This window comes from Mirounga angustirostris, unplaced genomic scaffold (genome assembly GCF_029215605.1).
Source record: "Mirounga angustirostris isolate CCGP_5_RB_7025 unplaced genomic scaffold, mMirAng1.0.hap1 SCAF_2, whole genome shotgun sequence".
NCBI classification, from domain to species: domain Eukaryota; kingdom Metazoa; phylum Chordata; class Mammalia; order Carnivora; family Phocidae; genus Mirounga; species Mirounga angustirostris.
The window spans coordinates 94,269,582-94,391,477 of record NW_026991710.1 but is presented as its reverse complement, the minus strand read 5'-3'; the positions used below and the strand labels follow the sequence as shown (position 1 = coordinate 94,391,477).

Sequence of the window (121,896 nt, the reverse complement as noted above, 5' to 3'; positions counted from 1 at the left end):
GTCACAGAGTAGGTTTTGCGAAGGACAGTCCTCTGAGGACCCAGTGTCGTGGATTCTCGCCCAGTTGGAGAGGGGTGCTGTATATCACAGCCTAGGGGAGGGTGGTAAAGATGTGGTTGGGTAACTTTCAGAGGTGATTATTTGAGGACAGTGTCCCTGAGCCTACATTGATAAACACCAGAGAAGACCCTTACCAGAAAATGACCAGTGTAGTATCACGAGACTGAGATTGTCCTCAAATTTTAATACAAAATTTCTATAGTCTCAAGAAGGATCTCTAATGTTCAACTTCAATCATAAACAATTGCTTTCACCCAAACATTAGCTCCCTTCAATCCTGGACATCCGAATTCTGCCCCTATGTCTATGTTATTAAAAGTTATGGCTCTAAAGGAAAAATGGATCAGTGTCTTAAAAATTCTCACATTTGCATTTGATATGATGATGACCAGCTATGAAAATATTTAGAGGCTCCTTTAAAAAAAAAAAAAGAAAAAATACCTTCTTGAAAACTTTACTTTATTAGAGAATCTAGCCCAAATGTGGAAAATTTAAAATCACTCTATTTACCAAAACTGGCTCACAATAAGCTTACTAGGAAAAAAAAAAAAAAATAACAACAATGATCAGTAAATGCCTACACTTAACATTCTTAATTGTGGGATAATTTTAAGATCCATGTTGATGTACTTATAAGGTAAATCCCTCTGTTTAATAATAATAAAAAAATTCCCACATAACATTTTGTTTTTTACACTCATATACACATATAAAAGTTGGGAGACAGGTCTTAGAAATATGTTTATAATGGATATACATAATATTGTGAAATAAAATCTGAATAAAAATTTTATTCCAACAACATTTCTCTATTTTTAAATCATGTTTATTGTTTAAGTTTTTATCACAGTGGAGATTAATTTATGCTTAATCATCCAGTGAGTGCCTACTGTCAACTTCATCCAATTCCAAAAAAGTAAAGTCAACTCATTCATACACTCTAAGCTTGTTCCCATCCCACCATTCATTGCCTGTGTCTTTTTCCCCTTTTAACAGCAACATAATGGTAAGATTGTGAAAAGGTATAACTAATAGGCTTATATGTAAAATACCATTTCTTCAAGTATTCAGAGAGCAGTACATTTGTCTGCATTGTACATTAGAAAACGATTTGTGACATTATTTCTAAGTAGAGGAGAGTGGCTCCTGGTGGGAGTGTAATGAAGTTGTATGTCATAGTGTATGACAAGGATTTACAGCATTCTAGAATTTTCACAACTCTTCCCATGTTAGTGAGTGTCATTAGGTGAACGTATGTTTCTAGTCTCAGCTGTCAGACATGGGATCTCCAACTACGAATAAATAGAGCATACACTCAACATGTGTAGTGCAAATACTAAGTAAACAGAATGACATAGAATAAACTCATAGTTGCCAACTAGTGAATGGTTCGGCCGGGAGGTCCTGATTTTATGATGTCTGTGACGTGCATCCCTATTCTCAAGTGAACACTGTCACTGTTCCGTGTCAGCCACAATGACTGGGAAACGCTACTGAGGTGGGGAGAGGGGGTGAAGAAGAGAGAGGGAAGTAGAAACTCATTTCACAAGCAACAGATACAATTTCTCTGTCACTTCTGTAAAACAGGTGAAGTCTGATCTGTTAACAAGATCTCAAACCTCTCAGACAAAGAAGGTACCAGTATGGAGAACTGTAAATGTTCCATTTAATGAAGTGTTGGCACCTATGTAATATGGATTGTGTGGCCCAGACAACAAAAAGGATGAAGAAGATGTTTTTTAAAGTTAAAACTTTGGAAATACAACACCTGAACATTAAAAAATCACATTATAAAAAAGCCATCAGTTACAAAAACATTCAAATAACGGCCCTGTTTAAAGATGCCACATAAGCAATAATCTTTAGTACTTTGAACAAAAGTCAGAGCTTTGTGGCTTTGTCTTAATTATGCATTTAACGCAATGTTATTCATTAAAATGAAATAGAAGAAAAACTATAAAATTCTTCCAGAGGCAAATTATTGGTAGGGGGAGAACAAAAGTAAAATATGACAACCGATTTATACATTTACTTAATTGCATGTATTTTTCCCCCAGAAGTGTCCACAGCTTATAAGAAAAAGAAAACAAAAACATAAAGCAAAACAAAACAAAAAACTAACACAAACAAACAAACAAAAAACCCAAAAAAGTATAAAAACGGTGCCATGTATCTTTTCATTTTCTTCCACTGCATTCAGTTTTGAGGGAAAAGTGTTCTTTCATGGTAAAGTGTTCTGAGTTCACATATGTTAAATTCTAGAAAAGCAACATTTGGAGCCTGTCTTTCAAATTCATTCTTGAATGCGTTGCACCCTCAACAGATATGCCAAGCAGCCAGCTAAAAATTCTCTTAATTAGGAAATAAACATACATACACACATACACGCAAACAAATCTTTTTAAGAGAAAAGAAACCATTCCTCATCTGGGACACACACATATCAAGACTCAAAACTAAGGTCTGACATGGTCACTTAATTGATTTAAATAATTCAGACTTCTAAAAGGTTCAGTGCCAAAACTCTCTGTATCAGTATTCGAATAAAATACATTTTTGCATTTTAGGTTTGTGCTTTTTACAGCTGTCTTAATTCCATAGAATCTTGTTAGTAAGATCAGATCAGGGAGTGTTAGAACTGTTTACCAACATTTTACTTTTAGTAGTTGTTAGACTAAATTATAGTGATAAAAATCCAATGACTGAACAGATTCGTTACTATCCTGTGGGCTGTTGGCTCATTTCACCTTCTTTTCATGTTTAATATGGCCATTTCTTTTGTACTTGCCATTGAGGATCCCATTATGGTAATGTCCATTAACTGTGCTATGCTTATTTCTAGACCACAAACTTTTGATTTTTCTGTAGATAAATTTTGTCACCCAGGACAAGAAGAAGTAGAACAAGGCAGCACCAAGCAAAAGCACAAAGGCAATATCCAGTAAAAAATACTGACAGAAAGAGATTTGATGGACAGCGGCACGTAGGTGATGGGCTCCGTTGTGACGAAGAATGTAATCTATCCAATAGACAGTCCGATTGACAGGGTGACCAGGTTGATCCTTGTGGATTTCTGAAAGCTTCTGGGCCCTCTGACGGTAGCTATGGAGTGGAGAGGCAGAACACAGAATGATCATGTCAATACAAGGTTCAGTATTATGGCTTTCTCAATATAAAAATGAGGAAAATAATAAAAGCAACTATTCTTTATTAAGTACCTAGTATGTGCCAAGCACTGTGTTAAGTGCTTTAAACACAGTATCTTATGTTAAGACAATAAATTTTAAACAAGTGAGGAAAATGGAACTCGGGAGAGACTAAGTGACCTGATTATGATTACAAAGTTGAGATTCAGATTCAAGTGTTTCTGACTCTACACTCCAGTTTTTTTGGTTTTGTTTTGTTTTTTTGCTATACCATACACCTCTTACCCACACATACTCCTTCTCTCAATATGCTTTCTCCCCCAATTTGGGAAATCCTGGTAGAATATTATTCAAGGTCATACATGCTAGCCATATGATTGCTATCTTTATTTTTCAAATTATAGAAGACATGCAGAAGACATTAGACACAGGAATCTAAAGGATATTTCTATATTTGGTCTATTGACAACCTCTTGGTAATAATCAGTTTATTGACAATATGCTGTGGTATATATATATATTTCATCTGCTTTCAATTGAAAACTTACCTGGGATTATTGATAACTTTCACCAGTGCTTCATATAGCTCTCCTTCAGTAACTGTCTTCCATTCTAGCAATATCCCCATGCCTTTTGCCTGGACCCGAGTCATAGTATCATAGTGGTCTCCAAAGAGTGGGATTCCCACTACAGGTACACCGTGATACATAGTTTCAAAAATACTATTCAAACCACCATGGCTCAGGAAGGCTTTAATATTTGAATGCCCTAAAGAAGGATTAAAAAAGAAAACAACTTAGCAGTACTGTGAATTACTCGAAAAAGGGATTTTCCAGAAATCTCTTAAAAGTCAACACTATAATACACATTTTAGATACAGGATTTTTAAAGGCATGATTTCACTGATTCCTGCTCTACATCACTTAAAATGCTTATTATATAAATAATTAACTGATCTGTATATATTAGTTAAGAGCCATTTTTAAATCACTGAAATTTACAGCTTTAGGGAGTGTATTACAACTTTCCCTCAACTGTAAGTATCCACTGACTAGCCACATCTATTTAAATGGCCAATAATAAATAGGAAGTCAACAAAAGCAAGAAATGCCAAAAATACCAGGGTGCAACCACATTCTACTAAAAGTAGACATCCAGGGCACCTGGGTGGCTCAGTCGGTTTAGCATCTGCCTTTAGCTCAGGTCATGATTCCAGGGTCTTGGAATCGAGCCCCGCGTCGGGCTCCCTGCTCAGCAGGAAGCCTGCTTTCTCCCTCTCCCTCTGCCTGCAGCTTCCCCTGCTTGTGTTCTCTCTCTCTCTGTCAAATGAATAAATAAAAATCTTTTTTAAAAATAAAAATAAAAAAAATAAAAGTAGACATCCATTTCTGGATATCCAAGTATTTACCTCTCTATACATATATTTTAAAGATTTTGTTTATTTGAGAGAGAGAGAGAGAGAGCAAGAGAGCACAAGCAGGGGGACCGGCAGAGGGAGAGGGCGAAGCAGACTCCCCACTGAGCAGGGAGCCCAATGTGGGGCTCGATCTCAGGACCCCGAGATCATGACCTGAGCCGAAGGCAGACGTTTAACCGACTGAGTCACCCAGGTGCCCTGGCATTTATCTATATTAATAAGTAGAATGCATTTTGTAAAAAAAAAAAAAAAAAATGTTGAGATGTGGGGCTAGACTCCTGAAATCCACGAAGAGTTTATGTGCTTATCCAAGGAGGAACACTGTACCGTACAATTTACAACATTCAAGTCATGTCAGCTTCTATGCTTCACAATTTTAGGGTCCAATTTCACAGTTTGGGTATATAAACAAGTAGGGACTGACACATAAAAATCAGTTGTAAGCGATGGAACATCATGTAACATCTAGTTGTCATGGGGATAAAAAAAGATAATTTATCAAAATTAATGAGGTATTTCAAAACCCAGATCTCCTCCTGAGCAGCCTATATTCAGAAAGGGACCAAAAGCCTTGTATAAGAAGTGTAGGACAAAGAAACATTGCACTTAGGAATTGTGTGCCATGGCCAGAAAGGAACTACAGCTCACAGAAACAAACCTTTTAAATATTCATACACCAGGTAGAAAACGGACTCTGGGTGTTGAACCTTGGTCTCAACTGGGCACCGGGGCCCTCTTTACCCCCTGTCTAGCGGGGTTAGTCACTCAGTGTCACCTTTGCCTACAAATGGTTTCTCAACTCAGCCCACCTAATGGATCTGCCCTCTCAGTGCAGTTCAAACTTTCTTTTTAGCAGCAAAACCTTTTCTTTGAACAAAACCTTACTACCAAGCCCAGCAGTGACAAATGAGACAGTGCTGGTGGGTGGAGGGCAGGGGGGGAGTATGGAAGGAAGGGAAGGGAAAGAGAGTGGTTCAGTTCCTACTTCTCATCCTGGAGGAATCTTCTGATCACGGTTAATAGCCAACAGAGGACCCACAAAGTCATACCTGGTGATACAAAGGACACTAATCTCGGCAAAGGCAGAGAACTGAGATTCTGAGGAACCCGGAAGAGCTATGAATTTGAGGAGGACCACTGGGTGTGGACCACTGAGTAGCTACACCTTGCTGTACAGCCTCTCAGAAAAAAACCGTGAGAACAGTTCAGATGTTCTCCGATAGCGGTATCACACCGTGGCACTGAAAGAGTTGACAGGCGATTAATTTAAATTTCCTGCTTCTTTCTACCTTCTATGGAATCTGAAGTCATAATAGTAAAGACATAAAAAAAAAAAAAGAAAGAAAGAAAACGAAATACAAGCATTAAGAAAGGTAAATTGCCCTGTTTCTCCTTCAATTTTGTCATTTATAGAATAATACATATAATGGACTAGATGAAAAGGAATTATATATATAAAGAAAATTCCTCACTGTTTTTTAGTTATAAAAATCAATTTGCTGTTTTTTACGATGGGTCATTTTATAGCTTCTAAAAAATACTTTTCAAAAGCCTATTTTTAAGAATATTATTTAGAGCCACTTACATACCTCACTGTTTTTCAGTTACAAAATTCAATTTGCTGGTTTTTAGGACAGGTCATTGTAGCTTCTAAAAAATACTTTTCAAAAGCCTGTTTTTAAGAGTATTGTTTAAAGACAACTTACATAATCAGTTAGATTTTAGTATTATTGAACAGATGATAGTCAATATTACCAAAACTCAATAACATTTTTATAATTTCCTTAATATCTTAAAGGATAATATGGCATCATGTTTTCCTAGATATTTAATGAAATTACAGTTTTACTAACTATGCTTATTCAACACAGAGTTAAATTACTTATTTCAAATATCTTAAAAGAAGTGCATATAATTGTTATTTTAGTTTTTATCTGAGGATCAGAATCCCAATAAATAACTAAATCATGTGTTTATTTAATAAAATGTTTCAAAAATGTCTGGTGATTTAAGGGAAAATCTAAACATACGAACCAAATAAAGATAAGACAAACTGACTGTTTCCTTGGCCTTCTGCTTCTCTTTGGTTTCAAACAAATGAATAACTTTGAATTTTTCTGAGTTCTCAGATACATCTGTAATAAAACTCTAACACAAATCTACATTTTCACTGTTTTAATTTTACTATCTTTAGCTGATTAGTCTAATCAGGTATAATTTTATTCACTGCTAGTTTACACAGCTTACTAAGTATATTTTCCAGAAAATTAAAATTAGTAACTGGTCTAAAATTTTTAATTTATAGACCCAAATAATTATACTTGACAAATTATTTTCCAGTAAATAAAGACTTGACTTGTTGGTTTGAAATCTGAGATACTGGATGACATAATGACTCTCTCATAAACTACACACATTATTACAGAAGACGTTCAAGTGCAAAATCACATTTACACAATTAAGATCTAAAAGCCAAGTAAGTACCTACATGTCGCTGACTTACCAAGCAGGTCATTTTGTGGTAACCATTCTATGAGCTTCGTGTTGTTTCCTAGATTCTTTGGTTTGGTTCCAGAAAACCTAAAATGTATAGAGACAATGAATCTATCAAAAATCAAACTTTACTCCTGGTACGGACTCTGGTTAAATTATTAAATTTAAAATAAACGTTAAATGATCTTTTGTTGATATCTTAAGAAGGAAACCATGCTTTAGTAACAAAAAAAATTGTGATTTTCTTTTTCACATTTTCACTGATTGAGAGAGATCTAAAAACAAAACAAAACAAAACAAAAAACCCAAAAAAACACTTGGTTTGTCTTTTCCCGCCATCTTGGAGCCTGTGGAGGCCTGCTGGGAATAGGACTCCTATAATGCCAAATAATGTCTGGAAGGCTGTGGTCCAAAGCCATTTCTGCTGTCTATAAGCAGGGTTTCTGGAACCAGAGGGAGCACACAGCTCTTCTTAAAATCGAAGGCGTTTATGCTATGAATTCTATCTAGGCAAGAGATGTGCTTACGTGTACAAAGCAAAGAACAACACAGCAACTCCTGGTGGCAAACCAAACAAAACCAGAGGAATCTGGGGAAAAGTAACTAGTGCTCATGGAAACAGTGGCATGGTTCGTGTCAAATTCCGAAGCTACCTTCCTGCTAAAGCCATTGGCCACAGAATCCATGTGATGCTGTACCCCTCAAGGATTTAAATTTAATGAAAAGTAAATAAATAAAGGTGTAGATCTGTTCTCTTGTAAAAAAACAAAAAAGACACTTGGCTTATATTGGGATCTATTTTCCTTCAGTTCTCACCCAATTACAGAGATGGGGGTGACTTTCTGTGCTAGAAAGTCACTCTCCAGGGAACCCAGAAGGAGAAATGTGAAGAAGCAGGGAGAGTCACTGGGCAGTGGATGGATAGCTCCAGTCTCTGACACCTGGAGCCTAAAGGAAGGTGTGAGAATTGAAAGAAAGCAAAAAGGACTCTTCTCTAGCTTGGCCCCAGAGACAGGAGTTCTGTGGGGCGAAGGATATCACTAAGTGGTTTCTTGCCTTGATCTTTGCAAGATAAAACATGAACATGCTTAAGGACTGAGGGAGTGGCAAGAGTCTGAACTGAGCAGACACAAACTGCCCTAAATAAAGCAGAAGGGTACTTTCTGGGTTAAGCCTAATAGAGGAAACACAATCGGACTGGCATCCAAAGGAAAATGTCTTAAACAGTAGGGATAAAGTACGTATCCATTTCATAGCTCAGCCAGGAAAAGTGGGAGCTAATCTTTACACAGTTGTTATAAAGGAAAAATCCCTGTTACTCAGACCCTACTTGTAATGGCCTGAGACTTCGGGGACGATGTTGTTCACTGCAGTATTCCTGGATCCCAACGGCAATGACATTCAGGTCTGATGTTTACATGCTGGGTTGGGAAGTCCAGAGACAGACACTTCTTGGCAGGGCCTTCCAAAGGAAGCTGGGCGTAATCTATGGATCTGTTTTAACCAGCATTAACTGGCAAGTGATTGTGTTTTTTAAAACCTGGTCTCTTGGATAAATGAAATAAAAAGCATTTATAAAGGGCAAAAGGTTCCATGAAATATTTTACCTGTTTATTCATTCATCCATCATTCTTTACTTCATTCCAACACTGATTTGAAGGTATATAGAAGGTATGTAGAAATGCATGTAATTACAACAATTTTTTAAAATGACAATAACTAACAGAAGGAGAAACAGGATATAAAGCTGAGGGGTAACATAAAAGGATAAGGATAAATCATTCTGCATCATATTTTCCTTGTAGGCTATAGACTTGATATCTCTTTCTTTATCCATCACAGAGTCTTAGAAATTAGTCCCTAGATTTCAATACACTAAGAAACAAAATGAAAATTGAGGGGCATCCTGCTAATCTTGCCAGGGAGTCAGTGTGCTGTGCTTGACCGGGACCTGCAGGCTAAGCAAGGAGATACTGAAAATCAACAGTGAAGAAACAATCGACATTATTACCTTACCTCCAAATCACTTTTTGGGGCAATCTCCCCAGAGCTCCAGCCAGTTTGTTAGCAATGTCTTCTGACAGATACTTGACACCAGCTCCGAAAGATACCAGGACAAAGCCATGTTCATTAGCACCATTTACCCATCTTTGGAGATCCTACAAATCAAAATGTAGCAGTTAATTTTATGAAAGACCAATATAGTTCATAATCAGCTTCAACAAGAGCCCAGTTTTTAAAAAGACTTCAGGTAATTTTCTTAAACCATTAGGAAGTAAAGTACATAAAATTTTTCTTTAAATAACTGCTTTTGTTTAAAATATTTCACCTGACAACACTAACTGAAATAAGGAGGGTGGATGGCTAATTTAGTAAGACCAACAAATAACAACAACAAAAAATCTGTAGCTAACGGCCTAAGATCTCAGTCAAAAAATTAAAACTGATGCTTAAAACACGGTCAGTAATAAATTTGTATGAGGAGGGCGCCTGGGTGGCTCAGTGCATGAAGCGTCTGCCTTCGGCTCAGGTCAAGATCTCAGGGTCCTGGGATCGAGTCCCGCATCGGGCTCCTTGCTCATCGGGGAGTCTGCTTGTCCCTCTCCGTCTGCCTGCCGCCCCACTCTTGCTTGTGCTCTCTCTCTCAAATAAATAAAATCTTGAAAAAGATTCTTCTATGAGGATACAAGTGAAAGATGTGGATTGGACATAAAACAAAAACATTAACTACCACCCTCACCCCCACCCAGGAAGATTTTTGTTTTTAGGAGTGGGCTGACTTTATCTTGGTCTAAGCTTGGTAATTTTCATCTCTGAAGAGTCATCCTGTGTTATATGATAAGAAAGAGAAGGAGTTAGCTAATAGTTCCACAGATCCATAGGCCTAATGAGTTTTACTATTTCCCTAAATATTTCTCCAACTCACAGAGAACACAAATCATACATGCTCTATAGTGAGGCATCCAGGGCTTCTAGAAATCTCTGAATGGTTGCTCTCCCTCATGGTGCAGGAAAATGCTAAATTCCCAAACCTGTCCTTAGACAGCCAACAGATGCTCATGTAACTCATGCAGATCCGAGGTTAAGTAGGGACAACTCTAACACTGCAGGAATCACTCATTTTGGAGGAAGACACATGGATAAATTTTTGCCAGTATGGTTAATTTATACGGAAAATGAAAGCAGTTAGTTTTGAGGGATACTATCCTTGCTTTATTTTATTCTGTAGGCACAAACTTGCTTTTACGGTACGTTGACCCCTTGAATAAGTCTTTGTCAAAGACACTGAGCTTCAGTTTCCCGTAGGAAAACTAACAGGGCCACAGCACTTTGAGGAACAGGTAATTCCACAGTAAGGAAAACAAACGTGCTGTTGACAACACCTCTGCCATGATACCAGGCATGAAAACGGGACAGACCACTCTGTATTCATGATGTGCGGAGTGAGCTGTCCCAGTTAGGTCTCACGGACCCTGCAGGTCTCTCATTCAGAATGTTCTTTGCATTTCACACCCCTTTCTGACATACCCTGATTTACTGAAGGGGGAGTGGGGTGATAACTGCACAGTAAGAAGAACTGTCACAATGACATCACCACCCAGCTCAACACCAAGTATTTACATGGAACATTAGCCCCCCCATGTCTTCCCTTCCTTTGCTTTTCCCCCTTTTCTTTTATCACTTAATGAGATCTGTATTAATGACTCTATTGTACTCATTCTTAGCAGGGAAGAGGGGGCCACATTTTATTTGTGTCCGAAATGAGTTAGTGGGTAGTGTCGCTAGATGACTGGGATGATGATGGAAGGGGGTACACCCTTCTAGCTACTGAGTGGGTAAAATAGGCTGTGATTATTAATACAGCTTTCAATTTACATTCTACTACATTTAGCAAGAATATCACATGTACTGAAAATATAACAGTATTATCTGCGGATTCAAAGTAAGAAACAAGAACAAACTGATTTAAAATTTTCATTTTAGATGCAGTCCTAAGCCAGATGTACTTAAAACAAATATGAAGGCTGCATGGTAGAATGACTCTAATACTACATTTTATCCCTATGGTTTGTCTTCAAGTAATTTATCACCTACTACCCAGTTCTCTAAAGATTAAAATTTCAGGGTCAACGCCATTTTTAAAAAAGCTGACATTCACATATACTAAGCCTTACAATAATAATGTTATTTAAATTTTGTTTCCCAAGGACTTAAAAGGTCTTTGAGTTTCAACCGACTCTATGCAATAAATACTTCAGTTGTTTGTTCTTTGTTGTGCATGGCATAAAATAAAATCCATTAAGCTATTTTCCTAGATTTTTTCCAGCCATACTCATTAACCATTTACAAGAATATACTCAACCATCTAGCCTTTATTGATAAGAAAGGGAGCAGAGAAGATGTTAGTCATTATAGTTCCCTTCAGGAAAAGCGCTCAGCATTTTTAGAAGATAAAACTCCAATTGGCTTAGAATGAGGCCTCAAGGTAATTTCCAAACTGCTCTTCCCTGGGCTGGAGGGAGAGGGGATGTGAAAGGTCAGAGAAGGAACAGTGAGCCTGACACTGGGCTCCCGGACGTAACCCCCTCCCCCATGAGCTCTCATCTTCAGCTTGAATTCACAAAACGTTTGGTGTGACTTATGTTTTATGGGAACACAGAAGGGGTTGGGTTTTGGGCTTGGCTGACAAGCGTGCCAGACAGCAGGATGAGCTGCAGCAGGCAGAGGCTGAAGGGATCCCGAACGTGATGAACTCACGGTCAAGATTTGGGAACCGGAACTTCTTGAAAGGGCTGAGAGGCCCCAGGGGGCATCTTGCCTTTATATACATATTCAGTATTGTCGGGAATTTAAGACCCCGCAATTATAAAGTGCAAATTGATTTAATAACAACTCTTCAAAAAAAAATAATAACCTTCATAATAAGTGTGTTCAATATAAAAACAAAACAAAACAAAACAATTCTGGATATTTAACACTGTCAAAGATAAAGGTACTTTAGGGGCGCCTGGGTGGCTCAGTCGGTTAAGCGGCTGCCTTCGGCTCAGGTCATGATCCTGGGGTCCTGGGATAGAGCCCCACATCCGGCTCCCTGCTCAGTGGAGAGCCTGCGTCTCCCTCTCCCTCTGCCTGCCACTCTGCCTACTTGTGTTCTCTCTCTCTCTCTGTCAAATAAATAAAATATTTTAAAAAAAAGCAATAAAGGTACTTTAGAATGTCCCTGCCCCCCTGACAAATACCAGGTAAAAATATAGAGTAAAAACAAAAAAACCTCATTTACAGTATCAACAAAAACTATATATATCTAAGAGTAGAGCAAGCCTAACAAAATACACAAGATGTACATGAAGAAAAATTTACTGAAGGACAAAAAAGAAAAACTGAGGAAGTGGAGATGTAACATGTGCCAGGAAAGAAACATCAATGTTCTGAAGATGCTATTTTTTAAATAAAATTTTTATTTTAATAAAGATAAAAATGTTTAATAAAAGTTCAATGCATTCCCCGCCTACATTCCGAGAGGACTGCTACAGAACTAGAGCAGTCTAAAATTCATCTAGAAAAGAAAGTGTACAAGAAAGGCCAAGAAGATTTTGAAAAAGAACAGGGAAAGAGAGTTCTCCTTCTAGATAATCAGAATGCACTCTAGAATCTAGAGCCATCTCTATGAAATGTTCAGTGTTAGGAGAAGAGACAGCAATGAAGGGGGCAGCAGAGCCAGACCCCTGCCTACACAGGAACCGAGCATTTCCATCAGCGGGGTGAAGAGTCACCTACCACGAATTTAGAAAAAAAATGAGGTTAGATCCCTCTACTAATATCGAGAAGGATTAAAAAGTCAAAATGAATTAAAATATATGAAATACTTGAAAAAACTCCTCAAAAGATACTTTTATTGTTTCTGGGTGTGGAAGGCCTTCCTGGGCCAGTCACAAATCCCAGAAGTTATAAAGAAAACACTGAGAGGGGCACCTGGGTGGCTCAGTAGGTTAAGCATCTGCCTTCAGCTCAGGTCATGATCGCAGGGTCCTGGGATCAAGTCCCACATCGGGCTCCCGGCTCAGCGGGGAGCCTGCTTCTCCCTCTGCCTGCCGCTTCCCCTGCTTGTGCGCTCTCTTTCTCTGACAAATAAATAAATAAAATCTTTTTAAAAAATAAAAAAGCAAAATAACAATAATAATAGTAATAAATAGATGCAGAAATAATTTCAATATACATAATAAAAGATTGATAAGACAAAACAAAATAATGAGAAAAAAATTTCCACAAAATACTTCAGGAAACACCCATTTCACAGATGGAAAGCAAGTGGCATTCACATGGAAAGACACTTAGCTTCACATGCTAGCCAGAAAAACACAAATTCAAATTGTTTTCATCTCTTATTCTCTGTAGTCTCTGCAGTCCTCTGTTAGATGGTATCAACATAGAATTTAATCCATTTTAACTTAAAAAAAAAAACCCAAATACAGTATTTACCCTTAAGTATTATTGTTTTCTAATTTTCTGTCAACTTTTTTGTTTTGCTATAAAGATAAAATGTCTTTTCCTAAATGGCCTCTTGGTCTATTGACTTAGTTAGCACTTTTCCCACATTAAGATTATCTTTTAAATACCCATAGTTTCCTTTAGTAATTTTGTAGTTTCATTTCTTCATTTTTTTGGGGGGGGGGGTGTTGCAACACTGGTTTTATTTTTTATTTATTTATTTATTTATTTTTTACTAACATATATTATTTGTTTCAGAGATACAGGTCTGTGATTCAACAGTCTTGCACAATTCACAATGCTCATCATAGCACATACCCTCCCCAATGTCTATCACCCAGCCACCCCATCCCTCCCACCCTCCACCACTCCAGCAACCCTCAGTTGGTTTCCTGAGATTAAGAATTCCTCATATCGGTGAGATCATATGATACCTGTCTTTCTCTGAATGATTTATCTTGCTTAGCATAATACCCTCTAGTTCCATCTACGTTGTTGCAAATGGCAAGATTTTATTTTTTGATGGCTGCATAATATTCCATGGTGTGTGCGTATATATATATATATATATATATCCGTTCTTTATCCATTCATCTGTTGATGGACATCTACGCTCTTTCCATAGTTTGGCTATTGTGGACATTGCTACTATGAACATTGGGGTGCATGTGCCCCTCATTTCTTGAATTTTTAATCCTTCATCATCCAGAATCTCTTTTTGGAGGAAAGAATGAGGCTAGATGCATCTTTACTTTTAACCCAATGGATAGCCAGTCTTTTCAACACTATTGAATATTTCCTCTTGTTATTAATGTAAAATTCCGCCCTCTCAGCGGATTTCTGAATTCTATTCTGTTCCATGGATCTATATATCTGGTTATTCCTGTGCCTGGGCCAAAGACTTTTATTTACTGGTATCTTGTAACACATTTTAAATATCTGCAGTGTTAGATTTCTCTCATTAATTTTTATTCTGGGGATTTTACTAGTTATTCCTGTATTCAGCATCTTCTTTAAGGACTCTTCTTTTTTTTGTTGTTAGAAAATAGTGTATTATGTCAAGTTTTAAAAATCACAAGAGCTTTGGTTACAGTTTTGCTAAATACATCCACGGACACATTACTGCGGCCCCAAAAGTAGTAAATACTGCAGTGTTATATGAGTGAATTTAATTATTTTAACATTTCCTTTATTGTTGCCAAGTTTGTGAAATTTATAAATATCAAGGAGAAACTTGGAGAACAAAATAAACAATATGAACTTGTCATCGATCATTCTACTCCTATCTGCTCTGCAATATGTTGAGTGAGCTCAAAAATACAGTTTCATGGTAACAGGTAACTGCATTTGCATAAGTAGACAACCGACAAACCCCGACTCTTCTTTCTGAACACATCAACCGCCATTTACTCGCAGTACCACTCCTCACGTAGGTTATGACGATTTGCGCATATATGGACTGATAACACTTCATTTCACACACCCGATCAGTTAAAACAGTGCCTTCAGTCCTTTCTACTCAACTGGCTGGCACACATGCCGCACACTGCTCCCTAGATGGCGCAGCAAGCACGGAGTACGTGTGTCTGGTGTCTGCAGAGCGCTCCCCAGGCTTCTGACCATTAGGACAGGTCCAAACCCCCAGCCTATCTCCATGGTATTTCCTGCTCCTTGTCTAGGGGAAGAACTCAGTCATTTTCCAAATGCAAAGGAAAGCAAAATTATCACAATAACAAATCAAATATTAAGCAGGAAATCAGCAGTAGGTAGGTGCTTCCCTCACTATATTACTATGAATATTTCCATTCCTATACAATTAAAATAATCAATTTAGATATTTGCGTAGGATTTGCTATAAGGTAAATTATACACACACACACAGCTTTTGAAAAGAGAACCTCACAATAAAAATTACCACTTTAGGGGCACCTGGGTGGCTCAGTTGGTTAAGCGACTGCCTTCAGCTCAGGTCATGATCCTGGAGTCCCGGGATCGAGTCCCGCATCGGGCTCCCTGCTAGGCAGGGAGTCTGCTTCTCCCTCTGACCCTCCTCCCTCTCATGCTCTCTGTATCTCATTCTCTCTGTCTCAAATAAATAAATAAAATCTTTAAAAAAAAAAAGATATCTAAAAATTACCACTTTATCTTCTTGGAAGGTTAAGTTGTCTTAGTCCTTAATGGGAGAAGATAGAATAAGGAAATGTGGATAACATATTTTCATAATCAAATACTGTATGTTAATGTATTTGCTTTCTTTATTTGTTATAATCATGACCTGGATACACAATGATTTGTTTTCTAGTACTGCCAGATTTCTTTTCACCAAATGCCTTCACTTGGTCATAGGGAGAAAAAGGCACTCTCCCCTGTTCCTTCCATGGAGAGCTGTTCAGGACAAGCCAGGGGGAAGCAGCCTGGCTCTGTGAGAATGGACAGAGGCTGGAACAGGAGCCAAGAGATATGCCAGAGTTGGGGGGGGGGGGGGCAAGTCGCTCCCAAAGTGTAAATTTTAATGATTTTATATCATATTTTGACATGATGGATATTAAGAAATGAAGGATGTGAAAAAATATTAAAAGAAGGAGTAGAGGGATGCCTGGGTGGCTCAGTCCATTAAGCGTCTGCCTTCGGCTCAGGTCGTGATCCCGGGGTCCTGGGATAGAGTCCCGCATGGGGCTCCCTGCTCAGCAGGGAGCCGGCTTCTCCCTCTTCCTCTGCCCCCCACTTGTGCTTGCTCTCTCTCTCTCTAGTTCTCTCTCTCTCAAATAAACAAAATCTTAAAAAAAAAAAAAGGAGGAGAAAGCAAGATCTTGAGAAACTCAGAGCAGACAATCATTGGGTGACTCCTTTTTTATATACTTAGCCACCATCCAAAAACAAACAGAAACTTCCTATTAGCTGTGGCCAATGTGAAAACACCCCAACTCCAGAAATGTAAAAGCATATTTTAAAAAGATAATCCACTTCAGAACCAATGAAAGAAGTTGGCTAGTGCAGGCCCAGCTCTGTCCTGTCTAGGCTTCATTCTGAGGGCACACGAATCTGAGGAAGACTCCTAGGGAGATCTCTCACTGCTCTCTGAGACCTGGGGGCAGAGCGGGTGGCCGTTAGTTACCATCACATCTGTCCTGATGGCAGCCTGTGACCCAAACCTACCCTCTTCTCTCCCCACAAAATAGGAGCCTTGAGCGGGGGCCAGCACAGTTGAGAAAGCAGCAACACTGCGTCCTTTGTCAGCCTCGTCCATTCTGAGACGAAGAATGCCTGGACTGTGAGAGAATCCTACTGAGAGAGGACGATGGAGAAGCGGGACTTTTTTCTTGTTTCCAACACCAACATCAATAGGCCTCTTTTCCCATTTTAAAGGGCCTGACATAAAGAATGTTCCGCTTTGGTCAGGTGGGCTGCAGAGAATTGGAATATTCATCTGCAAAACTCAGTAGGTAAGATAATAATGAACATTTTGATGTAAAATGTTCAAAAAACATCGTGGGACATCTAACCTGATCTTTGGCTACTGCTAAGATAGTTAACCAAGACTTACTAAACAACAACAAAAAATGCCATTGAAGATATAAATATGAAAGTTACCACTCAAAATGAAATGTACCAACCATTATTTGCACTGATCTGACTGGCAAAGGATTTCATTCAAACCTCGGTTCCACAAGTTGCTGTGTGATCTTACTCAAGTTTCCTAGTCTCTCTCCAGCCCAGATTTCTCATCTCTAAAAGTGCTGATAATATTCACAAGGTCATTGTGAAGATTAAATGAGATCAAATATGTAAAAGTGCTATGTTAAGTAAAAATTACGCTGTTCTTTTTCCCTAGACAGGATGTGCGATAAACAATAGACTGAATAGGGCCTGAAATGATAGCCACATTGAGATGAGGAGAAAAAAAAAAGTCATTCTGTACCAAGATATTTTCTCTCAGTTATACTCTGTTCACCATGTTTGAAATTCTTCCGAATAAAGCTCCTTCAAACAAATGAGAAGTAGAAAAACAAAAAAATGTTTTACATGCAGTATCAAATCTAGTTGTCAGTTTTTCAGAACATTTAAGGGATTTCCAAGATTATCCAAAAGGCTTAAGCCACAACTAACCTAAAGAAGCAATACAGTGATGAATGTCCAGGTGATGGTTCAACTTTTTAAACATCTCAGAAGATGATTTTTTTATTAACACACTGAACATTTGGGAGAATGAAATTAAGTACCTAGAAGCGTGTGTTCATTTCCACTGGGATTCTGTAGTATCTTCTTTCTTTCTCATAAGGCTTTTAATTTTTGCTATTACAGTTACAGTGAAGAGCAGGCAAAATTTGAAACCTTGATTTGACTCTGAAGAGAGTAAAGTTTTCAAGGTTCTGAAGAGCTTCCAGAAATTGCACACAGTCGGGATGTCCCAAGGTTACGATCATGGCAAGGTACTGAGGCATGATGGAAAGTAGCCGCTGGGTATAAAACAATGAAAATCTTACCAGAAAAAGAAAAAAAAAAAAAAAACAGTCCAAAAAATAACATCTAAATGTTTCTTTGTTACAAAAGCAAGTTAAAAATCCAGAGATTTGGGAGAGTAAGAGAGATTGGAGTATGCTTATTTGCAATAGAGTGAGAATGAAGGGGAGGGATGAAGATGCAGAAAGAGGAGGCAAATGTTTTCTTTGCACATCTGAGTGTAGTGTACAGATGTGAGATCCAGAACAGTCTTTCCTTCACAATCTGCTGTCAGCTAAATGTTCTAAGTTCTGCTAGAAAAAAAAAGGTCATGACTATCAAATAGTGTCCCAATAAATTAGGTGGGTTTCAAAGTCCATTTATTAATTCAGCAAATACTATTGAGCACCTGCTATGTACCATACCTGACATTCTTTTAGGCACTTGAGACATATCAAAGAACAAATGAACAAAAATTCCTATCTTCAGAGAGTTTACATTCCTAACAACATGGCCAAAACCGAACTTTCTACTGTTATCTCCCATCAGGTTTGGACACCTTATCTGCTCTTCATTCCTCCAGATGCAGCCTGCCCTGTGGTACCTGAGATTTCCTCCTTACATCACAGTGATTTACCAAAGCCCTGACAAAGGATATTTATTCTCTGTTGATCTCCTCTGTGGGAGGTGCTCTCTCCCAGGACACTTATCACCTCACTTGAATGTGAACTTACACACAAGACTTTCTCTCTTCTTGGTGCTCACTGCTTATTTTAAGAAATCAAGAAAGCTAATGGTAATCTACATCCTTAAACAGATAAACAAATGCATTCCTTTATTTTTTTTCTTTCCGTTACTTAGATAAGCAAGATTGTCTTTTCTCTAGAGTTTGAGCCAACAAAGAGAATGTCGAACATTTTAAAGAAAGGTCTCATTTTTTAAATTCAACTGTAGCTACTAAATTATGTGGCTTGCCTAGAGAAAATAAAGGTAGGTGTGCCAGCCATCTAGCTGTCTGTCTTGTTTCCTTCCAGCAAAAACCCAAAACTTTTTTTGTGATAATCACACTGTTATGTCACAGAGACAGAATGAACAGGGCAAAATCCATGTCTAGGATGGAGGCAGATGAGTGAAACGGCTGTAATAAAGTGAAATTCATACAAGGAGAGATTATCATGGGGTGTTTAGAAGAGATGGGGAGATAAGGGAGGACCAGATGAGGATCTAAACCAGGAATGGGCTGGTGAAAAGAGTAAGGAATGAATGCGTTTAAGTGTGTATTAGAACCAAAGACCTAAGTGAAGGCTTGGGAGAAGGTGGGGTTAGCATGATTTTCAGGTTTCTGGTCTTGGAATCACTGTAGAATTAACCAAGGGAAGAAACATATAAGGAGAGCATGTCTGAGGGAGTAAGAAGAAAAGCTTACATCCGGACATGAAGAATTTGAAATTTCTGTGTCCACTTCTGTTCCAAGTGGAACTATCTAGAAAGCAGTGGGAAATAGGAAACTTGGGAGGGAAAAATGAGCTACAGATATAGATTTGTACCTCAAGGGGAAACATGAGTGTTATGGACAATAGGACTGGTGGTCTCCTCATTATATCTTTCTCCCAACGAGAATATATGCAATTCTTTTTTTTAAAAGATTTTATTTATTTATTTGAGACAGAGAGAGAGAGGAGAGGCAGAGGCAGAGGGAGAAGCAGACTCCCCGCCAAGCAGGGAGCCCGATATGGGGCTCGATCCCAGGACCCTGAGATCATGACCTGAGCCGAAGGCAGACGCTTAACTGACTAAGCCACCCAGGCGCCCCAAAATTACTGCAATTCTTAAGGAGGAGTGAGAAAAAGAGACTCTGGGTATAGAATACCCAGCAGGATAAATGAGTAACACTTCCGTTCACAGCACTATTTAAAATACGGTCCACAAGTTCAGTAAGTTGGAACGTAAGAGTTGATGGTATGTGTCTTCTGCAGTCCTAGTCCAGGCAACCCCACAAAAGGTCAATTTCATCCTCTTCTCAATCTAGTTCCTTTGGGTAAGATTCCAAACCAGATCACAGTCTCAAAATGACCATGACTCTCATTCCAGAATGAGTCCAACTTAATCTGGTCATGGCAGTCCCATGCTAGGACTCTCCAGACCACCTTCACGCTGAACAGAAGTGGTATTCAGCACTGTTCAGGCAGAAAAGAAAAGAACTTCCTCACTAGAAAAATCAGCATCTTGTTAAAAGGGAGAGAATAAAAAACAAAACAAATAAAGGAAGTTTGAGGAAGGGAGATCATATCAATTTTGGTATTTCTTAGAAGTCAATAATTCCTGCATAAAATATCTCTATAACTCCCTGTTCAATCACATAATAGGGTTTAGAACTATAAAGTATGCCATCGCTATATGTCTGAACTAAGATGCCTTGGATTAAAATTAAAGGCAAGAGAAAAGTTAAATAGCATATAGCAAAGAGAACTGGAAAAAATTACCTAGAAGCTGAGTATTCATTATTTACTTCTGTAAGAGAAGAATGCAGTCATTTTACTCCTTTTACAATCTCATTTTATTATAAATCCTAACTATTCGCTCTCCCAAATATTAACAAACCTGTAATCACCACACTGCGAAATACAAATAAAGCTACTATTTTTTACTTGTAAATTCAAACTCTCCTCCATCAATTCAGCATCTGTTTAACACATTTAACTGCAGGTTGTTTTTTAAATGGATACAGGGAATTGGCAAATAGTCTACTTGGTAAAAGCACTCTAGGGAGCTATGAATTATTAATCACAGGTGAACATTTTAGCAAAACACATGGGAGCTACATCGTGTGGAAGACTGCATCTTCCCAGCAATACAGCAATGGCTGCAGCCCCACGTGTGTTTTGAGGATCTTGCTACTCCCCAGTCAAGTGAGGCTCTCTGTGTCCGCCCCTCGAAGCTGGGCCGGCTTGTGACTGCTCCGATCGATATAGTAGAAGTAATGTGACAGGAAAAGCTAGGTCATCAGGAAGGAAACAGATGCCGCCGGCTTCCCTCTCTCTCTCGCTACGCGCACCCTTGATGCCCAGTCACCATGCCATGGGCTTTGAGCAAATCCAGGCTACTGGAGAAGCCGCAAATGAGAGTTCTAGCTAACAGCCCCCACTAAGGTCTCAGCTGACAGCCAATATCAACAGCCCAACATCTGACTGAGTGAGCCTGAGGACGATTCCAGCTTCTACTTCTCAAGTCTTCCAGCCGAGACCGCAGACATGGTAAAGCACAGGCAAGTCATTCCTGCTGGACGCTACCTCAATCCCTCACCTACAAATTCTACGGGAATTAAAAAGTGGTTGTTTAGGGGCACCTCGGTGGCTCAGCTGGTTAAGCGTCTGCCTTCGGCTCAGGTCATGATCCCAGGGTCCTGGGATCGAGCCCCACATCGGGCTCCCTGCTCAGCGGAGAGCCTGCTTCTCCCTCCCCCACTCCCCCTGCTTGTGTTCCCTCTCTCTCTCTGTGTCTCTTTTTGTCAAATAAATAAATAAAATCTTTTTTTAAAAATGGTTGTTTAAATGTCACTGAGTTTGTTTTTACAGTTCTAGTAACTAAAACATCCCAGAGGATCTTTACTTGGTTACTTTCTCGAGTCACAGACGGATTTTAAAAACAAGGCTAAGAGATCCATAGGAAGTCCTAGAATTTTTTTCTCAGAAAAGGCTGAGAGAATAGGAAGTAACTATGGGCACTGAAAGCCCAGTTTGTGATTTTAAACCCATCTAAATTGCTTCTTTTAAGAAAATAAGATAACGAATAAACTTGAGGCCCAAAGAACCTAATTCTGAGCAGCGGACCTATGGTCCACATCAAGACTTCAACAGAGAAAGACGTAATATCCACCTGGTATTTTTCCAAAAGAATTCTTCTAGCCGTGTTCCCTTTTGAAGTATACTGATAGCACCAAGGACCAAGGGCACTGCCCTTAGTTAATCTGCAGGTATATTCATTTATTCAATAATTCAATAACAGTTAAACTTTCATTGGTCAATTTCTATGTGCCAGGCACTAGGTGCCAAGAATACAAAAGGGCAAGTTCATAGTCCAGGTCACCCAGAAGTTCATAGTCCAGGTCAGGCTTCACTATCAGCAGCACATGAATGCTACCTTTGTCCTATTTCTTCCCTCTTTGCTGGGGAAATGGACACCCTGGAAATAAATAATTTCAAACAACATATTTACATTAAATTTCTGTCAATGATAGTTCAGTTTTCTCTTAATTTCGGAGTTGAATTCCCAATGGAATGTGTGGCAACCAGCAATTAAAAGTTGTATGCAAATGGTTCCAAAACCAATTAGAAACACATTAATAGTTAAATGAAATGCCAAAAGTTCTTCGGCAACTAACGAATCCCTTTATAAATCAAAGAAAATCTCTTTTTTCTCATACGATAATGCTGGTGTTTGGTGTTTCTAGATTATAAACCTATAAAGAGAAGAACAGTAAGTGCAGAAATTGGTTAAAACCAGTCAGGTTCATATCATTTCCAGGGTAAATCACTCAATTAGATCCTTCCAGGTCAATAATAGCATCAGAGTGCAGCTGAGTCAGTTTCTCCCAAATGTCTAAAAAAATGTGTATGAAGCTAGACAAAGACCAGATATGCGGTAAGATCACACCCTATGACCTCATAGACATCTCCATGAACTCTAGTGTCTTTCCACGCTGAGCATGAATACTGTACATGGACAGGAAGAAGGCAGGAGAGGTGTTCGGTTTACTTCTGTAGTTGTTTGGGGAGAGTGATGATACAGACTGCAAAACTAGGAACTGACCTCCCCTTGCCCCTCAACCTCACTCCCCTTTTAGATCATCTATTCCCACAACTATTCAGGAAGTGCAACACCTCCTACGCAAGCAACCAAGCCAATGACCCAGAAGGGCATGGGCAATGGTGCACTGATCCTGGCATGAGTAGTTGCGTCATCTCAGGGAAAGCATTTTGACCTGAAACATGCAGAGCCATGGTAACAGTGCCTGCTAGATGGTGTAATCTTTCATGTACTAACCTATATAAAGACAATTTACAGAACAAATCTCACCCACTGCTTGGAGAGAGAACAGGAAGATCAGAAAAAGATAAAAATTCTAGCTGGTCCCAGCAAAGGCTGTGTAAATGAAGGACAAACATCATAAGGCTGTTTGGGTTTGTCGTGCCTCTCAGTCCCTCTCTGGGCACCGCTCTTATAGGAGCATGCCATCAAATTATTCACACTCTCAAGTCAACCCTGTGGAACTAAAATGTGGATTCCTTTGGTCTTCTAATTCACCAATATCACAACTTCCTTCCATTAATACAATTAACCACTATGGTCCCAAAGAAGTTTGTAGTAGAAGTCTATCTTTGAATGAGCAGCCCAAAATTTCTTTCTCGCCAATTTCTCTTTATCCTAATTCCTCAGCCCTTTCATAAAAGTTGACTGCCCAATCCAAACCAGTATATTAAAAAAGTCTTATTCAAGTACTCTCCACTCAATGCTCAAGTTCTTAATTCCATTTTTTAAACATCATCCATGAAAAAAACTTCAGATTTTCATGGACAATCCAAGGCCAATCTGTTTCTCACTTTCTACACTGAACCATACTAGATCATTCTACATTCTCATAGCCTGTCCCATCACTGCCCACACTGATGACTTTGTTCACTCTGGTTCCCCTCATCATGGTACTTCCATCTTTCCATATTGAACAGGACCTTCAAGGTCAGATCAAATGCCACCTTCTACACCAATCCTTGATCTTGCCAACTTTAAAAAAAAAGTATTATTTATGTCTCTCCTTTGATAGTACTTTATATCTCTCTTATGGAATTGTTCATATTTGAACTTGTTATAAAATTATTTGTACACATATGTCGTCTCCTTTAGCAGACTACAAATTCCTTGAATATCAAAGCACCCAAAACATTGTACTGACCATAACTCATGTACACTCAAACATCCATTGAATACCTATCTATCTGATAGCTTATATTAAATTTTCATTCTTGTTTTGCTAAATCAAACCCACGCAAACATTCGTCAACTTATAAATGGATTTATTCCAAAGGTTCATTTGTAAATCTTTTTCTGAAATCTATGTACGTTTTCACAAAATGTTATTGTTATACGTGGTATGGTATTTAGGATACTTGAAGTTGTATTTTAGGACTTCAGTATGTCATGGATCACTTATTAATTTAAAAGACATTTGGAAGATGTCTTAAGAACCTAGATGTGATGCATAATAACACTGTTTCAAAGGGAACTTTGAGACAACAAATTCACATTCTCTACTCCCATTCCTGGACACCAGTGACTGATAGACATGCTATACATTGTCCAAAAACCACTTCTCTATATAGGTTTAACAGTAAGCACTTAAAGAGTTTATGAAACTGAGCATGTTTGTAGCAGAGGGGGCATGAAGGAAACCCCTGTCAGAGCATGTAGGAATGAGAGCAATAAAACAAAACAAAATCAAACCAAAAGAATGCGAGCAAAAATGATGCATATATGGAAAACCAACATATTTGTTTTAAATCTTAAAACTGTCTTGAATTTCACATAAAATTAAAACATGAGAGAATTTTATATTGTAAAAAAGAGGCATGGCTAAAGAAAAAAGCTTAAGAATACTCTAAGAAGAAGATTCTTCAAATATTGTCAATTGAGGAAAAATGGAAAGAATCAAGACTTGCCAAATCTTTTTTAAGTCAAACTATTGACATATTTTCTTGATAAATGGGATTTATTTTTACTCTAGGACTCCAAAGGAAAATCTGTATGACAATCATCCACTAGAATGAAAAACAAGAAAACTAGATAAAAAACACTCCCTCTCCCTAACAGTTACAAGGAAAATGTTTGTTGACAAAAATCTCAAGTATCTCACCTAGCTCTGAAAATCTGAGTCTAAGACCAGGCAAACTGAGAACAAAAGCACAGAAGGAACACTGTCAGGATCAATAACGTGAGGAGTTTTTAAAGAGATGAGTTTCAGGTAGAAAAGTTTATAGTAGAGACAGGAAATGGTACGGTAAAAAGAATTTTTGGGCAAAGGGAAGGGCATGTTCAACGGAAAAAAGCAATAAGAAAGATGTTGCAGAATAGAAAGAGAACTTCTGCATTTACAGAAGAAAAGATCATTTCTATGGAAAGAAAGAAATGAGCATGATCAGTTAAAGGGTAGAGGCCAGAGAACTCAAAGATAAAAAAAAACTCCTGAGGTTATGAGATCATCCTGATTCCTCTTACCTAGCAGATGATTCCGACAAATTGAGTAACACTTAAAATATTAGATTAAAAATCAAAAACCAAGCATCAAAAACATCACCAAGAAATAAATTCTTTTAATGGAACTAGAAACCACAGTCACAATACTGGGCTAAATATTTCATAAAAATTTAAGAATGCGGGTGCCTGGGTGGCTCAGATGGTTAAGCGTCTGCCTTCGGCTCAGGTCATGATCCCAGGGTCCTGGGATCGAGTCCCACATCGGGCTCCCGGCTCAGCAGGGAGCCTGCTTCTCCCTCTGACCCTCTCCCCTCTCATGCTGTTTCTCTCTCGCTCGCTCTCTAAAAAATAAATAAAATCTTAAAAAAAAAAAAATTTAAGAATGCATGTATATCATTTTAAAGTAAAAACAGACAAATTAACTTTAATATATCTGTATGGAGTAGTAGTATATATATTGCTTCAAAGCCTATGAACCTTTAAAAAAATAGCTCATACGGAAGAGGAATGTGAATGTGGGAAATTACCCAACAAGTGCTATTTATAATACAGTAATATGCTCCAGGAAGATAAGACACAGGTGAGATTGTAAGAAGGGCTCCAGGCCTGGCCAATTGCCAGTCATTTTGAACTAATACAACTCCAAAGGCAACTAATGGCTGGCATCACTGCAAAGAATTTAACACCTGGGAAGAGGGGACTCAGTGATCCTAACATCAGGTCCTGGGGCAAATGCAGAATCTCCCTGTGAGCTCAATCAGGAAAAATCTCTGCATTCCAATCCAATGTAGTTAAAAAATAAAACAAAACAAAAGACAAACAAAAACAAACAAAAAACACTGGTCCAAAACATTGCTTTTAATTAACAGCTCATATAGCATTTAAATCAGTGCTCATGAAATTTAAACAATCACATGTAAACCTGTATTTCTTGGTGGGGAAACAACCAAGTGTACCAGGAATGCACACCATAAAGCCATAAATGAATACCCTGGAATGTTAATTTTCACCCATAAATAACATTTAAATCATTTTTTATAATAAAACAAATAAAGATATATCATTGTAGGGGAGACTTGCTAGTTGCCTCGCAAAATCCGCTTCCTCTACTTCCTTAGTAACACTTCCCAACCTTTAGCTGAGCATATTGCAACCCAAGTAAAGAACATTTTTCAGCCTTTTGAAGAAGCTGAGCATGAACATGAGACTAGCCAATGTTCTGGACCGTGACGTGTAAGCAGAGTGAGCCTTCCAATGGCTGAAACACAGCAGGCATCTTGACCATGAGGATGAGAGCTGCATTCCAGGCCAGTAGGACAGAGGGCTGGATCTCTGCTGGTTGTCACAACCGCCATACTACCTGGGACGGCCCACCTCAGTACTTCTTTAATGTGAAGCAAAAATAACCACCATTGTGTATGAGGGCTCCTTAGTAGTTTTCTGTTATTCGCATTCCTAATCCTAAGTGATGAAATCATGAAGAATGCAAAATAAAAGAATTCAAATAAATGTCCATTACTTTTGGTGGACTGGACGCTGCTTTCTCGGTATCACACAGGTGACTGTGCGGCGTGCAGGTTTGAGAAACACCATAAGGCAAAGTATGAATGTAATACTAACGTCTGGGTCATTTGGGTTGCTCTGAAACTAGAATACTCTACCTATACTATATTCTCAATCCAGTACCTCAGGGACCAGACAGAGGCTGTACCTGAAAATCCAACATCATCCCACCCATCATAGAGTTTGAAGACGAGCTAAAATTCATGTTATCCTACCAATTTATTGTACAGCTGAAGAAACTGAAGCAAGACATTAACTGACAGGAAGTAATGCAAAAATTCCTTTAAGTTCCTCAGAAGGATCATGTTATGTAAATTGAGGGTATTAATCCAAGTAGTTCATAAAAAGTTTTGTTTTTACTTGCTCAGTGAAAAGATACTACATTTTACCTTTCTCTTTGCAGTGTACTAGAAGGAAGAGAAAAACAATGACATGCACAAAGAAATCTTAACCAATTCTGCAACTGCTAAATATTTTGTGTTTCCTATTTTCTTATTTAATTGTTTTATTTCCTTTAATTCCTTTTTTTTTTTTTGCTTTAGTGCATAGGTATTAATCCACCTGAAGCACTGCTAATGGAATTTTAAAAAAATGTGCCTACTGCTTCTTCTTCATAAATATATTCTTATTTAATTATGATTCATGACAAAATTGGATGAAAAGTACATAAAACTCAAATCTCATTCTTGTATCATAGGGCAACATTAAAATAATAATAATAATGTTTTTCTCCCAACCTGTTACAGACAGCCTAAATATCAGACATTAAGTATTCTGGATCTGACTAAAAGAAAATAACAAATAAAAAATAGGCTCTGTGTCTGAGATTACATATAAATGATACTACTCAGCATGTTCATGACACAACCCTCCTTCCCCATCACAGGCAAGAAGCGCATACTCTTCATTGCTCATACACTGCTGGGTATTAGTAACACACACAAATGGTAGCGCATACTGACCTGCTCAGACTAAGCTCAGTATGCTGGAATGGCATTCCATCTTATCAATGAAGATGAATAAAGGGAATCAAAACAAGGAATCTTTCATTATATACTCCAGGTACTGAATAGGCAAAGGTCTTGAGAAGAAAGGCTGAATTCATTAAATTTTAGAGTCTTCAGGGTAGAAAACCACCCCAACTGGCAAACAAAAAACACTGAATTGACATACATTTAACTATGAGCAAGAACACTGTATTATGCAGAGGTTAAAACATCTGCTTGTGTTCACAACATGTCTTCCACAATTCTGTCAATTAACAAGTCTGAATATAAAATGGAAAGATGCCTGGGAAGCACTCAACCCCACGCCTCCTCATGGTAAGTCCGCACCAAACGACATCCATTCATATGATTTTCAAGGACCTTTGAATGCTTACTCTCATTCAAGAAATTCTACAATGACTTTCCTAACAATTTTTGACCAATTTCTAGACTTGTTAATTTATTTACCCATTAAATTTTCTCCTCTGTCAATACAGTTTGAACTCCTCCCACAAAGTTTCTTTATTTTCAATCTTGAAGATGGTTTGGGATCCCTCTGTCTCTGTACAGAGTATGTAGTGGGTGTTTTATACATGTTTAATTATAATAGAAACTGAACATGACTTTAATGAGGTAATAACCAGGTTAGGAACATTAATACATAAAGACCTGAATGAATAACTAGCAATGTGATGATTCCCAGTGAAGCAGTGCATCAGAATGATAACGTAAGAGGCGAGCACACCACCGTCAGCCATGGACGGAACCTGCAGAGAAGTATACTCAGCACTACATACTAAGCACCCAGTACCATGTCTTGCAGATACTCAGCACTCAATAGACTTTAACTGAACAAAAGAAAGGAGATAAAGGATTTTAATAAAGCAAGGATAAGACATTTTAGGCAGGTAAAGACTTAAAAATATATAGACCACAAATTATAAGTTGCATGAACTCATTGACTCCATGCATATTTATAGAAGGCTTACAATATTACAAGTCCAGGGATACATAAGAGATGAAATAAGGTGCCTACCACAAGAGGCTCACAGTCCAATGGGGGAGAGGAGAGAACTACAATTTAATGTGATGTGCTGAAATCGATTACGGAATTCAAAAAAAGGATCCAGGAAGCCTTTCAAATGGAGCGATGTTAAAAACAGGGAGCAGATCAGTTGTGAGTCAAATGAGAGAAATAACATAGGAAAGATACAAGCAAAAAAAAAAAAAGAAAAGAAAAAAAGAAAGATACAAGCAAGCAGGTAGGCCTGACTACTAGACTTAGGTTTTTGAACTTGATCATTTATGTAAGGGAATGAGAGAATTTGTCATGAGAGAAATAATCACAGTGCTATAGTACTTGAAGATTAATCCGTCATTGTTTTTATGGAACATTAGCGTCAGGGAAAAGGGCACCATGCCGGCCAGGGGAAGCGGGGGAAGGAGGTCAGCACGTTCTGTAATTGTTCACATGTGAGGTCATTAAAATTTGCAAAAAAGTGGGAGTGGACATAGAATGAAACAGAAAGGGATAGAATCATTTCCAAGGAAGAACCACCAGTATTTGCTAAAGCCAGAAAGAAAGAAACATTGAAGGAGTTTAAGAAAGATGTATTTCAGGGCGCCTGGGTGGCTCAGTCGTTAAGCGTCTGCCTTCGGCTCAGGTCACAATCCCAGGGTCCTGGGATCGAGCCCTGCATCGGGCTCCCTGCTCGGCGGGAAGCCTGCTTCTCCCTCTCCCACTCCCCCTGCTTGTGTTCCCTCTCTCTCGCTGTGTCTCTCTCTGTCAAATAAATAAATAAAATCTTTAAAAAAGATTAAAAAATGCAGAATATTAAAAAAAAATAAAGTAAAAAAAAGAAAGATGAATTTCATTTTTGATGTGCCACGGCTTCCAAGAGTTTTCAGTACAACATTAAAAAAGAATGCCTAAGTTCGCCAAAAAGAATCCCTTTCTATAACTCTGCTATGTATTATGCTTGAAGGCTGAGTTTCCATCTAAGAAACTAACATAAAAATTATAAATGCATTCATGCATCTGAAGGAGATTCACTGAGTACCTACTTTGCCAAATAATGAGCTCAGCACTATCAGAAAAAAAAATAAAGCTTGAGTGATTTATTTTTTGGTTTGTGAAATAGTACCTGACTCTAAAATACTGCCTTGAAGAAGCTATTTAAAGGCCAAGTATTATTGGCTCACACAGGAAAATACGGTAACATTTTTTCTAAGCCCCATGAGTGCCTTTTCATCAGCACCAAATGGAATACCACAAAACACACAAACTATTTCTCCCTGATACCATAGGGCTTAGCACTACTTTTTTTCCAAGGATTTTCCTAATTGTCCCAAATGTAATTCAAGAGGCTTACTCGGGTGCTTTATCATTCGCCAATAATATGGAACTAATAAATTTGGGACGCCTGGGTGGCTCAGTCAGTTGGGCATCTGCCTTTGACTCCGGTCATGATCCCAGGATCCTAGGATCAAGTCCTGAATCGGGCTCCTTACTCAGCGGGAAGCTTGCTTCTCCCTCGGCCTCTGCCTGCCACTTCCCCTGTTTGTGCTCTCTCGTTCTCCTTCTCTCTTTCTGACAAATAAATAAATAAATAAATCTTTAAAAAAAATTTTTTTAATTTATGTTGACAGTATTTCTCTCTGAACACGAGGGCCTAATCACCTAAGAGTTGCATTTGAGGTCACTGCCATTATCTTGCATCCAGACATTGTTTTTAGAACTTAATATAAATAAAACGATCAGAGAGAGTGTGACCGTGCATCTTAAGTACTGGGCCCTGCCCTTCCACAGTTTTTACCATGAACCTTAAGCCAAAATTATACAAGCTAAAACACCATTAAAATAACAAGAACCAAAAAGGTTTTTTTGTTTTTCTTTCAAAACCCCCAAGGGTGATTTCCCATTTTGGAGAAAAAGAATCCTTTAAGGGGACAGCTGTTTCTAGTTTTGTTCTGACTGTAGTATGACACTAATCAGAAGTCACATATCTCAGAGGCTTATGGATAATAATTCACAAAAGAAAACACCATATTCTGCATTAAAAAAAAATTCTCTAAATGCAAGAGGAGAGTGTCTTCAAACCCTATTAATTTTTCTATGACTTATCCTTTCATGGGCTTTTAAAACAACATTTTTTTTATTTTTTATTTTTTTTTATTTTAAAGATTTTTTTTATTTATTTGAGAGAGAGAATGAGAGACAGAGAGCATGAGAGGGAGGAAGGTCAGAGGGAGAAGCAGACTCCCCGCCGAGCAGGGAGCCCGATGTGGGACTCGATCCCGGGACTCCAGGATCATGACCTGAGCCGAAGGCAGTCGCTTAACCAACTGAGCCACCCAGGCGCCCTAAAACAACATTTTTTTTAAATAAATACATTTTTCTTATAAACCAACCTAAAGTCAAACAGCAAACTTTTATCCCATCGCTTACAAACTAAAATAGCTATGAAAGAGAAAGGTGAAATAAATAAAATGAAGTTTTATTTACTGAATTGTTGAGTGCTAGTTTATCCAGCTGTCTATGCTGGGAGATTTATTACACAGCTGCTCATTCAAGTGAAAATACAGCAGTGGAATTCGGGAAGCAAAATAGTCAGAGCCTCGCGAGTTGGTAAGAATAGCTGAAGAATCTCACCACTGCAAAGAACATATCAATAAAATTCTAACTAAAACAATTGTAACATAATGTTCATCCTGCTATAAATTAATAGCTACTGATTACTGAACATCTAGAATATGCTGGTCCTGGCATTAAATAATGTGCTTTATTCACTCTACTGTCCTATTTAGACAGCAAAACATCACTATAAGGTAGATAGTTTTCCCATATATAGATAAGAAAACTGCAGGCTCAAAGTGCTAATATTTCAAAGATATAAATGGCTGGAACAAACAAACAAACAAACTTCACCAAGGCTAATGCACGTTGAAAAACCTCATTATCTTTCTGCCAGTCATTGCTGCATCTGACATTAAAATTCTATTAAATATGTGAGGGCCATGTTAACAACTTTAGCAAGAGACTATTACTCAGCTTGTAAAGAGCACCTACTCCCAGAGCTACTACGTTACAAAGCATAATGAGCCCATTTCTTCCTCTTATTGATGTTTATTTATTTTTCCTTAATAAGAATTTCCATATACTTAAAAACTATGAAATTTCCTCTCATTATAACATTTCAAATTCACTTTTTAAATTATCAGTTGTGTTGCAATATCTTTCAGTACACAGGTGGATGGGAAATAAAATGATTGCAAATTTTTGTTTTTCTGTCAAATTGCAAATGAAGATGAGAAGACCAAGTCAAGCAATGGAGAAATTTAGACCCTATAATTCCTTCAAGTTTAACTGCATCTGTTTTAGGTTCAAAAGATCTAATAAAATCCCAGGCATGTGAGGCTGGTTTAACGTGCAAAAATACATTATTATAATCTATCACATCAATAAGCTAAAATAGAAAAATCACGTGATCGCATCATAGATGCAGAAAAAATATCTGACAAAATCTAACGCACGTTCATGATTAAAAACTCCTAGTAAACTAGGAATAGAGAGGTATTTCCTCAAATTAATAACCTCCAGCTAATATCATACATAATGGTGAGAAACTAGAAGCTTTCCAACTTACATCAGGTACAAGGCAAGGACGTCCCCTCTCATTACTCTTTTCCAACACCATACTGCAAGTTCTAGCTAATGCAATAAGGCCAAAAAAAAAAAGAAAAGAAGAAATTAAAAAATATACATATCTGAAAGGAAGAAATAAAACTGTCTTTGTGGGGCGCCTGGGTGGCTCAGTCCGTTAAGCACCTGCCTTTGGCCCAGGTCATGATCCCAGGCTCCTGGGATGGAGCCCCCGCAGGGGGAATGTTCCTGCTCAGCGGGGAGCCTGCTTCTCCCTCTGCCTCTGCCTGTGGCTCCCCCTGCTTGTGCTCTCCTGCTCTCTATCAAATAAATAAATAAAATCTTAAAAAAAAAAATTCTTAAAAAAAAAACTGTCTTTGCTCATAGATGACATAATCATCTCTGCTGGAAATCCAAAATAACCAACAAAATAACTCCTAGAACTAACAAGTGATGATATCAAGGTTTTAGGATACAAGGTTAATACACAAAAGTCGATCACTTTCCTAGATACCAGCAATGAACAAGTGGAATTTGAAATTAAAAACACAGTATCATTTAAATTAGTAACCCCAAAAATGAAGTGCTTAGGTATAAGCCTAATAAAATATGTGCAAGATCTTTGTAAGGACAACTACACAACTCTAGATACTAAAAAAATCAAAGAAATACTAAATAAATAAATAGATATTCCATGTTCATGGGCAGGAAGAATCAAAACTGTCAAGCTATCAGTTCCTCCCAACTTTTTCTATAGATTCAGTGCAATCCCAATCAAAATCCCAGCAAGTTATCTTGCAGATATCAAGAAATGATTTTAAAGTTTATATGGCACATCAAAAGACTCAGAATATCCAACATAATATTTAAGGAGAAGAAAAAAGTTGGAGGATGCTACCTGACTTCAAAACTTACTATAAAGCTATAGTAATCAAGACAGTGTGGTAACGACAAAAGAACAAACAGGTCAATGGAACAGAAAAGAGAGGCCCCAAATAGACCCAGATACAGTCAATTAATTCTCGACAACGGAGCAAAGGCAATACAATGGAGCAAAGACGGTCTTTTGAACAAATGGACCAGCTGGACATCCACATGCAAAAAAAGTGAATCTAGACACAGAATTACAGCATTCATTCACAAAAATTAACTCAAAATGGATCACAGATCTAAACATAAAACACAAAGCTACTAAACTTCTAAAAGATAATATAGAATACCTAGAAGACTTCGGGTATGGTGATGACTTTTTAGATATGATGACAAAGACACAATCCATAAAAGGAAGAATGGATACACTGAACCTAATTAAAATTAAAACTTCTGTTCTGTGAAAGATAACTTCAAGAGAATGAAAAGACAAGCTATAGTGTAGGAGAAAATATTTGCAGAAGACACATAGGATAAAGGACTGTTATCCAACATATACAAAGAACTCTTAAAACTCAATAAGAAAACAAATATCCTGATTTAAAAATGAGCCAAAGACCTGACCCAACACCTCACCACGGAAGATATACAGATGACAAATAAGCATATGAAAAAAATATTCCACATCATATGTCATCAGGGAAACGTAAATTAAAATAACAAGGAGGTACAACTATACACCTATCAGAAGGGCCAGAATCTGGAACGATGACACCACCAAATGTTGGCAAGGATGTGGAGCAATGGGAACTCATATTCAGTGCTGGTGGGAGAGCAAAATGGTACAGGAAAACAACCTCATGGTTTCTTATAAAACTAAATATATTCTTAGCATATGATCCAGCAAGCACACTCCTTAGTATTTATCCAAGAGAATGAAAACTTATGTCCATACAAAAACCTGCATATGGATGTTTACTGCAGCTTTATCCGTAACTGCTAAAAACTTGGAAGCAACCAAGACGTCCTTCAGTAGGTAAGTGAATAAATAAACTGTGGTACCTACAGACAATGAAGTATTTTTCAGCACTAAAATGAAATGAGCTGCTGAACTATGGAAAGACATAGAGGAACTTTAAATGCATAATACTAAGTCAAAGGCATCAATCTGAAAAGGCTACATACTATATGATTCCAACTATATGACATTCTGGAAAAGACAAAACTACAGACAGTCAAAAAGCTCAGTGATTGCCAGAGACTGGGTGAGGAGGGACGAATAGGTGGAGCACAGAGAATTTTTAGGGCAGTGAAACTACTCTGCATGATACTGTCATGATGAATACGTATCATTATACACTTGTCCAAACCCAAAGACCGTGCAACACCAAGAATGAACTGTGCTGTAAATTATGGACTCTGTGTAATTATAATGTATCAGTGTAGGTTCATCAATTGTAACAAACATACTACACTGGTGGGGAATGTTGACAGGGAGAGAAGCTATACATGGGTAGGGGCAGGGCATCTATGGGAAATCTCTGTACCTTCTACTCAATTTTGCAGTGACTATAAAGCAGCTCTAAAAAAATTAAGTCCCTTAAACAACCTCATAATTTTTTTCTCTTCCCTTCTCTCTCATTTTTCTATCAATTTACTTCAATGGTTAATCCCTTATTTTATGAATCAGTAAATACTATCAATATTCTTGGGTCTTATCTCATCGTAACCCCTCATATAAATGTGTATGAACAAGCCTCTGTCTAGCAACCATCAAAATTTGTAGACACCAAACATTCTTTCTTTCTTTTCTTTCTAATTAACATTATACTATGAAAAATTTATAGACCTATTATTTTAGAAATGACTAAAATAACTTTCTCACCACTTGCATGAATTAGAACCTAGGATTATGTCATATAGGACAGTCACCAGACCAAAATTTAATACAATCCAATTCAAGTATTGCTTTGTTTGTGGAAATAAAAACAAAGTGAGATTGAACAAAGAGGGACAGATATCTTAGATGGTTGGAGGAATGAGAAGGAATAAATTAATAATAATGTATTTTAAGATAACATTATCTATGAAGATAGCAATTCCACCAACAGTAGGCCTTGTGTGGTTCTTTGTCACCAATTGAGTATCGGTTGACAAAGATTCATTGCAAATTATTAATTCAAACTTCATCCTTAGCCTTTCGAAAGGCTATTTATTTTAGGTATTAAATTTGGATTTTGCCTGTCAGGTTTTTGAACATAGCAACATCAAAAGCTTAGCAGAATTTCTCCACAGAAATTACTCTAAGATTAACAACAATAATTAAAGTGTCACAAAAAGCAAGCCTTCACTTTTAAGGTGAGACTATCGTTTTGGTGATATTTTCTAGGATAGGTCTTTGAGTTGAACAAAATCCAGCAATGCAGGTGTCCCTATCTGGCTCAGGCTGTGGAGCATGCAACTCTTGATCTCAAGAGTCATGAGCCTGAGCCCCATGTTGGGGCTTAGAGATTACTTAAAAAAAAATCTAGCAATACATGACCCATACATTTGTTTTACTTTAACACTATTTTTAAAAAATATTCTATTTACTTTGGATGGCAGCTAATATCTACTGGAGCAAACAACTATAACTTTATTCTTGAAAAATATTACACAAGTGGGAACCTGAGGAATGTTTCTCTTCTAAGAAAAATTCTTAGGAATTTTTCTCTTCTAATATCTCTTTACATGAAAATTATCCATCTATGAGATGATAATAGTGAAAGGGAAAATGCACGAAAGGTCACACAAAAGTCAAGTCAACACTTTGTGTTTCATGCCTCCAATAAAGCATCCATTATCTCCATTCCAATTCAATGTTTACCTGTAATCCAGTTTTCCTCCCACCAACCATTTCTGGGAAACAACACTAGGCAACCAAGGGAAACTAAGTCTACATGTGTCAGGTACTTACAATTTACCTTGTGTATTTTGACAACCAAATTACTTTTCTTATTTTGTGGATAAAGAAGTTGAGGTTCAGAGAAATTAAGTAACTTGCCCAATAACCTAAAACTAGTAATAAGTGAAATCACAATTAAAACACAAGTCTGCCTTGTGTTAAAGTCTGTGCCCAGTCGGTACCAGGAGGCCTCCGTAGGTCAGTTCCAACAAAGATGGTTTCTGAAAGTGAAAGTCAAGGAACCATAAACAAAGAAAAGGTAAAGTGAAGGAATGGGAAAGATCACAGGGCACAGATTCATCATTCCAAATTACCTACAGACCGGCAAGGCTGCCTTTCCCGGGACCATTTTCTGAGCATGAGATCTCATTCTGACTCTTGGTTTCAACTGGGTGTCTAGGCATAATGGGGATATGAAAGTCCTTGTTAAACAAAAGAGCCAGGGACGCCAGAATGCCCCCAACATCAGATTTCGGGGTGGCGAGCTCTTCTAGTTCCTTGAATGGAGGGCATGGTTAATATACTATTTGGCCATGGCATTTAGAACAACACCTAACCTCAATAAATATTTGGTGACAGAATTGATGGACAGATGAAATGAGTGAAGGGAGTCTGATAAAGAGGGTGGCAGAGCTCCAGAGATTGCTATCCTTCATTTCCACCTGGGGTTTTCTTCCGCAGTTGGAACTGGCACTAGATGCCCAGCAGGCTATAAAACTTCACAGATTGCATGTAAGATCCTTTGGAGTTTCAGGGACTATGAGGTTTTATTCTGCATTCGCAGCACCTAATGGAGTACCTTGCACATGGCAGACACTCAACAGACATTGCTCAATAAGTGAATGAATGAATGAATCAAAGATACAGGTATGAAGAGGATTGGGCATTTTCTAAGGATGAATAAATGTTCTCAGCCGAGATCCTCATCAGATTAGAAAAGATCTGAGAGACCTAGAAATCCTCAGTGCACGTCGGATGGAAGCTAGAAAACTCCTCTGTGGTTTAAGAGCTATCTAAGAATGACCGTTGAACCTGAGCATGGATGCGCTGATGACAGACAACCTTTAAAACTGGGTGAAACTGCAAAATGGAAAAGAGAATTCATTACTCAAACAAGCAGCTGGTGGGAGGGAATAACTTTCCAATAAGTAGAGAACATTTAGCATGAACCAAAAATCAGAATGATCTAAAATGTTAGCCTCAGTGGTTGGGGTTGGGGTTAGGGTTAGGGTTAGGGTTAGGTTATGGTTCTTGCTCCCTGTCAAAAGAGATGAGTTTTAAAATGGGAGAATGCATACTGCCTCATACATGGTGACCATCAATAAATTATGGAAATGACCGCAAAAGACAGGAAAAGAGAGATGGAGGGGTGGGGGAGGGGGGGAGAAAAACAGGTGACTGCCCCTCAAAATCTGCCTAGTCTGGGTTTTCCTTACTATTCGTTTCAAGAAGTTTTAGTCCTGACTGTCCCAAAGGGTCTTGCTGTAAGGCACTGGTCTTACCCAGGAAGCATTTCCATAGCACAGATCCAGAAAAACTACAGTGGGACATTCTTAGGACCCTCGGAGGAAAAGCTCTTAGTGGACCCTGTTCCTTATCCTTAGGTTCTAATGCCAAACTTTCCAGGTGCCTGTCATTTCCATAGCACTTCCAAATGTTATTTAATGTGATTAGAAGTTTAATATCTGTTTTCCTACCAGATTTATGTTCCTTGAGGACACAAGACCGTTTTGCTAAATCCTGTGTTCCCAGGAGCTAATGCAGTCTCTGGATTTAGGAAAGTGCCCAACACATATTTGCTAAATAAACAAATAAATGACCTAAAAGTTTCTAAGTCTTATTTTAATGATAAAAGCATTTGTGATGTTTTTAAGTGAATAAAGCAAGTACCACATGTCATTCTAAATCTATACTGTTTGTATCCGATTGGAAAATTGGTTGTAAGAAATCTGGCAGAGTTTTAAAACATAGTAATATTAATCTGATAGAGGGATATATGAGGTTACATATTTTGGTCTGTAACTCTAAAGGTTCTTTTAGCCCACACTTCATTTCGCAAATGAATTAACTGGGCTTATCTCCATGAGATATTTCTGAATCCCTTAACCTAAGTACAAACACAATTATCTGAAGCCTGTTGTGAACTGCATCATTTTGGGTCCTGCGGTTTACATGATAGCTAAGGCCTATTGTTAGTGACAGTACTTATAAAAGGTGCTATGCATTTCTGTCCTTGATTACACCAAGAATATATAACACATGGACCCAATTATATTTTGTGTCAGTGTAACAGAGAGACGGCCTCAGCATCTACAACACTAAACGGCCCCAGAGGGCTATGCTATACTCTTCCTATGGTTATTTTAGAAGGGTCTCCTTTTTCTGTCAAGTTATTAAATTGTCACTTTTCAGTTTTCAGCATGCCTATCTCAAAAATTTATTTGCTCTTTTAATCTCCAATGGGCTTGAGAATAAAATATCCAAGGTGTTTCTTTCTTTTTTTTTTTAATTTTATTTTTTAGCAATCTCTACACCCAATGCGGGGCTCGAACCCTCAACCCAGACATCAAGAGTCACATGACTGAGACAGCTAGGTGCCCCCAGGCAACTCTTCACCTTGGTTTCTTGCCTCTCAAGATCTTCAGAAGATGAACTTCAGTCCCCAACTTCATAAAATAAGGAAATTGGCTCAAAATATTCCAAAATATTCCACACATTCTCAAATAGTGTGATTTTATGTCATTTATACATCTGTCATTTAAAAGCGAGTATTAAAAAATAATAATAATAAAAAAATAAAAAATAAAAAAAAATAAAAGCGAGTATTAAGCTTTCCAAAGTTACTTTTCTTGAAAGCATGAATTAAAAATAAATCTAGGGGCGCCTGACTGGTTCAGTTGGTAAAAGGCACTACTCTGGATCTTGGGGTGGTGAGTTCCAGCCCCACATTAGGTGCAGAGATTACTTTTTTAAAAAGTGTATTTTAAATGTGTGGGCAGAGCTTGTTATTTATCAATATTCTGAAGTTACTTTGCAAAGCAAAAAAATTATTTTGTAAAGTGAATTAATTTTATTTAAAAAAAGAAAAAGTGGCCCAAGAGGAGAGGGGTCCTGGCGCCTGGCCTCGCGTTGGGTGGCCACCAGCTCTGCCAGAACACTGGATGACATTTTCCCAAGCTGTTTCATAATAGACATAATGGAGAGAGAAACTGGACATAATGAGAGAGAAATTAACTCGGGGTGGAGAAGACCTAAAGGTATCTATCAACCATTAGTCAGGTATAACAAACTTTTGTTCCTGGACATCTGGGCATTTATTTTGGCTTCTCAAATGTCTTTTCGACTTGCTTTTTCAGCTCTTGGTTGTCATCCAGATAAATGAGACTGCCAGAAAAAAGCCTGTCTGTAATTGGAGTTAGCAGAAAAAATGGCACCCAAACTCAGATCTCCACTAAATGTTCTCTTAAAAATGCAACGCATCGGGCGCCTGGGTGGCTCAGTTGGTTAAGCGACTGCCTTCGGCTCAGGTCATGATCCTGGAGTCCCTGGATCGAGTCCCGCATCGGGCTCCCTGCTCGGCAGGGAGTCTGCTTCTCCCTCTGACCCTCCTCCCTCTCATGCTCTCTGTCTCTCATTCTCTCTGTCTCAAATAAATAAATAAAATCTTTAAAAAAAAAAAAATGCAGCGCATCTTAGGTAAATGATACATCTTTTAAAATTCATAATGTATAGTCCCCACATAATACTTCAATAAGCCTCTATTTTATATCATGCTCTATAATTTATAGATCCCTACAAATATTATTTAAACTGATCTTCAGTGAACACTTTTTATATAGACAAAAATCTTCTCCTTTTATAAATAAGAAAACTGCACCTGAGAAACTCCTGTGGGCAGGCCTCGTGATGACAAAGCTAGTAAGGGGCAGACATGGGACTCACGCTCCAGTCTCTGGAATCCCAGGACACTTGCGCTACGCAGGGACACGGGTGTGATCACATGAGTCAGCAGAGCAGAGGTAGAGTCTACAAAGGCTACAAAGGCTACTAACAACCATGACACTACTAGAAGCGTGCCCTTGTTGAATTTCAGATGATCACGACCTCAGGACTTCCCCAAACGCGTAGTTCTCAATGAGGAAACATTTTCAACAAAATCTGTGCCATTTAAACACTCACAATGCATTTAAATATTTTCTGCACACCTTAGCTTCTCACCATAGTATTATGACTTGCCTGGCCTATTGAATCCCCAAACCAGAGAAGGGAAAGTCCAGTCTACAAGAGGGTTAAGCATGCCTTGTACGAGCACCATGTCAGGCCTGGTAACAGTCCTGTTACCTCTGAACTCACAATGACTGTGGGATCAAGTTCTGGAAAAGCTAAAAGTGCTGCATTTTCTCCTCCCTAGAAACAGTCTGAACCCTTCAGAGCATAATCACCCGGATGAGTGAGCAATAGGACCTGATATGAAGGATACCCAGAGCGTGCTCCTCATCCTCCAGACCCATTTGCCTCTGCCTTTTACTAACCAGACTAATAACGCTACTGGTATTGATTCTTCTGACTTATGTCTTACTGTCACTAGACCTCCGATTTCAGTATAAAATATTCACTACTCCTAGAAAGGTAATACTTTAAATTGCTGTCGGCCATTAACACAGCACTAAACATATTTCTCAGACCTGATCTTCGCTTCAGCTCACTGAATCGGCTATTTAGGAACAAGGTGGTTTTAATAAAAGAAAAGGAGACGGGGATTTTGAAACATAAGGCAGTCTGAGCCACAGTAAGGTTGACTGAGGTGCTACAGAGGGGTTCCTGGCACCGGGGTTCAGATTAGGCGTAAAAACAAAGCACAGGGGAGGAGAGCAGAAGAAAGTTTCTGTGTGTTGGGGGGCGGGGAGGGGGGGCAGTCAGGCTGGTCGGGGGTGGCTGCTGAAAGGGAGCAGAAAGAGGAAAGTGAAGAACAGAAAGAGAAATCGAAAGGCCGCATGTAAACTTGACAGTTTTTACTAAGGCTGGCCATATTTCAGAGAGATCATGGATCTTGATGAAAGGATGATATTGCTAAATTATTCCTAGCAGGTTAAAACATTTTGTTAAAGATTGCCTGCTTTACATACTAGACACAAATGCTTATTAATGAAACCAGTAATGTGCAAAGATTATTTATTTATGTTTTTCAAACAAAAATGGTATTGTATCAACTCCACTGGGTACGCTTTGTCCAATTCGATGTTCTAATTAGCAATTCTTAGCATGATTAAATGCTAAACACACAGCTGTGTGAGGCTTCAGCTGGTAGTAACCAGTAGCGCCTAATACTGACTTTTTAAAAGAGAAAAACAAAAGTACTCAAATACTGGATACAAAACTTTTGAGGCCTATTCAGCTGAAAGAAGAAAAGTTAGCAATATAAACAGCAATTATACATAACATGTCAATAAAGCTAATAGCTCTGTAGTATTCGTCAACTGTTGAAAGGCTCTTTCGACTAAAAGAAAATAAGCCTGGCCTAAGTCACCTACTAGGTCGAGCTCACGTTATTACATAAATATTACATATGGAGCTCCATTAAATCATCCTAATTTTAAAAAAAACACTTTATTACTAAGCAAGTCTAGAGAGATAAACTAAACTATCTACATTCAAACATTATTATAGGAAACCCATAAACTTTTTGAAAAAATGAACTCTTCTGCATTCACCTGAAAAAAAAAAGTTGTGCATCATCTAGTACATAAATAACTTCACTCTCCACCTCACCCTCTTCCTGAAAACACCTAACACTTCTAAATAGCTAAAAATGATGGAGATTTTTCTATCTTCATAACAGAAAAGTGACCCAAATTACATGTGTCTGTATAAATTTCTACCCTTTAAATGGTAAAAATCCTGTAAACAGATCTCATTTGAAGTTTCATTTGTGAAGCAAATTACCTAAGGCTTAACTGAAATAACTGTAAGTTCAAAAAAACAAAACAAAACAAAAAACCAAATGCATTGTTTGGTAGGCATAGTAATAAAAAACAGGTTACTATTAAATGCCTCAGATGATTGGTTATTCTCAATCTTACGTATTTCTAACCAAGCCAAATTTTTATCCTCTGAGCTTTGGCAGCACAGGGGGCGAGTTCCTTTTTTTTTTTTTTTTTTACTACTCTAAGACTCAACTAAGTATGAACTTTACCAAAATGAAATCCAATTTGCAAAGGCTTTAAGCATTTTCCTGTAATTTCAATTTTTGCCTTTCAGAAGAAACACATTTTGCAAAATCTACTCACAGATTATCTATCATAAAAAGCTGAAAGAATATTTCAAGTGAGAAGAAATCAAATTCTGTATATGGCTTAAAATTCTCTTTAAGATTACAGTTCAAGAAAAAAATAATTGTTCAACAGAAGAGGTAATTCAACTATATTCTCTGAAAAAAAGCATTTTCTGTATTGTATAAAATAAAACCAAACGACGGTTTGAATTTTTAATCATAAATTTTTATAAGTCAAAAACTACTTATCTTAATACTGTTTCTAATTATTGCTATGATTTACTAGAAAATCAAAGTTTCACTACCTATAAACTGTAAAAATCCTTTTCTACAGCTCTCCCCGTCCATCCCCTGTGAGCTTCCCCCTTCATGAACTATTTCTGAGACCACAGCTACACAGAGAGGTCTGCTTGACTTTGGTTGTGTCAACATAACTGAACCCGAAATCAAAATGTTTCAAGAATACAAACTGTATTGTAATGTATGTATTGTAACGTACGGTGCTCAAAATGTTCTCTTTCACACCATCACTGAAGCAGAAGAAACTTACAAACTAACCCAGTCCCCACCCACTGACCTGACCACAATTTAGGAATAAAGAAACGGGCCCAGAAAGATAAAGTGATCTTCCCAAGAACCTCGCTGGAGACGTTGGATGTGTGTATCCTGCCGGTTCCTAGTGAGTGCTCTTTCAACTTTACCAGTGGGCTGACGCAGATGTAAGAGGATGTTGAAGGAGAGCCTAAATTTAGTGTTCTGTTGCTCTTTCTCTACTCAGCAAACCACCAAAATTGTCCAGTGACCTAGGACCACCTGTGTATGTCCCCAACTAAAACCTAATTCAGCAGTAGTGATAACTGGTGGACTGTCCCTTCTTGAAACACTTATTTCTTAGATTCTAAAACACCACTTTTTCCTGAATATTCTTCACTTCTTAGGTCATGACTTCCCAGAGTTCTTGAAGACTTGTCTCCCTTTACACAGCCTCTACATGGTTGTGTGTGCTTGGCTCAAACCAAAGTCCTCCTTTGTTTCCACACCTCTTTGTAAGTAACTTCATTTATTCCCACTGCTTTAGTTCAGTCTTTTGGTAGATAACCCCCACATCTGAATACCCAGCCCTGACCTTTCCTATCAGCTCTATGCTCATATCTGCAAAGGTCAATTTGACATTTGTACTCATAGATCCCCTGTTTCTCAAATTCAATATGCCCAAACTGAGCAGTGCCTTTTCTCTTAACAACCCACTCATCTGTCAGGCTTTCCCATTAAGGAAATGTCTTCTGCTAGTTACTTAAGCAGGAAACCTGCTGTTTTTTTAAGAATTCCCTTCACCCAACTCCACTCCAGTTAAATCCACCTCCCAAATATACTTGGAATCATCCCTTTCACCAGCCCACCTCTCTCCTGAGTGAAGGCAACATTCACTCAGCTGGTGCTCCTGTCTTCTCTCTCCCCTTCTAACAGAATTTCCCCACAAAGCAACCAGAGCAATTCTTTCTAAAAGCAGATGCAAGCATATTTAAACTCAATGAATAAAACCCAAATCCCTTAGAGCGTATAAGGCCTTCTGTGAGATGATCTCTGCTCAGTGGTCAACAAGTCCCTGAGCCACTCTGCCCTAGCCCCTTGCCTCCAGCTCTTCAGCCTCACTAAACTTTCTCAGGTCTTCCAAATGTACCTTGGGCTGCTGTGTTCATTGACAGGAATGTTCTCCTTGCATGGCTGGCTCCAACTTCTCGTAAGGCCCTACTTTATCTCCTGAGAAGACTCCTTCTTCTCTATCAATGCACCCTGGTGGGTTTCCTTCACAACACATTCGTGCTGAAATTATGGATCTTATTCATTTATTTACATCTTTATTAATCACTTACAGTCTAAGTGGCACAGAGAAACTGAGACTTGCACTTAATATCGCTAGCCCAGGGCCTGGTACATATTAGGCTGCCGATAAACACGCGCTGGATGCATAACAAAATAGCTATCTATCCCTTTCATGAATGGCCATCCGTCTGTGGTATGCAAAGCTTCTCACTGCCCCACCCATGAAAGAGTTCTACAAGGACTCTGCAGTGAAAAAGACAGTGTCAAGCTGGCTTTGCTCCTCATGATGGCCTAGATGTCTAGAAGAGAGAAAACCTAAAATGATCAGAAAGAAATTGATTCTCATGCAAAATATATTACATAATATAGTTAGAATTCAGAGATCACACAGCTTGTCTGCAAAGTACGGTTGGTCCTCGGACCAGCAGCAGCATCACCTGGGCACTTGTCGCAAATCAGTATGCCCATCCCAGACCCACTAACTGGCCCTACAACCCATGTTTTAACAAGAATGTCAAGGCCTTCTCATCTAAACAATACTGAGGAGAGTAAATACAAGTGGGGCAAGATACAGAGACATAGAAAGAAGTCAAGATAAAGACTGGGGTTGGTTGCTGAGTCTGCATTCTAGATCTCAGAAGAAAACCTTCAATTTATTTTTATCTTATTCCTTACATTTCCAGGTCATCTCATCTAACAGGGTTAGTTTACAGGGTCTGAGTGTGGAGGGGAATGTGAGGAGAGTCTCTGGCTAGAAGGCGGGCAGCCATTTATCTGCCCTAAGCTCCTTGAGGAATGGAGAGCACAGAGGCAGGAAAACGGACAGGGGTAGAGCGTGCAGAACAGGGGCTAGAGTCCCAGCTCCTCCATGTAAAAGACTGAAACACCGCAGACAAGATCACTGAGCCTAAAGAAGCCAGCGTTCCCAAGGACCATGAAGCTACCCCATAACTCTCACCTTTGAGAAAGATACCTACCTGTCTGCTTCTGCTAATTTCTTACCGGTCAGATGGGCTAATGCCCACACATCTCACTCGTCATCTTCCTTCTATTTCCGGGGGAAGGGGATGAGAGAGAGGATGAAGGAAAGAGAAATAAACATCCCCAAGACAGAAGTAGAAGGACCAAGTGCCAACTCCTAAAAGAAGTAGAGCGGAAGCCATAGAGACTTCCTCCGCATGCCTCCTTCGCCCTTGAAACCATTCTATTCGCCATGTGGAAAACAGCAAGGGAGAGTGATTCAGGAATTAGAGCTCATCTTACTTTTTTATTTATTTGCCAGAGAGAGACACAGCGAGAGAAGGAACACAAGCAGGGGAAACTGGAGCGGGAGAAGCAGGCTTCCCGCGGAGCAGGGAGCCCGATGCAGGGCTCGATCCCAGGACCCTGGGATCATGACCCGAGCCGAAGGCAGACGCTTAACGACTGAGCCACGCAGGTGCCCCTAGAGCTCATCTTAAATGACAAGAGTTACTAAAACAATAATAAAGGCAAGAACTGCCCCCACCGGCTATTGCCATGGCTCTCCTCTACCAGCCCCTCCGAGGTAAGCACTGCCATCCTCACTTAAGTGAGGCCGACGCCCTCATCCAAGAGTCCTATTAAGGCCAAGATTAAAAGTCAAGACCATTTGGCTGAAAAAGCCCATGTTTTCCCACTTCACTACTTCTGCCACGAGCTCCTGGAAAGTTGGTATAAAAAAATTCCATAAACAAAACTATGAATTAGGTAGTTTGTCTCCAGTGACACTGACTTCAGAAGCTCCAGGCTCTCCATCAAAATCTGCACTCAGGAGTCGGTCTGGCAAACTCAACTGACAGTAGAGATTTTAATTTCAAAAATAGAACTGTTTGGTTTAGAATGAGAGCATTTGTGGTAAATATCGTACCAAAAACCTAGTACCAGCAGCAGTTAATGACGAAAATTATAATTCGTAAAGATGATCGGTTAAAAATATTTCCCCTGACATGGCCAGTGTTTGAATTAATATCTAAACGAACAGTTCTGTAGGGCGTCCTAAAGCTTAAATACGTAATAGCAGAGGGAGGAGAGTGTTTAAAAATCGTATCAGACTCTGCAACTCCAATTATATTTGGGTCTCCTATCATATCAGGGAATCTCTGTAAACCCAAAATGCTTCCAGAAGCAACTGATAAGCTTTTTAAAACTACAGAGCTGCTCAGAAAATTATCCTATCAGTGAGGTGAACAGTAAGTTATTGATGGTTTTAACAGGGCCCAATTTACTTCCTGGACAGATTCATTTAGCAAGGTGATCTGGTTTCTCACCACAAAATAAAGACAAAATATATGATCAAACTATAAAACTTTTGCAAGAAATATCTGCAACAACATTTTACGTGAATGAGTTCCCATAGCGAATCTATCATTTCTGCCCAGCTACCATGTTGTAGTAACTATTTAAGCTCAGAATTAGTAATTGGAATGAAATCATTAGTCTCTTCCAAACATTAGAGTTATCAATTTTCTGATCCCCACATAGCTACCAACAGCACAGAAGTACTATGTAGAAGAAGACATTTTACAACGTTCTTTGTGAGTGATTGGTATTCAAAATAAGGAACCAGCTATGAAGGATATATATTTTGATTAAATGACACTTATTTAAAAGCAGACATTTTGATCAACATGGTACAATGGTTATAATCCCATCTCTAGCTTTATATTTCATGATAACATAATTTATAGGTTACACAGTATTAAAATGGCCTTAATTTTCCACATCTGCTATAATCCTGGATCAAGTCTATTAGCCCCAGCGACTCTGGTCCCATTTCTCAGCCTCGACACTTCACTCATGATTGGGGAAGTCCGCTTTCCATTACCATATGTAATAGTAAGCAATGGCTTCCAGGCGAATCAATAAAAACTGAAAATAGAAAGCCATTGTTTTGCTCCTCAGAGTTATTCTTCTCATAACCTGATCAGCTCACAAGTAGTTAATCTAATGAATCTGTTGCTCAATGTCTCATTCTCCCTAAAACCCTTCTCTGTGAGGGAGTTCTGGCAATAACAAAAGGACAAACAGTGAGTATTGCAAGACCCTGTCCTTGGCCTCATGCTTTTTCTTATCTCTGTTGATCTCTTATCTGTATCTTTCCCCAGGACTGTTTCCCTAAATTAAAAATGTCCCCACAACTGGTGAAATATAGTTGCCCTTTATACTCCTAGCCTGGCAATAAAGCACCCCTGAAGTATACCAAATGAGTACCTCATCATCCCAGAACATTTTTCATGACAGCAACAGCTGAACTGATTTACGCTACTAACCCTGGTCGTGTGCATACTGGGGACACAGTAGAGACCATTCAGTTCACCAACTGAGTAACGTATGATGATCTTTTGTCAATATCAGTAACATTATGTATAACTTAGCCTGGAATGCTGGGCTGCTTAGTGGCTGGGATGGTATGTGGACATAAATTTAAAATAATCTGAACCTCTTAAGGTAGGCTAAAGCACCTTGGCTTGTTCTTGCCTCTACTTGGATTGTCTAATTATGTTCATTCTGTTGTACCCATTATCCATTTATCCAGTTCAAATAAGAAATAAGGGTATGCCTAACTCCATAGTGATCTCTTTGTCTCCTGTCAGGATCACTGAGTTGGCCAGTAATTTGCAGATTTCTAGATTCCATCTCAATCCTACTAAACTAAAATCTGGAGTTTAGCCTGAAAATCTGCATTTGTTTACAAACTGTGCAGTCAAGTCTTAGATACACTAAAGATCTGAGAAACTATCTTCAAGAGAATTTGTCTTAGAATGCTTGGCATCTGACTACTGGCTGCTTGATTAATATTTGTGTAATATGAAATAAAACCACACATTAAGTCATTTAAAAAAAAATAAGCAGATAATGGCCATAATATTAACATTGTTGTACTAGCTGAAACCTATTTTTTTTTTTTTTGGCAACTATTTCTATTTGATGCAGTTCATTTAATCTTAAACACTCATTGAATTCCTACCATTCTCCAGATACTCAGGGTACAAAGATGACTAAGTAGAGGATCCACCCTTTGAGGCATCCACACTCTAGTTAGGGAGAGAGCCATGTGAAAAACCAATAGTTAAAGTACAATCTATTAAGTGCAAAAATAATTCGGGCTGTAGAAGCAGAAAAGTGGGAGAGATCAGCTGCCTGGCAGGGTCAGGTCATTTCAGTCAATGAGAAATCATTTAAAAATTATCACCTGCAATACGTTAATTTTAAAAATGAATAGACTCCTTAAGTAAATGTACTCTTCTTTGGTTGTACTATTATTCCCCTCCTCCCCAATAGAACTGCTAAAAGGTAGAAGGGCTCTCTGTTAGATATTATTTCATTCACATTTAATACTTAAAGGACCTAGTCAAATAGGGACCTTTTTACAGACCTCCTTCCTGGCGGAGGCAAAAGTTCTTTTTTAAAGAAATGTATATTCACGTTCTCTGCCGCCCTTCAATAATAGAGCAGATGTGATCCAATCCAGACCTCTTCTCCTTCACTGACACATTTTAAGGACTCACACTCTAGGCAGTCAGGTAGTAAACAGTATGATAAGGTAGGCACATTGCTAACATGCATTTTAAAATGATTGTATTACTAAGGCACACAACTGCTTCACTTTATGCCAAGACAAATACTTTGTAATCAAAAGCATTTGGATTCTGGCTGATTGCTATTATTAAATTTCTAAAGCATAAGTAAGAGTATGCATGATTTAAAATTTGACTCTCACCTTAAATCCTCATAATCCTTGAGATATCAAAGAAAGAACTGAGAAATATTTGTCTCTGAAGTTTTGTATACACTATAAATGTGTAAATGAGTGATATGAGTAACAAGAGATGTGGGCATCTTGACAAAATATCCAATCACAGCAAAATAATCCACATTTTACTTGGCTATGCCACAAACTAGCTTAATGGCCTTGGATGAGACATCCAAACTCTCTGAATCTCCTAAGTGACAAATGAATGGCCTATTCTCTGTATTTTGAGGTGGGGGGTGGGATAAACTAAATTAATAGAACTGAACTAGATGCTCTCTGAGTTTCTCTGAGCTCAAACATTATGAAAGCTCCTAAAAAGTGTCTTTTAGAAATTTTCTGTACCCTTTCATCCCAGGTTTTGAAATGAAATCCCACTGCCAAATCATTTCCAGACATCTGGAAAACCTAATCCATTTCCAGTGTAAGATACCAAGGCAGTTAACAATTAAGCTGTTATTAGTGAATCATGTGTTCTAAACGGTCACTTGCTAGGCCCTATTATTTTAGTGTCACAACCATGACCTGTAAATAATACAGGCATTTGAGAAACTAACTTGTAGAACCCTGAGGTACAGTTTATCGTATCAGACAAATCTACTAGAGAAATCCCAGTAGGAACACATGTGTTCCTAAGCATATAAAGCCTCACCAGAGTAAGAAATATCTGAAAGGGTAAGACACCTCATCCTTCAAAATACTCCCTGGTGAAAAACTTAGTAAATGGCATACTGAAAGAAAATGGTCCTTCACACTTATGGCCTAAGATATTTTCAAAGAACAGACTTATCTAGGTCTACATATAAAACATGTGCACATGCCATATTTGTATGTATCTGTGTGTGTGTGATCTCACCAGCACAGCCAAAGTGGTCATTGTAAATAAAAAGCACATTTTCAAAAGAATTATTACAAAAAGCCAAAAGAGGGAAAAAAGAACAGGGAAGCCCACAAGGTAAGTTAAGCCAGTATCAAACTAGAAATTATGCATGGGGCGCCTGGGTGGCTCAGCTGGTTAAGCGACTGACTGCCTTTGGCTCAGGTCATGATCCTGGAGTCCCGGGATCGAGTCCTGCATTGGGCTCCCTGCTCAGCAGGAAGCCTGCTTCTCCCTCTGACCCTCTCCCCTCTATCTCTCATTCTCTCCCTCTCAAATAAATAAATAAAATCTTAAAAAAAAAAAAACTAGAAATTATGCAAATCAGAAAACATTTTGGGTAATAATCTTACATAAGGTTCCAAAACCACTCAAAAGATGCTTTAAAAGTAAAATAAAATAGTGAAACTAACAGGCAGAGGGACCCATGGGGGAAAAGATAAGCATGGGTTATAGGGAAAAAAGAAGCATTCTCACATGCTATGTATCTTAATGAAAGGTAGAGGATAGAAAAAAATATATAAAAAATATTATTCTGTGTATTAATATATAAAATATTATTCTGTGTATTATTATGCTATGTATTAAGTTGCTGCAACTCAAGACAAATGTACAGGGACTGAAGATTCATCAGAACATTCCTTTTATCACCCATTCCTTCTTCAATCCGGTGGCTAAAGAAGGGAGACAGCCCCCAAACAGAAACAAAAGGAGCAAGGCAGAAGGGCAGGGTTCTGGTTGGGAAAAAATGAAGACCTGGAGGAACGGGGCTGATCTGTGTAACATTCTGAATGACTCAGAGTAAAGACAGACTTGCTTATCAATGAGTCTTTTAGAAGCTCCTTCTCAATCTGATTTTCCCTACCTTTAGGAAAGGGAGTTAATACAACACACGGTGACTCTGGCAGAGAATATTTAAGGATTTGAAATGGCTTGGCTAAATTCAGGAATGGCTGAGAAAGGCTGAGATTAGTTCCTATCCTTTACACTTGACGTCAGAGAGAGCTATGCCCTCAGCCTCCGCTGGCATCAGAGGTATGAAATGCTCGGGTGGTGTGGGCCGCAAATCTGGCAAGCTCTATTTCTTCATCTTATGTGAAATATATCAAGGTATTATTTATTGAAAGTACTTCCAAAGGATTAGAAAAACCTACAGACTACATCTTCCAATCACATTATTTCTCCATGAGAAAATTCTGCCCAGTGATTGTCCTTATCAGATGCCTAAACGAAAAAAATCTGGATTTGCTCTTCAACAAGGCTCTGGCAAATTTTTTGATATGTAGTGACCAGAGATTTAGCAGAGTTGTTGTGTGTCTTTTCAGATTTTCAAAAGTAGAAAGAGTTTCAATAAAGAGCAAAATCATAGAACAACTTGTTGCTTCCAGGTAAATGCCATCAGATGTTGAGAGTAAACCCAGAGAGCCAGCCTGAGATAAGAAAACCCTACGACGACAGATACCAAGTTTGGCTCCTGTGAGTTTGAGTTGCCAAACACAAAACAAACTAGGATGGAGAAGAGAACACAAGGGATTCACTGACAGCTCAATCAGAAAAAGAACTGAGGTTTGACTTAGGAGACAGGGTTTTGTTCAAGTGCAATCAATTCCATCTTTGAAATGAAATCGCAATGGGGCAGGATTTCTTTAAAACAGTTACAGTTGCTTACTAAAAATTAGTTGGCTCCCGAGTTTGATAGAAGTGACTACCTCATTTTCATTGTTGGACATAAGCTTTCTAGTGGCTATGACTGCTGAAAGAAGAACCTCTCTTCACATGGTTTCGGTTTATTTGACTTGACTGAACCTGATCTAGACATGGAGACCGGTCGGTGATTGTGCTATCTGGGAGAAAATAGAACGAACTCTGTGTTTCATTAAAAGCAAAACCACTGGGCGCCTGGGTGGCTCAGTTGGTTAAGCGACTGCCTTCGGCTCGGGTCATGATCCTGGGGTTCCTGGATCGAGTCCCGCATCGGGCTCCCTGCTCGGCAGGGAGTCTGCTTCGTCCTCTGACCCTATCCCCTCTCAGGTGTTCTCTCTCTCTCATTCTCTCACTCTCAAATAAATAAATAAAATCTAAAAAAAAAAAAATCCCTGTAGGCTCTTAAAATAAGAGCAACTTTAAGAAATAAAAAGGAAAGGGCGCCTGGGTGGCTTAGTTGGTTAGGCGGCTGCCTCCGGCTCAGGTCATGATCCTGGAGTCCCGGGATCGAGTTCCGCATCGGGCTCCCTGCTCAGCAGGGAGTCTGCTTCTCCCTCTGACCCTCCTCCCTCTCATGCTCTCTCTCTCTCATTCTCTCTCTCAAATAAATAAATAAAATCTTTAAAAAGAAAAAAACTTTTATACACACACACACACACACACACACACACAAGCCCCTTCCTTTGAGTGACTGTCATCATATTGAAATATGATAATGTCGGGCGCCTGGGTGGCTCAGTTGGTTAAGCGACTGCCTTCGGCTCAGGTCATGATCCTGGAGTCCTGGGATCGAGTCCCGCATTGGGCTCCCTGCTCAGCAGGGAGTCTGCTTCTCCCTCTGACCCTCCCCCGTCTCATGTGCTCTCTCTCATTCTCTCTCTCTCAAATAAATAAATAAAATCTTTTAAAAAAAAAAAAAAGCAAAACCACTTACGCTCATTAAAGCAAGCTAACTACACTCTCCTCACATACTACAGTTATTACTTAATCAAAAGTCTATTTCCCAGCCCGTCCATTGACCATACGGCAGAATGGCCTCTCAGCATCGTAGAAATGCTCCATCAAAGCCGGAACGTGCTCCAAGGGAACGGAGCATCCTCAAGGGAAGGGACCTCAGAGTAGGCTCTACCTTTTAAGAGCAGCACTTGTTAGCCAACAATAACCAATCCCATCTCTTCCAAAAATCAAAGCTGATAAATGGACCTTCATATTTAGAAAAGATTACCAAGGAGTTCAGCAAACCTTACTTCTGGTAGCGGGCTGGCCGGTTTGGTGAGGATTCCTCCTACGTACACAACATTAGGCAGAGTGGGTCTCGGAAACTCCAGTGCCACATCTGTACACAGCATCCACAGACTGGACCCGTGGACCAAGTCGTACATGGACTTCTCTGGCAGCAGGTTGTACTTCTGCATTATCCTTTCATACTTGGGAAGAACCAGAAAGCTGACCCCTAATCTGGAAATGAGGTAAACGCCGGTATTTTTCATCCTTTGCAGCAGGTTCATGTGGTCTGTGAGGAGTGAGTTAAACTCTGGGACGTAAGCTAATGGGGCAGGAGCGCCCACTTCCGCAGGATACCAGAGGCCAGTTGAAAATACAGCATATTTAACCCCTAAAAGATGGGCTATCACAAATCCACACATGTCATTAGGGTCCACCAGCAGCAGGTCAAACTTTTCCTTCTTCAAACCCTGAATCAAGGCACGGTTGCCAACCATCATATCACAGTTCTTGGTATAGTGATCCAGTATGTCAAACAGTTCGATTGCTGTCAATCTCCCAGAGAAAATATTCCGCATTTTGGACTGCAGGAAAGCATCCGAGGTGGTACTGTTAAAAATCCCTGGGTAGCGCTGGAGGCTGTAATGATTAGATGGCGCGATGTCTCTGCCTTCGGAGAGAAGAAACACTGTGCGGTGGCCTCTCTCGTGCAAGGCTGAGGCTAGTGTCTTGAAAATGTACATATGGCTTTCGAACATAATTGGCGGCACGATGACGATTTTGGCAGCCTTCGCCATCCCAACAGCACTCCACAGGAGCATGAAATACGGAGTGTAAGACTTCATAGCTGAAACGAGAACCAGAAAACTACTTAAAACAAAGTACAATCCTTAGCATTCAAAACAATCACAGAGGCTTTTTTTCCAAGTAGCTCATGATCCAATACTTAGTCGGTGTAAAAATATCCTGATATTTGTTCTAATTACCTATTTTTGAAAGACTAAATTGTTTAGAGTATCGAACTGACATGACAGCAAAGTGGACAGAAACTGAAATATATTTAAAAGGTGTCCATTTCAGAGCACACACTGCATCAATAATAAAGAACTAGATTTTTTTTTTTTTGAGAACTAGATTCTTGAAAATCTGAAATAAAACTTCTGTAACATGGAATGTCCAAAGATCTCTCTTCTTTGCATAATCGCTATGAGGTATCTATGAAACATGTTTATCTTTTAATTGAACATCAACGTTAATCCCAGGAAGAAGAGCCAAGATTTTTGATTTCTGGGTGCATTAGCATGTATATCTCCTTTTAAATCATTTTATCACAGCAGTTACATTTCCAATTAAGACCAGAGCATACCAAAGAAAGGTTACATTTTAAAAAATAAAAGAGAATCCTTTCAGGTAACGGTTCTATAGAAAAGACAATTTTCTACAGGAAAAATTACCTTTAATGTGAATTTCCCCTTTACCTAAATACCCTTATATACCCTGGCAGTCTCTATTTATGTAATCTCTATCAATTTGCCAATTCATTTCAGGGCATTACATGAGAAACTTTTAATAGAAAACTTCGAGAGTTAACCGGATCTTTGTAAATGCTTATGGAAGAAGTGATGATGAATGACTATATCCCAGACCACACTTCCTTTGTGTTGTATCTGTAACTCAGGTGCAAAGGGCAAGTTAGATGAAGGCTGTACACGTGACACCTATCACTTCTCCTATCCTTTCATGGTAGGAGATTAGGTACAACAGTTAAGAGTTGTCCTCTGTCACTTTTTAGAAAGACATGCCCTGGGGTGCCTGGGTGGCTCAGATGGTTAAGCGTCTGCCTTCAGCTCAGGTCATGATCCCAGGGTTCTGGGATCAAGTCCTGCATCGGGCTCCCTGCTAGCCAGGAAGCCTGCTTCTCCCTCTGCCTCTGCCTCTCTCTCTCTCTCTGACTTTCATGAATGAATGAATGAATGAATGAATGAATAAATAAATAAATAAATAAATAAATAAATAAATAAATAAATAAAAAGAAAAGAAATACGTGCCCTACCTGTGGGGGCTATATAGTGTGCCAACTCCCCCTACCCTACTCAGTATAGTTTTTACTTAGATTCTAAATTAGCCTCCAAGTAGCGAAAACATCTAAACAATAACTACTCATGCAAACTGGATCTTTTTACCTGAAGGAACAACTTAAAATAGATTTATATGCACATTACCGAATCAATACCCATTTTTACTCATTATCACATATTAGCCACCCTACTCGTACGAATTCCCACCATCTAAACGCAGTTTTAGCAACTACACCTTCTCCACATTCAACTACTGCAAGCAACCTAAAAAAACAAAAAAGAAATCAACAGCAAGCAAATGATAGATTCTTCCATTATCAAGATTAAACTATGAAATGCGTTATATTTCCAGATGCCTTTTCCCTGTCTCAATCCAAGGAAATATTCAAACTATTTCTAGATGAGCTGACACTATACCATTAAGAATAAACAGAAGTAAAGCACATTATAAGCATGTATAGCCTATGTTAAATGTTGTTTGAATTAAATGAGGGCTTTAAAAAAATAAATTTGGAGAAAACACTATTTCTATAGTAATCAAGTAAGTTTATTCTATAATTACAAGGTCAACAAAGAAAAAAATTAAATAGCCAATCTTGGAGGAAATTTTCCAGGCCTTTATTCTACTGTACTGTCTCTCTATTGTGTCTCTCTGGTGCAGCCTTCCAATTCCAAGGACTTAAAAATTAGGGATTCTCAGTAGACCTGTTCTTAATTCTAGGGATGAGATTTATGCAAATACAGTTATTGCAGAAGCTAGAGTCTGCTGCTGTGATTACTACTACCTGTCACTGTTTGCATGCCCACGAAGACAGACCGGTTGATGGACCAGTTGCAGGAACTGCTCCGCCCACTGTGTTTTGCATCTGGCTGAGCACTGAATGCACAGTCCATTCAGCTACAGTTAAAACCACTGCTTTATCTATCATAAGTAACTAAGACACAAAACCAATAGTCGGGAAACAAATCCTTTCACTGAGTTTTTTATTCTATTCTTCGTTTTTTATTTTAGTATTTTATTTCAGTAGTTACTACGAAGTAAAAAAAAAAAAAAAATCACAAAAAATGGTTGGTTTGTTTTTTTTTTTTTAAGATTTTATTTATTTATTTTGAGAGAGAGATACACAGCGAGAGAGGGAACACAAGCAGGGGGAGTGGGAGAGGGAGAAGCAGGCTCCCCGCAGAGCAGGGAGCCCAATGTGGGACTCGATCCCAGGACCCTGGGATCATGACCTGAGCCGAAGGCAGTCGCTATTTTTGTGTGTGGTGTAAGGAAATGGTCCAGTTTCATTCTTCTGCATGTGGCTGTCCAATTTTCCCAACACCATTTGTTGAAGAGACTGTCTTTTTTCCATTGGACATTCTTTCCTGCTTTGTCAAAGATGAGTTGACTATAGAGTTGAGGGTCCATTTATGGGCTCTCTATTCTGTTCCATTGATCAATGTGTCTGTTTTTGTGCCAGTACCACACTGTCTTGATGATGACAGGGAAGTCCAGAATTGTGATGCCACCAGCTTTGCTTTTCTTTTTCAACATTCCTCTGGCTATTCGGGGTCTTTTCTGGTTTATACAAATTTTAAGATTATTTGTTCCATTTCTTTGAAAAAAGTGGATGGTATTTTGATGGGGATTGCATTGAATGTGTAGATTACTCTAGGTAGCACTGACATCTTCACAATATTTGTTCTTCCAATCCATGAGCATGGAACGTTTTTCCATTTCTTTGTGTCTTCCTCAATTTCTTTCATGAGTATTTTATAGTTTTCCGAGTACAGATCCTTTGCCTCTTTGGTTAGATTTATTCCTAGGTATCTTACGGTTTTGGTGCAATTGTAAATGGGATCGACTCCTTAATTTCTCTTTCTTCTGTCTTGTTGTTGGTGTATAGGAATGCCACTGATTTCTCTGCATTGATTTTATATCCTGCCACTTTACTGAATTCCTGTATGAGTTCTAGCAGTTTTAGGGTGGAGTCTTTGGGGTTTTCCACATAAAGTATCATATCATCTGCAAAGAGTGAGAAGTTTGACTTCTTCTTTGGCAATCTGGATGCCTTTTATTTCTTTAAAGGTTGTCTGATTGCTGAGGCTAGGACTTCTAATACTATGTTGAATAGCAGTGGTGATAGTGGACATCCCTGCTGCCTTCCTGACCTTAGGGGGAGTTCTCAGTTTTTCCCCATTGAGAATGATATTCGCTGTAGGTTTTTCATAGATGGCTTTTATGATATTGAGGTATGTACCCTCTATCCCTATACTCTGAAGAGTTTTGACCAAGAAAGGATGCTGTACTTTGTCAAATGCTTTTCCTGCATCTATTGAGAAGATCATATGATTCTTTTCTTTCTTTTGTCAATGTATTGTATCACGTTGGTTGATTTGCGGATGTTGAACCAATCTTGCAGCCCAGGGATAAATCCCACTTGGTCATGGTGAATAATCCTTTTAATGTACTGTTGGATCCTATTGGCTAGTATTTTCATGAGAATTTTTGCATCCATGTTCATCAAGGATATTGGTCTGTAATTCTCCTTTTTGATGGAGTCTTTGGTTTTGGGATCAAGGTAATGGTGGCCTCATAAAACAAGTTTGGAAGTTTTCCTTCCATTTCTATTTTTTTGGAACAGTTTCAGAAGAATAGGTATTAATTCTTCTTTAAATGTTTGGTAGAATTCCCCTGGGAAGCCATCTGGCCATGGGCTTTTGTTTGTTGGGACATTTTTGATGACTCCTTCAATTTCCTTAGTGGCTATAGGTCTGTTCAGGTTTTCTATTTCTTCCTGGTTCAGTTTTGGTAGTTGATACATCTCTAGGAATGCATCCATTTCTTCCAGGTTATCTAATTTGCTGGTATAGAGTTGCTCATAATATGTTCTTATAATTGTTTGTATTTCTTTGGTGTTGGTTGTGATGTCTCCTCTTTCATTCATGATTTTGTTGATTTGGGTCATTTCTCTTTTCTTTTTGATAAGTCTGGCCAGGGGTTTATCAATCTTGTTCATTCTTTCAAAGAACCAGCTCCTAGTTTTGTTGATCTGTTCTACTGTTCTTTTGGTTTCTATTTCATTGATTTCTGCTCTGATCTTTATTATTTCTCTTCTCCTGCTGGGTTTAGGCTTTATTTGCTGTTCTTTCTCCAGCTCCTTTAGGTGTAGGGTTAGGTTGTGTACTTGAGCCCTTTCTTGTTTCTTGAGAAAGGCTTGTATTGCTATATACTTTCCTCTTAGGACTGCCTTTCCTGCATCCCAAAGATTTTGAACAGCTGTGTTTTCATTTTCATTGGTTTCCATGAATTTTTTTAATTCTTCTTTAATTTCCTGGTTGACCCATTCATTCTTTAGTAGGATGCTCTTTAGCCTCCATATATTTGAGTTCTTTCTGACTTTCCTCTTGTGATTGAGTTCTAGTTTCAAAGCATTGTGGTCTGAAAATAGGCAGGGAATGATCCCAATCTTTTGGTACTGGTTGAGACCTGATTTATGACCTAGGATGTGATCAATTCTGGAGAATGTTCCATGGGCACTAAAGAAGAATGTGTATTCCGTTGCTTCAGGATGGAATGTTCTGAATATGTCTGTGAAGTCCATTTGGTCCAGTGTGTCATTTAAAGTCTTTATTTCCATGTTGATCTTTTGCTTAGATGATCTGTCCATCATCACTTTTAATGTCCATCATCATCACTTAAGTGAAGGGGGTGTTAAAGTCCCCCACTATTATTTTATTGTTGTTAATGTGTTTCTTTGCTTTGTTATTAATTGGCTTATATAATTGGCTGCTCCCATGTTAGGGGCATAGATATTTACAACTGTGAGATCTTCTTGTTGGATAGACCCTTTAAGTAGGATATAGTGTCCTTCCTCATCTCTTATTACAGTCTTTGGTTTAAAATCTAATTTGTCTGATATAAGGATTGCCACCCCAGCTTTCTTTTGGTATCCATTAGCATGGTAAATTGTTTTCCACCCCCTCATTTTCAATCTGGGGGTGTCTTTGGGTCTAAAATGAGTCTCTTGCAGACAGCATACCGATGGGTCTTGTTTTTTAATCCAATCTGATAGCCTGTGTCTTTTGTTTGGGGCATTTAGCCCATTTACATTCCGGGTAACTATTGAAAGATAGGAATTTAGTGCCATTGTATTGCCTATAAGATGACTGTTACTGCATATTGTCTGTGTTCCTTTCTGGTCTATGTTGCTTTAGGCTCTCTCTTTGCTTAGAGGACCCCTTTCAATATTTCGTGTAGGGCTGGCTTCGTGTTTGCAAATTTCTTCAGTTTTTGTTTGTCCTCGAAGCTTTTTATCTCTCCTATTTTCAATGACAGCCTAGCTGGATGTAGTATTCTTGGCTGCATATTTTTCTTATTTAGTGCTCTGAATTTATCATGCCAGTCCTTTCTGGCCTGCCAGGTCTCTGTGGATAGGTCTGTTGCCAATCTAATGTTTCTACCCTTGTAGGTTACATATCTCTTCTCCCGAGCTGCTTTCAGGATTTTCTCTTTGTCTATGAGACTCATAAGTTTTAGTATTAGATGTTGGGGTGTTGACCTATTTTTATTGATTTTGAGAAGGGTTCTCTGTGCTTCCTGGATTTTGATGCCCGTTTCCTTCCCCAAATTAGGCAAGTTCTCTGCTATAATTTGCTCCAATACACCTTCAGCCTCTCTCACTCTTTCTTCTTCTTCTGTGTTCCCAATTACTCTAATGTTGTTTCATCTTATGGTATCGCTTATCTCTCGAATTCTGCCCTCGAGATCCAGTAGTTGTTTATCTCTCTTTTTCTCAGCTTCTTTATTTTCCATCATTTGGTCTTCTATATCACTGATTCTCTCTTCTGTCTCATTTATCCTAGCAGTTAGCGCCCCCATTTTTTATTGCACTTCATTAATAGCCTTTTTCATTTTGACTTGGTTAGATTTTAGTTCTTTTATTTCTCCAGAAAGGGTTTCTCTAATAACTTCCATGCTTTTTTCAAGCCCAGCTAGTATCTTTAAAGTCATGATTCTGAACTCTAGATCTGACATCGTACTAATATCTGTATTGAGTAGGTCCCTGGCAGTCGGTACTACCTCTTGTTCTTTTTGTTGAGGTGATTTTTTTTCATCTTGTCATTTTGTCCAGAGGAGAATAGATTAATGAGAGAACAAAATGCTAACAGGGTAACAACGTCCCCAGAAAATATACTCTAAACAAATCAGAAAAGACCTGTAGCCGGGGGAAAAGAAAGGGAAAGAAAGAAAAAAGAAAAAGATAAAAACAAACAAAACAAAAAAAAACAGAATATGATCAAATATGATCAGGCTGGTGCATAGATCAGTGCCACACACTAGATTTTGGGTGTATTTTGTTCTGTTAGATGAAAGTGCCTCCCAAAATTTTAAAGAAAGGAAAACTTATATATGTACAAAAATAAGGGTTGATATGATGAAGGGATGGAATATGACTGTAAAGATGAAAATTATAAAAGATTTTATAAAAGGAATTGATAAGTTGTTTGAAAAAAGAAAGAAGAGGATTTAAAAAAAAAAGGAAAAACAAGGGAGAGAATGTGATCAGGCAGGAGAGTAGAACAAAACCATACACTAGAGATTTAGGGTATATTTTGATCTGTTAGAAGAAACTATCTCAAAATTTTAAAGAGAGAACAACTTATATATATATATATATATATATATGCCAAAAATGAGAGTAACTACTATGAAGGGATAGAATATGACTCTAAAAATGAAAAATAAAAATGTTTTTTAAAAAAGGGATTGATAAGATGTTGGTTGAAAAAGGGAAAAAGAAAAATTCAAAAAAAAAAAAGTTAAAAAAAATTAACTTTGAAAGACTAAAGAATCATGGTAAAAAAGCCATGGATTCTGTGTGCAGTATTCCCCTAGCGCTGGAGTTCTGCCGTTCTCATTGATCAGTAAACTTGGTCTTGGCTGGCTGTTCTCGCTGATCTTCTGGGGAGGGGCCTGTTGCCGTGGTTCCCAAATGTCTTTGCCGGAGGCGGAATTGCCCTGCCCTTGCCCGGTCCGGGCTAAGTAATCTGCTGGGGTTTGCTCTCGGGAGCTTTTGTTCCCTGCAAGCTTTCCGTACAGCTTTGGAGGAGGTGAGTGAAAATGGCAGCCTCCCAGTCTCTGCCCCGGAGGAGCCAAAAACTCGGGGCCCCGCTCCTCAGCGAGCCCCCAGAGAAAAGCAGTCACTGCCATCTCCCCAGTCTCTGGCCACACTCCGTGCTCACCCGTCCTGTGACAGAGCATTTCTATCTCTGGCACCCGACTCGGTGTGGAGTCTCCAAACCTAGCAGATCCCTGCGGTGTGCTCCCGCGCCGCTCCTCCCAGAGGAGGAACGGGAGTCTCCCCGGATCTGCTGCTTGTTGGGTCCCTGCTGGAGGAGCAGTGGGCCGACTGTGCCGCGGATCACGGTTTATGGCAACCCCGAGCTGAGAGCCCGCTCCTCGGCTCTGTCTCTGCAGCCGGCTTCCCTGCTCCAATACCTGGGAGCTCTGCCGCACTCAGGCATCCCTGGACTTTCTGTGACCCCGAGGGTCCTGAGACCACACTGTCCCACGAGGGTTCCACCCCCCACTTAGCCACTGGAGCGACGTCCCTCAGCAGAGCAGACTTCTAAAAGTTCCGATTTTGTGCTCAGAGGCTCTATCACTTGCCAGAAGTGGTGGACGGAGGCCCCCACCCCCACCGTCTGTCCTCCCGAATATCACCTCGGATTCACTTCTCCGCACGTCCTACCTTCCGGAAAGTGGTCGCTTTTCTGTTCAGAGAGTTGTTGCTATTCTTTTCTTCGATCTCCTGTTGAGTTTGTAGGTGTTCAGAATGGTTTGATCCCTATCCAGCTGAATTCCTGGGACCAGACGAAATCCAGGTCTCCTACTCCTCTGCCATCTTGCTCCACTGCCCCCCAAGAAGCATCATTTGTACAAGTGTGTTATTCTGTTGTTCAAATACAAGACTAATTATGAAGGACTACAATAGCACTTTAATCTCATAAACATCACTGTGGTGGATAACAGAATGACTAACATAACTACCAACAAATGGTAAGATCCTTGCTAGTCCAGACTTATCAGAGTGTGTCTACTGATAAGCTGGAGTTCATTAATATTAAAAACTTCTGCTCTGAGAAAGATAATGTCAAGAGAATGAGACGACAAGCCACAGACTGGGAGAAAATATTTGCAAAAGACACATCTGAAAAAGGACTGCTATCCAAAATACACAAAGAACTCTTAAAATTCAACAATAAGAAAGTAACCAACCTGATTTTAAAAAGGGCCAAAGACCTTAATAAGCAACTCATAAGGAAAATATACAGATGGCAAATGAGCATATGAGAAGATGCTCCACATCATGTGTCATCAGGGAAATGCAAATTAAAACTACAATGAGATACCACTACACACCCGTCAGAATGGCCAAAATCCAGAACACTGACGATGCCAAATGCTGGAGAAAATACGGAGCAACAGGAATTCTCATTCATTGCTGGTGGGAATGTAAAATGGTACAGTCACTTTGGAAGACAGGTTGGTGGTTTCTTACAAAACTAAATATACTCTTAACATATGCTCCAGCAGTTGTGCTCCTTGGTATTTACCCAAAAGCGCTGAAATTTATGTGCACACAAAAATCTGTACATGGATGTGCCTAGCAGCTTTCTTCATAACTGCCAAAACTTGGAAGCAACCAAGATGTCCTCCAGTAGGTAAAGGGATAGATAAACTGGAATGGAGTATTACTCTGTGCTAAAAAGAAAATGAACTATCAAACCATTAAAAGACAGGGAAGAAACTTAAATGCATATTACTAAGTGAAATGCATATTACTTATAATATGCACATAATAGTGTAAGTTACAAGGGATTTTAATTTAACATTTTCTATAATGGACATGTGTTACTCTTCTCTTAAAATAGTAAGTATTGTTTTTAAATAATATGTGATCAAAGTATCTCATTTACAATAACAAAAAAATACATAAAGTACCTTTAAAATGAACTAAAAAGCATATTTGTTTGCTACACTAAGTATGACAAGCCTTTCCCTAAAGACATACACATAGTAATAATACTAAGTGGATAGAGATACTCTGTTATTTTAATGAAAGATGGTATTTGATAAAAGTCAATCCTTCCCATATTATAAATAGACTGAATAAATTCCCCATGAAATCCCACTAGAGACTTCGTTTTGTTTGGTTTGGAATTTGACCAAATTATACCCATGTTCACTTGTTAGAATATGCAAGAAGAGAGAATACACTTTTAAAAAAGAAACAGTAAAGTCTTGGGACAGCAAGGTAAATATTAAAGCATATTTTTAAAAAGAATTAAAACACTATGGATTTAGCCCAAGAATCCTACTTCAAATAAATGGATCAGAGTAGGTAGCCTTTAAGAATTCCTTGAATAAATATGAACATAACATGAGATGAAGGGAGCACAAGCAGATGAGGAAGGAATAACTTACTTGAAATGGAGTGTTAAAAATTGGCTTTATATTTGAGAAATAAAATCACTGAATTATTTACCCTAGACTTTCCCCCAACTAAATCAGATAGAAGTGTTATTTTTTTTTAAATACAGCCGATAAAAGTGCTGAGCTTTAAATGATCTCTGGAAAGAGAAAAAAAAAACAATCTGAGCATAAAGCAAAGAAAGAAATCTTTACTGCAGATATTATTAGATTTGACTACATAATCATAAAATCTTTTTGGAATGTTTAAAACATCTGGGGCAGACGTTTCAGTCCAAGATGACTGACTGAACTCAAACGTTTCTACTCCTTTCTTCCTAACGTTTCTTCAGAAATGATAGGAAAGCAGGTAAAAGGGAATACCTAATTATCTCTGAGAAATGGTACAAGGTAATGAGTTGTGGGCTGGGCTATAGTCATCAGTGTAATGGATTTTTGAGAAGTTTCTAGAAAACGAACAATAAGTATGAGGAAGTCCTGACCCAGAACACACAGAAGAGGATCCTGTTAGCAGAGGTGAAAACTGCTTCCAGAACAGCTGCGTGCTTAAGTGGACAAGCTGGGGAGCAAGAGTAGTGGGTGGAGCAAGAAATCAAGGAAAAAAGAGGAGCTAGAGCAGTTTTCCCCATACATTACATCTTCCCTTCACTCCCATGGGAGCAAAGCAGAGGTGGCTGCATTTACTCCCCAAACGCACATCAGTTCTCTAGATACAGAGATGAGCTGCCTGAAGAGGGATCAGAACTGAGCACTCAGGGTAAAAGCCTCCTACTGCTGGGATGCAGGAGGTGGAGGCTGGCTCCTCCTCTGAGCACCCTAGAGAAAGCACTGCTCCCCGGACATGCTGCATCCATACACACGGTTTGAACCCAACCTCCCAGTTAGAGGCAAGGAGCTTAAGGCTGCTGAATGACTGAACAAAACAAACTAGACTTTTCTTTCATAAAATTAGCAACATCATTTTTAATGGTAACGCAGTTTTAGGCAGGTGGTGAAAATGTAAATTGGTGCAAATGCTTTGGAAAACAACTGGCATTATCATTTTACATTTCTGTAACTACTCTAAATCAGAAATACCAACATGTACGCACAAAGATGTTCCTGCATTCGCTTGTAACAGCAAACAGCCAGAAACCACTAGGAATCCAGCAATACAGGATTAATCTCATCGTGGTACATTTTACAATGGAGTATTACAGAACCATTAAAACTATGTTTTAAACATTTTCAACATGAGAAAATGCTCGTAACATAAAAGAAACCAAATTATATATATCATATACATACATAAAATGATGATGCCGACTCACAAAGTAGATAACAAACTTATCGACAGTAAATTTGAATTTTCCAAATGAGGGATTTTGTTTTCTCTTCCTACTTTTGTATTTCCAGGTTTTTGAAGTTTTCTACCAAAAATACATAATATTTATAACACACTCATTCCACTGCCATGCCCCTTTTGCTGGAACTTTACTCCCACTCCCACTCTTGGAGTCAAATGTCTTAAAATATCAATGTGTATTTGCTGGCTTCCACTTACTCCCCGAATGGTTCCAGCCTGGCATTGTCTCCACCACCACTCTGCCCAAACACTCATTGTTAAGGGCACTAAATACTTCATAATATTCACACAAATGCCCTTTTCCCCCCACACTTATCTCATTGGACTCCTCTCCAACACTAGACACTAATGCTCCCCTTTCTCCTCCAAATTCTCTCTTGGTTCTGAGATGCTACTACTACTTGACGGTTCTCCACCGTCACAAGATGGGAGAAAATCCAGAATTCCAAGACTCTAAACAAATTTCACGTTGCTTATCAGCCCACCCTTTCTTCTTTAGGTTAAAAATTATTTCTCTGCTTGCATGCAAGACAAGAAACAGGGCCAATTTTACTCACAGTGCCCACCTCTCACCAAAGGGAAGCCAGTCAACATTGAAGTGCAAATTAGTTCAGCAAGGATATCAGGGTAGCACTTTACTTGACTGCTGCATATCCAAAACACTCATTTGCAAAAGTGATCCCTCTAAAGCCAAACCCTTAGAATACCAGAAAAAAAATAAATTAGCTATATTGTTCCTGCTCCTAAGCCTCAATGGTTCACTTCGGCTGAAATGGACAACAGAACATCCCAATATACTACTGAGATTTTTTTTTTTACCTCACTTTTTTTTTTATTAACATATAATGTATTATTTGTTTCAGGGGTACAGGTCTGTGATTCAACAGTCTTACACAATTCACAGCACTCACCATAGCACATACCCTCCCCAGTGTCTATCACCCAGCCACCCCATCCCTCCCATCCCCCACCACTCCAGCAACCCTCAGTTTGTTTCCTGAGATTAAGAGTCTCTTATGGTTTGTCTCCCTCTCTGGTTTCGTCTTGTTTCATTTTTTTCTCTCTTCCCCTATGATCCTCCGCCTTATTTCTCAAATTCCATATATCAGTGAGATCATATGATAATCGTCTTTCTCTGACTAACTTATTTCACTTAGCATAATACCCTCTAGTTCCATCCACGTTGTTGCAAATGGCAAGATTTCACTCCTTTCGGTGGCTGCATAATATTCCAGTGTGTGTGTTTGTGTGTGTGTGTGTGTATACACACCCCACAACTTCTTACTACTGAGATTTTTTAAAAAGATTTATTTATTTATTTTAGAGAGAGAGAGCTGGGGGGAGGGGCAGAGGGAAAGGGAGAGGGAATCTTTACTTAAGTAGACTCTGCTCAGCACAGAGCCAGACGTGGATGCTTAACCGACTTTGCCACCCAGGCACCTCTATACTACTGAGATTTTTTAAAGATTAAAAAAAAATAGACTTCATGAATCCCTTATTTTTCCCATTTCTTCAAACAGGAGTCTAAAATACCAGATTTTAACACCTACCTTTCTGGGCCTCTAGCAACCTTACTTTAAAATGCTATTTCCATCTACTTATTAAAAAAACAAAAAACAACAACAACAAAAACTAGAGAATCACCACTGGCTACCACATGAAAGAATCATTTCTCTGGTTTTTACTATTTGAGGTTAAATCATGAATAATGCTGAGCTGTAAAGCATACATGAGGATGAACTATATAGGAAAAAAAAATGGCAAACACCTAAACTACAGGAAACAATTTAAGTTTTGACAGTCTACCAGCCCAGCAGCTCATCAATTCAGGAGCAAAGCAGGGGGAAAAAAGAGAAAGATAGAAGGCCAACCAAGAAACAGACTCTTAACTATAGAGAACAAACTGATGGTTACTGGAGGGGAGGTGGGTGGGTGGGGGAGAGGAGACCTAGGGGATGGGGATTAAGAAGTGCACTTGTGAATTAGTACCAGGTGATGTGTGGAAATGGTGAATCACTATATTGTGCACCTGAAACTAATATTACATCTATGTTAACTGGTATTGAATAAAAACTCAAAAAAAAAAAATAGACTATCATTTTAAACAAGAATTGATCAAAGTGTGTTTTTGCATTAAAGGAAAAACAAAATAAAGGCTATTGGGAAATGTAAAATCATGTCTGTATGTGGTGAATTGAGCTATTTAGAAAAACGAAGTGAATGATTTAGTCCTCAAAGCATATTATGTAGTCTGGTAAACTGACAGCTAAAATTCTCAGGACTTTTAAGTTTCCCTGGCACTGAGTATTATGAGGACTGCAATAACATGAAAAAATATATCAATCATAACTACCACCAGAGGTCAACCTCGGTACTACATGAAATACTGTTAGAATAATTTCATCTCTCTTCAAAGCATCTTTTATAAGTAAGCCTAGGAAAATACCATCCAGTAAAATGAAAAATAAACAAATACCAATCCATCAAAGTAAAGACTAATTAGGAATCCTTACTAGTGCTTTTAAATAAATGCCAACAGCATTTCTCACAGAACTAGAACAAATAATCCTAAAATTTGTATGGAACCAAAACAGACCCAAATAGCCAAAGCTATCCTTAGAAAGAAGAACAAAGTTGAAGGTGTCACAATCCAGATTTCAAGATATACTACAAAGCCATAGTAATCAAACTCTATGGTACCAGCACAAAAACAGACACATAGATCAATAGAACAGGATACAGAGTCCAGAAATAAACCCACACCGACATGGTCTAACCTGTGACAGATGAGGCAAGAACACACAATGGGGAAAAGATAGTCTTTTCAGTAAGTGGTGTTGGGAAAACTTACAGACACATGCAAAAGAATGAAATTGGACCACTTTCTTACACCATCCACAAAAATAAACTCAAAATGAATTAAAGACCTAAATGTGAGACTTGAAACCATAAAACTCCTAAAAGAAAATACGGACAGTAATCCCTTGGAAATCAGCCTTAGCAACATTTTTCTAGATATGTCTCCTCAGGTAAGGGAAACAAAAGCAAAAAGTAAACTACTGGAACTACACAAAAATGAAAAGCTTTTGCACAGCAAAGGAAGCCATCAACAAAATAAAAAGGCAACCCAGGGAATTGGAGAAGATATTTGCAAATGATATATCCAATAAGGGGTTAATAACCAAAATATACAAAAAACTTCTACAACTCAACACCAAAAACACCAAAAAAATCTGATTAAAAAACAGGCAAAGGACCTGAATAGACATTTTTCCAAAGAAGACATAAAGATGACCAACAGACCCACAAAAAGATGCTCAGCATCAGGAATCATCAAGGAAATGCAAATTAAAACCACAGTGGGATATCCCCTCACACCAGTCAGAAAGACCAGTATCAAAAAGACAAAAGATAACAAGTGTTGGGGAGGATGTGGAAAAAAAGGGAACCTTGTGCCCTGCTGAAATGTAAATCAGTGCAAGGCACTGTGCGAAACAGTACAGAAATTCCTCAAAAAATTAAAAATAGAATTGTCATAGGATCCAATAATTCCACTACTGGGTATTTATCCAGAGAAAATGGACACAAATTTGAAAAGATATATGCACCCCTATGTTTATTGCAGCATTATTTACAAAAGCCAAGATATAGAAGCCACCGAAGTGTCCATCAATAGGCGACTGGATGAAGAAGATGTGGTGTATATGCCTAGTGTATTACTCAGCCATAGAAAGGAATGAGATCTTGACATTTGCAACAACATGGATGGACCTAGAGGGTATTATGCTAAGTGAAACAAGTCAGAGAAAGAAAAACACCATATAATTTCACTTATATAAGGAATCTAAAAAACAAAACAAATGAACAAACAAAAAACAGACTTTAAATAGAACAAACTGGTGGTGGCCAAAGGGGAAGGGGGTGGGGATGAAATAGATAAAAAGGTTTAAGAAGTACAAACTTCCAGTTATAAATAATTAAGTCATGGAATTGAAATGTAGAATACAGGGAATACAGTCAATAATACTGTAATAACAGTAACATTGTGAACACTGAGTAATGTGTAGAATTGTCCAATCACTATGGTACACCTAAACTAATATGATACTGAATGTTAATTTGACTTCAATTTTTTTTTATTTTTTTTTTTAAGATTTTATTTATTTGCAAGAGAGAGAATGAGAGACAGAGAGCATGAGAGGGAGGAGGGTCAGAGGGAGAAGCAGACTCCGTGCTGAGCAGGGAGCCCGATGTGGGACTCAATCCCGGGACTCCAGGATCACGACCTGAGCCGAAGGCAGTCGCTTAACCAACTGAGCCACCCAGGCGCCCTTGACTTCAATTTTAAAAAGCGAATCAAAACAAAACAAAACCTAATTTCTGTATCCTCTAGCATAATTTAAGCTCCAAAAGGTTGGAGATTTTAGTAAAAGTAGGTAACTATTTTATTCCCTTTGCTAACCATGTAGTAAGTACTCAATAAATATTTGCTGACTGAATTGACTGCACTTGTGATTTTGAACCTGGATATGCAGCTGGACCACAGGCATTGCCATCGTTTTCTTTAATCTTAAATGAATGAAATGCAATTTTATCAATTGCCTTACTTCTAAACAAAATTCTAAATCAAAAGCTTTTGCCTGAGGCACTGAAGTTAGTTACACTTCTCAATTATAGAGACAATTTCTAAGGTAATGGGTATTGCAGTTAGAGGAAGAAAGTAGCAAAGTACAGATTCCATTTCAGCTTTTCCTTAAGTCTAGGGACCTTTTTGCATCTATTTATGAACTTCTTACACATTCAATGTGTAAATGACCAAAAAAAAAAAAAAAGCTTGTATATTAAATAACAAAAGAATGGACAAGAAGCTGGACTTTGTTGGATGCCACTGTAGGTATACGAGAGACAGCAATGGCATATATTTTTCTCGTCTTTTCTAGTAATGGGATTCTCTAGTTTGGCTCACCGCCAGGAAGGCTGAAGCCACTTCCCAGCGTCTCCGGTGAATGGACACGGGCTCGAAGCAGAAGTGATCCGCGCGATCCCTAATGTACGTAAGTTAAGTTCTGGTGAATGGACACGGGCTCGAAGCAGAAGTGATCCGCGCGATCCCTAATGTACGTAAGTTAAGTTCTGGTGAATGGACACGGGCTCGAAGCAGAAGTGATCCGCGCGATCCCTAATGTACGTAAGTTAAGTTCTGGTGAATGGACACGGGCTCGAAGCAGAAGTGATCCGCGCGATCCCTAATGTACGTAAGTTAAGTTCTGGTGAATGGACACGGGCTCGAAGCAGAAGTGATCCGCGCGATCCCTAATGTACGTAAGTTAAGTTCTGGTGAATGGACACGGGCTCGAAGCAGAAGTGATCCGCGCGATCCCTAATGTACGTAAGTTAAGTTCTGGTGAATGGACACGGGCTCGAAGCAGAAGTGATCCGCGCGATCCCTAATGTACGTAAGTTAAGTTCTGGTGAATGGACACGGGCTCGAAGCAGAAGTGATCCGCGCGATCCCTAATGTACGTAAGTTAAGTTCTGGTGAATGGACACGGGCTCGAAGCAGAAGTGATCCGCGCGATCCCTAATGTACGTAAGTTAAGTTCTGGTGAATGGACACGGGCTCGAAGCAGAAGTGATCCGCGCGATCCCTAATGTACGTAAGTTAAGTTCTGGTGAATGGACACGGGCTCGAAGCAGAAGTGATCCGCGCGATCCCTAATGTACGTAAGTTAAGTTCTGGTGAATGGACACGGGCTCGAAGCAGAAGTGATCCGCGCGATCCCTAATGTATGCCTTTAGAGGTTTCACTTTTCACCTCCCTGGCGGCGGGAGGGAGAACACGGTAATGATTAACATCCTGGACCCCGCAGGCAGAAGTATAAAGCAGGAACGCAGCGAGAGCAAAGATACTCCGATGATCAGCTCCGCCTTGCTCACGCCCGTGACGAGCATTCTCCGCGAAGCAACTCAACTACTTTTTTCAAAGCCACTAAGTATTTTTTTTCTGTACTTTTACTGTTATTTTTTTCTCTGCTTTTACTGTTATTTTGGCAGCACTGCGGTGACTGGCCATCCTGCCTTGCCCAGAACGCAGCGGATGATCAGGATGTGGACCTTCCAGTGTTGTTATCTGGGCAAACCGGAACAAGCTGGTCGCCCTCGAGCTCGCGCCTTAAATCCTAACATAAAACTATCAATAAACATTGGATCTTAAAAAGAGCTGTACTATGTACTCTGCACTTTCCCTGCCTTACAGGCTTTATGAGCATGATCTCATTTCACACGGAGACTCCACGCCGAGGAAAAAGAGTTGTTCCCATTTCCCAGACGAGAAGACGATTGAGAACCTAAGCAAGACCTAGCATCTAGTATACTGCAGAGGTTCCTATCCTCAACCGTATCCCACTTTCATCCCACAACGTGAAAAAAAAAAAAAAAACTGTTGTGGGCAGACTGGGGGGAAACTCTGCTTTATTGCTACAGAACTGGTCAACAGCCCAGGCTTACGCATTTAGTTTCATAAGCCGGCAAAAGCTTGTGTTCTGAAGTTAATTAGGGCTGTCTTCTAGCAAGTAAAGCGCTGAAAGGCAGGAATCCCCTAAAATCCGGCTGTGAAATGGGAACACCCTGACTGGGGACGGGAGGCTGGCAGTCAACCACTTTCCCACATTCATGGTTTGGAGTCATTCAGGAAAATCACAGATACTTATATGGAAGTGCGTTACTTAACTACAGAAATACAACTGGAATATGCTAAATGCAAAGGAAGACATTGGATTCCATTTCACAAATTAAAAAAAATAATAATAAATTCATCCCAAGCTACTTGTCAAAAGCTTTTAGTCACAATTTCTAACACAGTCACTTTCGTTTTTTTTTTAAATATTGCTTTTGCGTCTAAAAACAAAATCAAAGGCACAATAGAAAATATTCTATCATTAATAACCACATTCCTGACAATGCCACGTCACCTTAAAGAAAATGAGACTAATGTAAATTTCTAAAGGTACCACACAGGCAGATCTTTCTTTATACACACAAAATACTGAAAGGAATAAACCAGTAGCAATACCATTCAAAAATTTTAATTCTGCACCTGGGACTTAGACACATGCCCAGGGGCACACCAAAACCTCCTTGTGAAGGAGAGGCTATAAAGAATGTTTTTGTTGGCCTTTGTTGGTCTTGTAGCATTCCAAGTTAGCTGCACTTACCCCTTTTCTACACTACCAGTATCTTGTCAGACATCTAGTACAGATGGTGAAGCTGTCATGAGAAACCCAATGCTATTCCCTTATCAGTAAGAGCTGGCCCGGGGCCCTCCTGGGCACTTTCCGGCATCACTGGGTGAGAAGGTAAGAAAAAACAAGCCAAAGAGGGGAAAGAAAAATAGGATGATATGGATACCAACAGATATTGTCACTCAGTACCTTGTATAGAATATGTATCAAACTAATGCTCAATACTAGTGATTAAGTATAACTATATTAAACACACACAAAAAACTATCTAATGAAATAGTCCTCAAAAGTTCCTGTCCAAAACAACCACCTGTGGTGCTTACTAAAAATGCAGGTTCGGGGCTTCATCACACAGGCTGTTAGGAAGTCTGGGCGAAAAAAACCAAAAATCTGCATTTCTAATAAGCATCTGGAGATTTTGATGCAATTCAACCACCAGATTGAAAGACAAGGATCTAATACTCAATCCTTATGTGCATCAAGAGAAACACAAGTGATTCAAAGGGAAAGACCAGAGTTAAAAGCTCAGTTGTGCCAGGTACTCAGAAAGCATAATGCCCAGCTCAAGATCTTGAGGAACTCAGAATAAACAACCAAGCAATCCCAAAGTATATGTTTTTAATGTCCTGTTATAAAGTACCTATGAGGGACGCCTGGGTGGCTCAGATGGTTGAGCGTCTGCCTTCGGCTCAGGTCATGATCCCAGGGTCCTGGGATCGAGTCCCGCATCGGGCTCCCTGCTCAGCGGGGAGCCTGCTTCTCCCTCTGCCTCTGTCTCTCTCTCTGTCTCTCATGAATAAATAAATAAATAAAATCTTTTAAATAAATAAATAAATAAATAAATAAAGTACCTATGATATCTCAGGAACACATGAATACAGTTTGAGTAATTTATAAGGACATGACAGTACCTTTCAATTTTCAGTTTAATATTACATATTCAACTTTCTCATTATCACTTAACCCCACAAATTGTAACCTAATTTGAAATATTAGTGTTATTAGTAAACTATTAATTAGTGTCACACTAGATAGATAATCTAAATAAATGTCACTGTGTATTTAAAGTTTTGTTTTTTTGGATATATATGTCATACTTGGGTAACCTAAGACTGTCATTTCAATCAGTTCACATTTCAAGTTGTTTATATTATGAAAATAATATCATTTTAAGTGACCCCATAATGAAGTCTCAATAATGCGAGAAAAAATAAAAATATATATGGCATGCATCTATGGATTCCCCAATCAATAGCTTTTGTAATTTGGGCCAAGTCATTTAATTTTTCTGTGCCTAATTTCCTTCTCCTGCCAGGCAAGACTATGACATTAGATGGTCTTGGAGATCCCTTACAATTATAAACTTACCGAAAAAAAAACGATTTAAAAATAGGTTTAATGAGATTGATATGATTTGGTTCATAAAAGTAGTCAAGACCAGATAAATAGATGTGAAAGGAAAAAAATGGAGAAAAAGTTAACTCACCCCAATTTTAAGCTTTATGTTATCAAGAATCTTTAATGTGAAGGCAAATTTCATAGGGACAGTGTTAAAATGCAAATTCTGATTCAGTACATCTAGTGTGTGGCCCCAGATTATTTACTTGTAAGCTTTCTGGTGATGTAGGACGATGCAGGTACGTGGAGTGCACTTTGGCTAAGAAAGGATTCAGGGTAAAGCCAAGAAGGAGAATAAAGAATGATAAAACCTTATTAATAACATGGTCAACCAGTCAACAATACAGTAACCTGCCGGAAAACAAATTATTTTCTAATCGCACATACACCAAAGATAATTTGCTTAAAATAATGGAAGGACCTAATTTACCTATATAATTTTTAAGGGACTGTTATGTGGTAGGTGAGCCAATCTTTGAACATATGGCTACGTTCCAGTGGCTCTCAACTGTGACCATACATTATTAATCACCCGGGATGCTTGTAAGAACTAGAGATGCCTGAAAAACCTACCAACCCCTAGCTTGTCACTTAAATCAGAATTTCTGGGGATAAGACTTTGGTCTTAGCTTTTTTTGTTGTTGTTGTTTTGCTTTTTTATAACGCCCTCCAAGTAATTACAATACTGAGAACCACTGGGCTGCACTTACACAAAGTCATAGCAAAACACACAAAAGTAACAACTAATCCAACCCATGCTGGTTGTTGTTTTTAATAAACTAAGGAGCAGAGTGTGTGTGTGTGTGTAGGAAGGTATTAACAGGAAAGCATTTTGAAATCGAAACCTAATTTGTCTTTGTCCCTAAAATGATCAGAAATGTTTTCATCACATGGAAAAACTGAACTGATTATATTTAGTATCAGAGATCAGTGGTTCTCCAACTTCAGTGCATCAAAACCACCTGGAGAGCTAGTTAAAACAAAGGGTATCCTCCCAGTTTCAGATTCTAGAGATCTGGGATGGGCCCCCAAATTTGCATTTCTGACAAATTCCCAGGTGATGCTGATGCTGCTGGTTCAGGCCCCATTTCCAGAATCACAGATAGAGACAGAAGTTTATAATTTAAAAAAATACAATTTTCTTTTTTAATCAAGAAAACAGTGGCATTAAGACATTTTTGATCTTTATCACATACCCAGTCTTTTTAAAAGATTTTATTTATTTATTTGAGATAGAGTGAGAGAGAGCACAAGCGGGGAGGAGAGGGAAAAGCAGGCTCCCCGCTGACCAGCGAGCCTGACATGGGGCTCAATCCCAGGACCCCGGGATCAAACCTGAGCCCAAGGCAGATGCTTAACCGACTGAGCCACCCAGGTTCCCCTATCACATACCCAATTTTAAAATACATATTTTATATATATATAAATCATACAGGAGTAAGTGTGGGTTTCTTTTCATCTCCTCAAGACCAGCCTGGTACAGTTATCTCCATGCAACTGCATCATGTGATCAACATTCAACAAACAATAAGGAAATTCTTTGTTTTTATTCTGATCTCATCTTTAAGCAAATAGAAAAAGTTTCATAAATGAGATTGCATGAGACTTTAAGTTCTTATGGGTATATGATTTCTTAAAAGAAAACTGATGTTTGGTTAATGTTTTAAAATGTTTCATTAGGACTTTTTATAATTCTCTTTTATTGGAATTCTAATTCGTGGAATACCACAGTGAATGTGGAAGAGATACAGATCAAATTTTCATCTCCTCCCACAACAAGACAAATTCACATGTGGGAAAACAGCTTTTTTTTAAAGATTTTATTATAATTTTTTAAAGTAATCTCTATACCCAAAGTGGGGTTCGAACTCACAACCCTGAGATCAAGAGTCACATGTTCTACCAACTGAGCCAATCAGGCACCCCAGGAAACAGCTTTTCAAGATATCATTACATGACATTCTTAAGGCTGCAGAAATGTACCAGGAATCACAGGATTGTTTCTCTTATATTAATAAAATAAAATCCTTTCATTAATATCACTAGTTTAAGTGGATTTTTAACATTATCTACATTAACATTATTAAGAGTCACAAGATAAATTGCCAAGGGAGGTCTTAAACATGTTTTAGAACAAAAAACCTCTGCATAAATATAACCAAAAACAAATCAAAACAAAAAACAAACTTCTGGATGTTTCCCCGTTCAATTCCTTGGAAGTCCACATGAACAAACATCAAACTTTCCCAATGTTGTCTTATAAAATACCTGCATAATCACTGAGAGAAGGTTATTATGGGGTTTTAGATGAAAAAGCAAAGTTATATTTTCCCCAGAAAAGGAAGATTTTGGTAGGTTCTGTAGAAAGACAGAATGCATTGCTCTGATGCTTCCCTACTAACAGGTGAAAATATAATTTTACTTGAAAATATAATTCATCTAGAATTATACATGGTATTCAGCCCATAATGAAGCAAGTCCAGAGAACTCTTTTGTATAGCATTGCCGTTGTCATTAGTCTTGGAAACATAAATATACTTGAACACTGGTACTTAACACATTTATTATGAAACGATAACAAATATTTTTAAAGTATGTATTTTCATTTAAAAAGTGTCAAAGACCCAATTTAAAGACTAAAGATAACTGAGTCCGAATCCTCTCATTTGTAAAGGGATGAGTTCTCCTGGGGGCGGCTGCCTAGCTTCACCTGGCTAAGTCTGTAGTTACTCGCTGGCAGAGTGGGACCCAGCACTCAGGTTTCCTGGGTCCTAATCCACTATCTCTTACCTGTACCATATAAAGACTCTCCAAAGTGGCCACTGCCCTATGTCAGATAATAGAAGCCTTAAAAATGACCTCCTTAAACATTTATACATAAGACTTTTAAGTTTTATACCAAATGTTTAAGAATCACCATGTATTTTGGCTCTAAGGCAGAAGAGCTCTATTAGAATAGGCTGCTTGTTGAATGAATGGCTGAATTAATAATACGTTACAGATACTCACTATACAGACCTCCAGGCATCAACAGGTCTGGTTCAAAACGTCTCCCCTGCCATGCCCTTTAAGGCAGAGAAGTATGAGTAGGAATGCATTTAGGGAGTATCAAAATTGTTAGCTGAAGTATTTTTACTGTATAAACAATGATGAGAGAGCATAAAGCAACTAAGGTCCATTTACAGGCTGAACAACTACTATACAGGGTGATTTGAATAAAATGACCAGCTCCTAGGTTAGTGATGGGCAGACCCCTAGGCGCCCCTCACACACATATTTACCCGCATCCCTCCCTCCAATTTGTAACCCAACCACTAGGATCCCTCTCCGCAATTCCCCACAAAAGGCAGGGACTTTATCTCCAGAAGGGCCAGCAGGTATAGGAGGAAAGAGAGTGGAACAGCAAAAGGAAGGAGCAGGACAGCCAGAGGAACTTGTTTTTCTATATTTTGCATAGTTGTGAAATTTGAACAAAAATGATATTCCTGAGCATATGCTAAAGTCTAACTGATCAAAATAACATAGTTGCCTCCTAATGCTCTCAAGAATAAAAAAAAAAACAACAACTGTTTTTTAAACAGGCAAAGAGCAGAGTCAGGCATCATTTCTTATAGTCTTACGAAACCTGTTTATTTTCTTTTTAGTTTGGCTGACGAGATTCATCAAAACGTGCTCTTATTCCTATTCCCACTCCTGCTGCCCTGCCCAAAAGAAGACAGAAGAGGAGACATTTCGAACCAGAGAATTTTGCCAATTACCAAAGGAGGAAATAAGCACAGAGGAGGGAAAAAAGAACTCTGCCTGGACTGGTGCTTTGAATTAACTGGTACAAAATGTCTTTTCTGGGGGTGAGGAGGAAGGCAGCAAATCAAATGCCTCCTAAGGCAGATCTTCCTAAGGTGTGTAATCATTTGTTTCTCCAACTACTGTTTCATGACATCAGGCGTGCTTATATTCAGATATAAATACAAAATAAAAAACTAAATACATGTAATTATCTGTCAAGACTTCAGAGGTAGCCTTGCAAATCTACATCATCTATTTATAAATAAAAATGCAATGCCTGAGCATGAATAGCCAACCATCCCAGAGGGTAAAGGGGAAGAAAATCTCAATGAGTGGATAAAGAGTCTCTGGTGAGATCTAAAGAAGACTTATTTAAAGGTCATTTCAGTGAGGTCCCGGTTTCAGCAGGTGGTGAGCTGTAGCTCCAGGGCCCTGCTCTAGGAAAGAAGCCTGTGTTCCAATACCAAATCCTCACAGACTGTCCTAGTGACCTCCAGAAGTTACTTAAGAGCTCTGCACCCCCAGGTCATGGTTTGTAAACTAGGGTTCCCTACTGGACAGCGCTCAGGGGTGGAAAGAGGATAAAACGATAAGAGTGAATGAGTAAGAGATTTACAAACTACAAAAAAGCTGTATGAATATAGCATTTTACTATTGTTTAAGGGAACTATGTACTTCCAAGACAAAGTTAGTGTTAAGAGATAGTAACTACAGGGTGCCTGGGTGGCTCAGTTGGTTAAGCGATTGCCTTCGGCTCAGGTCATTGATCCTGGAGTCCCAGGATCGAGTCCCACATCGGGCTCCCTGCTCAGCAGGGAGTCTGCTTCTCCCTCTGACCCTCCCCCCTCTCATGCTCGCTCTATCTCATTCTCTCTCAAATGAATAAATAAATAAAAATCTTTAAAAAAAAAAAAAGAGATAGTAACTACAACATTTTCCCACGAATATTCCTCGGAAGCCTCAGCCCTGACCCAGTAGAGTGTTCCCTATATTGGATATTGAAGACTACAGATGTTCGCTTGTTTTAATTAAACTCATTCTCTGATCAAAGCTTGCACAAAGCCTAGAAGGGACACTGAAACACTTGTCCTCTTCCTCTTGTTTTTTTTTTTCCCCCTTCCACTATTGTTTTTCCTTTCCCTCTGTTCACGTTATTCTAATTCCCTCTTTTATATTTACTTCTTTCGGCTCCCTTTACTCTCACTCTAGCTCCGGGAAGATATAGTCTCACAAATGCCCCCAAAGTATTTTCAAAACCCTGGAGAAAATAAAAGTCAGTGATCAGCATTAATATTCCTTAAAATAGTTTCACCCTTGACCTTATCCACAAATTTCACTGCTTCCCCCCACCAATTTAAATAGACGGGCAAACCTGTTTGACTAGTTTTCCTCTAAGCCCCGCTCTCCTGATTGGCTGTGAGTACAAATGAACAACAGGTACAGCTGCACAAATGCAAAAGCTATGTAAAGCACAATGGCCTTTCTTCCTAAGAGCGCACGGGGAGGGGCCTGCAGCTCATGCCCTGACTATCCAATCTTAGAGCAACTCTCTCAAAGCAGGAGGGCAACACTACCGAGTCATTCATTCCACTGCTGGTTCAAAACGAAAAAACAGAAACACAAACCCTCTGTTGATGTCTCCTCTTTAGAATAAGGGATATTATGATGAGGCTCACATTAAGCCTTTCTCTTCAATTTAGAAATTTAGGAAATTCTGGTGGATGCAACTACATTCAAAATGCGGTACAGAGGCGTGCCCAAGTTCGCTGCTGGTATGGGGGTGACGTGTATTTGCTTAAGTAGATTAGGAAAATTTGATTTGCCAAACAGATTAATCAAAGAGGATTCTTTTTATGGAAAGATTTACTTCGATATTGCTTTAAATAGCAGTGTCTGGGTACACTGATATGCTTAGTGTCCTTATCTGTCCACACTTTTTACGGTAAAATACTTCAAACATACAGAAAAGTAGTATAAAGATTAACAAACATCTGTATACCCATCACCCTTATTTTAAAGTCTATAAATATGATCCGGTTTATAAAAACTAAATGTTTATACAATTTTTTGTACACACAAAATATATAGCATATTTGTACACTTGATTCTACTTCCTTTTAATTTTGTTTTTAAGTCATGGGGGCATAGTATTAAACTAAAACGTCTCACTTGAAGGACAGTCAGCACCACAGTTATTATTTAATAAAGCTACTTATAGCCAATGTAATAGCTAAAAAATTATGACTCAATGTCTTGAAAATATTTCAAGTATTAATTTTTTAAAAAACAGAACTGAAAAGTGCAAAATAATTTTACACATATTTTGTATTAATAAATTCCCAAATCAAGCAAATATTTACCAAATCGGTTATAATGTAAATTTTTTTAGTGAACTGGAATTCCTACAGATGTATTTCTGTTATCTAAATCAAGCCGGGACAAATTTAATCAATACAGTGATTATTTTGATTAATAACAATACAGATAAATAGCACAAAACTAAGAGCAAAACACACAGTATCTCTGAAATGTTCCTAATTACACATTCTTTCCAAATGTTTTAATACTTATAGAAACTTCCAGCCAAGGAGTAGGAACAGACCTATGCTGTCCTAGATACCCCGCCATTCATAAATCCAAAGGTTCCATTTTTGTTTGGCTCTGCACTTCCAAATGCTGATCTAGGGATGGCACACACGTCCAAGTCAATTTCAACTTGGCATCTGTCATCTCCATCAGGCAGTGCTGAGCAGGACAGTATCTAATCTAAAACTGAGTTGGTGGGGGCGCCTGGGTGGCTCAGTCGTTAAGCGTCTGCCTTCCACTCAGGCTCAGGTTGTGATCCCAGGGTCCTGGGATGGAGCCCCGCACGGGGCTCCCTGCTCAGCAGGAAGCCTGCTTCTCCTTCTCCCACTCCCCCTGCTTGTGTTCCCTCTCTCGCTGTGTCTCTGTCAAATAAATAAATAAAATCTTAAAAAAAAAAACAAAACTGGGGCGCCTGGGTGGCTCAGTTGGTTAAGCGACTGCCTTCGGCTCAGGTCATGATCCTGGAGTCCCGGGATCGAGTCCCGCATCGGGCTCCCTGCTCGGCAGGGGGTCTGCTTCTCCCTCTGCCCTCTTCCCTCTCATGCTCTCTGTCTCTCATTCTCTCTCTCTCAAATAAATAAACAAAATCTTTAAAAAAAAAAAAAAAACTGAGTTGGTTAATATACAATATGGAAATGTACAGACCACTACACTTGCAAGAATGAGACCAGACATTGTGAGGGAGTTAGCGCAGTGGACAAAAAACACAGAAATTCAACTTCAAAACAGGAGGTCCTAGTAACAAAAAGTGTGGCTAGAGAATTTCAAGTAAAGAACATCATCAGAGATGAAAAACCATGCACATTAAACACATAAAACCTACACACATAATGATTCACCTTAAAAATACTGAACATTTAATTTATTTACTCAAAAAACCGTTATTAGAAATTCTAAAAACTATGTATACTCTAACTGCCATATAAACAAATGACATATGGTGAGTAACAGTATGTATTGAAACATACATACTAATTTGAACTAAAAAAGAAAAATCAATATTATTTATAACCAATTAATCACCAATATGCCTAACAACCAATTAGTAAATAATATGCATTATTAACATTATTAACTGTTGACTGGTTCCCAAACCAGTTCCTACATGCAAACATTTTCTCAAAATGCTCAAGAATTACAGGGGGAAAAATGTACACACATATTAAAATACAAATCTAATTTTAGAGGTTTATCTCTAATATAAAGCATTACATCCTCCAAACAGAGAAAATCCTAAGGAAAAAAAGTAGGTATTTTTCAATATTACTATAGTACACCTAATTTTTTTTAAACAATTAATGAATCAGTCTATGCCCTTATTAGATTATCTAAGAAACTAGAACTCATTTATAATACCAGAAACAGTTTAACAAGGCATTTGAAATGTCTACGATTTGATTACCAGATGCTTTTAAAAAACAACCTGTATGCCACAGAACCCTCCAGGCTGGTAGAAGCGTGGCTTGTCGTGAGGATCCCAGCAACTCCCCAGAGCTCTCGCAATTCCCACCCTCTCCTCAAGGAACGTCTTCCAGTGCTCTCCCTGCTCCCTTCAAAATCTCCAACTGCCCCTATTTTACTGGCTTCCTCCCCAAAGGCTATAAACCGGATCCAGTTTTCATCTTAAATATACCTTTAATCACCCTCCTTGAACCCTGAGAGCAAGTACTGCTAAAAGCAACAGTCTCTACAGACCAACTAATCACCAAATCCAAGTTGTGCTTTTTATAAAACCAGCTAGCGGGGCGCCTGGGTGGCTCAGATGGTTAAGCGTCTGCCCTGGGCTCAGGTCACGATCCCAGGGTCCTAGGATCGAGCCCCGCATCGGGCTCCTGGCTCAGCAGGGAACCTGCTTCTCCCTCTCCCTCTGCCTCTCCCCCTGCTCATGCCCCCTCTCTCTCTGTATCTGTGTCTCGAACGAATAAATAAAAAAATCTTAAAAAAATAAAAAAACAGCTAGCATTTATTGAGCACAAACCAATGACCTTCTAGGCACGGAGCTTGCCAGGCTTTATCTCATTTGATCCTCACAGTAGCCTCTTGGTGTAGGCACTTTGATCCTCTTCTCGTAGATAAGAACTATGCTCTAAGTTCAAGGTCACAGAGTTAGTCAGGAGCAGAATCAGAACTGTCTGATACACCTCATTTTAGTACTTGATCTTACTTCTTCAACTTCTTTCCTCCTTCAGCTACTAAAAAGCTGTTCTCTGCTCATTCTCCTCCTGCCTTTCACTCTGTACTTCTCATTCTTTACTGCTCCCTACTTCTCACCCAACTGTTACATATTAGGATTTCCCTAGGCTTCTATCCCCCTCTTACTCATTGTACCTGCCCTGGAAGGCATATCAACTCCCCCCCCCCTTTTTTTTTTCCAACCACCCATGTACTAAAAACTGCTAAATCAGTGCATCCATCCATCTATTCATCCATTTTTCCACCTACCTATCCATTCATCCATTTATCTACCTTATTTATCCAGCTAAGACCTCTCTACTCAGAACTTCTGTGTAATGATCCATTGGACACTCCTCTTCAGTTGGATTTTCTGTAGGTACTTCATACTCTTTAAAACTGAACTCTATCATCCTTGCTCCTCCAACCTGCCTCTCCTCATATGTCTGAGTGCTGATAAAGATATGCAGACGATCCTGATCACTCACCTGATCCTAGACATTCTCCTACCTTAATATCTATGTGACCAAACCCTTCTCTTCATCTCACTGCTACCACTATGGTATAAGGTCCTCAACAAGATCACTCCAGTACCTTCTAAACGGCCGTTCCTGTCTCAGATTCCTCAGAGCCATCCTTCTAGATGGCTGTGAGAGCTATCTTTGCATCCTATCACTCCTTTGTTGGAAACAAACTTGAACAGAAAATGGTCCATATTCCTCATGATGGCAAACAGCCTCCCATGACCTGGCCTGTGCCTACACTGACCGTAATGTCACCTTCTCCATGAAGCCTCGCTAGTCTTCTGATCACTTCCAAATGCCTGTTCAGGGTCCTCTGCATATCTTTATCACAGCACTCAGAGACCGTACAGCATTACGTTGCACTTACTGAAACTAGTTTGTTTTCAATCTATCTAACCTCTTAAACCCAGGGCCGTATATCCCCAGAGCACAAGAACATATTATGCTTTTAATAAATATTTGCTAAATAAAAGAATGAATACTTCTGAAATGCTTTAGGTTAGGAAGATGTTGATTGCTACTGTTCTCCAAGACTAAATTAAACTGATTTATTCAAACTAATTTGATTATGTAGCCCCTCCCTAGGTAGGTATGCAAAGTAATACTGAAATGATTGACCTCGTGTCAAGTATGGTGATCAAGATTATCAAATCACACTTTTTATTCCGGAGTAGGAAAATATGACCAACATTACATAAGGCTAGCTGGTATAGAAAGTGGTATAGAAAACATCACTGTATACATATTCCTAAACAAAGGCAATCTGGGCCTGCCGTAAGAAAAGTACACTTTTTTTAAAGGCTACTGCAATTTCTCAGAAAAGCAAAGATTTTTCAGAAGACTGAACTGTCTGACATTAAGACACCTTCTAAAGATCTCATACACAAAATATTCTGTAAAACAACAATGACATTAAAACCATTTATAGAGAGGCCATCCTCATAGTCCCACTAGGAACCTCAGCCGGATAGCTTACAATCCATCCCAGAAATAAAGCATGAGAACAGCAAGTACCTGTCACAAAGCCCACAGGCTTTATACTCGGGCAATAGCCCACATCATTTCACAGAAAAATAAGACAACAGATAATATAGCAGCAGACCTCGCTCACAGCCTGACAGCAGTAGAAAGTGATAGCTGATAACAGAAAGAGGACCCAGAAAAACCATAAAAAAGAATAGTACTTCTGTCTCCAATCTAGTATTTCAACAGGGCAGACTGAGACTATTTACTATAAACAAAAACAGCTCTATACACCTCAACGAATAGCACTATTCAATTCTTTATGAATTCATGCTCATAAAGACAAGCCAACAAAAAAATTAACTTAAATCCAGGGGAGCAAGTAAGAGTGTAAGATTTAGAAATTACTTGTTTCATAGCTGAATTTTTAAGTTTCAGTAATTCATTGATCATGGGAGGGGTCAGCTATGGAGAAAATGCACTTATGAAAATAAGCAAAACCCAGATAGTATCAATATCAATAAAAGGAGTATTATTATATATTACAAAAACAATCAAAAGTTCTTATTCTCCTGGTATATTCTGAAAATCTAGCTGAATTAAACAGCAGCAACTCAATATTACTTGATAAATAAATATATAAATAACTTTGAAAAGGAGTTTGAGAATTGGGAATGTGATTTTCTTCCTTTGTCATCAATGATGGTAATTAAGCTGATAAGGTATCATGAAATGTTTTAAGTAATTTAAATTAAATGCTACTGTCAAACTCTTTACACACACACAAAAATAGATTTTATAAGAAATCGATTTTGGGGCGCCTGGGTGGCTCAGTTGGTTAAGCGACTGCCTTCGGCTCAGGTCATGATCCTGGAATCCCTGGATCGAGTCCCGCATCGGGCTCCCTGCTCGGCGGGGAGTCTGCTTCTCCCTCTGACCCTCCCCTCTCTCATGTGCTCTCTCTCTCATTCTCTCTGTCTCAAATAAATAAATAAAATTTAAAAAAAAAAAAAAAAGAAATCGATTTTGTCGTAAATATCTTTATTTATTCCACTGGTTTACTTATCCTAATAAGTGCACCAAGTATTAATAAAGCAAGCATAAAGCTCTGGAAATTATAGATTTAAAGAGTTTGAATCTCTACAGTAGTATTACCCAGAAAAGTCAGAAGTATTGTTTCTACTCATTTATGCCCAGCTACTAAAACACCATTAAGTTTTTACCAAATGTCAAGGCATCACACTTCACTGTAGTTTTTAAACAGCCCTGTGGCACTAAATCACACACTAGATGTCACCTTTATCTTCTGGGTAACAGGCAAATCAAACAGTATTAGAGTATTTCCCTCTGGAATTATCTAGAATAGTTGCTGAACAGAGTTCCATTCCTAAAGCAAAACCTCAAACTACCTACCAGGAGATGGTTTTTACAGAAGAATAAATCCACTGTTTCCTTCTCTGGGACTGGAGGATATAAAGCACAGCAAATTCTGAGTGGAGACCTTTTTATGGACATGAAATTATCAGAAGAAACTACAGCACACTTGGCATATAGCCAAACAGCCACACCTTTGGGCTATTAATCTTGAAAAACTCAATACACAAGGTGACAGCCTGAGGGGGCTGTTTTTAGAGTAGTGTTTTGTTTCTTTGTAAGTTTGATGTTTTCTGAGTGGAACCCACCTGAAATAAAAGGCTATCTCTATTACTAACACTGCCTCATAATAGAGGTGACTCGGGGTCACTCCTGCTTGAGAACACCGCCCACCACCCGTCCTCTAGTGATACGCCCTCTCCTTCTTAAGAATGGCTACTTAATGTGATCTAGCCTTCCAATGAGTTAGTCCGCGGGACTCTCAGAAGTTCTCCCACCTTCCTCCCCTCCCCAGCGCCCCGGGATGCTTTAAGGTGCCGGGAACCAGCGGTACAGGTACAAGTACAGAGGCGGTTCTTTCCCTAAGGAAGCGCTGGAGAGGAATACATTCACCGTACTCAACTTTATCAACCTAAAATTAAACCAGTGAGTTCCCATATAGTTTGGGTGCGCCCCTCCCCACCTCTGCCTGTCCTTCCGGCCCGTCACACTGCACAGACTTGCGCCTTCCGACGCGGTTCGCCTCCTACAACTCCAAATCGCGCACCCAGGCCCCCTCGCCGCTCCTCCAGCCCGTGGAAGGCGCCCTACTTCTGCAGCACGTCCTTCTCGCAACTCCCCTCCAACCTCCGCAGCCCGCACACACGCTTCTCTAATGCAAGGGCGCGCCGCATAGTTCTCTCAGCCGCGCGTGAACCCGCGCGCGACCCTGTCACCACTGTACATTCCTGGGGGGTCGCGCGGGCACGTGGGCTCCGGCAGATGCCCAAAGGTCCCAAGAGAGTAGGAGTGGGAGTGTGTGGGTGTGCACGCGCGCAGCCCCACGACGCTCCCCACCCCCAACACACCCAGTTCCCCTTTAGGGAGAGGACGAAGTAGAAGACTATTAGGAGACGTCCGAAACTTCCTGGTCCCCCATCCGTGCCGGCAGCGGGCTCCGGCCTTGGGGCTCCCCGATGCCCATCCCTCCCGGGTCAAGCGCAAGGTCCTCCGCCAGACCCGCGCCCGGTTATGCCCTCCCCTCTAGAGTTCAGCACGCAGGAACTCAGGAAGACCCTCAAACGGGTGCCATATGGGAGAAGAAAGGAGTACGGGAGCTATCGGGAGCAGCTGGGAAAGATCTCCTTCACGGTCCCTCAATCTTAACCTTTCTCCCCACCCCCTACCCCCCACCCGCACTCCCCATTCCCTATCACGCTCAGCCCAGCCCCATCGGCCCTTTTCGATCCCAGCCCCCAGCCCCTGGATCGCAGCCATTCGCCCCGCACTCACCTCAGGGAGCAAACAACGCCCATCTCCTCCCCCGAGCCCGCCCCCTTTCGCCCGCCGGAACGGCGCGGTCCCTCCACTTACCTCGGCTCTTGGCTGCTGCGCGTGAGTTTGAATGTGTCTCTGCCGCGTAATTGTATCCGGGGACAGAAGGGACCCGTGTTTGTGCGCTGGATCAGGTGTCGCCGCCTTCGGTGGTTTGGGGGCGTGAGGGCTGTGGAGTTAGGGTGTTAGCTTAGGACGGACTCACTGGGCTCCCAATTGATGGCAAAGCTTTAACGGTGCCCTCCTTCGGGGCCGCAGCGCGCCTGCTCCTCCGCCGCTTCCCGCGGCTGGCCGGCCCCCGCCAAGCCGCGCCCCGCCCAGCGCCCCGCTAGAAGAGCAGGAGCGCGCCGCTCTGCTCCCGCGTCCGGCTCGGCCGGGCACGACGCGGCTGCCGCGCGCTCAGCCTCGCATCACACGCCTGGGCCTGCGAACGCCTTCTCCCTTGGCCCGGGCATGGATGCGGACGCGCCTTCGTGCGACGCGCTCGCGGGCTGGGCGAGGGGCAGGTCCTGGGCCAGGGATGCTCGCCCGCCGAGCGGCAGTCGGCTGGCAGGCCGGGACGCTCGGGAGCCCTCCGGTCGCACCCGAGCTGGGAACCCTGGGACTGGCACGTGGCCCCGCCCCCTGTTCCCCCTACGAGGCGTGCCCTGTGCCCTTTCTGCCACCACCCCTCTGGTCCCCGTGCCCGCCTCCCCCCCCCCCCCCCATCACGCTATTGCAATAGGAATCACCGTGGTGGTAGCGTGCCTTCTCTCACCTTCCCAGCCTCTTAGCCCACTGCGCTCCTCTAGAACCCATTAAAAAGTTCAACTTGGGCAAGGAGGTAGAGGAGATACGCGAGAGACAGCGGGGGTGGGGGGCTGGGTTAGGTGTTCAGGCACCTGCCTCGTGAATCCTAAAGCCTTAGAACAAAACAACCACCACCACAAAAACTCGAGTTTGGGGATCCCGGAAAAAGTAATTTGGGTTGCTGGGCCCAGTACCATCCCTCCTCGCAGGCTCATGCTGAAAGGGCCATTTATGCTTTGCTTGGTTGAGTCTGTGGCGACTTTATCCTTACTAATCTGTGTTTGCCAGCAGTAGATCCTTGCCAAGTTGGCGTTCCGGCCAGGAAGCAACTTTGCGAAGCCAGGCCTGCTGAAGCAGCCTTCTTGTGGCGCCTCAGACCTGAGAGGCCAAGCACCTTGAAGAGTCTGAGGGTAGATTGTGCGCTTCCTGGGAACCAGGAAAACCTAATAGCGCTGCTCGATTTTCTCAAAGCCGGATCGCCATTGTATTCAATAAATACATATACGACGTGAGCAGAATTGTTCATGTTACAACTTTCAGAAGAGCGAAAATCGTGTCGGGCGTAAACTCCAGAAGCTATAATGTCTCCAGTGCGCACAAACGTTATCCGTTTAAACACTGGAAATCAAAAAATACACCAAGTCAGGCCATTCTTCCCTTGCTCCTGCGCTTAGATAAGAAACCGGAAATTGTTTTACTGTATATGTCATAACTTAATGATAAATGGGAAAAAAACACTAATATACACCGTTGTTCTCATTTTATTAATGCTCCTATATTTAATAAGTCCAGGATCTAAAATCCATGTGCTAAAGAAAGATCACTGATGTAGAGAGTTTCAAATACCAAGTTCAAAAAGGAATGCACTTTCCTTCTTTGCAGATTAGAAATTTGAAATATTGTGAAAAACACTAGGAGTATGTTCTCAGTCTTTGTACCTGGCAAAAGATTACCATCCCATGTTTACTTTTTATTTAGCTTGCATTCAAAAAACCTAAAAATAAACATTAAACATAACAGATAATGATCGGACACAAGAGAACTTAAGCATTGCTTTAAAAACTCTTTTCTCTCAAGGGTCAAGCTTCAAGCAACTGTTCAAGCAATTGCAAGCCATTGTTTTGATAATACACGTGTAAACTTTGATAAAAAAAGATCATTAGAAATTAAGCAGAAACTTTACCTTTTATTTTATGAAAAACCTTTCTAAAATTTGCATCACATTCCTTTGCTTAATAAAGCCATGTAAACTGACCATCATGTGAGATTTTTGTCAGACTTTCGGAAAGAAAATGCATTACTATATTGTATGTGGATATGTCCCTGTATTGTTTCTGTGGTCTCTCTAGTGCCTTCCATAGTCTTGATCTAATGATTATTGAAAGGTCTGCACTCAAAGGACATTCTATAACTTAAAGCAAGTTAACTCAATCATTGTATAAATAGCTGAATTGCATTTTTGGAGCTTGTAGTTATAAGAGAAATTGGTGAGATTCTCTCTCTTTTTAAAAAAATCTACCAGCACTTAGCACTTAATATTATTGGCTGAATGACTGGATAAAGTAAATAGTGAAAGCATCTGCTACTTCTCTTTAAGGTAGAATGTATATTTCCCATATTTAATTCATCCTGCAAGCTCCCATTCAGATTCACACGAAGTTCTCCCTAACATTTTTGTGTATAAAATGGTGGCTGAATTGGACAGCATATCTGTAGTAAGGAACATCTAGCCAACGTGAAGTATGATAGTAAAATTCCTCATTATTTCTATAGAGCATGTGTATCAGTATACTCAACTGTTAATTTTTTTTAAAATGCTTGTTAGGAGGGTGCCTGGGTGGCTCAGTTGGTTAAGCGACTGCCTTCGGCTCAGGTCATGATCCTGGAGTCCCGGGATCGAGTCCCACATCGGGCTCCCTGCTCAGCAGGGGGTCTGCTTCTCCCTCTGCCCTCATCCCTCTCGTGCTCTCTGTCTCTCATTCTCTCTCTCTCAAATAAATAAATAAAATCTTTAAAAAAAAAAAAATGCTTGTTAGGAATCTTTAGCCAGTTGGGCCTATGTGATTTTTTTTTTTTTTTAAATAAACAATAACCTGTGAGAGAGATTAGCTTAACCTGGTGATTGTTAACCATAAACTCTGGAACCAAACTTCTTCGAATTGAACTTCAATCAATTATAAATGGCACGATCTTGTTATCAGTTGACCCTGTAATGTAGACCATATACAGTACAGCAGAATGGATTTAGGTTCAATCATGGGAAGAAATATGGGTGGCTGTACATTCCAACACCCCTTTGCTAACATTCCCAAATATTCTAATATATTGCAAAGGGGCGCCATATGACTTAAAACATCATGACTTCACAAACAAGACCTTTGAGTTCTGCTAAGACCCCTTGAAATAGAATTGTGTATTTTGGAGCTGAGTGTATGCAAAGACTCATTAGATCTCATTTTGATGCTGCCCCCCCCATAATCATAATTATTATGGCTTCTATTTGAGTTTTCAAAGCGTATTCCAGGCACAGTGCTAAATAGCTAACAGGAGTGATCTCATTTAGTCCTCATAAAAATTCTGGAGGTAGGTGCTATCATTTTCCCTTTTGAGGGTAAAGTAGCAGAGAGTTGGAGAATGAAACTTACTCAAGATCACAGCTGGAAAGTAGCAAAACTAGGAACTGAAGTCTGTTTGAGTCAAAGATGATGCCCTGAATTACTAGGACTATTCAGACCGGATCTTATAGTGTAGTATAAATCTTGGTCAGAGAAAAAGTTGAAGGACATAAATGCAACCTGGCCATTTGGAGAACCCTCGAAATTCAAGAAGCACATACTGAGCCTGGCCTGTCTTGCTGTGTCTCCTCTTGTACCGCAGAACAACTGCTCAATAAGCAAGCCACAGGACAAAGATGCTTCATGATAAGAGGGGTGTAATTTTCTGTGTATCCAATTTAAATCTTTGCCATTATTTTAATTCCTGTTTCCTGTGGACTCTGGCTTGCTGTATTTATAAGAACACTAAACTTGAGAGCAAACAGAATGAAGATCATGCACAAAATCTGTAAGACAAAAACAGGCACACTGTCACATCTTCACCTTTTCCTTTTTGTTCCTTCCTTTTTCCTTTTTCTTCATCTCTTATTATCTTCCAAACATCTTGCTTTCAGTTTCAATTATATGCTATATACAAATGTGCCATACTCCATGTTTTTATATGTGCAAATTATTTCATTTTTTATAATTTTTAATATGTGCAAGGTAATTTTTCATTTTTCATCATAATTCAATTTTATTATGCATTGTAGACAGTGTTAGAAAATGTTAATCTATGGATCAAATTGCAACAGAGAAGAAGGATCAGAGGAACAAAGAGGGATTTCTGGAACTGTGGAAATGATGGACATGGCTAGACCGCCTGACAACTTCCAGATTCTCATCAAAAGATTTTTTGTTAATTGTCTAAAAGAATATCTCATATAAAAGGCAAGCCAAAAAAGCTTACACTCTTTGATTATATGACAGTAAATATTAGCTTATTCTATATGCCCCTCCAAAGCAATATTTATTTTCATGCTTGGAAAATGTCCTCAATGAAACTTTGCTCTCTAATCTAGTACCCTATAAGTTAAATCTTTTAAAATAATTTCCCAAACTTCATGATGAACCCTGTTCAGAGTTAGTTGTAGAAAACCTATGGGAGTAAGCAAATCTTAACGGCCTTTGGCCTTTCAGAACTGGAAAGCTTACTGTACTGGATCCTTATATAGCCCTATATTGAGGCTCAGTGACATCAGTCAAGATTTTAAAGGCGAGGAGGGTGGTCCTACATGACATCAAAGGTAAGGCTGTGTGTCCACATCTGCTTCCTTTCCCACCCATTTTGCAGGTGTTATTTATTGCAGCCTTTCTATATTTAGCCTGTAATGCCTCCTGAAAATGAAGAGTTTTATAATACATTGCAATTATAGAACCATAATTTATTTGAATAAATATATTACAAGCTCCAGGCACTACCAACCAGTTCTAGTAATTCCAGCACTAGGTGAATGTGGTCATGTTTACCGTATCTGCTTTATACTTTTATAGATGCTAATCTTCATATCTTTTTATTATCACTCTTCTATAGCAGTACTCAGATCCACTGAACGTGAGTCCAAAATATCAAAACTTCCTGACCAATATTACATCACCCTGGTACCATGGTCTGTGTGCTTCCCAAAGTAAACATGAATTAATCTGCATAACCTTCCCATTATTGGGAAGGTTAAAGGAGACACCCAGAAACCATGATTTTTTTTTAGAATTATACCCTCTGCCTTTTAACATAAAGAACTAATTGTAGGGCGCCTGGGTGGCTCCGTTGGTTAAGCGACTGCCTTCGGCGCAGGTCATGATCCTGGAGTCCCGGGGTCGAGTCCCGCATCGGGCTCCCTGCTCGGCAGGGAGTCTGCTTCTCCCTCTGACCCTCCTCCCTCTCATGCTCTCTGTCTCAAATAAATAAATAAAATCTTTAAAAAAAAAAAAAAGAACTAATTGTATTGTTTTCAAGGAAGAAATAAGGGACTTCCCTTAGCAGATTGGTATAAGCAATAATGCATGACTCATTTCATGTGGTTATCTTGGGATCACAGTGCTTCAGAAGTCACTTTCTCAGGCTACACTTCAGCTGCCAGATAACACTGTTAGGTATATGCTTGTCCAGAAGTGCTAGCTCAAAGCCTGACCCTCCCGAGGTCTGCAAAGAAAGTAGATTTCTGTATCAATGAAAAACAGTAAATACCAAGGACTTGGGCCCTAGTGTTCAGACTTATTATGTTACCTGTGTGTGTTTTACTTTATAGCTGGAATCCCGTTTTGAGTATCTATTCTTGCCTTGTTTTTCATTCAGGGCTTCCCCTATTTTTGTGTAACATCTTGATTGTAGCCTTGAGAAACCGTGGTCACAGAACAAAGCCAACCCATGTTCAGATTCCTTACCCACAAAACGGTGAGATAATAAGTGTGTGTTGTTTTAACCTACCGAGTTTGTGGCAATGTGTTATACAGCAATAGGTAACTAATTCGGTATTCTGTACAGGAAAGAGGATAAAGCCAGGTTCACTCCTTGAAACCAGGGGCTGGGCCAAGACTCCCACACATGGGGACAGAGTCTGAGTAAAAAGGTTGGAAACCTGGCTACACAGAAAACAGTGGCTACATGGATGTTCAAAAACTCAAAACTAGGAATCAAACCTAGTTGCTAGCCGACTGTGGTGGCTGGACCTTTGATATCCCCAATATCTACCCACAGCAGGAGCTTGAAAATGCTGTTACTAAACTTGGTTCTGGATTGGTGGCTCAGGAGTGACAGGTGAAGGCAATTTTAGACACTGAAAACGATTAGGCAGGAGAGGCAGACCAACAGAAAAAAATCCCTCTCCAGTTAAAGTGTCTACTAAAAGCCAAAGACCCATGAGAACTCTAATGTTAAGAAAAGCAAACAAACAAAACCCCTCGTGCTCCAAACCTGATTTCTTTGTAAATAAAATTAATCTTATGGAATTATCTGACAAAGGCTTTAAAATATACTTAATGGAGGAATAAATCTATTAAAAGTCAAAATAAGAAATTCCTTTGAATTAGTAAAGCAAAAACCTACCTCAGGAAAAGTTTAAACATGAAGAAAATGGAAATCTTAAAAATGCATTCTATGGACTAAATCCTACATATTTGTGAAGAGAAATTAGTAAATCTTAAGATTGTTCTGAGAAATTACCTCAGGATGGAGGAAACACACATACACACACACACACACTCAGGAAAGTTAAAAGACCTGAAGAATATATTTATTCAATGATACATGTAACTGGAGTTTCAGAAAAGAAGAAAGGAGGGAATATCCAACGAAATAAGAAATAATAACTAAGAAATCTCTAGAATTAAAGACTAGAACCTCAAATCTTAATCCTTAACTCATGTCAGGTTGTTAGTAGACAGAGCAAACAGCACCTACCAGAAGAGACAGCATAATCAATGACTGAACCCTGAAGAGATTTTGTAAAATTTTAAACTCTCAGATCCCACCCCAGATCTACCAAATAAAAACAAGTACAAAAATATATATTTTAGAAAATCCCCAGTCTTCGTCCCTTAAACTCATAACTCCAGTCTAATTATGAAAAAAGCATCAGAGGCACCTGGGTGGCTCAGTCGTTAAGCATCTGCCTTCGGCTCAGGTCATGATCCCGGGGTCCTAGGATCAAGCCCCGCATCAGACTCCTTGCTCAGCGGGAGGCCTGCTTCTCCCTCTCCCACTCCCCCTGCTTGTGTTCCCTCTCTCGCTGTCTCTCTCTGTCAAATAAATAAAATCTTAAAAAAAAAAAAAAAAGAAAGAAAAAAGCTTCAGCTAACCTACAGTAGAGGGACATTCTACAAGATACCTGGCCAGTATTTCTCGAAACTATGAAAGTCATTAAAGATAAAGTCTAAAAATCTGTGACAGCAAAGAGGAGCCTAAGGAGACATGAGGACCAAATATGATGTATCCTGGTTGGGGTTCTGGAAGAGAAAAAGAATATTTGATAAAAAATAAGAAAACCTGAATGAAGTATGGACTGTAGTTATTAATCATGTATTACTATTGGTTCATTAATTATAACAAATGCACCATATCAATGTGAGATGTTGGTAAGGGGAAATGGATGTGGGGCCTATGGGGCCTTGCTGTACTATATTACCAAGTTTTCTGTAAATCTAAAACTATTCAAAAAATTTTCTTATTAAAAATAAAAGCTCCCAATTTTATTTTCATCATCATCTTTGAACTATCTTAGAATTAGGGGTGCCTGGGTGGCTCAGTTGGTTGAGCGTCAGACTCTTGGTTTCGGATCAGGTCTTGATCTCAGGGTTGTGGGATGGAGCCCCTGGTGGGCTGTGCACTCAGGCCCAAGTCCGCTTGGGATTCTTTCCCTCTCTTTAACCCTCTGCTTCTCCCCTGCTCAGCTCGTGAGCATGAGAGCTCTCTTTCTCTCATAAATAAATAAATAAATAAATACATAAATACATAAATTAAAAAAATCTTAGAATTAACCCTGATTTGGATTCTGTACTTATAACTGAACAATAGCAATATAATAATAGTAGCTTAATTAGAACAAATGTTTAAGACCCTTGAAATGATAATGAGAAACGGAGTGGATTGCAAAATCAGCCCCCATGAATATTAGATAGTATGAAAATTTGTTGCTGAAATATTTTTTCTGCACCTTGTCAGCACTAACACGGTGTATATAAAGTTAATGAGAGGCTTACATTCCTCAAAGAATAGGAAATTCTTTCTTGCTTCCTCTTTTCTCGTTAATCCCCTCCTCTCAGGTATTTCATTAGAGCATTCTACTTTCCTTCACACCGACTTTCTGGTAGTTTCAGAGAGGAAAATCCCCTCCATACAAAAAAGTACCAGTCTCCCCCGGCACGTGTATCCACATAGTGTGTGGTCAGAATGGACTTCTGTTATTTGCTCTCTCTGCGGAAATGCCTCCTATTATGTTAGTGGCCTCGCGAAGCAACCCTGGAACTTTGGAATTTCACTCTGGTACTCCCGCTTCCTCGGTGCACGGGAACTGAAGTGTATCACACAACTTATCAATGCCTCATTTCCCAACTTGCAAAGTCTCAATAAAAGACCTACTTTCCAGTCATAAAGATTAAATGAGATAGTATGTAAGAGAACTTTCTAAAGTCTCTGGTACTTTATAAGTCACCAAATGACATCTTTGGGAATACTTTCCACTTTCTGAGGAAGCCCTAGCCATACTACTGGGGGAAAAATGATTAGAAGTCAAATCAGTTTTTCCTAGACTGGCTAACTAAGCCTTAACAGTGAACTTGGATGTAGCCAACTCAGACCAGTACTGGCCTTGTAGGATATTGCAACTGAAATCCTAACAGTTACTTAAGCATGGTGGAAGTGAATAGACTGTTCAACAACCACTTTTCTTTACAAACTCAATTTTGCTGTCATTCCCTCGTATACACTTCTGCCGACTCTGGCGTCCAAGTAGAATGAAAGAAGAATACGCTGCCTGACTGCCGTTAGCTAATACCCAGCATCGTTACCCTTCTGTGTTAACATCAAGTTCTGGAAATTCTCAACTTAGTGAGCTGGCCTTCCGAAACATTTGGAGCCAATACCTATATTTCCCTAACAAAAGATGCATGTTTTTAGTCCAGAAGTTCAAGATAAGGTATTTTTTAAACTGCTGATTGTCAATTAAACATGGACCATCAAACCTCCACACTGTGTTATGGAATATCAAATTTTGGCTCATATGCTTGGAAATCCATACACAATGAATTTTTGTGACACATTGAGAGAGAAATCTTGGTGAGGAGGCCCCTGAAGTTTTCACAAACAGTGGTTATGAAATATTTAGCTACATTCATTCATTCATTTATAAAGATCTATTGAATATATTCTCTTTTAATACAAAAATGATAAAATATTGGTCTTTGCCCTCTAGCTCACAGCTTTATTGAGGGGACTGGGGAGAAGAGAAATAGGGACAAAGGGAAGAGCAAATCCTTGCTATAGAGCGAGAAAAAAAAACAGTAGAACTAACACAGTAATATGGGAACAGAGCCTGAAAAATGTCTGAGAAGGCTCTCTCAAGAAAATGACACTTGAGCAGAATTTGATAGCTAGTTTATTGTCCTAATCACAGCTACCATTAGAATTTAATCTCCATGAGAAGAGAGACTGTTTTTTTTATGTTCACTCTTATATCTTCAGGGCCTAGAACACTACCTGGTTCAAGGTATGCTAAAAATCTTGTGTTAAATGAATGAATAAATGAATGGGTGTGTAGCACTGGAAGCCCCTGCATGAAAATATTTACTCCCTCGACAGCTGAACCATACCAAAATATATGTGACAGCTCCTGACACCATTGGTGTTCACATAATTTCAAATACAGCTAGATTAAATATGATTAAATATGTGACTCCAGTCTTGGATTTCAAATTTCCAGGAAGAATTTTAGGAAATATAAAGGATCTGATAATAAGAACAAATAACTTCCAAAAAATAGTCTGAAGTTAAGAAAGAGGAAGGTAGGCCTTCTTCTTCCACTAAAATTCTCCCATGAACACATACATTTACATGATCTGTTCAGCTGGACCAAAATTTAACAAAAGATATATGATATGATAAAAACCCAAACAAAACAATTTCTTCGATCAGTTGAACAGAAACAGAATGAAGAGAAGAGGAATTTGACTGCAGATGTTCAATTATCCTTTTAAGATACAGCCCAAACTGACTACATCCCATTGTAAAATCGTCACTCCAGCAAAACCGGTCTCCAAGCTATGGACATGTGCTGTGTGGGAGAAATTATATTATAAATATAGAGATGTGGAACATACTCTTCCCCAGTTCCACTTTTAAAAAACCCTAACCATCATGAAATTTGAACCCTACTGTGAAGCATTCCTGAAACCATCCCTCCTCCTTTCAAGTACCAATAGCTCTTTGGTCAGATTTTTACCTTGACAATAGGGTCTGTAATTATTTACATACATATCAGATTCCTACCAGAATGTGAGTTCCTTGTGCACATACACTATATCTTTTCATTCTTGTATTTGACCCCCTATCTTCTAACTTCCCTTTACATACAAATAAACATAAACCTTTGGTGAGGGCTGAAAGAAAACTATAATCTGATATTACAGCTGACCCCCGAATAGGACAGGGGTTAGGAGCACCAACACCCCAAATATGAATAGCCTACTGTTGACTAGAAGCCTTACCGATAACAGTCAACTAACACATTTTTTCTATATGTATTATATACTATATTCTTATACAATATACAAAGTAATCTAGAGAAAAATATTAAGAAAATCATAAGAGAAAATACATGTACAGTACTATATTGTACTTATGGAAAAAAAATCCTCCTAAGTAGACCTATGCAGATCAAATCTGTATCGAATTGTACCTGAAATTTTCTAAAATAAAGAGAATCCGATAGAGCAATACTGATATAGGATTCACGGATGGCAATGCAAGATATAAAAAGCAACTATGGAAAATAAATAGAAAATGAATCAAAGATTTGTGATGTAAAAATCATAATATTAAGACTACTCACTGATACAGGTCGACATATATTTTATCAAAATTAGGGAATGTATGTTAGATATTTTCTGTTTCTGTAAGTTCTAGAATCAATAGCATTTACACATTATCAAAATGCCTTTTAATGATTACCCAAGAGCTGCTCCTGATCCCTTGTATCAGTTAAAATGCTTTCATCTAGGGACACCTGGGTGGCTCAGTCGGTTAATTGTCTGCCTTGGGCTCAGGTCATGATCCTGGGATCCAGAGCCTGCTTCTTCTCCTTCCCGCTGGTACTCTCTCTCACTATCTCTCTCGCTATCTCTGTCTCTGTCTCTGTCTCTCTCTCCCTAAAATAAATAAATAAAATCTTTTAAAAAATATATAAATAAAATGCTTTCATCTAGAAACAGTGCATTACCCATCTGGAGTGGCCTAAACAATACGATCTTTATCTCATATAATAAGTCATCTGGAGGTCAGTGGTCCCAAGCTTGGTGCAGTGACTCAGTGGTGCCATCAGGATTTGGGCTCTTTTGATCTTTCTGCTTTTGTGGTTGCAATATGGATGCCAGAGCTGCACATCCAAGCAAGAAAGCAAGGAGCCGACAGAAATAAAGGCTTTCTCCTTCGGTATCCCTCTTTTGTAAGGAATATCTTTCTTAGAAGACATTTCTCAGCAGATTTCCCTTGCTTTGAATTGGCCGAGACCAATCACGAACGAAGAGGAGAGGTGTTGCTGTGATGTGCTTACATGGGACACGAATCACCCATAGCCCTGGTGCAGCACTGCCTTAGCCAAACAGGGATTCTGTTCACAAAAACTGAAGATCAGTAATTCCTGAAAAGGAAGCTACTAGTGTCTGTAACGGCACACAAGATAGTCTCTATAATCTTTGTGTCATACCAGATAATCTGCTAGCCTTGTGGGTTTTTTTTAAGATTTTATTTATTTATTTATTTGACAGAGAGAGAGAGAGAGCACAAGCAGAGGGAACAGCAGAGGGAGAGGGAGAAGCAGGCTCCACACTGAGCAGGGAGCCCGATGCGGGACTCGATCCCAGGACCCTGGGATCATGACCTGAGCCGAAGGCAGACGCTTAACCGACTGAGCCACCCGGGCGCCCCTAGCCTTGGTTTTTATTAATTTATTTTATTAATTAATAAAAAATACCTGAAAATTCTTTATTGCTTTAGTATTTAGTTTCAAATGATCTAAGTGGCAGTAAGAGCTGTGTTAATTTACAGGTTCTGTAAATAACCTTAAATAGGAGAGAGAATCGTTATATTTTAATTTACAACACCTAATCAAGTAACAAAAGTTAAAAGAGATCACCTCACAAAAACACCGGAACTAAGACATAAAAAATAAATGTTTTTTTACGAAGTACTTTGCTTGGGAAACTGTAAACAGTTCTAAAAGTAGCCACTGGTCAAAGAAAGCTAGACCTAATCTTGCAGAACTCCTAGTAGGTCCTATGACACAATTCTTAGGAGTATTTTCCATAATGAGAAATCTTTGTCTTTTGTGAATGAACTTGCTTGTTGGAAATAAATGCCATTCTGAGCCAAGCCCGGTGAACTGGGTATAGCCATGTTGGCACAGCCCTAACGATTTAAATGCTTTGCACTCCCCTGTAGATGGCTTAATTACTGAGTTAAACGATTAGAAAACCACTAAGTCATTTAAAACTTTAGTTATCGAATTATGTCTGACCAGTACTGTTTATGGAAATTACCCTGAAATAGCCGCAGTGTAGTTTACCAAACAGAACGGTTGGGGTTCATTTTAACTGCACCTGTCAGAAGGGAAATCGGTTCACAAAGAGAGGGATAGATCAGCGTATCTGAGTGTGCATTCTAGATGCAGAGCTGCTCCTATCTGTAGCTCAGCACATGCTAAGAACAGACAAATATAAAATAGTAAAAGATGATCAGGTGGTTTGACAATGTAACTCACATGGTATTGGTGTCAATTTTGTTTTCCTTTAACCCGTTGCATTTCCTTACTTGGTTTTTCCGAAAGAATTACTATTTAAACTTTTCCATTTACATAGACATACGACACAAACATATGCATACATAGATACACATAGATATGATCTATATATGTGTATCTATGTATCTATATGATACAACACATCCCCTCTGGGCATCTCAGAATGATGTTTTTTTTTTTTAAGATTTTATTTATTTATTTGAGAGAGAGAACAAGCTGGGGAATAGGCAAAGGCGGAGGAGGAGGGAGTGAACCTGTAGATTGTATATTGCTAAGGAACTGTGCTTTTACTCCTACATTTCCCAAAGAGGATGCTTAGCAAATACTATTTGTTGATTTTTTTTTTTAAGATTTTATTTATTATTTGACAGAGAGACACACAGCAAGAGAGGGAACGCAAGCAGGGGGAGCGGGAGAGGGAGAGGGAGAAGCAGGCTCCCCGTGGAGCAGGGAGCCCGATGCAGGGCTCGATCCCAGGACCCTGGGACCATGGCCTGAGCCGAAGGCAGACGCTTAACAATTGAGCCACCCAGGCGTCCCGTATGTCGACATTTATATTTCATCATCCTTTCCCTCTTGAAAGAGAATATTGTAAAACTCCTCTGTTGCCTTCTTAATAAAGTTTAAGATTGCACAAAGTATAAAAGATTATTATTATTTCTTATTTGTATATGAATGCATTTATTTGATGCTAATTAATTTTATGCTAATCTTAGGCAATGTACTGTTCTCCAGAGTACACCAGACAGCTTTGAAACCATTGCCTCCCTAATCATGTGTAGAATCCTAGGAGGTAGCCTGATGATAAATACCACATGTATTATTTTTATTTTAATTCCACTATAGTTAACATAGATAACTATAGCATATAGATAACTATAATATAGATAAGTGGTATTGGGCATCTTTTCCTGTGTCTTGGCCATCTGTATGTCTTTTTTGGAGAAATGTCTGTTCCTGTCTTCTGCCCATTTTTAATCCAATTATTTGTTTGCTGGGTGTGGGGCTGTGTAAGTTCTTCATGTATTTTAGAGACTAACCCTTTAGCAGATATGTGATTTGCAAATATCTTCTCCCATTCTGTAGGTTACCATTTAGTTTTATTGATTGTTTCCCTCGCTGTGCAGAAGCTTTTTATTTTGAGGTATTCCCAATAGTTTATTTTTACTTTTATTTCCCTTGTCTCAGGAGACACATCTAGAAAAATATTGCAACAGCTAATGTCAGAGTCATTACTTCTTGTGTTCTTTTCTAGGATTTTTATGGTTTCAGGTCTTACATGTAGGTCTTTAATCCATTTTGATTTTATTTTTGTATATTGTGTCAGAAAGTGGTCTAGTTTCACTCTTTAGCACGTAGCTGTCCAGTTTTCCCAATACCATTTGTTAAGAGACTTCTTCCCATTGGATATTCTTTCCTGCTTTGTCAAAGATAAATTGACCATATAATTGTGGGTTTATTTCCAGATTTTCTATTCTGTTACATTGATCTATGTGTCTACTTTTGTGTCAGTACCATACTGTTTTGATTACCACAGTTTTTTGATATAACTTGAAGTAATATGCCCAGTTTTGCTTTTCTTTTTCAAGATTGCTTTGGCTATTTGGGGTCTTTTGTGGTTCCATACAAACTTTAGGATTGTTTGTTCTAGTTCTGTGAAAAATGCTATTGGTATTTTGATAGAGATTGCATTATATCTGTAGATTGCTTTAGGTAGTATGGACATTTTAACAATATTTGTTTTTCCAATCCGTGAGCATAGAATGTCTTTCCATTTCTTTGTGTCGTCTTCAGCTTCTTTTTTTTTTTAAGATTTATTTATTTGACAGAGAGAAAGAGAGAGCCTAAGCAGAGGGAGCAGCAGGCAGAGGGAGAATCAGCTCCCGCTGAGCAGGGAGCCCACACGACACAGGGCTGGATCCCAGGATCCTGGGATCGTGACCTGAGCTGAAGGCAGATGCTTAACTGACTGAGCCACCCAGGAGCCCCTTCAATTTCTTTCATCAGTGTTTTATAGTTTCCAGAGAACAGGTCTTTCACCTCTTTGATCAGGTTTATTCCTAGGTATTGTATTATTTTGGGTGCAATTGTAAATGGGATTGTTTTCTTAATTTCTTTCTGCTGCTTCAGATTAGTGTATAGAAATGCAGCAGATTTCTGTAGGTTGATATTGTACCCTGCAATTTCACTGAATTCATCTATTAGTTCTAGTAGCTTTTTGGTGAAGTCCTTCGGGTTTTCTATCGAGTATCACGTCATCTGCAAATAGTGAAAGTTTTACTTCTTCCTTACCAAGTTGGATGCTTTTTATTTCTTTTTGTTGTCAATTGCTGTGGCTAGGACTTCCAGTACTATGTTGAATAAAAGTGGTGAGAGTGGACATCCTTGTCTTGTTCCCGTCCTTAGGGGGAAGGTTAGGTTGTTTGAGATTTTTCTTGCTTCTTGAGGTAGGTCTGTGATGCTATAAAGTTCCCCCCTAGAACTGCTTTTGCTGCATCCCAAAGTTCTCAAATCAATGCATTTTCCTTTTTTTTTTTGTTTCCATGTACTTTTTGATCTCTTCTTTGATTTCTTGGTTGACCCATTCATTGTTTAGGAGCATGTTATTTAACCTCCATGTATTTGTGGTCTTTCCAGATTTTTTCTTGTGGTTGATTCCTAGTTTCAAAGCGTTGTGATCGGGAAAGATGCATGGTATGACTTTGATTTTTTGAAATGTTGAGATTTGTTTTGTGGCCTAATATGTGATCTCTTTTGGAGAATGTTCTGTGTATTCTGCTGTTTTAGGATGGAATGTTATGAATATATCTGTTAAATCCATCTGGTCTGGTGTGTCATTCAAAGTTGCTGTTTGCTTGTTAATTTTCTGTTTGGATGATCTGTCTGCTGATGTAAGTGGGGTGTTAAAGTCCCCTACTACTACTGTATTACTATTGATTATTTATTTTATGTTTGTTATTAATTTTTATGTATTTGAGTCCTCCCCTGTTGGGTGCATAAATATTTACAATTTTTATTTATTTAGATTGTTCCCTTTATTATTATGTAGTGTCCTTCTTTGTCTCTTGTTACAGTCTTTGTTTGAAGTCTGTTTTGTCCAATATAAGTATTGCTATTCCAGCTTTCTTCTGACATCCATTTCCCTGATAAATATTTCTCCATCCCTTCACTCTCAATCTGCAGATGTCTTTAGGTCTGAAGTGAGTCTCTTGTAGGCAGCAGATAGATGGGTCTTATTTTTTTATTCACTCTGTCATCCTGTATCCTTTGATTGGAACATTTAGTTCATTTACATTCCAAGTAATTACTGATAGATATGTATTTATGGCCATTTTGTTACTTGTTTTGTAGTTATTAATAGCACGTGTGTTTTATAAAGTAATATTGGCCTAGGACCTAGTATGATTTATTAAGTCAGAGAATAAGAAATCATTAAAAACAGGTCTGGAATCGAACTAAGAGATCTAGGTGTCCTGGCCAATGATGTTTTGTACAACAAGTAACACCGTGTGTGAAAACTAAATACACAAATTAAATTTATATTTTATAATTACTATTTCAGTTGTAAAAAGAAGTCAGGAATGTCAAGAGTCATTTCACACTGCAACAGTAACTCTGACAACACACTCGTAGCTATAGTTCTTTGATCTCTCTCGCAGTCAAAACCAAGGACCAGGAAGGAAAAGAATGTGATGCGAAAGCCTCTGAAACATCCCCTGATGACTGCCGTGTGCCAGAGTGCATAGCTATTCCTACGCAGGATTCTGCAAGCATCTATCTGTAGTGATAGATACAGATATATAAACTGGATTATCATTACCTGCATTAGTAGACATATCTTACTTCCTTTCCCACTTTGTAAGCTCTGTTCCTGTATGTCAAGTTGCTCAGCTGATTATTCAAGGCCTCAATATATGATAGATACTAATCTTACCCAGATATATCCTGAGCTATAATAGTAATAAAACTCTTATAAAACTGTACTTTCCAACATACTTGTTGGTATATATGGAGCTTTGATGACCTACTCAGCCCTCCACTGAGTTCTCTAGGATTGAAAACAACAAAAACCACAGATGACATTCTCCTAACCCTTTCAAGAAATAGGACTAAACATTCTCACTGTGTGATCTGAACATCTTTAATATGTGCCTTGAATGCTTTTACATTGTCACTAAAAAGGTGCCAAACCTTTTGCTTGTAAACTTTTTTAAGTTTTATTTATTTAAGAGAGAGAGGGAGATGGCGCGCGCGCCCACGAGCAGGAAGAGGGGCAAAGGGGGAGAATCCTCAAGCCGACTCCTGGCTTAGTGGGGAGCCCTACATGTGGCTCGATCCCAGGACCCTGAGATCATGACCTGACCCAAAATCAAGAGTCAGATGCTTAACCGACTGAGCCACTCAGGCGCCCCTACTTGTAAATTTTTTATTTTAATTTTATAAAGTATGTCGAGTGCCTATCTTCCTTGCAAACTTTGCCTGGCTAGCCTACTCAGGTCTCAAGTTTCTATTCCTTGGAAAATATCCTCTGAGACCTCGTTGAGTTTAGTTGCCCATCTCTGTTATGTTCCTCTATATCCCCTATCCTGGTCTTTATACTACTTTATTGTAATTACTTAGTTGTCTCTATTCTCTGCTAAATGGTAAGTTCTATAGTGACAGGAACATGGTACATAATGGGAAAACTGCGAGTTAATGAATAATAGTAGATATACTTTCAGAATTCTGTTGCTTGAAATGTGCGTATTAGTTTACAGATAGTAACTGTAAGTACAAGTCTTTCCCTGTACTGGAGGCATATAAGTTGAAAACCGCTGATCTATAATATAGTCAGAAATTTTACTTAAAAGAAATCAGGGTACTATCTTGCTATATAATACAAATTAAAAATTTAATACCTAACATTTGTTCACACACTTATCTGAGGCTATATGCTAAGCAGTTTACTTCATATTGAATTTACTTCCCACAACTCCAAGACGTTAACACTGTTCCCATTTTATACCTAGGGCAAATTAATTTTATAAGGATAAGTAACCAAAGATCACATAGCTATTAAGTGATGGGGTCAGGAACTAAATTCAGTCCCAGCTCTTATCTACCTCGCAGTACTTACCACTATGCTATCTGCCCTACCTTGTCACTGTATTACCTTGTCTCCAAGCTTCAAACAACCTTTCTTTGCTGTGATTTGTGATTCTGAAGCTGGGAAGCCACATTTCGGCTCCTCCAGCTGGGCCTATGTCAGGCTTTGCCAAGAGGGGGCGCGAGAGGGCGACTGCAAGGCTGGAGGAGGGAGGGAGATGGGGCGTGCTCTTTTCTGGCTGCTTCCTGCGGGCTCCCAGTAGGCTTCTTGTCTGCTTCTGGGTGCCATGGGCAATAAACTTGCGTGTTTCCTCCCTCCAGCAGCAGAAGTCCTTTCTCTCGATGCAGAAGAATCAAGTTTGCAGTAGTCCCACACTTGCAGAACCAGCTTCATTGAACTCCTCTCCTCAGGGTGTGCGCCTCTCTGTCCACGGGTCCCTTCCCCTTGTTAGTAACTCTCTCTCTGTCCCCCCAGTATTGGAGATGGCGGCCGGTTCCTGCACTTGCAACCTCCGAGAAAACGAGAATTCTCCTTCATGGACCTAAATAACAACTTTATGCTTTGGTAACATTCAAGCTACTGGTCTCTCTTCTGACTGGATCTTGACCCATTAGGGTCATACATACAGCTCTTACGTGACAATCAGGAACTAGAGTTTGGGCCAGTCGACCAGCCACTGCTCTTCTCTCTTAGCACCATGCTAGCCTATATGAAATGTATGAACTTGTCATTCTTTTCTTTTTTTTTTTAAATGATTTTATTTATTTATTTGACAGAGAGAGACACAGCGAGAGAGGGAACACAGGCAGGGGGAGTAGGAGAGGGAGAAGCAGGCTTCCCGCTGAGCAGGGAGCCCGATGCAGGGCTCGATCCCAGGACCCTGGGATCATGACCTGAGCCGAAGGCAGACACTTAACCGACTGAGCCACCCAGGCGCCCTTGTCACTATTTTCTAAATAATAATAATAAAAGAAGAGCAAAGAAACAAATTAACAAGAAAAAAATCAAGTTCAAAGCTTAGAAACTGTCAAATTGGAATCTGTTGGTCATGCAATCACATGGACTTCTTTAAATAATCTTTTCACTATCTAATACAGATAGGTATATAATTTGCGAGCTGGATGATCATCCATCCATCTAGATAGGGAGAGAGCTATATTATATAGCTAATCTTAATTACACAGCTAAATGAAACTAGAAAACACTAACTAGTCCAGCTCGTGACTTGGGCTTTCAGGTATTTGATGGAGTCAAGAATCATATCACACCGAAAATGGACAATTAGCCTGTTGGTATTTTTTTCCTATACAGAATGAATGCTGTAGGGAAATCTGTGAGTATATCTGGTATTTCTATGTTTGGAGTTACCATACTGTTGCTGCTCCTGTCGTTACTGTCTCCACATGATTCTAACTATGAGTTTAAGTGGATTTTTCTTCAAGTTCTCATATTTGGAAAATGTTTCACAATATATATGGCCTTAATTCGATCATCAAATATTTTAATCACTTACACTCTAGGTACAGAATCAAGTTCTAGTTGTACGATGGCTAAGTAGACCGAACATGCAGTTCCAGCACGGCCCCACGATCGAGCAGGTTACATATATGTGAAACAAATGGGTATTTCATAAAAAGTATTTAATATTTAATTTTAGGCCATTTGTTTCTGAGTTGTTGGGGGTCCTGGTGAAAATAAGACAATGCCTTTAATATACAAGTGGATGATACTAATCAAAATTTTAAGTTGTTTTTTTTTTTAAGATTTTATTTATTTATTTGACAGAGAGAGAGACACAGCGAGAGAGGGAACACAGCAGGGGGAGTAGGAAAGAGAGAAGCAAGCTTCCCACCGAGCAGGGAGCCCGATGCGGGGCTCGATCCCAGGACCCTGAGATCATGACCTGAGTTGAAGGCAGTCGCTCAACCAACTGAGCCACCCAGGCGCCCCTAAAATTTTAAGATTTTTTTAAAAAATGGATTCATTATCTCAAATTCATGAATTACACAGAAAACTCAGCAAGATCATAGCTACAAAGTGACTTATGCGCTGATAACCTTACTTTCCCTGATTTTAGGCCAGGCCCCCAAACTTAAACGTCTATACATAACCAACTGTATTTTTGGAGTAATAGGGTGTTCATTGACTCATAAGTACAGCTCTCTCAAGTCACAAATTAAATACTTTCAAAAGCTTTCTTCAGTATTACTGCAGAATGGCTTAGTTCCACTCTGCAAAAGGGACTGTAACTGGGAGGAAATGAGAGCAGGATTAATACCTGCTCTTGAGCTCCTACCATTTACTGTTGTCTCTTGCACTCCACTCCAGGCAAGTTTTAATACTACAGACTGCGACTTTTGCTATACCCAGGAATCGCTCAGGAAACTTGTTAGAATGACACATTTCTGCGCTCCACCTTCAGGTCTAGGGTGTGGCTCAAGAATTTGCATTTTCAATTTGGTTGAGAAACTCTAATGTGACAGAATCCTTGCTCTGAAGATCTGCCAGGTGCACCAGAATGAGAGTGAATCAGAAGATAGGTGTGATACGGAGTCAGGATCTAAAACATAATGTAAATTAAATCCACATGGGTTCTGAAGATATCTTGGAAAGGTGATCATCGTCACTGAAGATGATCATCTGATCATTGTTCTCTGAACTTGCCTAGTGATCGGAATCATCTGGGGACCTTTGTAAAGCAGTTCATTCCTGGCTTTGTCTCCCAGATCAGTGGTCCCCAACTTCATCAGCCCCACAGAATCACCTAGGGAACATCTAAAAATCCGGATATCCAGGCCATACCACAGACTGAATCAAAATCTCTAGGGCTCAACTGAGGCATGAGTTAGTTTTAATTTTTTCTTGAGATATAATTGATACATAACATTATATTAGTTTCAGGTATACAGCATGATTCAATACTTGTATATATTGCAAAATGATCAGCACAATAAGTCTAGATAACATCCATCCGCACACAGTTACAAATGTTTTTCCATGTGATAAAACTTTTTTTTTAAGATTTATTTATTTATTTGAGAGAGCACCACAAGAGAGGGGGAAGAGAGGGAGAAGAAGACTCCCCGCTGAGCAGGGAGCCCAATGTGGAGCTCATCCCAGGACCTGAGATCATGACCTGAGCCGAAGGCAGACTCTCAACCAACTGAGCCACCCAGGTGCCCCCAAAACTTTGAAGGCTTATTTGCTTAGCAACTTCAAAATATACAATGCAGTGTTATTAACTATAGTCATCATAACATACATCACATTACATCCCCATGACATACTTACTTTATAACTGGAAGTACTTTTGACCACCTTCTCTCATATCGCCCACCACCTCCCACCTATCTCTCCCACCCCCACACACTCCTCTGACAACCCCCAATCTGTTTTATCTGTGTTTTCTGTTTTGGGGAGTTGCTTTTCTTTTGTTTCATTTTTTAGAGTCCACTTAATTATGAAAGCATACATACTTTGTCTTTTTCTGTCTGACTTTTTCATGGCCATAAGTATTTTTTAAAGCTCCCCTGTGATTTCAGTGTATAACCAATGTTTGAGTGACTATGCTAGAGAATAATTCTGGTGGTGACCAAGAATCAGAATTTTTAGCAACTGCTCCAGGTAATTCTTACGAACACAAAGTTTGTAAGTTATTAAATTTGATATACAAGGAGCTATTTGGAGTTATTCAAAGAAAGAACTATCCACACTTGACCAACTTTATAATATAAAGTGACAAAAGTTTAGTTTCTCTTTATTTGGGATTGATGATTCCTACATTTTTTAGCTCACACTACTTACCTGTGTCACCGACAACTGCATTAAATATACACACACATGCACACACATAAGCATACACATACACTGTAGATTTGTACTCTTGTATTGTGAAATAAGGGCTAAACACACAGATGACATGTCATTACCTTACAAAGATTTACTGCTACTTTACTAATGTAGTGAAATATTACCTCCCTCGTGGGTGATTTTCAGGGTGTTGTGTTAAAATGGCTTTCCCTGGCTTAAATTTACTATTCATCTTCATCAAGTCCTTTAAAAGTCAAAGTGGAGTGACTTGTTCCCAAGAAGAAAAAGTTCTACCCCACCCCCCATGAACTGGAATACAATGTATGTTCCACTGAGTACAGCGGAACTGAGAGGTTATGTATTAAACCCCATCTCAGAGGGTGGGACGCTGCTTGCTCGAATATTTCGGTGATAGCCTGCAATACAGAAACCAGCACAGGGCTGTTGCTTGATTCCAGGAAATCTTAACTGTGATTGCCTCCATCATGTTCTGCAGTCACCTCAAAGAATCTTAAGACCTTAAATCTGAGCTGGACAACAGAGACCTCTGTCCTAGTGCAAATCTCATGTTTGAAAGAAAAGGCAACTAATGAACAAATAAACGCACCAATTTTCCTCAAGTCTTACGGGGAGTTAACACCTGATTTCCTGACTCTGCCCAGGACTTTTTTTTTTTTTAAGATTTATTTATTTATTTATTTGACAGAGAGAGACACAGCGAGAGAGGGAACAGAAGCAGGGGAAGTGGGAGAGGGAGAAGCAGGCCTCCTGCTGAGCAGGGACCCTGAGCAGGGAGCCCCGATGCGGGACTTGATCCCAGCACCCCGGGATCATGACCTGAGCAGAAGGCAAACGCTTAACGACTGAGCCACCCAGGCGCCCCTCTATTTAGTTTTTTTTTTTTTTTAAGATTTTATTTATTTATTTGACAGAGAGAGACACAGCGAGAGAGGGAACACAAGCAGGGGGAGTGGGAGAGGGAGAAGCAGGCTTCCCGCCAAGCAGGGAGCCCGATGTGGGACTCAATCCCAGGACCCCGGGATCATGACCTGAGCCGAAGGCAGACAGACGCCCAACGACTGAGCCACCCAGGCGCCCCTGCCCAGGACTTTTAAAAAACCCCCTACAGTGGTTGTCTTCTCTTCCAACCCATTCATCTTTAGGCTGGTTGGTATTGAACACTCTAAACTGTCCTAGTTTAGGGGGATCTAACACCCTTCTGAGAAATAAAAAATCAAACATAATACTGTGCTAAGTGGATGGAGCTTTTGTTGTAATTCAGAAGAGTTTAAAAAGTCTTCCTTTTGTGCCCTTTGAATAGCTTTTCTATCTTTCCATTCCCTTGCGCAGGGCCTGAGTCAGAAACAAAGACAGGAGCAACTTATTAAGCTGCATTTCCAGCCTTCGATAAAGAGATTTCACATAACACTGTATGTTAACTACACTAAAATTAAAATTAAAAAAAAAAAAAAGACATTTCACTTTCATTTTGACCCTGTTTCCTTATTCCTGCTAATCTGGCTTCCACCATAGCCTCTGTGATGTAAGGACCTCATCAACAGAGTACATGTTTGTGAGAATGGCCTGGTTTTTAATCTAGCCAAGAATTTTCCAAATGGCAGGTATTCTTTGGTATCCTAGAGTTCTCTATGGGAAGTTAAAATTAATTTTAGTGCATTCTGCATTTTTTGGAAGACAACCTTTTATCCTACTACCAGCATTTGCGTTTGTGTTCATAAGTGTGTTCTCATGAATTGAAGGCCAAATAACACAGAATGCTATAGCAAGAAAAGTTTTGCAGTAGTTCAAGTAAAGAAAAATAGGTGGTAAGTGATTCATTGTAGAACACATGGTAGGATAGACTCCATGGTAGTCAGATTGCACTTTTACTAAAATTGGTATTTTATTGGCTTGGATCCACTTCTTTCTGCAAAACAATTCAAAATAGTGTAATTGGTAGCACAATAGCTTATTCCAGGAAATCTTACCTAAAATTTTCCTCTATCATGTTATGCAATCATCTTGCAGAATTACTTCACCTGTAAGTGAAGTAATAAAAAGGCCAAAAAGTAATTTTTTTGTTCCCTTTTCCGGCAATCACTGGATAAGACACTTTATTCCAACAGATTTAATAATTGTCATGATACTTATCTTTAAATGAGTAAGAGTCCTATAAAGTTATCAAATGATATCTCATTAAATTATCATTTATATATTGCTTGAGGTCAGTTTGAGTATGAGATATGATTATACAGACTTAAGTAATGATGATGGAATAAACCCTCCTGGTCAAAAGTTTAAGCTCTCGAGTTAGGATGCCTCGATCTAAATCTTAGTTCTCTAGAGTCTGGATCATTTTACTAGACAAGCTACTGACCATGTGTCTCTTAACTGCCTGATCTGTAAAATGATAACAACAATGTCTACTTCATAGGGTTGTTGTGCAGATTAAATTAGTGACACATGAAAAACACTTAGAGGGCGCCTGGGTGGCTCAGTTGGTTAAGCGACTGCCTTCGGCTCAGGTCATGATCCTGGAGTCCCGGGATCGAGTCCCGCATCGGGCTCCCTGCTCGGCAGGGAGTCTGCTTCTCCCTCTGACCCTCCTCCCTCTCATGCTCTCTGTATCTCATTCTCTCTGTCTCAAATAAATAAATAAAATCTTTAAAAAAAAAAAGAAAGAAAAACACTTAGAATAGTGTTTGGTATATAGTAAATGCTCAAAAAATGTGGTAGTAGTATTTAGTATTAAAGTTAAAGTATGGAAACATTTAAAACTGATTTTACATCTTTCTACCAGTTCTACCATAAATCCAGCACTAGCGATTTAGGTTCAGTAAAACAGGATTATCTTTCATGTCAAAGATATCTGTATTTAATTTAATTTAATGGGTAAAGAAGGTGCTGCCTTTGGAGATAGGCAAGCATGTTAGAGATGGTCAGTATGTGTCAGGTTGAGTAAAGCGCATAAAGAGAAGTATTAAGAAACAAATATTCATGCTAATTTGATTTGAATGGGACACAAGATTATATAGTACAAGATAGAATTGAAAAGGTAGTTTGTTTTCATTCATTTATTTAATACATATTTAGTGAATATTAAGTAAGTATCTAGCATTGGGAATTTTTTTAAAAATATATTTTTTTATTTATTTGAAGAGAGAGAGCTGGAGAGAGCAAGAGAGAGAAAATGAGCAGGGGGAGGGACAGAGGGAGAGGGACAGAGGGAAAGGGGGGAGAGGGAGAGGGAGCAGCAGACTCCCCACTGAGCAGGGAGCCCAACCCTGAGATAATGAGCCAAGCTGAAAGCAGATGCTTAATCAACTGAGCCATCCAGGCTCCCAAAATTGGGAATTTAAAAACAGGAGTACTGCTTGTCTACTAAGCATATAAACATATATAAACATATCATTACATTTATTCCCAGTGTTTGGGGGACTCAAGAGGAAATGAGCTATGGGAGTGCCAGATAAGGCGTCTCAAAAAGGGTCATTTGTCAGATTGGTCTTGTAGGTCAGAAGGTTTCTTTCCTATGTGAAACAGGGGTGGGAAAAGTACATCAGGTCGCAGAAAAACAGGAGGGAGGGGGAGAGAGAGAGAGAGCGCGCTCTATGTTATCTTTACTTATAAAGACCTCATTTAACCTTAATTTAATTGTCTCCAAATAAGGCAAATTGGGGGTTAGGCTTCAACATAGGAGTCTGGGGAAGAGAACACAAACAGTCTATTACAGATGGGTGAGGCTTTGAAAGAAACACGGACAGGAAGGGAAAATGAGTAAAGGAATGTGAGAGAATAAAGAATAATGAAGTTGCTTCGTTCTTTTGGTGTTTAACTGAGGCAAATTAGTGAAGAGGGCTGAGTTACAGCTTTAAGGTTGTGAAATAAATTCAGAGGAGTTGCTATTTAATTATGGAATTATCTATGCATTGTTTCTTAAATTTATCAGATAAGAATCAACTAGAATATTATTTTAAAATACAGATTTCCTTGGAGATTCTGTGTCTCTTGATCTGGGTTGGAGTTCTAAAATTTTTAACAAGCCTCTTGAGAGATTTCTATAACTTCCAGGTGTAAGATACTAGAAAACAGCGAGTTAACCAGGAATAAAAGGATTGGAAGATAACAGTGAGGACTCAACATAAAGATAACCTAATCACACAATTTTCATAAAGATTATTCATAGCCAAAGGACAAGTGCATTTGGTTGACTGTATCTTGACCTAAGGATTGGCAGAAAGGTTGGGCTCAGGTCAAGGACAAAGGGAATCTGAGGTGTTTGTGAGTGTGCAGTTGAAATGTTGATCCACGCATTGCAGGCTGAACAGGGATATAGGAGTGACGCCAAGAAGGAAGAATGGGCTTTGGGCAAGGAAGAAAGATTAAGGGGCTATTGTCCTGAAAAATAATGAGGGTTGTGTTTACTGGGAGACTTAAAAGAGCAGGAGGCTATATTAAAAGATTTCAGAGATCAAGATTTCAGCAGTATAGTGGATTGTGAATTTGTGTAGACATGAATGCCATGAAAAATAGCATAGCAGTTCGTTATTTCCTTCAAATCCGTAATCAGTAATGCTGTCAAGGTGTTCTTTTTTAAATGAAAGCTGGATCATACTTCTGTGTCAAACACTTTCCTAACTCCCCACTGTCTAAGGTAATTCCAAAACCCTCCCCATGGCATTTGAGATCCATTGCTGCCTGCAAACATTGCATACCATTAACACCATGCTGCCCGTATACATCCATGAAAACATTCATTCATGTTTTGCTTTTGATTGTGTAGTTCCCTCTGCCAAGTCTTCCTGGTAAAACAGCAAATCCGTTTTTTTTTTTTTAAACTTCTTCAGGAAGGTTTTTATAAAATATTCCTCCTTCCTATGCCCAACACACGTTAGTTCATCTTTTCCTCCACTATTCCATGTTTGCACCATGCACAGGATTTGTTGTTGATGTTAACGCCAGAAGGTAAGTAAGGGTCATGAACCAAATACCTGCAGAGGGTGTACATTTGATATAAATGCCGCAAATAGGTCAGATGAAAGACAATGCATGCTCAGGTGCTGTGTTGTAACTAAGTATGACAACTACTAGTTAAACTGCCTTTAAAAACTTGCTGGTATAACAAAAGAATCGAACAAAATACATCCATAGCACATATCATCCTCTTCTGCTACATGGGTCACAGCACAACTGAAATGGCCGGTCAGCATTGAGAGGTAGCAAATAAGAAAAGCAATTTAAATTTCAGGTGGAAGGCAATTATATGGATAAATAGTGTAATGACATGATTAATTCAGTATTTTAGGATTACAATACGTAGATGATTCCCTGCTACATGTGTCTTAGTCAAAAAGGCTCAAAATAAATGAGTGACTCAGAATTATTACCCAGCAAGGAGCTGATAGAGTGAACTTCGTTTGAACTGGGGTGTAGAGACCTATAGAGTCCAGCTGTCACTTTGTCGGCTCTCCCATCATCTTGGCCATGTGATTTTCCCCAAAGTTACAAACCTTCTTTAGTGATTTATTTATCAGTTTGTGGACTGCTTGGAGTCAGCTTTGAAGAGAGACCTTTAAGAGCTTGTCAGTGGAAGCAGGTTTTACAAGAGTTCTTTCAGCTACGTCAACAAAAGACAACTTTAATTATCTATATTTTGATGGCTCACAAATCTCTATATCCAACCAACATTTCTCTCATGAGCGTCAGAGATATATATCCAACTTCCTCCTGGACATCTCTTAGATGACACCACAGGTATCTTAAACGTAATATGCTCAGAAATGAACCTATCATTTACCCCTTCATCACCAAAAACAAAGACAAAACATTGCTTTTCTTCATGATTCACTTAGCTGCCCAGTGCAGAACCTATGAGTCATCTTGGAGAACTCCATTATTCTTCTGCTCCTTATCTAACCAAATGCCAACTCTTATCAGTCTATCTTCCTAACTTTCCCTCAAATCCACTCCCAATGGCATTAATTCCAGTTTGCTCAGGTAACTCACAGACTGACTTCTGTTCTTTTCCAATCTATTCATTTTTTTAAAAAGATTAATTTATTTATTTGAGAAACAGAGAGCACGAGTGGGGGTGGAGGGGCAAAGGGAGAAGGAGAAGCAGACTCCCCACCAAGCAGGGAGCTGCACGTGGAGCTCAACCCTAGGAGCATGACCTGACCGAAGGCAGACACTTGGACTGAGCCACCCAGGACCCCCTTCCAAGCTATTCTTTACACTGCAGTGAAAAGAAGCTTTCTAAAATGCAAACTGTAGCTTAAAGCACTTTCTTTATCTCTTACTATTTTTAGATGAAGGTAAGAACAATATGGTCAAGAAAGGGGCTCCTGGGTGGCTCAGTCGGTTAAGTGCCTGCCTTCAGCTCAGGTCATGATCCCAAGGTCCCGGGATTGAGCCCCACATTGGGGGGGGGGGGTCCATTTCCATTTCCATCCAGGCAATGGAAAGATAGAACATTTTTTAATCAAATAAATATAGAATTACACACTGTGTTAAGTGCTATGTAAGAAAAGTAGAGGACACACTGAAAGAGTATTAGAAAGTCACATCATTTAGATTGGTTATCCAGGGACCCCGACCTTGACACTCTAGCCATAGCTTTCCTGAAAAAAGCTGTTTTCACACCCGTGGGACTCTTCCTTCTCCATCAGTTCACTCACTACCACCTCCTAATCTATGTCTCAGCCTGTATGGTACTTCTTCCAAGAAGCCAGCTCTGAGACCCAAAGCCTGGGTTGGGTACTTCTCTGCCCTCTGCCGTTTTCTTATCATTTGGGTACCACTTTCCTTGTTCAGTGATACAGGGACTCCGTTTTTTTCACTTTGGATCCGTAACTTCTAGCACAGTGGCTATTAGAGTGGGTCTTCAACAAATATCCCTTGGATCAATAAATGGAAGAATACTGCTGCCACTGACAGAATCAAAGAAAATTCTAGTTAACTAATGTTCATGAAACGTTCTGCCACTTACTACTGCCCCCAAAAGATTAAATCTTATAATCTTTCTCTTGTCCAACTTACCCAAAGATCAACCCCGTTTGTATTAATTATTTGACATATGGTGCCTGACAAGTTCAAGAGGGTAGAAGACTACAAGTTGTATAAATGGATGCATCTGAAGGAGTTTTCACTTGGGAATTATATGTTTATTATAAATATAGTCTTGTTCCGTCTTCAGCTCTTTTATCTCCTGGCAGCCATCTTCAACCTCACCCTATCCATCAGGGATTGGCAGTTTAAGTCCTCATCAGTTGTTTGATCTCACATTAATCAGCCTGAAATGTTGCAATAAAAATCCACTACAAACTTGACATATTAGACAGGAAACACAGGTAACTTTGTGAAACACCATTTGTAAACTGTTGAGGAGGCATAATAGAGACAGGTAGTAAAATTTAGGAAGTCTGCATCATAAATGGGCTAATGAGTGATGTTGATTCTTTGAAAAGTAGATGAAATTCATAACCTAATGACTTCATTTCTGAATCCATGTGTATCTTAAATAGATCATCTGATGTAAATCATGTTACCTATTGACAATAGACTAAACAAATTCACACAAATCAGCCAGTTTCCATGCCCTTAACATCACTTCTTGGTTTACTGGGTTTGGTGGGCCCTAGGTTGCCTGGTGATCTGTAGCCTTGGCAATCTCCCAGACCACTGTGGAACAATGCAGTTGATGACCCCCACTCTTTTGGCCTTTCCTTCTGAGCAGAAGATCCAGCTCAGCTATATGATGAGGTTAGAAACGACCTACCATTTCATCTTGCCCTACTGTCAATGCATAGAAGACCTGTGATGGAGCTCACAGAGTTCTGATAATGCATATAATTTCTTGCTAAGGAAAGTGTGAGAAAAAAAAAAATGTGACAAGGTAAGGGCACCTGGGTTGCTCAGTCGGTTAAGCATCCAACTCTCAGTTTTGGCTCAGGTCATGGGATCTTAGGGTCATGTGATTGAGCCCTGCGTGAGGCTCCCAGCTCAGCTCAGAGTCTGCTTGAGATTCTTTCCCTCTCCCTTTGCCTCTCCCCCAGCTCACACTCTCTCTCTCTCTCTCAAATAAAAATTAAAAAAAAAAAAACTTTAAATAAAAAAATATGACAAGGTCAAGTTTAGCTTTTTTTTTTTTTTTTTTTAAGATTTTATTTATTTATTTGACAGAGAGAATGAGACAGAGAGAGAGAGCATGAGATGCGGGAGGATCAGAGGGAGAAGCAGACCCCCTGCCGAGCAGGGAGCCCGATGCAGGACTCGATCCTGGGACTCCAGGATCATGACCTGAGCCGAAGGCAGTCGCTTAACCAACTGAGCCACCCAGGCGCCCTCAAGTTTAGCTTTGACAATAATCTATTATTGAATTTTAAATCAAAGATGTTACATAATACAAACTCCAAACGCTATACTGTTTATTGCCTAAACAACTTATCTCTATGCCTTCATTCATGCTATTTCCTAGAATGCCCTCAATATCATCATATTTTATATATCCAAATTCTACCTACCTATCCTACCTCAAATGCCAATATGACCATGAAATCTCAGATTTGCTCAGCTAGAAGTGATCTCTCCCTATCTGATTAGAGCTTAACTGCTGACACTAAGTATATACATCTGACCTTTCCTATGGGTTACATTTCTTGAAGGTGTTTACAAATATTTGTTGATTGAATAAATATTAAATTACATGATTTGGTAGAGTAGATGACCTCAAGTTTTCTAGAACTTTGAGTGAAACTTGTGCATTTGGGAACGTCAGCATTCTCTCTAACTTTCTGCTGCACTAAGGAGCTCATGTTCAAGCTTATGGTTGTGAATATTTCTCTGACCACAGCTTTCCCCTCCGTCCCGTTTCTCCATCCATACTATTAAGCAGCTGTATTTGTTGAACTGGCTAAGTTTATTCCTGCCTGGACGATTTGTAATAGCTATTCCCTGAGCCTGGAATTCTTTTCTCCCAAATTTTCTCTCTCTACACGTGGCTGGAGTTTCATCATTCAGGTCTCGGGTCAGATACCCCTTGCTCAGAGAAGCCTTACTCAACTGCCTAAGTTCAAGTAGCCCAGTCAATCATACCACTGTATTTGATTTTATTTCTAGTACTTATTACTAAATGAATTTATATTGTCTATTTATTTGTTTCTTGGTTTCTTTTCTTCCCTTCGATAGACTGAAACATCTATGGGAGAAGAAATCTTGTTTGTTTCTGCTGCTATACAGTCAGCTCCAAGAAGAATGTTTGAAAATGCTCAAAAGGTAACTGTCGAATGATGAATGAATGAATGAATTCCAAATAGAAGTACTTTTATGTAGGGGTGCCTGGGTGGCTCAGTCGTTAAGCGTCTGCCTTCAGCTCAGGTCATGATCTCAGGATTCTGGGATGGAGCCCCGCATCAGGCTCCCTGCTCAGCGGGAGGCCTGCCTCTCCCTCTCCCACTCCCCCTGCTTATGTTCCCTCTCTCGCTATGTCTCTCTCTGTCAAATAAATAAATAAAATCTTTAAAAAAAAAAAAAGAAATACTTTTATGTATATTTTTAGTGAAAAGCATCAGGGTACCCAAAAGCACAAGGTTTTATTTGCTGAACTTTCACCAAGGAGGTGGCCTGGTTTAAATTCTCTCCCTGGTAGGAATTTGAGTCATGGCATCTGCAACACTTGATGAAGCATATTGGCAACTCCATAAAAACAGGGTAGGGCCTGGACAGTACGTGTATTTCCTTGCACAGTTCATGGCATTAAGTGGAACAAAGTAAGTGAAGGATTAAATATGTGTAGCTTGATTCTCAAACTTTGATTCTTTATCTTAGCATTTACTGGATTCTTAACAATAATAGCTATCATTCCTGGAACAGCTACTCACTAGGTAAGTACTTTATATATTTCATCATATTAATTCCATTTATCAACCCTTTGAAAAGGATTGTCATTGCCATTTTATTTTTTTAAAGATTTATTTATTTATTTATTTGAGAGAGAGAAGGAAAGAGTGCTCATGAGTGGGGGGAGGGGCAGAGGGAAAAGGAGACAGAGAATCTCAGGTAAACTCCCTGCTGAGCTTGGAGCCTGACACTGGGCTCAGAACTCACGACCCTGGGGCGCCTGGGTGGCTCAGTTGGTTAAGCGACTGCCTTCGGCTCAGGTCATGATCCTGGAGTCATGGGATCGAGTCCCGCATCGGGCTCCCTGCTCGGCAGGGAGTCTGCTTCTCCCTCTGACCCTCCTCCCTCTCCTGCTCTCTGTCTCTCATTCTCTCTCTCTCAAAAAATAAATAAATAAAATCTTAAAAAAAAAAAAAAAAAAAAAAAAAAGAACTCACGACCCTGAGATCATGACCTGAGCCAAAATCAAGAGTCCAACACTTAACCAACTGAACCACCCAGAAGGCCCTGCTATTCCCATTTTAAAGATAAAGCAAGCAGCAAGTGATTATTTGGCATTGGATGCAGATCTAATTCCCAAATCCATAACTGTAATTTAATTGGTCACATTACCTGTCGTATTAGACTAAAATGATTTTAAATATAGTTAACAGCTCATTTGAATACCATTATCTCAAACGTTGCTGAATATTCACTAATTCTTCTCACAGCAAATAACTAGTATGAAGCATGAATCCATTCTTAGTATCAAAACAAATCAACAAAAGTTCCTGTTGTACACCTAACCTACTATAATTTTTCTTATGGTTTAATATGTAAAATAGCTTTATAGCTTTTGTGATTATAAAAAATAGACATTGAAGAAAAAATACAAAAAATATGGAGAAGAAAATACAGCTTAAAATCCCATCTTAAATACTCATAAAATGTTACATAAATGGAATCAAATTATGTATGATTTTTTTTCTTTTATTAGACTTAATGTTATTTTACCATGATTACAAAAAAGAATTAGGCACTGTCATATATCTTTGAGTTTATTACCTCTGTTCAATGTATTGTAAAAAATAAGTAAAAATTTAAAAATACATGTAAAAGTATAACAAAGTATTTTAAAAATCTAACAGAGTGATGGGGTGCCTGAGTGGCTCAGTCAGTTGAGCATCCCACTCTTGGTTTTGGCTCAGGTCCTGATCTCATGGGTGGTGAGACTGAGCCCAGCATCAGGCTCCACACTCAGCATGGAGTCTGCTTAAAATGCTCTCCCTCTGCCCCTTCCCCCACTCACAAGCATACACTCTCTCTCTCTCAAATATCTTAAAAATCTAATAAATAAATAAATAAAATCTTATTAAATCTAATAAGTGAAACTTATTCTGACATTATTCTGAAGTAGTTTAACTAATCTAACTCCACGAAAACGTAATTGGTTTATTTTGTCAGGTTTGGAGTCACATATGCCTTCTGTGGTATAAAATATACAGAACTCTTGCACATGGAGTTACATGCATATTTATTCAATACAATGCAAAGAACTGAAGCACAGTTTTGTTGTTTTCATTTTGTTTTTGTTTTTTGTTTGTTTGGATTGTTTTTGTGATAATGCTCTTTCTTTTCTGCTACCTTGCAGTTTTTGACAATGACATTTTTCACCAAGGATCAAAGTATTTTTTTTTAAAGATTTTATTTATTTATCTGACAGAGAGAGAGACAGGAGAGAGGGAACACAAGTAGAGGGAGTGGGAGAGGGAGAAGCAGGTTCCCCGCTGAGCAGGGAGCCCGATGCGGGGCTCGATCCCAGGACCTTGGGATCATGACAAGGATCAAAATATTGAAGGTACTATCGGTTCCTCCTTCCTTACTCTCAGTATCTTTCTTTTTCATCTCATTTGCCACTGACCAATGCTAAACCTTTAGAAATCTGAACCTGGGATATTGCAATTCTTTACCCACTCCATCCCATACCGTATATTGTATCATTGTCAGGCAAATCTTTCAAAAATATACAAATTTTATAGGATTAAGCTCAAGTATCTTCATCAGACATTCCAGGCCATCTGCAACCGGAGCTCAACCTACTTTTCTCTCCTACGTGGGCTCTACATTACTTTCAGACTATTCTACACAAATTTTTTTTGTTTAGTACTGTTCCCAGGAAAAATGTTCTCTGTTCTAAGTCTTTAGTACCCTTTAACACTCAAATATCATCTTGCCCTGAAGGTTTCTCTGATTACCCCATCTAATCTATTTCTACTTTAGGCAGGTATCTTCCATAGAATTCATTCATTCTAAAAATGTATTTATTGAATACCTACTATGTACAGACACTCTTCAAGGTACTGAGAATATATCAAGAAATAAAATGAACAAAATTCTCTGACTTTATGGAGTTTTTGCTCTCCTGGACAGACAATAAATATACATAATATACAAAGAGCTTGTGTAATATGGTATAATGTGATAAATGTTATTTTTAAAAATTAAGAGAGAAAGAGAAGGAATCAGGATTACCAGTGTTTCTAGCAATTTTTAACAAATTGACAAGTCTGTCTTAGGGGCCAGCAAACTTTTTCTGTAAAGGGCCAAATAGTAAACTATTTAACTCTGCCATTTTATTACCAAAGCAACCTGTATTTCAATAAAACTTTATTTATGAACATCAGAATTTGAATTTCATATAATTTTCATGTGTCATAGAGGACTTTTCTTTCGATTTATATATTTTTTCAACCAAAAATGTAAATTCAATTCTTACCTTGTGGGCTCTGCACACACAGGCAGAGGGCAGATTTGGCCCGTGTGTTGTAGTTTGCCAACTCCTGTGTAAACAAATGAAAGGCTGAAATTAGTAAAGACTTGGGGAAGGTAAGGGAGTGAACACAAGGATATGTAGGAGTAGAGTACTATAGGCAGAGGGAACAGTCATTGCAAAGTTTCTGAGAGGAGGGAATGCCTGGTATGTTTGAGGAACAAGCAGTAAACTGGTGTACTGAAGCAGGTTGGGTGAAAGAAACAGAGAGAGAGAGAGAGAGAGAGAGGTGGGAGAGGAGGGAAGAGAGGCAATAAAGGTGAGATTGAATAGTAGGTCGTTTAAGCACTTTGGCTTTTACTCTCAATGAAAATTTGAGTCACTGGAAAACTCTGAGAAGAGAATGTGATTTATCTACAATCACAGATGACAACTATAGCTTCTTAGACCTAGAAGAAAGAAAATAAAAGATTATCTAGTCCCCACGGGTCACATAGGCTTAAACTCAGAGAGCCAACTTTAACTGAGGTCTACGTTGGCAAAGATTCTGAGCCAGAAACACTTCTATCATCAATCGGCAATTCCTGCTCAAACGTGGGGCTAATGGTGCCAGGCACTTGTAGTCCTCATCTAGTCTAGCCTTCACATCTTCGCCCCTAGGACACACTGAGCTTCCAACTAATACATGACTTATTTGACAGTATTGTCTAAGTAATGGCGGGACTTCTGATTCCTAGATCAGTGAATCTTCATTGTATCTTGGTCCTTTCCTGTGTCAATTTTTAAACTTAGGGCAATAATCAATACATATCTCTCCTGGAGAAACTGAAAAGACACTGTGAGGAGATGAGGATTACCAATGCAAATTTATTTCCTTATGTCTACAAACTGTTACAGTTTATAAAGCATTTTTATCTTTATTGTATTTAAGCCTCAAGATCCTTCATAATCCCGTAAAATCATCCTGAGGCCCTAAGCATGGAAGAGCAGGGGCCTCCAGGCCACTCTTAACTT

The 121,896-nt window shown here is 39.1% G+C and overlaps 1 protein-coding gene and 1 pseudogene across 1 annotated transcript; one reads left to right on the top strand and one right to left on the bottom strand.

Annotated features, from left to right (window-relative positions):
• Positions 1-540: 540 nt before the first annotated feature.
• UGT8 (UDP glycosyltransferase 8) lies at positions 541-86,892 on the bottom strand. Its single transcript, XM_064584979.1, has 6 exons — positions 86,488-86,892; positions 52,993-53,816; positions 9,133-9,275; positions 7,127-7,203; positions 3,755-3,974; positions 541-3,162 (listed from the first exon to the last, which is right to left on the bottom strand). Exons 2-6 carry the CDS (start codon positions 53,812-53,814, stop codon positions 2,799-2,801), a joined length of 1,626 nt encoding a protein of 541 aa, XP_064441049.1. The 5' UTR covers positions 53,815-53,816; positions 86,488-86,892; the 3' UTR covers positions 541-2,798.
• On the top strand, positions 7,507-7,844 carry LOC123847555 (large ribosomal subunit protein eL33-like; annotated as a pseudogene).
• Positions 86,893-121,896: the final 35,004 nt, after the last annotated feature.

Bases quoted from the DNA above. Each gene is read 5' to 3' on its own strand.
- UGT8 (XM_064584979.1), bottom strand. From the start codon at position 53,814: ATGAAGTCTTACACTCCGTATTTCATGCTCCTGTGGAGTGCTGTTGGG. The intron at 9,276-52,992 runs GTAAGGTTTGCT...TTTGATTTGTAG, and splicing joins CGGCCAGCCCGCTACCAGAA to GATCTCCAAAGATGGGTAAA. The intron at 3,975-7,126 runs GTAAGTCAGCGA...ATCCTTCTTTAG, and splicing joins ACCACAAAATGACCTGCTTG to GGCATTCAAATATTAAAGCC.